The sequence below is a fragment of the Phyllostomus hastatus genome, unplaced genomic scaffold (assembly GCF_019186645.2).
Source record: "Phyllostomus hastatus isolate PE091 unplaced genomic scaffold, TTU_PhHast_1.1 phas_scaffold_585, whole genome shotgun sequence".
Lineage (NCBI taxonomy): Eukaryota > Metazoa > Chordata > Mammalia > Chiroptera > Phyllostomidae > Phyllostomus > Phyllostomus hastatus.
This window is the reverse complement of record NW_025334037.1, coordinates 11,513,355-11,634,201: the sequence shown is the minus strand read 5'-3', so window position 1 is coordinate 11,634,201 and position 120,847 is coordinate 11,513,355. Positions and strand designations below refer to the sequence as shown.

Genomic DNA, 120,847 nt, shown 5'->3' with positions numbered 1-120,847 from the left:
GAAAGAAGGAAGGAAGGAAGAAAGAAAGGAAGAAAGGAAGGAAGGAAGGAAGGAGGGAAGGGAAGGGAAGGGAAGGAGGAAGGACGGGAGGAGGGAAGAGGGGGTTGAGAGACAGAGAAGAGAGACAGACAAAGGAGAAAAAATGAGAGAAAAGAATACCTGCAACTTCAGTGTCCTTGGTTAAATAAAAAACAGGTAGTTTAATATATATTCCTTGGAATTTTGTGATTCTTCACTTAACTAGTCACAGCACACTACTGAAGTGTCAATGTACTGATCAAATTTGTGGCTATCCATTGTGCTTGTCAATAAGTAAATGCTGATGATATTTTCAAGATTTGTTTTAAATTACTTATATTTGTTTAAAATATATTTTTGAGCATTTTCTCCTAAAACATAATTATAAACATTCAGATAAGACATTTGTTTTCACCTATATATGTATAGCATCAATAAATTTATTTCATTAAGTAAAGCAAGAAAAATATGTTAGCTTTATGTTAATTATTAATGCATTTAACATGAATCACAGTCCTTTTATGTGCAATTCAGGCAAATGATTACAAAACAGTTTGCCCTTGAACCACATTCTCAAGGTCGAAATATTTGGATTTTATTTAAACCAACAGGGGGAGTAGATTTTTTCTTAGGAATCCAGGGACCAAATCTCAGAAGTATGGCTCTGAATACAGAATCATGTAAGAATGTTCCCTGAATAGGCTAAATAATACAACGGATATGTATACACAGAATAGATAGCTAAAAAATTATCAAAAGTAGCTAATACTATCTATCATTGTTAAATTTGATAGTTGTCACATAAATATGTATTAAATACATATCTCCTATAAAACAATATTTTTCTAAAGCTCTGGAATGCCTCAAAATAATATCTATCCCCAAAGGAAATCAAGCGTAAGTAGAAAAAAAGACACTAAACTACCTCCTTCCAAACAAAGGATTCAAGGTAGTCAGGACACAACTTATCTAGGTGCTTTTCAGAACATCTGTTTTTCATATCTTTAGTGACCAAATTTATTAAATGTACTTCATTTAGGGATACCCATGATTTTAAAATTCTGGAAAGTTATGCAAAAAAAAAAGTTAAATAATTATCTGTGAAGCTGGGATGGTGATATAAAAAAGACTGCTTCTCCTAAGCAGTCTTGCTTAGGTTTCACCCCAAATGTCTAGAGATCTAAACTATGTGATTGCTAAGTCTGCATTAAATATATATATTTATATTATTTATATATGTATAAATAATCTGAGGAAGCACCAAGCAATACAAATCTAGCATGAAAACATTTTTTCTATAGTAATATAATCACATTCACCTTAATTGAAATAAATGTCAACTGGATCTCTCTTCCATTCTCTTAGTCCCAAGATGAGTGCTTGAATAAGAATTACTGCTAATGTTTATTTATTCAGTCTAAAAATATTCATTTTGTGCCTAGAATTGCACCAGATCCTGGGAATGTGCCCTGAAAGTTCTCACAAGCTACATGGGAAACAGACACATAAATAAAATTACAAATAATTATGGGCAAAATTGGACAAGTAACCCAGCCTAGGAGTAAAAGTATGGAGAAAAGATTTTAGGAGGTAATGTTTCCTTGCCTGTCTTAATATTTTAAGAGAAACTTAGCCCCATGAAAATGATAGCAGGCTAGTGGAACTGAGTCTGTATGGGTGGTGGTACTAGGAAAACATTTCAGCCAAGGAGTACATCTTGAGCAAAATCATAAATAAATGGAAAATGCTGCATGTGGAAAATTACAAGAATTGTTACTAGGCTACCTGAGACCAAAGAATGCCATTTAGGCTATTCTTAAATTAATAGCTACTCCCAAAGAAAAGTTGTACATTCAGACACTGTTTACTAATCCAACAAATTGTCTTCATGTGTGGTTCCAAAACCCAAACACCGAACATGTACTTTTGTGACTTCAAGTTCACCAGATTCATTTTTATGCAAGGAAATATTAGTAGCTATACACATGCTATTAATTTAGTGATATTAAAAAAAGCCTTTCGCCCTGAGCTGGCGTAGCTCAGTGGATTGAGCGTGGGCTGTGAACCAAAGTGTCACAGGTTCTGTTCCCAGTCAGGGTACATGCCTGGGTTGCAGGCCATGACCCCCAGCAACTGCACATTGATGTTTCTCTCTCTCTCTCTTTCTCCCTCCCTTCCCTCTCTAAAAATAAATAAAATAAACTTTTTTTTAAAAAAAGTTTTTCCTTCTCTGGATACCCTCCATTACCCCCATATCTTCCATCCAATTTTAACAATGTCTTAAATTGAATTATTAGACAGCTCTTCCTATAGGACAATTATCCCCTCTTCCCAAGCACTCTTAAAAATAAAAGGAGAACGTGTCACTGACTATAACTAGTGTGTGTAGTGTATTACAAGTTACAAGTGACTTTCACTTACATGATTTTATCTATTTCTTATAACTATTCTTTGAAATAAACTCATTTTATTCCAATTTTATTAAGGAGGAAAATGAGATTCAGTGAACTGCCTGACTTCAACCAGTGAGGAAGCAGCATGTGTTTCCCACCATTTCATATCGTGTGGAAGTACACAGATTCTGATTGCTCAGGTCTACAGTGGAGCCCAAGATTCAGCAATTCTAATAAGTTTCCAGGATCACTTGCCCATGGACCACACTTTGACAATCAGTGGTGTTGAGTATGAAACAAGAGATCAGCTGGCCTGGGTTGGGGTCCTGAATTTACTGATTATTATCCCTATAACTTTGAATCAATCACTAAACCTTAATAAACTTCAGTTTCCTGATTTGTACTAATTAATGCTTGTAGTAAGTGATCCCTATCACCCCTTCTACTTATAAAATTCTATGACTTTTTCGTTAATTTATTCACTGATATAAAGTCCTTAGGGTAGTTTTCTTCTACCCTAAGGTTTTCCTATTGCATGTGAGCTAAATGGCTAATAATGCACTGAGAAAAATCTCAGTGATATAGAGAAATGTGCTCCTTTCTCAAAGTTCTGTCTTCTTATATATTTAAAGAATAGCACATTAGTTTCTTTTTCTACTATGAGTAGATGTTAAGTTTCATATGCAGTTGTTTAAATAATTGCCTTGTAGTATTCTTTGAAGTTCACGTAAGATAATACCTAATAGCACTATGATGGGCTTTCATTTGTTTGTATCCTTGTGTGAGGAAATACTTTTGAGAAATCATTTAAATGTCTTCAAATGTTGCCCTCTGGTGGAAGGATATGTTATTATTGTAGAAGCAAGGATATCTATGGATTATCTATGTAATCCATAATGGTGTAATTAAAACTGTTTTATTGTTTTCTCTTTTCCTTTCTTCTCCTTATCCACTTCCCCTTCTCCCCATCCTGTGCCCTTTTACTTTTTTCTACACCCCTCCTCCCCCTTCTTTTTGGTACTTGTTAAATTAAAATCTATAGCTAGACATATAAAATACCTTTGTGAGCAATGTATTTGCTATCACCTGACCAGGAACTAAATGTCTTTTAGAAATGACTTCTTTTATGAGAATCCCTTAGTTAGCTAGAGTTATTATAAGAAACTTCACTCCATTAAAATTTAGCAAAGTAATCATATGGGGAAATGGCTTGAAGTTTCTAATTGTAATAGAATAAATTGTGATAATTTTATGAATATTTCAAAATAGTAATGTTTGGTAAGTTTCCTTTTCTGTCACTGTTTGTTTATGTATACATGTATACATATGTAAGGCATCATATTTAATGCTATTTATAAATTATTGCTAAGGCATTCTTAAGGAAAATTTATTTCAAAAAATGTTTCAAGGTGTCTAATTCTGAGGATATTTTGAATGCAACATTTTTATTTATTATTATTTTATTGCATTTTTCCACTATCATTTAACCCACTTATACCCCCTTCCCCTCTGCAATCACCATACCATGAGTCCATATCAATGAGTCATTTTTTCTTTTTGCTCAATCCCTCCAGTCCCTAACCCCTCTCCCTCATAGCTGTCAGCCTGCTCTCTGTCTATGAGTCTGTCTATATTTTGCTTGTTAGTTCAGTTTGTTCATTAGATTCCACACATGAGTGAAATGAGATGGTATTTGTCTTTCTCTGACTGGCTTATTTCACTCAGCATAATATCCTCCAGGTTCATCCATACTGTTGCAAAGGGTAAAAAATTCTCCTTTTTAAAAGTCAAATAGTGTTCCATTGTGTAAATGTCCCACAGTTGTTTTATCCACTCATCTACTGATGGACACTTGGGCTGCTCCCATAGCTTGGTGATTGTTAATAATGCTGCAGTGAATATAGGGGTGCTTACTTCTTTTGAATTGGTGTTTGGGTTTCTTTGGATATATTCCCAGAAGTGGGATCACTGGGTCAAAAGGCCATTCCATTTTAATTTCTTGAGGAAATTCCATACTGCGTTCCACAGCATCTTTGCCAGTCTGCATTTTTACCAACAGTGCACAAGGGTTCTCCTTTCTCCACATCCTCGCCCCAGCACTTCTTTGTTGATTTGTTGACGATGGCCATTCTGACAGGTGTGAGGTGATATCTCATTGTGGTTTAATTTGCATTTCTCTGATGATCAGCTATGGTGAGTGTCTTTTCATATATCTATGGGCCATCTGTGTGTCCTCTTTGAAGAAGTGTTTATTTAGGTCGTTTGCCCATTTTTTTGACTGGATTGTTTGTCTCTTTGGTGTTGAGTTTTATAAGTTCTTTATAAATTTCAGATATTAATCCCTTATCAGATGTATTGGTGAACATGTTCTTCCATTTTGTGGATTGTCTTTTTATTTTGTTGATGATTTCCTTTGCTGTGCAAAAACTTTTTAGTTGATGTAGTCACATTTGTTTATCTTTCCCCTACCTGGGGAGACATATCAAATAAAATATTGCTATGTGAAATGTCTGAGACTTTATTACCTATGTTTCTTTCTAGGATTTTTATGGTTTCAGGTTTAACATTAAGTCTTTAATCCATTTTGAATTTATTTTTGTGTGTGGTATAAGAAGGTGGTCTAGTTTTATTTTTCTGCACTTTGTTCAATTTTCCTAACACCATTTACTGAATAAGCTCTCTTTAGCCCATTGTATGTGCTTGCTTCCTCTGTTGAATATTAACTGACTATAAAGTTATGGGCTTATTTTTGGGCTCTCTATTCTGTTCCATTGTTCTATGTGTCTGATTTTATGCCAGTACCATGCTGTTTTTATTACTATAGACTTATAGTATGGTTTGTTAGGTAGCGTGGTTCCTCCAACTTTGTTCTTCATTTTCAGGATTGCTGCTGCTATGCGGGACCTTTTGTGGTTCCACATAAATTTTTGAAGTATTTGTTCTAGTTCTGTGAAAAATGTCATTGGAATCTTGATAGGAGTTACAATGAATATATAGATTGCCTTGGGTAGTATGGACATTTTCATGATGTTAATTCTTCCTATCCATGAGCATGTTATGTGCTTCCTCTTATTTGTATCTTCTTCTATTTCTTTCTTCAGTGTCCTATAATTTTCTGAGTACAAGCCTTTTACCTCCTTGGTTAGATGTATTCCTACGTATTTTATTCTTTCTGAAGCTATTGTGAATGGGATTGATTTCTTAATTTCCCTTTCTGTTAGTTTATTATTGGCATATAAAAATGCAACTGATTTCTGGATATTAATTTTGTATCTTGTACTTTGCAGAATTAATTCATTTATCAGTTCTAGTAATTTCCTGGTGGAATCCTTGATCTTTATATACAGTATCATGTCATCTGCAAATAAAGAAAGTTTTACTTTTTCCTTTCCAACTTGGATACCTTTTATATCTTCTTCTTGTCTGATTGCTATGGCTATTTCAACTATGCAAATATTTACTCAAGAGATATTTGCATCTATTGTGGGTTTGGTCCTTTTTGGGGATAAGTAAACTAATTAATTCAGCAGAGTTTATAACTTTTATAATAAATATAAAGAGTTTTCTTGGAGAGAAAACTTCTTTGAAAAAGCTTTTTTACAATATGGCTTTATTTGACTTTGAATTTCTAAATCAATATACATGCTACTGATTATACATTTTTCCAGGTTGAGGCATCTGTCTCTTTTTTCTTATCAATGGTTTTGAAGGGGACAGTTTTTAGTTCAGCTTCATTTGACTTGACTTTGTAGTGATAGCCTCAGAGATATTTTCTTGGAAATAGTTCTTGAGGGCCAGAGATAGGAGAAATAATTTAGTTTGTCTTACCCATGCCTGTGTACATAACATCTAATCCTCTCCACTGCTATATTTAGTGACCTAGTATAAAATATCTTCTGATTTCTCTGTGATCTGTCTGATTAAAAAACTGGAAGCAACAAGTTTTAAATAGTTGTGCATTGTAACCTGAAGAATATATATCTACTTACCAAAAACATATGTGCATAATCACTGATGCAATGTGTCCTGTTTGTGCACATCTTATGCTGTATAATTCACCATTGCAAAGATTTATACATTTAATTCCAGTTCTTTAGTTTTGTACTCAAGGACAAAAACAACAACAACAACAACAACAAAAAAAACCCTATTCACTACATGCCATTGTGCCTTGGAAAAAATACAAGGTTTGAAGTGAATGAAGACCAATACTGTTTTTCATTGTCAGGACAGTTTTTCTATTTTTGAACCCCACACTACATACATAGAGTAATGAAATAAACTGCAGAAGGACTTTGAAAGCATTAGATCTCAAAAAATACTGTTCTAAAATAAAATGTTTGATTGTTTAAAGAAATATTGGGAAAAATTAAGAATAGAAAAAATTCAACTTGTAGAGGGAATAAAAAGAATATCATATTCTTCAATATGAAAAAGACCAAGGCAGAAATCACCACAACTAAAGGTATTTTAGGGAAAAATAAATAGATTAAATGACAAATAGTATGTCATAGTTTGGAGGTCTGATGAAATCATGCTTGACTGAAATGTCTGTCTATTTCTGGGTCCTAGAAAATCCTAGTTTGCTTTCACCACCCTGAGTTACTGACTCCGTCTCTTCCTTCAGGCACCATATGTTTGTCATTCCAGGTTGTAAAATACCATCTTCTTGAAGGAAAGCATCTAACATTATTGAAACCCCCCACTTGGCTGAAAACACCTAGAGAACACAAAATATTTTGCTGCTGAAAGACTACTTTAGTTATAATTTTGGAGAAGTAAAAACAGTAACCAAAAAAAACAAAAAACAAAAAACCCACAATGAAATACAGTGATGACCATAAATATTTTCTAACTGCTGCCCTCTAGTGGTCCTAAAAGGAAAATATTTCTTTATGTTAAAAAGGCTACCTAAATTAAAGCAGGTCAATTTAAATTGTTTAAAGGTAACAGGAAAACGTGTTTCAAATGATTTTCATATTGTACGTGTGGCTTCTTTAGGAGCATAACAAGAAAGTGGCAGATACATTGGTATTTAAAAGTTGTGTCACAACTTACACAATTTTTCATGCCTACTGGTGGGATTATGATAATGGTAAAAACACCATTATACTGTGGTGAGACCCACAGTGGGCAGGGTCTTACCCTGTGAAATAGAGAAGCTGTGGTCATTCGCCAGGACTCTTCGGATATTCGGTGCCAACTCTTTCAGTCATATGCCATGGAGAAAGAGCGCCAGGGATCTCTCACAGCACACCTAAAACCTGCTCTGTAACTAAACTGAGTTACCAAATTTTTGAGTCAATTAATCCTTTTTAATTAACATGTAAGCCAGTTTGAGCTGGAGTTTCCATGACTTGCAACTGAGAGAATCTTGATCTCTCACCTTCAATGCATGTAGATGGATAAATGTATGAGCGAAAGAAAAATTGATAAACAGAGCTCAGTTTTAGAATATAAATTAAAAACACTGGAAAGGGAGTAGGGTCACAGAAGAGTAATTACAGAACAACATATTAGATGAAAATATTAGCTTCTTTACAGCCTTCAAAATATTTGCTTATAACATTTAATATTATAGGGAATTTCCCCCATTCTTCCTGACAGTGGCTTATTGGCCAACAACTGTTCCGACACAACCATTCCAAGTTGATTCCCATTTTCCCTTGTACGCACTCCATGAACCAGAACATGCTGTTACTCTCAGAAGCCCCATTCCCGGCTCTTCTGCCATTATCTGCAACGTCGCTCTCAACCTAATACCATTTCCCTTTCCTTCCATCCACCAGTGTCCATATTGCTCATCATTCAGGACCCAGATCAGCCCCAGCTGGTATGGCTCAGTGGATTGAGCACAGGCCAGCGAACCAACAGGTCTCCAGTTCAGTTCCCAGTCAGGGCACATGCCTGGGTTGCGGGCCATGTCCTGAGTAGGGGGTGCACAGGAGGCAACCACACATTGATGTTTCTCTCACTCTCTTTCTCCCTCCCTTCCCCACTCTCTAAAAATAAATAAATAAAATCTTTTTTAAAAAAGGAGAGAAACCAAGTGTTAATGGTACCCTGGTTTCTTAAAAAAAAAAACAAAAAACAAAAGACCCAGATCAAATGCATTATCTTTCATGAGGTTCTTTTCTTTATCCCCTCACTAGAAATGGAGATCTAGCCATGTCATTGGAAGAAATGTACAACTGTGGATAATGTCATTAAAATTCATCATGTCTCAGATTCTCATCCATTAAATGGAATAAATTGTAGCCACCTTTAGCAGATTAAACTAAATAATGCATGTAAACCACCTCTCACAGTGCCAGGCACATAAGTACTTAATATATGAGAACAATCATTATATTGATGGCTATTTTTATTTACCTAAACTTTTTATATGACATTTGTCTCTTTCTACCATTCAGTCTTTGAAAGTGGATCCCATATGGGTATCATGTGCATTTTCCGTAAGTCTTGCCACAATACCTGACAAACACTATAAACAGCAAATAGAGATGAATAAACCAGTCCTCCTAATCTTTACTAATAGGTTCCTCTTGTGGCAAAGGGTATTATATTAGTTTTCCTAGGGCTGTCATAACAAATTACGATATTGAAATAACAGAAATTTATTCTTTTACAGCTTAGGAAGCTAGAAGTCCAAACTCAAGAAGCAAGCAGGATTGGTTCCTTCTGTGAGGGAGAAATCACCCATGTTTCCCTCCTAGGGTCTAATGGTGTGTGGCAACCCCTATAGCTCCCTAACTTAGAGATGTGACACTCAGATCTCTGCCTCTGTGGTCATGTTGTTTTCTTCTTCGTGTCTCTGTGTCCTTTCATCTTACAAGGCCAGTGGTTGCTGGATTTGGGGCTCACCCTCACTCAGGAATGATTTTATCTCAAGGTCCAAATTTCAGCTCATGACCTATGTAAGGTCACATTCTGAGGTCCAGGTTCACATGAATTTTGGGGAGACACTATTCAACCCACAACAAATATGAATAAGCCTCCTTCTCACTTACAACAATTTTGAGGAGAATATATGTTCTTTTTTTTAAATTTTTTAAAAGGATTTTATTTATTTATTTTTAGAGAGGGAAGGGAGGGAGAAAGAGAGAGAGAGAGAAACATCAATGTGCAGTTGCTGGGGGTCATGGCCTGCAACCCAGGCATGTGCCCTGACTGGGGATTGAACCTACGACACTTTGGTTCACAGCCCGCGCTCAATCCACTGAGCTATGCCAGCCAGGGCTGAGAATATATGTTCTACAGCTAGATGGCACAGATCCAGGCCCTGCCTGCCCTCTTCTTATTGGATATGTGACATTGGTCATATTACTAATTACACCCACTTTCAGTTTCTGCATGAGTGATTAAAATAATATTTATTTTAAAGAGTTTCTGTGTGTGTTAAAAGAGATAATCCTTGTAAAGGGCTTATATAGTCTGGTTGTTATCAATCAACCAATAAATGTTGACTTTTTCTTTAATTTTTTTCTTTTCATACGGCAGGTCTCTCTGCCTGGAAAGCTCAGGATCATCCCACTTTTTATATAACTCCTTGGAAATATTTTCATCTTGATTTAGGTGCCACTACCTCAGGGAGGCATTCTCCAACATCCTCAAGAAAATCTAAAAGTCCTTAACCTCTCATTTCAGTCCTTAACACAATTGTATGAGGTCTGTCCAGAGGGTATCCATCCATGTAATATGAAAAAGAGATATTTATTGAAGATACAAGATGTAAGAAACATTGTACATAGGACAATGATGCCTCAGTCCCCTTCAAAAGAGGCACCTTGGGACCTCTCACAGTTCTCCCAATCACCATCAGCTGCCCTGTCATATTTTCCTGAACTCATCAATGGTCTGAAATCTCTTCCCTTTCAAAGGTGATTTTAGTTTTGGGAAAAGCCAGAAGTCACAGGGCACCAAATCTGGACTGTAAGGGGGCTAAGACATCTGGGTGATTTGATGCTTCACCAAAAAACTCAGCACAAGACGTGATGCATGAGTGGGCGTGTTGTCATCACAAAGCTGCAAAGCACCAGTTGCCCATAGCTGAGGCCTCCTGAGTCATCCAAATAGTTTTTGCAGAGGAACATTTAAGCTTAATAATGAAAAATTTGATGCAGATTCATTACTCTACTCGCTCAGTCATTTTGAATGTGACAGCCACACATGCTCACTGAACAGCATCTACCACCCACCATTGACTAGAGTGGTGAAGTCATCATCATTCACGCATGCACATTCCAGTCCACTCTCCTTGGCTATCAGCTTACACCGATGTCTCGCAAGCCATTTTCATTATATTAACAATAGCCGGACTTTTTCTGGACAGACCTCATATAGTGATTATTTCCATCAAATAATAATTGAATGCATTTTAGGCCATTAATATTTAATATCTGACTCCCCATGAAGCTGTACACGCCATAGGGACAAGAACTGTCTTTAGTAAGATAAGGACTCAGGTTGCCTGCAACTGAATCCTCCTTGGGTGAGTTTCTTAATCTGCTGAAGTCTCAGTGATCTCATATGAAATGGCTATAAGAACATTACTTACCCTGAGCAAATGCTGTGAGGATTAAACAAGATCCTGTATATAAAACATATAGCTCACAGTGCCTGGCACATCCTAGGTGTTTAAACTTTGCTAATTAGTATTAATACATTTTTTAGTCTCTGGCATCTAGTTGGGTAAGTGAATGAGTGAGCTAGGTTATTGGCCAAATCTAGGAATGTAATCTCTGCCACAGAACAGCGTAACAATTCAATAGGCTCCAGTGACCTTGTTCTCATTAGAGATTTTCTCGAACCCAAGGAGCTACAAGGCCCAAGGAAACAGCTGCCACACCACTGCCCCCAAATAATTTCCTCTATTGTGACCTTTACAACCCAATTTAGAATCAGGATTAAAATAAAACAGTTCAGGGAATTTAATTTGGTTCTAGCCCTAGAGGGGTCTTTTGGAGCTGGAGAAAAGGTTTCTGGGAAGGCAGGGGCAAAGATCGGAATGAATAAGTCTGGTTCCTTAACGGTGAAGCATGACTTTGTGTGAGGAGGGCTAGAAGCTCGTCAGGGCTTTGTAGCTTTTACAGTGCTTCTCTACAGTCTAGGGGGAAAAAACGCAGTAAAGGCAGCCTTAAAATTTAAAAGAACATCCTTGACTACCCTGAGAATAGATCGGGGTTCTGGGACAAATATGCCCATGGAAGAACATGCAATATTTATTTCTGCCTTGCCTCTACAGCATAGTGACAATTCAGGGGCACAGCTTTGCCATCACATCAGACTGACCCGGTTTAAAACTCTGGTGGAAATGTCACTTTCTTGTTAAAGGGAGTCATGAGTCACACAGCCTTTTAATCTACTTTTGCAGGGACCTGGTGGGAGGGCTGACAGATTCCCCTCAGGCCTCGTCTCCCAGGGAGTGTGACTTATATTTCCAGGGTGGGTCAAGGCTTCTAAATTTAAACTATCAGGAGTTTAAAAAAAAAATCAAAGCATTTCTGATGCTGATGATCTGCAGACCTTATCCTGAAGAGAAAAAAAAGCAGTAAGAAAATGACCGCTGCAGACAACACTTGGTGTCCACATGGGAAAGGTACAGATTTACCTGCGTCCTGTGGCAGACACGGCTAGTTGGCTCCCCCAGTGACATTCGTGGTTAACCCCAGCCCCTCAGCCTGTGAAGTAGACACTGACTGTACAGCTGCCACCATTCTTTGGCTTGCCTGATACAGAAGTGAGAATCTTGTTAACTGCACTGACTGCCTGAGCCTGTCTGCCCACCATGCTCATAAGAATGACCCCAAGCGCAGCACTGTTGAGTTTCCATTTGTTACGGTAGATGATAGATGGTTGATGGTTGAGGTACCTGGATTTGGGCATCCTCAGTGGCCGTGGTGGCCATTTCCAAGTGGTGGTTTGCCCGGGGCTTTCATAGTTTGCCACGAAAAGTCTTGTGTCTCCAGGACCCTGCTTAATACCTGGCACACCTGGGCTATTTGTGACCCTATGGGCTAGGGTGACATTGTCAATGCAGGCTTGGTGGTTAACTCAAGTTTCAGTAAACCAAGTTTCTGGAATGTAGTGCTAAGCTGTGGCAGTGGCTGAAGTTTTGAGTGTGTTTTGCAGTCAGATCTTGATATTTTCTCCTAGAAGCTGAACTGAGGGTCTCCTCTCCCCCGCCCCTGCCGCCCACCCTTCCAGTGGTTTCCTGGGCTGCTGGGTTCACTGGGAATTTCTTCTAAGCTTAAACCAGGATGAGTGAAGTTACTGTTTTCAGCTAAGGTTCCTGTCTAATACACCCTCTTGATGCTTCAAATACCACCATGACAATTAGAGATACAGTGGAGAGGTAACATGAAATGATGAAAATGAGGACAAAAACCAACAGTAAAGGATGACAGAGTGGAAGGAAAAACGAGTTGGTGGATTTGCTGGTATAATTAAAACAACTGGAAAGCCCTGAAAGGGCTTACCTGTAAGACTTCTTGTACCTGAGATAATAAATTTCTCATGTTAGACCATTATACCCCAGTTCAGTAGCTATCCTAACTGAAATGGGCTCGTGTTAATCATGCGGTCTATGTAACCTGCTTTTTCTCCCTCCGTAGTGTGTGACTTCAATTCTCTGCCAACAGTGCGGACTGACGTGGCTACGATGATTTAGCCTAAATTTCTTTGGGCGTCCTTCCTGTCTCCTTTTCCCACAAAGTTTCATTCATCTGTGTTTTCAACCGTTTTTCTAATATTTTTTATTCTATCTCATGCTAATTGCTTGTTAAAATTTCAATAAAATATGAGAGTAAAGATATTGTTATATTTGAATATATTGATGAAATCTAGGTATAAAGTAGTTGAAAGTGGTTAAAAATCACTATGTAAAAGCTCGTGGATAACTGCTGCTGCAGCACAGGTTTCTGTACAACAAAGGAATTACATCATATTTTTTGTTCCTCCAAAACCTTACATCCTGACTCTGCAAGATTGGTCCTAGAAGAAGCAGGTTAGACCATCGTATTTCTCCTCCAAACAACAAATGAGACAGTTATCAGTAATGAGACGTTTCACTGCTGCTCAGAGCAGATGATTAAATGAGGAAAAAGAAAGAAAAAGGGGGAGAGAGTCAAGGAAAGGTAAGGAAGAAGGAAAGAGTAAGAGAAAAAGTAAAGGAACAAAAATAATGTAGGATGTAAGAAAGAAAAAATTAATCTAAATTGTATGTCCAATATGAAAAGCAAGTGATGAAGAACACACATTACCTGATTTGTTTTTAAGTAAAATCCCATTTGTCATCTGACTTAAAAACTCAGCTAACCCTTGCAATTTTTTCCCTTCAGTATGTTAGTGATTCTTCTATCTTCCCCAAAAGAACATTTTTTTCCAAGACAAGAAACTATCAGCAAAGCACGGTGCTTCCAGCCCACTTCTCCCTTACCCTGCAGTCTTCCTGCTGCAGGGACACAGGTGATGGACATCCCAGTCCCGCACGTCAGGCCCTGCCCTCTCAGGATCCATGATGCATCAGACTCACCCAAGCCATTTGCTGCTGACATGCTGCAGTTGGCTCTCATGGTGTGTGGAACCTGCAGACACCTGTCCCACAGCCCCTGTTAGTATCTTTGCTTCCCTGTAACTTGCTTTCTCTAGCATCCTGCCTCTTGTTTTCACACTGTTTGTGAGAATAAAAATTAATCATTTCTGATCCAGCATGTCAACCCATTATATCATGAATCTTCCAGGACAGCCTTCACAAATCATTTGTGTTGCAACTGAAACCTGCAGCTATGTAAACTATTTTTTTTTTAATCAGGTAATTCATTTCACTTTTGTGCAGGTTTAAAAGAAAAAAACCACATTGGCTCCACTGTTATAGATTGGAGAAGTTACTTTTTCCCTCTGAGCCTCCATTTCTTTACATATGATATAAAGACAGCAATCCCTACTTCACAAAATTGTGTTGACAGATAAAAGAAATAGCACAGCACATGTAGAGAGCTTAATTTACCATAGTGCCCAGCACATAAGCAAAAGCTTTTTTCTCCCTTCTGATCCCCACTACTCTAGCAATGAAGTTTCTTTTACAAGAAAATATTTATTTTTTAGAGAAAGGGGAAGGGAGGGAGAGAGGGAAACATGGAAAGAGTGACCTTTGGCTTTGTGGGATGACACTCCGATCAACTGGGCCACTCCAGCCAGGACCTGAAGTTTCCAAGAAAGGCTAGGTTTTGCCGGAGTACTGGAGTGGGTCTAGAAGAGTATTCTTAGAAAATTTTGTGACAGAGTAGCAATAAAAGACTCAAAGGGTCTCAGCCTGGGGACAAAGAAAGTTTTCAGGTGTGGGAAGTGCCATCAGTTAAAACAACCTGCTCTACCAGAAGATAATGTTGGAATTTTATCACTACATTTTATTTTTCAGAAATTCCTCTGGTACAAATACATGAAGTGGGCACATAGTGGAAACTATAGCAGGGTAATTAAGAGCCAGTCTTAGTTAGCCCCAAGTGTAAATCCTTTTACACAGAGTGCTGACTGTATGCTTATTGAAAAACATCTGTGTAGAAGGAGACCCATATGGTTTCGCCCTGTGTTGCTCAAGGGTCAGCTGTAGATTGATTTCCAAGTACTTGTGTGATTAAGTCAACAATGAAAACACAGTGAACCCATTGTTTATTGTTAAAGATATGAAAATAACACAGATAACAGAGTGATGGGCATGATGGTAAGTGGCATTGTATATCATTGTCATCATTAATATTTTCATTTTTTGGTTGAATAAAATGTATTTTCATAAAAATAAAAAAATCCTCTCTGGCATTTATTAGCAATACCTAGGTAGGTTAGTTTACGTGTGACTAAATTTCTTCGCTAGTTCAATGGGATACTAATATTTCAAATACAGGAATAATGTAAGAATGAAATGTGTTTAATGGTAAGCACACAACACATAAGTGAATGTTACAGTCCATTCATTCGGCACGTATTGATGCATGGAGCTACTGGGTGCAGCAGCGTGACTGCCTCCTGAACGGCGAGCATCCTGGTTGCCTCAGGGTCATGTGTGGAAGAGAGTAGACATTGTTCTTTGCAGCATGAACTGTGTGGACTGTCATCACCAAATTGCTATTTTATGAGAACCACAGATTGTACTATAGAGACCAAGACAGATTTAGATACCTTTTGAGCCCATAGACCTTTTCATCCATCTACATTATCCTTAATATTGGGTATTGTTTTGGTTAGGAATACCAATTTAAGAATCAGAAACACAGATCTGAACCCCAGCTTGCCCAAATACTAGCAAGGAGACTTATGACTATATATTTAATGCTCCACGATATCTACTTCAAGATATTTAAAAATTTTAGTTAGTATCATTGACATATAACTTATAGATGTCACTCATTTGAAGTATTGAGGTGGATGAGTGTTGAGATGGATGAGTATTGACAAATAAACACCCATGTAACAACCATGATCAAGAGTAGAACATTTCCTTTATCCCTAAATTTTTCCTCGTGCCTTTTGCCTGTCTCCACACCTAGCCATGTCCTTGATCCATTTTGTTTGTTCTAGAACTTCTTATAATTGGTGTATGACTCTGGCATATGACTCCTTTCACTCAAAATAATAGTTTTTATATTTACCCATGTTGTTACAAATATAAGTAATTAATTCCTTTTTATTCTATTCTTTTGCATGTATACACCAGTTTGTTTATCCATCTATTGTTGCTGGACCTTGAAGTTTAGTTTTTGGTCATTATGAATAACACTGTAAATATTTGAGTATGAGTCTTTTGAGATGTATGTTCTTATTTTCTTGGGATTGCTAGGTCACATGGCAAGTACCTATTTAACTTTTTAAACAAACTGCCAATCTTTTTCCAAAACAATGGCAATTATATTACTTTATATTCTCATCAACCTCGTGAGTTTCAGTAGCTCCAGACTTGTCAACCTTGGGTACAGAGCTTTATTTTACTTTAGCCATTCTAGAAAGTGGACAAAGGTATCTCATTGTGATTTTAATTTGTATTTCCCTGATTACTAATGATTCTGAGTATTTTTCAAGTGTTTATTTTACAGCTACAAATGCAGGCTTACCTCTGTTTTTTCTCTTTCCTAGATGTTGGTTCTATTTGGTTGACCAAAAAGTCCGTTTAGTTTTTTCCATAAAATAAGACACATCAATTAATTTTTACCAACAACTTTATTGATTTGGATATTTTGAGTGTGTCAGCTATCTCCCATGTGACATAATGTTGACTGTTCTCAGTATCTCAGTGTGATCGCTATCAGCTTCAACTGCTCTACCTAAACATGGAGCATCGTCCAGCGAGGAATCTCCAGTACAACTTCAAAAACCACTTTTGACATGTTTGATCAGTCACAGCACCTTTTCCATACACTGCACAAATCCTTTTTTTTTTTTGCATTCAGTTGCATTTTTACCTTTCTTGAAATAATAAAGCATGATATGCCAAAAATGTGTATTTTCTTCCATCTTCAACATTAAAATGGCTACACAAAAAATCACCAATTTGGTTAACTTTTTTTAATGCACACTGATATGACAGCTGTCATAATGCAACCTAACAAAATTGTTTTGAAGTTAAAGACAACTAACCACTATTACAGTCATCTTACAGAAAAAACAAATGAACTTTTTGGCCAACCCAATATATGGCCACAATTTGGTTTATATTCTGTTGGGCCTTCTGTCTGTGCCTTATAATTTTCTGATACTTTCAATCAATTTTTAAAAATGTTTTAGCCAATTTTTCTAGTTTTTTTCTGAGGGCTTCAGTGGTCTTAACAATGCTCCTGAAAGTGTAATTTGTTTCTAATTATGAAAGGGGTGAATCTAACATGCTACATCGAAAGCAATGTTTTCGGATGCTTTGTTGGGAACCGCCCTGCCTGGTGTCAGAAGCTGTAACCCCCACCTAGGCTAAGGCTAAGGGAGCGCCCTTGGAACCGTAAGCCAGCAAGGAGACAAAAGCTTATCTCCGTGGCAGGAGTGCTGCTTCTGCTGCTTCATTCACAACTGAACCCCAAAGCTTGGTTGGTTAGCCAAAGACGGGTAAGATTCCCCAAGGGGGGAATGACCTCAGACAGGCACGATCATGTGGGAGGCCCCCAAAAGAAGGACTTGGAGGGTTGCAGCAAAAGGGGATGATGGACCCTCATTCCTCGGCTTTGACATAGCCTGAGTCCTCATTGTCTGGGAGAAAATCTCCTTATCTCTTGGTTGCCTTAGTTCCCTTGCTCCACCTAAGCCTGAAACAATGACAGGGTGGTGCAGCCTTGTGCTGGAAAGGACGGATTCCCCAGGTGATCAGGCCTAAGAAAGAATATGTAAATTACTGTGAAACCTGCTTTGTTTAGAATGCTCTCAGTTGAATGAGAAGGGTCCAAGGAGGAAGTTAGTTTGTTCCTTAAAAGTCTTACAGCTCTTTGACCCTGACTCAGAATAGACCCTCAGACTTCCTTGTTATCTATTGTTTGATCCATACTTCCCCGTAATGAGCTTTTACCTGAATTCTTATGCAAATGAAACCAATAAAAAGCCTCTCTGGAGGGGGAACGGCGCGCTCTTCCCACCAGGGAGGGTGGCCAAGTGGCGCCCTCCTGGAGAGAGGGTGACCAAGGTACTCCACGTGAGGAGTGGCCCTGCTGTTCCTATTCCCCCACAGGACCTGGTTGTCTCTGTGTATGCTTTTTCTCAAGTTTTGAGGAGCCATCTGCAGCGTTCCGTGATCACTGCTGGCCAGTGACCCATGCATCAATGCTTTCCATGGATTTCTCCTTCTAATATTGATTTTCCTTCCTTTTTAAAAATTTATATTGCTGTTCTCTAATTTCTTTTGATGCTTGTCCTGTTTCTCTCTTTTAAAACTTTAAGGCCATACATTTCCCCTAAAAATAACCCTCAAGAGGTATCCAGTGTGCCCACAAAATTTGAGCTGTACAGTATATTTGATACCATGTAATTAAAATTAGTTTTGAAGTTCCATGTTGATTAACTTTTTGACATGTATTTCAACATTTCTTACATTTTCCTAGCTATCTTCTTGTTTTCTAGTTTCATTTGATTGTGGTCAGAGAAAATGATCTGATTTAGTCATTTGAAATTTGTTGAGCTTTTTTTTTTTTAATGGCCTGGTACTTGGTCAGATTTTTGTCAATGTTTAGAATATGCCTGAAAAGAAACATAATTTTTCAGTTATTTAGTACAACACTCTATGAAAGCAAATTAAGTCGATTTTTAATCATGCTGTTCAAATAAAGGCAAAAAAATTTTATTTGTTTATCTACATGGTAGTTTGTACTGTGTCAACTTGGTTAACCTAGAGTTGCATTACCAGTAGTCTTTTTTTTATATGGTATCAGGTTAGATTTGCAAGAGGAAGACAGAAGCTGCAGCTATTTCTCTCTGAAAGTCTTTGAGGCTGGATATGGTGCAAGACACACAGAAAGGGAACCATCCAGTGGGCTCCAGCTTGTTGTCACTTTTTTCCACTCAATGTCCAGGTTTTCCAGACCAGTGATAGCCCCAAGCCCATAAGTGGACTGTGGCTGCAGACTCACAGAAGTAGTAACTACACAGAAGCAACCGCTTTCCACAGACTTCTTCAATAGCTTTCCTCCCCAGACTCATGTCCACACTTGAATACCTGTGTCAGTTCAATCTGTCCACATACAGCAGTGTTTCTCAAAAGCTGCGGGGTCTTTTCACTGACCCTTCAAGTCTTACTTCCCAGTTCCTGCCACAACTTCAAAAAGGCCTCTTTTCTATAATACCAAGTCCTTTACTCTACAATATTCATAGTAGCTTTGTTGTCCTGATTAAATACTAAGAATCTATTTGTTTTTTTTTTAAGATTTTATTTGTTATTTTTAGAGAGAGGGGAAGGGAGGGAGAGAGGAAGGTGAGCAACATCAATGTGTGGTTGCCTCGCACGTGCTGCCTACTGGGGACCTGGTCCACAACCCAGGCATGTGCCCTGACTCGGAATCGAACCAGTGACCCTCTGGTTCCCAGGTCCATGCTCAGTCCACTGAACTATACCAGCCAGGACTATTCTTTTAAATACTTAGACTATGATGTATTCACCTTAATTTCTGGCCTGTATGGACTTCTCTTTTCGTGAACACATTTTATCTTATCCTCTTTCTCTTTAACTAAGTAGAAACTACAGGTCTAGGGCTCCTAAGGTATAAGATTTCCATTACTTCTGCAATACTGCAGGACTGGCGGACTTCCACAGATTTGGAAATCCCGAGTCTACATGAGTTGGCATACTTCCCTAATGGGTTGGAATGGTAAATGAATATTTGACTTTATCACAGAAAATGACTGAGGTAGGGAATTTGGCATTTTTATGAAATTCTTATCAGTCTCATGCCCCCAAAAGATAATCCTGAAGATTTTTTTACAACTCCTCTCCCAGAGTTTCATTCTGTTCCTAGAGACCCAGGCGATGGCTCAGGGACACTCACTCCTCACAAGCAGCCCAGACAAGTCCAATGGAGGTAGCTGTGTATTTCTTACTGGGCAAGACTAGACTAGAAAAAATTCAGAAAATATCTCAACATAATTATTTATGTCCTTGGGCCTTTCTATTCACCTCTATTGCCTCACGAAACAGAAAAAGAGGCAAAACAAAACTACCATCTCCAGTTCTTCTGGGCCATCCAAACTCTATTTCAAGGGATTTGCATCTTTGAATATAACAAACATGTAATTTTGTGAATTAAACATGTTACATAGAATGCATTTTAATGTCCCTAAATAAAAAATGATGTAAAAACTCTTAGAACTCTGAAATTCAGAAAAAATTATATCAACATTTTACTGTAAGAACAAACTGAGCTCGTGTCAAAATGCCATGAATGTGAATCTCCTAAGCTTTATCGCTTTGGAACAACTTTCCCTGTACACTGACTTCTTCGTACACACACACATGCACACACACAAATTGGAAGAAAAAAGAAAAAGCAAAACTTATTTTCTAGGTTAACAGCATGACATATAATCACTTACAGAAAAGACACACCTAATCAAGTATTTTTGGGGGATGAAAGCAGGTATTTCACACACATTAAACCATGTTACTTTTAATATATTATCATAAATTTTTACATAATGGTAGAATAACTGATATACTTAACTGATATTATACATAAAGGAGAAGAGTAATAATTGTCTAGAAAAAAATAATATAAAACTTATAGTAAACCATGGCAGCAGAATTGTAAGCCTGGTCAATGGTACTTCTTTCAATGCTATTTTCCTTAATAACTTTATTTGATGAGATAACAACTATTGCTAATTAAAAACAACCAGTAGAGAGGTCCTTTCAAAAACAGTTGATTCCCCTTTTGCAAGAGCAGTACAAATCCCTTTCCCTCAACTGGAGTCAATCAACAGAGATCCAGGGCTACACGTAGCATCTGATACTACAAAAATCACCTGGAATCAGTTTTTCCTTTGACACATAATAGTTTCCAACTTGAACTTTCTTGGTCTTTCTCTCACCCTCAGTACACAGCTTAGGAAAGAGACCTTCTTCTTCCCCCCAACAGCTGCACCCTGACAACCCCTGTCTGCCCATGGAAACATGTACAAGTTCATAAAAACTTTCTGATCTCCTTCTTCCTCTTCTTTATCATCTTCTTTCCTTCTTCACCTTGATAACTGCTTAATGGTTTAGATAAAAGGACAAAGTTAAATCCAGTAATCAGGAGATGCAGCAAAATATAACAGCATTCAATTTAATTAAAATATTCCCTTTTTGATGGATTACTCTACAATGTTTTCAAGTGGATTCTGCTTCTTGTATTCAAAGGAAAACTGATGAAGACAAGGATAAGGGATAACATTTGAAGAGTTATGTTATTTTTCAGCTTTCTCACATAAAATTATTTCAAATAAAATTTCAAATGTTTCCTGGAACATTTCTGAAAATGTTACTATGGGTTTGATAGGATGATAAAAACATCAGCCATGCAGATAAATATCAACTTACACTTGATAGTCAGATGCTCTTAATTGAGTCCTCCCATAATAACAAATGGGTTTAATTAGGTAGGACAAATCATCTGAATCGATTTGGCTTTGGACTTGGGCTAGAAAACTTTTAGAATAGTGATGGATACTTGTATTTCATTTTAAAATCTGTGAAACTAGGAGAAACTTCTCAGTAGAAAAAACATGAATACAAATATTTATCAATAATATTTTTAAAGAAAAATATCTACCAGTCATAAGTACTATAAATTTATTTTAAAATTGGTACTTCCTCTCTTGTCCTCCATACACCCTAAAAACCTAACACTTGAGTTGGTTTAAGACTGTAATGAACAGACAACTTTGTGAGATACATGTCTTCATTTTCTTATAATCAAGCTCTATAAATACTGACAGGCCATAAAAATTAAAAGCTGTAGGAAGCCAACATCCACATTCTTATTTTTATTAGCACCCAAGAAGGAAGCAGTATGAGCTGGGCACAATGTACAAGACAACATCGCAGTAAAGCCAAGTTTCATATAATAAGCCAAACATACTATGTATCTATGGCTTCTTCAACAGTAACACTGACTGGTCTTCTCAGGCAAGAAAAGTACCTTCTTCACATGGGAAACCATGCTTCAAGAATGAGATCATGTCGAATTGCCAAAAATGTTCACAAGACGTATGAAAATGATGGATGCCAAATCATTACTGCCAATACTGGGGTCACTGTCTCATATTCTTATAAAATTCCTAATCCTCAGATCTAAACACTTAATATTGATTATTAGGTAATACTGCCTGCCATACACTTAATAATGACAATTCCATAAAAATATATTAGCATCAAATAATGAAACACTACTTTTAAAAAACTACAATGAAGTTTCTTCTTTCATATGCAATTAAAAAACACTATTTTTTGGAACTGAAATGTAATTTAAAACTAGAGATTCAAATAATATACAATTGAAATGTATCTCTCACTCTATAATGTTAAAAATATATATAATATATATAAAGAATTTTTTAAGGGAAAGAATAATAAGAACTAGCATACATGTGCCATTGTCCTGAGAGAAATAATTCAACAATTTTTTTAAACTTAGCTATCAAATCTATCACCTCATTCTTATTTAGTTCATCCATTTCTGGTGTTAAACTCTGTAATTGATGTTAAACTGACAATTTCTCGAAAGCAGGCTCACATTTGAGATGTTACATCACATCAAATCATCAGCTGCTTATGGTGTCAAAGGCACAGAGACAAGGTACAGAGCATTGTATAAAGGGGTGGATCAATACAAAAGATTGTAAATGCATTAAAAGATTTGAGATCGCTTTAAACAAATAAATAAAATTTCATAAACAACTTATACCTAACTTATACAAATAGCTAATGCTCAAATAAGCTTCATGATGCAAAAAGTCATTGTAGAAGACAAATAATTGCTAAAATAATTCAACAAGTTTTTACACTAAGGTCAATAAATTATCAGTGTGCCTTGTCTTACATTCCTTAACTACTAAGAAGAGACACTGACTGCTATATAATAGCTTTCATATACTCGAAGACCTGAAGCAATCTAATAACTTCCTAATGCTTCTTTCCAGATAAGACAATCTGGTCTTGAAATTATTTTTTCCCAAAATGCTATCTTTAAAGAACTGAGTTGTTAATCTTTTGTTGAAACCCAATGTTCAACATTGTCTCTTGAAAAATCAATTTTGCATTTACCTGGAAGGGCTAAATCTGGGATTCTGATGGAAGCTTAACTTATCCAGGACAATTTCAGAAACAAACCCTCACCATGATATTTACCCAGTGTATTCAATATGCGAGTTTTCTTATGTCATCTGATTTTGGTTTTTCATTTGCATAGTCTAAACTCGCAGGATAACTATGGCTCATTAGGCCCCTTCACTTCTTTTCTTTTTGTCCCAACATTTTTCTTGATGGGAAAGAGACAAAAAACAACCCAGGAGAAGACCATGAAAATGTGCAGATTCTCTGGAAGGTGACGGGACAGCCCAAATCTAGTGTTTAATACAAACTGCAACATTCCATGATTTTCCGTATACTGATTCCACGTGCACTTTTAACCATCATTTACAGAATCCCAGAAAACAACACCTGGGAGGGGCCCAGCCAACGGAGCGGACAAGTGGGACCCTTTTGACATCACAAAGTTAGCCTCTATAAAAATGCACAAAAACGCTGAGTTAAAAAAAAAAAGAAGAACAAGGAGAAGGGTTAGAGTTGACACATGGCTTCTGGCCTCTGGCCCTGACCCAGGGAAAATGTGATGCTAGACAGGCAACCAGCTGCTTACTCGTGTTGTTGACTAGATTGTTGATTTAGCCAGCTGTGCTTTGTTTTCCTGAATCATAACTTCCTTGGCCAACTCATTAGAGCCAACTGTCAAGTTCTCTTTTAACTTTTTAAGCTCAAAGTCATGGAGGATCTTGATAGTCATTAGCTTTTCTCGTTTGATTCTCTCCAGAACGTCTTTTGGAACATCGGGGATCATCCAGGCCAACAAAAATTTAACTAAAAATACAACGTGCTAGAGAAAACATAACAAAATAAAAAACACTGTTAGAATTGTCAATTGTTCAGCAGGAAGTTCCTACAAATAATTTCATTCATTCAAAAAACTGTGCTTGACACATGAGGTACAAAGAAAATAAAAAAGGTATCCCTGTCCTGGAACTTTCCTCTAAAGACCAATAGTAAACAAACAAATATATTCTAAAATATGGAATGCAGAAACTGAAGTTGAACATGGTTACTGAATATACTCTTTATGCTTCCTTCTGAAAAACCAATAAAATATTTGAAAATGAATTTAACTAATAAAGACAAAAAGAAAAGGGAGGGGACAGTGATAACATACCCCAGATCACAGAAAGCTGGCACTTAAACTTGCAATTGGTGATGTGGTGATGGTAGAACCAAGAAGACAAAAGCCAATTTTGTTTTAGATCATTAGAAAAGCTCAGGAAAGAAAATACTAAGGACTTTGAAGGCATATGTGTGGGTGGAACTGAAAACAAGACAATTAGTTAAAAATTTGTATAAGGATGGCCCTTGCTGGAGTGGCTCAGTGGATTGAGCATAGGCCTGCGAACAAAAGGGTCCTGGGATCGATTCCCAGTCAAGGCACACACCTGGGTTGTGGGCGAGGTCCCCAGTAGAGGGCGCAGGAGAGGCAACCACACATTGAGGTTTCTCTCTCTCTTTCTCCCTCCCTTCCCCTCTCTCTAAAAATAATGAATAAAATCTTTAAAAAATTTGTATAAGGAACAGTTGAATTTCCAGAACCTCTCTACCATCTGTAGATGTAGCAACATTCCTCAGGTATGAATATAAAGCTTATAATTCTCTCTCACTGGTTCAGTCTTAACTATGAACAGATTGCCGAGAACCACCAAATAAAAGTGTAAGCAAGTATCTCCCATGAAATAAAAAGACTGAAACACAAAAATAGGAACTAAGAGGAGTGAGAGTAATGAACAGAGCAAAAGCATAGTAGAATAAAATGACAAAGACGTGAATCCATTTATTTATAGGAAAGAAAAAATGATAATTAAAATTTCAAAATAGGAAGTATAATATCTGAATAACATAAGTCCCAGAAAGATAGAATAGAGAAAAGGAGGAAATTGGCAAAGAAAGAAGCCAAGAAAATTTTCTTAACTTGAAGGGTATGTTTTCAGACCTATGGGGTTTAGTGAATATCCACAACAAGAGTATGGTTCAATATGAAGAAACTGTCTTGTGAAATGTCATAAGAGAAGGACTATTGAGAGAATTCCCAAAGATTATTGACATATAAAAACATCACAGGGGCTGGGGAATCAGAAAGGCATCGCATTTTACAACTGGAAGCTGACAGAAAATAGAGCAATGTCTTAAGACATTTCAGGAATACCTAAATAAAGTTGGCTGAAAATTTTTCAGGAAAAATGACTTTAATCCAGAACTGTATGCCAATTAATCATCTATAAGGAAATAAGTTTTTAATATATACGTTTTCGAAAATTGATGGCCCATAATTTTCCTCAACAGTTTACAGGATGATGCACTTCATTAAAATAAGCTAGCAATCCAAAAATGGGAGAAACGTAGGTTGCAGAAAATATACTATTTAATACAAGAGAAGGTGAAGAGAAGTCCCAGAAAGATGCTCAGTCAGAGCTTGGGATGGTTAAAGAATTAGTGAGAATAATGAATAAACAAAACAAACAAACAAACAAAAGATTCCTAGTACAATTTACCAGACTGAAAGGTAATGAAAATTGTGGGAATGAAAGAGTGATATATAAAGAACTGAGAGAGAGAGAGGGAGGGAGAAGGAGGAAGGAAGGAAGAGAAAAACATGCAGAGGAATATTACGGAAGACTGACGTCTTTTTTATCATGTAAAATTACATGAATTTTTAAATTTTATACATAAAAATGTATGTATAAAAATGCATTACATACATAAAAATTCCATTGTTGGGATTTACTGTAGAGTGAAAAAGTGCCACGCACTGATTTATCTCTCCCTTATTGGCTTTCATGTTTTATGACTTACAACACTTAGTCTGTATCTTAGTCAAATACCACCTCTGTATCTGTTCTTTTTTATTGCATGTCTTATATCTATCATTGCACTAGAAATCCCATGAAGGAGAAACATAACATATAGTGGGCAGAGCAGACATTTGGGAGTGAGACATCTGTCATTAAAACCCAGGTTTAATATCAGCTGATTACCTCTAAACCCAATACCTAATTTTACTAAGTCTGAGATTTATTTTTGAAGGGGTAATAATAAAGTCTACATTATAAGGTTATTATTACAGCCTCTGGAACCATTATATAATACCTATTCAGGAAAATCAGTAGGTTCTCTGCCCACTTCCTGACCCTCAAGGGATGCAGCCATATTTCTTTTTTCCTGTCACTTTGATATCTTCAACAATAGTAAGTGAATAGTAGGCAATCATTATACTGAAAACGTCCCTATGCTGCTTTTTATGACAACAAATATGTCAAAACAATTGACTGAGATAATGCTAATTGTCTGCTGAGCAGACACCTTCAGAAACATATGACCAAAGGGAGCAGAGAGACCCGGGGGAATGGACGTTAAGAAGGGCTTACCTCCATAACTATGATGAAGGTCATCTTGGCGGCAAGGACGTGCCAGAACTGCATATTATGGGAGTACTTCAGTTCATGATTGGGGGGATATCTGTAATCTCTATACCTGAGAAACGGAAATGCAAAAATTAGGTAGAGCTTCAGAGAGACGTAGCACAAATTCTTATTCTTTTTAGTTAACCTCCAAAGTCAAATCACAGTAAGATAATTGCTACCTTAAAACATTTCTGTGCTATAATACAAATAAAAATGATGGGTAAATGTTGCTGATGTATGGTATAGAGGTAGCAGGAAACACAAGTGCAGCTTCTCTCTGGCCCTTCAAAGACGAATTTTGCTATTTCCATTCCCTCTCTTCCTAACCCCCTTAACACAGTTGTATCCATCACTGCAGTGAAACCAACTGTCTCCTCTAATTAAATGGAAGGGACATTTTAATCCTCATCTTATTTGATCTTTTGAGAATAAAACTTGACATTCTATTTCCTTGAAATTCTATTTTTTCTTGGCTTATCTGACACTGCATTTTTTTTCTTACTATCCTTCTGCTGGTACCCTTACTATCCTAAGTGTTCTTAGCGCTCAACTTTGTGAGCTCATTGTTTTCTACAGAACCACTAGAGATTGATATTCTTCAAAGTTTTAGCCTGGCGATGACATCAAGAAATATGATACAAGTGACCATACTCTTAAAGACTATGCCATGATTCCTCCAGATGCAAATATGAACCATGGCAATGCTTCTGTCTGCCTGTGCTGCAACATTCTGCAGCTTCTTTTTTGGCATCCAGGATATGAAACCATTGGTTCAAGATTTAAGTTAAGGGGCCTTGATGTTCTTTCTTTCTTTTCTTTTCTCTTTTCTTTTCTTTTTTTCTTTCTTTCCTTCCTTCTTCCTTCTTTCTTTTCTTTCTTTCTTTCTCTTTCTTTCTTTCTTTCTTTCTTTCTTTCTTTCTTTCTCTCTTCCTTCCTTTCTTTCTTTTCTTTCTCTCTCTCTTTCTCCCTTCCTTCTCTTTCTTTTTCTTTCTTTCTCTGTCTCTCTTTCTTTTCTTCCTTCCTTCTTTCTTCCTTCCTTTCTTCTTTCTTTCTTTCTTTTTTCTTTTCTTTCTTTCTTTTCTTTCTCTCTCTTTCTTTCTTTCTCTCTCTCTCTCTTTCTTTCTTTCTATCTAATAAAACATAACTATATACAGATTCTACATGGATATAAAATCTTTAAATCCTAGAGGAAAACGATCTTCAGAGACATGAGACACTAAGTGGGGAAAAGTAGGTTTACAAATCCAATTTCACACTCACTGCATGAAACCACTTAAGTGGGATGGATGGTGAACTGATCATATTTTTATTTCTTTTTCATTCTTTTTTTCAGGATATATAATTAAGTTCAAGTAGATTAAATGCATATATAATACAATTATGTTGTATGGTCTATAGATATCACAATTTGGGGCATTTGTTGCTGAGAAATATTTCCAATAAATAGAAAATAAGAGATAACTCAAAATCGATGTTATCTTTACCCATAATATTGTCTTACTTTGGGACATTCTATGTTTTCAAATCACAATATTACAACGTGTGAATTCCAGAACTGATGTACTTTATTTATCTCGGATTTGTACTGCCCAAAGTAAATCCTTTACATTGTACGGCATGAAGGAAATAAGGAACAAAAGAAATACATTCAAAGGGCAAAATTAAAGCCTAAGAAAACAAGAGGAAACCTGCAAGTGGTGAAGGCTCCTCGTTCCGAAGGTGCAGTGCGGTTTGGTAAATCATCTATCAGGTATATCGACAGGCTGTTATTGACGTAGCCTTTCAAGGGCTCACTGGAGTTGGTTGAATAGGCGTAGTAGTAAACTAAACGAGGAATGATGTCCGATGTAAATGCCACAATAAAAGCCTACAAAGGATAAAACGACAGGGAAATCATGAGCTAACAATCTAGTCTGAAAAAATGCCTGATTTGTATTGCTCAGTTCCTTGTGCTACATGGATGCAAAATGATCAACATGCTGTTATTAATCATGTTAATATATGAGTCTTTGGCCTAAAACATGAAATACCTCATTTACAGTATGTGACTAGTAGTCTAAGATTTCATAGCTAGAAAGTGACTAAGTTGAAATGGAACCTGAGTGTATCTGTTGCCAAAAACCAAGATCTTTCTACCACACCTATTTCCACATTTCTCATTGTTTCATTCACAGTTCCACTGTCCTTAACCAGATTCGTTTGCCTGGACCAACTGCATATGCTAGAACCGAGTGTGCGGGCCTGCGTGTGTGTAGGAGGTTGGTGGGGAGGGAATGGAGAGAAGACCCTGAGCTAGTAAATTTCACACAGGTCAGTGCAATTAGTTTCAGTATTTGATTTCATAAGAAGGGTATTTTCCCATCCTTTCCAAAGCTCCAAATTGTATAAACAATGTGTTTGCTTTAGGTTATTAGGTAAGTCAATTTAAAACCACCTGGCTCTGATACCTACAGGTTAGTGGTAGGTTTTAAAAAACCTTTTAATATTACTTCTGTAACTACTGGTCTATTCAGTTTTTCTATCACTGAATAAATTTTGGCAGTTCTTATTTTCTAAAAAAGGAGTCATTTCAAACAGATTTTAAAACTTACTGAAATACACACCAGTCTCTCAATGTTCTCACCTGTTCCTTTTCACTCTTTGTTTGAGATTTTTGGTTATTCTATTTGTCTTTTCAATGAGCCAATTCTTTTTTTTTAATAGTTTATTTATTTATTTTTAGAGAGGGAAGGGAAAGAGAAAGTCAGAGAGAGAGAAAAACATCAATGTGCGGTTGCTGGGGGTCATGGCCTGCAACCCAGGCATGTAACCTGACTGGGAATCGAACCTGTGACACTTTGGTTTGCAGCCCGCGTTCAATCCACTGAGCTACACCAGCCAGGGCTGAGCCAATTCTTGATTTACTTAGCAATTACGTTGTTTTTTGTTTGTTTTCTAATTTGATTATTCCTGTTTGTATCTTTATTAATTCTTACTACTTTCTATAGGTTAGCTTACATTTTTCCTTAGTTTCTTTAGTTTCTTTTTTAATAATAAAAGCATTTATTGCTATAACTTTTCTGTACCAGTGATTTTAGCTGATTCCTACAAATCTTCCTTTTAATAATTTCCTCTTTATATAATGAAGTTGACTTAGAAGTATGAATGTTAAATGTTTATTCTTTTTAGGTATTTTATTATCAACTTTAATTTTCATAATATTAGGTGAACATGCATTATAAAATTTATGCTTCGAGGAATATATTTTTATTTCTATTTTTAGTGATCCATTGATATAACAGGTAAATGTTGTATATTGTTTGTGGTATACAACTTTATGTATAATGAAGATTTAATTGTACTGTTCAAATCTTTACACCATCTTGTTTCCTGTCTACTTTGTCACATGCTATGAAACTACTGTGGTATTTTAATGAGAGTGATCCTACAGCTTTCCTTGTGGATGATCTTAATTTTTCTGATCTTAATTTTTTTGTTTTTCTGAGTTTCCATTCAGAAATTTCTCTATGTTGTTTAGTGCATAAAAGTTTAGGAATGTTTTATCTTTCTAGACTGCCACCATGATGAAGTCACCAGAAATAGAGATTGAGTTAAGCATCATGCACAACTCCCGATCCCCAAGAAAACAAAATACAGTCACCCACCGAAACACGTCCACTTACGTTACTTGCAACAGAAATAACAGTCATTCCATAGAGAATGTCTTGCCAAACACCTATGCTATGAGCTTTAGCAGCCACAGGTCTCCTGTACTGAGTAGTGAGTTTCCAGGCATCCACTCGGATCTCTATAACATTATTCAAGAGAGCAAGAAGAGGAGCCAAAGGAAAAGAGGCCACAAATAATGTAACAAATCCGAACTGGATTACTGCAGGGAGAAAAGAAAAAATTGCAACTCATTATCATGGAGTGGAAAAGAGGGAACACTCTGCCCAACTCCTGCCACCTCCTGCATTTTGGGAGGATCTATACCAGCAAAACACTCCAGGTCTCTTTCCAACTGCCCACTTCTCCCCATAAGAAGCAGTGACTTAGCTGTTTGCTAAAACAGGAAGGAGAAACAGGCCGTGCATGGCTCAGTTCCATACTTAATGCTTCTTTTGAGATCTGCTTATCTAAAGAAGCATCTATTCTTGTGAGATGAGATACTCTTCTTAAAACATAGTCTTTTATTTTTTAAATATATTTTATTGATTATGCTATTACAGTTGTCCCATTTTTCTCCCCTTTCTCCCCCTCCAACCTATATCCCCCCCTCCCACCATCATTCCCCCACCTTAGTTCATGGCCATGGGTCATACATATAAGTTCTTTGGCTTCTTCATTTCAGAGATAACATGCAGGGTTATCAGCAGGGAGGGAGAGGGAGGAGAATGGGGGAAATGGTACAGGGAATAAGAAATATAAATGGCAGGTATAAAATAGACAGGGGGAGGTTAAGCATAGTCTTTTATTATAGTGTATGTTTAGGTCTATGCTGGTCTAGCCTTGACACTGGCCCTGCCACTGTGGTGCGATAATCAAGTTTTTCTGTCTTGCTAATCTGTGTGCTTTCTGAGATCAGGGATAATGACTGATTCATTTATATGCTTCCAACAGCCAGCATGTGCTGGGTATATAAAAGTACTCAACTATAAGCCTTATGAATGAATGCATTATTGAAGATTTGAAGAAGCTAATAGATAAAATGGCAGATAAAAACAAGATATATTTGAGAATAAACCAGAAAGTGAATTACTAAAACATCAGAAATATACATAAATTATATGTGGGCAGAGGAAATACACATTTCCTCGGATAAAGTATTTGTTAAGGTCCCAATCCTTTGGGATATCTTGACATCTTTCTAAATCAGTTTTACTTTCCTCATTAAGACTTAACACCTGTGAGCCCTGGCTGGCATAGTTCAGTGGATTGAGCTCCGGCTGCGAACCAAACTGTCTCAGGTTCGATTCCCAGTCAGGGTGTTACAGAACAGAACAAGGGGGGCCTGAGACAATATACTATTATTGAAAGAAGGCCCCGGGTCGGTTATGTCCGCTGCCAGAGGGAAGACGTCTCTTAATGCCAGAGATTCGTGAAAAGGAAAGGAAATGTTTATTTAATGCTATACTAACTTAAAGTAGTGACCTAATGTCTTTATCAAAAATCCCAAAGTCCCCCAAAACACCCACAAACACACACAGTCCTTCCTTCCTTCCCCCTTTGCCCAGTCCAGAGTACCATATCTCAGGAAAGGAAATAGAAGTCCATGGCTCAGGCAGTCCTCTGGTTCTTAGTTACTCCTCCATCTCGACTGGGAGACCTCCCTGGGTTCCCGGCACCCTCGGCTGAGTCGCCGGGGTCTCTGCTAAAACCAGGTGGTGGTTCCCCTTCTAAAGCTGTGGGGGTCCCCGCTCTGTCCAGGCCTCGTGGTTCTCCCTCTCAAGGCTGCGGGAAGGGGAGAGTCCCCACTCTGTCCAGGCCGCGTGGTTCTCTCTCCTAAAGCAGCACGGTTCTTCCTCCTCTCAATGGCCGTGATCCTCTCTGCACCTCCACAGCCACATGGTTCTCCCTCAGGGCTGCGGGAAGGGAGAGTCCTCACTCTGCCAAAGCCGCGTGGTTCTCTTTCTCTGGGCTGTGCATGGTTCACCTCCTCAGGGCTGCGCATGGTTCTCTCCTTCCTAAAGCAGCACGGTTCTCTCTGGGATGCAGGAGTCTCCACTCTGTCAAAGCCGCGTGGTTCTCTTTTTCAGGGCTGCGGGAGTCTCCACTCTGCTAAAGACGCATGGTTCTCTCCTTCCTAAAGCAGCACGGTTCTCCCCTCAATGGCCGCCACGTCTGGGTTTTAAATCCCCGCGGCCAATCTTCCTCTGCAGCCTCATTTCCGACTCCTCCCACACTCGGCTTCACTTGCCAGAATTCGTATCCTTCCAGCTTTACGGGGCTGCAATCATGAGTCTGGGCAGGTGTGGCCCATGTCCTGGAGCCAATCTTCTCTGAACTCCCACGCAGGCTCAGGCACTGTAGCTTGGGGGATCTGCCCCCAGTCACGTCTTGGTGGGGAAGTTACTTCCATTCCCCTGGCTCAGAGATTATCACAGCTATTTAACATATCCATGCAACCAGCCAAAGGCTATAGATATGTTAAATGACCACGCCAGAGGGTAGCTGCAAGGCTGTTGCTATGCAAAACAGCTCTCAATGGCCTTGCTCCATTTGTCCCTTCCCCCAACCCACACCCTGGGTGGGGGGGGATGGAGACATCTTAAAATCTCCTGGACACCTTAAGTTCCGGACCCCATTTCAAATGCCCATTTGGGGTCCCCCCTCTTGGCTGCACCCTGTAACAAGGGTGCATGCCTGGGTTGCAGGCCATGACCCCCAGCAACCGCACATTGATGTTTCTCTCTCTCTTTCTCCCTCCCTTCCCTCTCTAAAAATAAATAAGTAAAACCTTTCAAAAAAAAAGACTTAACACCTGTGTCAGCTGTCTTTTCTCACCTTTTATGTTTTTTTGTCTCCAACAATGTTTGGAATAAAAAAATCCACACAACTGGCAGTCTGGGCTTCCCACACGAGTCAAAAATAATCATGAGAAGTACAGAAAGGGATTTCCACTGAAGGAAGGAAGGATCTTCCACTTGTCCTCTATTTTTAGGTGGATCATGAGTATTTCTGGATTTTAGCTTTTCTTTTAAAATTTTCTCATAAAAAATCAGCCTTGTCATCTACTAAACCAAGTGAACAAATAACCTCATTTCCTGCCTTCCCTACTGACTCAAGAAATAATAAATTAAGAGGAAGTAGTATATATAAACAGTTTAAATTTTCCATGTACGAATTCTAGATCTTTACCTAAAATCTTTGTGACCCATGGGAAATAAATTAACCTATCCACATGTCAGTATTCTCTACAATAAAATGCAGTGAATAATGACAACTCTGTAGAATGTTTCAAGGTTAGAGATGATGTATGTGAAACATCCAGAATAAATTAATTTAGTTGTGTCTCAATAAATGGTAGTCAATCTTATGAAACTTTTTATTTTATCTTTTTAATTTCAGTGAGCAGTTCTCTGATGCATTTATATACAAATCCATTTAAAACTTATATAATTAAAAATTAGCCTTAACACCCCATAAAGTAAGGACTACCTAATTTTACAGCCAGCTATATATTGATTAAATAGACTTTTTACTGTTTGTCCTAAGTTTACCTTCTCCAACCCTGCCATCACGTGTGTGTACTACGGTGGAGAATCAGTAGCAATTTCAGGCCATCTCATTCATTCCGCCATGATTGTATGGGCCTTAAGAAAAAGTTCAAAAAAACTGTCCTCCTTAATTTCACCCCAGAAGCAGAGAAGTGTCACTCAAAGGAGACACTCCGAGGAGACTGCACAGGCGGTCTCCGTCTTTCTCTCTCCTAAAATTTCACCCCAAGATCTCTTCTCTGTTCAACCTTTGGAATATTTTATGGATTTATTGTGTTCGCTCTGGGTTTCCCTAGAATAAGTGCTTTTAGCCTTCTTCCTTTTAGTATCACATAAAGGAAACACTAAAACGTTTTGTGCTGAAAATGTTTTTCAACTTATTCTCTCTCTGAGCTATCACTGAGGCAAACAAAAGGAGAAAGAGCTATTTAAGTTAATTTGAGTCAGTTATTAAAAAGCGGTCCTTATTTTGTTTTGTTCAATATTAACACTCAATTGATAGGAAAAATATATGTGAGATTAGTGTTTTGAAACTAAACTTCATTCTACATTCTGTTTGGTGGGTAAAGTCAATATTGAACCAATCTTTTCTATATTAATCCATCTATCTTTTCATCTACTGTCCAGTGATATTGAACACCTACTATGTCCAAGGCAGAAAGAAATACTAAGAGCTGAAAAAACACTTATTTTAGTCAGCCTCACTCTATGTTTCAAGACAAGTGGTTAAAAATTACCTGTTTCTAAGTATTCATAGAACAGCCCGAGAGATCCAAAAGTTTCAAGGTCATGGTCCTGCTCCCATCGACTATATAGCTTCTCAGAGTTGGTCCGAGCTTTTCGGCGTCTCCACCAATTTAGAACCAACCTGTTGGAAGTCATCAAAGTAAACACATAAAATAATTTTAAAAAGGGTTAGAGAATCAGAGTGGTAAATCTAGAAATTGGCAGTAAGAGAGGTAGAGCAACCAGACCACAGGGCAAGTAGAGCTCAAGTCCACATCAAAATATAGTGTTGTTTTCATAATACAAGACAAGATCAAAAGTTCTTTATTGGACTGATTAAGAAAATATAACAACACTTGGACTCTCCCAATGGAAACATATTTACTCAGAGATAGTTCTGTTACAGAACAAGTGGAAGAGAGCTTCTCTAAAGGATGTTTTTTTCTATTTAATTTACTAACCTTTAAGTTGTTATATTTTCTAACAACTATGTTGGGAACCGCCCTGCCTGGTGTCAGAAGCTGTAACCCCCACCTAGGCTAAGGCTAAGGGAACGCCCTTGGAACCGTAAGCCAGCAAGGAGACAAAAGCTTATCTCCCTGGCAGGAATGCTGCTTCTGCTGCTTTATTCATAACTGAACCCCAAAAAGCTTGGTCGGTTAGCCAAAGACGGGTAAGATTCCCCACGGGGGAATGACCTAAGATAGGCACGATCACTTTGGGAGGCCCCGCAAAAAAAAGGACTTGGGGGGGGGGCTGCAACAAAAGGGGGGTGATGGACCCTCGCTCCTCGGCTTTGACATAGCCTGAGTTCTCATGGTCTGGGAGAAAATCTCCTTATCTCTTGGTTGCCTTAGTTCCCTTGCTCCACCTAAGCCTGAAACAATGACAGGGTGGTGCAGCTCTGTGCTGAAAAGGGCGGATTCCCCGGGTGATCAGGCCTAAGAACATGTAAATTACTGTGAAACCTGCTTTTTTTAGAATGCTCTCAGTTGAATGAGAAGGGTCTTAGGAGGAAGTCAGTTTGTTCCTCAAAGTCTTACAGCTCTTTGACCCTGACTCAAAATAGACCGGCAGAGTTCCTTGTTTTCTATGGTTCCTCACTTCCCCCTAATGAGTACTGTACTTTACCTGAATTATTATGCAAAATGAGCCTAATAAAAGCAGGTATAGACTGTAAATCAGCGCGCTCCCCACTAGGGGGGGTGGCCATTTCGTCCCTACTTCCCCACAGAAACTAGTCTGTCTCTGTGCATGTGTTTTTTCTCGCGTGTTTTTCGTCGAGCCATCCACAGCGTTCCGTGGTCACTGCTGGCCGGGGACCCACACAACACAACTAGATACTAAGAAGGACACTCAAGGAAGTAAAAAATTGGTTACAACAGAAAATGCATGACAAGGAAAATGCAGAGGCTTATCTAACACAGGAAAATAAATGCAATAATCCTAAACAAAATATTACCTGACTAAACTCCATATTATATAAAAAACAAAAAATTATGATAATGTTGGATTACTTTAAGGACCAAAAGGTTTTTTTTTCATTTTATCAGAAAACCAAACAATGTGATAAACCATATCAACAGATTTAAGTAGAAGATACAAAATCATTTTAATTACTACAGAAAAACATACTTACTCAAGTATCTCAAGTACTTATTTATGATAGAAAGGTAGAGACAGAAGGAAATTACCTAAATCTGATCAAAGGCATCTAGCAACTTTGGAGGAAAACATCATTCTTAATGGGGAAAAGTTAGAAGCATTCCCTTTAGAACCAAGAACAAAGTAAGAGTGTATATGATCACATTCAAGACTCTACTAGAGATCTTAGCCAGCACAATAAGATGAAAAAGTAAAACAACGGAAGTGAAGGTATAATCTATAGTTATTAATAATAATGTGATTCAATTGTTTGCACAGAAAATCTAGTTGGAGTTAAACAAAAAATATTAGAATTAACTAGTAAAGTATATCAATATATTTCATTCCTTTACACTCATAAAACACAGGTATGGGAACATAATTTTTATTTTTAAAAGATTTATTTATTTATTTTTAGAGAGAGGAGAGGAAAGGAGAGAGGGAGGGGAACATCAATATAAAGAAACATTGCCTCTAGCACTCCCCCTACAGGCCTGGCCGGGAAGCCAGGAGTGTGTCCTGACCAGGAACTGAAGCAGAGACCTCTTGGTTTGCAGGTCGGGTCTCAATCCATTAACCCAACCAGCCACAGCTAAACACCTAATTTTTAAAAAGATACCATTTATAACAGCAACTAAAATGAAAAGTACTGAGAATTGGATTTGACAGAAGATTGATATGACCTATATGTAGAAACTTAAATCTCAAAGTCATTGAAGTCCAAAATAAATGCTCATGAATTAAAAGACTTGGCATTATAAAAATGGTAGCTGTTTTTATTAAAACTATTGTAATTCAATATTATTGAAACTAATGTAATTTTATTCAAAAAACAAACTATTTTCATGCCAAGTCTGATAAGATGTTTCTAAAATTTACACAGAAAGACAAGAAACATGGATAACCAAGATATTTCTATAGAGTAATTCAGTAAAACTTATGCTACCAGATACCACGATTTATTGTAACGCTGTACTAAGAGAGAGCAGTACTGGTGCAGGGCCTGACCAGTCATGGACCAGAGTGAAGACCGAGCAATAGTGGTTGGCGCCCTTGTTATATGGCATCACTAGTGTATAGATAGATACCAGAAAAGTGGGGAAGAGGAACTTCTCAATAAATGCTAACAATGTTTTTCATTTTTAAATATCAGTTTTATCTCTTCCTCATTGATGCAGAAAATAGTTCACTATAATATTAAGTCTTGAAAACAAATAAAATAAAATCAGAGAGCAAAATGAGTCCCCCCGCAAAATAAAACATGAAGCATGCCAAAATTTTGTCAACAATCTAGGTTTAGAAATGTTAGAAGCTTGCAAGAGGAACAAAATATTCTACTTTTGTTAGTCAATGCCTGAACTTCAGTTTGCTAGAAAAACTTGTTGTAAGCTGGCGGTTGCACCATTTGAAGGTACAGGGAGGTACAGAGAGGAGCCTGGCTCATTGAGAGACGGCGTGTTACTGAAAAAGCAGGGAGAGATGTGCGTGTCAGAAATTAAATCTGAACTTCACAGCAATCACAAAATCTTTTTCATATGCATTAAGAATTTAAAAGAGAAAAATAATGATGTTAAAAATTAAGAAATAAGTATATAAGAATATCTTTTTGACCTTGGGGGTAGGGAAGGACTTATTAAATAAGAATATGCTAATCTATAAGAGAAAAGATTAATACACTTTATTATATTAAAAGTATATATTTTTGCCTCCCTATAGCGGTGGTTCCCCACTGGGAGTCACTTAGCCACAAGAGTGCACTGGCAATATCTGGAAAAATATTTGATTGTCACAACTGAGAAGAAGGTAATCTATTGGCATCTAAGGGGTAGAGACCAAGGATTTTGCTAAATGTCTTACAATGCAAAGGATAGCCCCCCCCCAACAAAAAATTATCTGGCTCAAAATGAGTGCTGAGGTTGAGGAACTGTGATCTAATGATGCTATTAAAACAATAAAAAGACAAAACTTCTGATGGTATAAAATATTTGCGACACATATAACCATCAAGACAAAAACACAGTAGCCACAAGTTATAAGGTATTCCTACAAATGAGTTAGAAAGATAAACAAGTAAAAAATGGTTAAACATGAACAGGCATTTCATTGAAGAGAAAATACACATAGCCATAAAATGCTCATTCATGTTCTTAATCAGGGAAATGTAAAATAAGACTAAGATGAAAATACCACTTATACCCTCCAAATTGGTAAAAATGAACAAATAAGACGATAAAGTACTGTAGCAAATGTTTAAAAGAACACTTGCTTATGCTGAACACCTGCTTATACTGAAACTAAAACACAAAGAGACGAGACTGGTGAACAGGTAACAGAACACCCGAGAATTCTGATGCGATGCTAAACAGATGGACACGCCTGAAACGAAAGTCGCCAGGAAAAGGAGACTGCCCAGTTCAAGAAAGAGAGCTTGGCCAGGACTCCCGGAAGGGCTTCTACGTGCTTCTTTCCAATTACAAACTCCTAAATCCCCGCACAGCGACCGTTATCTTCAACTTTATCATAATTTCTTAGTTGCTTTCTTAAAAAATGGTTTATCATCATGATCTATTTAGAGTTAACTTTTGAATGAGGTATAAGATTTACTTCAAATTTCATTATTTTGCATATGGACATCCAGTTGTTCCACCCCAGTTAAAAACTGTTTTCTGTTCAGTGAACTGTTTTTGCAACTCTATCAAAATAAAGTGGCCATATTTGTGTAGATTTATGTCTGCAGTCTCTACCATGTTCCACTGGTCTATATATCTATCCCTTCACCAAACCCACTGTCGTTACTAATATGGTTTTAGAGTAAGTTTTAAAATCGAGTAGTGTAATTTCTCCAATTTTATTCTTCTTTATGTTTTGGCTATTTATATGCGTAAATATAAATTGCATAAATATACATAGCCTTTGACTTCTATATGCATTTTAGAATCTGCTTATCTATATCTACAAAATCTTGCTATTTTGATTGGAATAACAAATCTATATCAATTTGGGAGATAACTGGCACCTTTACTATGCTGAGTCTTCCAATCTAATTCTTTTCATCAAGCTTTGCAGTTTTCAGCATATGAGTCCTGTGTATTTTTTAGATTTATACCAAAGTACTTCATTTTTCTGGAACTAACGACTTTACTACTGACCAATATTTCTCGCATCCCACACTCTAGTTTTGTATTCTCTTCTCGCTTAAGTACATCGTTCAGTATTCTCCCAATGCAGTTCAGGACTGAGAACGTAAACTCTTAGTTCTTTTATCTTTGAAAAATGCCTTACTTTCACTTGTACATTTTGTAATAGTAAACTGGTTCTAGAAATTTAAGGTGAATATTCTTTTCATTGAGAATCTTCAAAATGTTCTCCTGTTATTTCTATCTAATACTACTTAGTGAGAAATCTGTTAACAGTAGAGCTATTTCTTTCTCTTCAGAAAGATGTTAATATAGCCTCCACTCACTGTATCTCATCCTGTGCTCTCTCTGCCACACTGCACAATAAGGAGGTTTCTCAGTGTTATTTCGCAGTTCACTAATTCACTCTCCAGTGAATTTTGTTCAGTCTGTAACCAGTCCCGTCTACTATACTCTTTTATTGGAAGTACCCTTTTTCATTTATATATATTTGTTTATTCTTTATATTCATTGTTCTTATGCCATTTACCATCTGCATTCAAATTATTTCCTGATCCTTTTTAATGACAGTATCACCTCCTTTTATGTTTTCAGGCTTTGCCAGAATCTTCTAGGCAGAGTGAGGTCACTTTCTAAAAACCGATTTTGTTAGCAGCCTTGGTAGCATTAAATCTCAACATAAGTTTCAGAATTTTGCTTTGTAGGCTTAATTTTACTGCCTTTTTTCTTTTATTTCCTTATCTCTTTCCCTCTCTGTGCATATTTATTCTCTCTTGTGTTTGGTGAAGAGGATACCTCTATTCTGCCCTCAGGTTCTCAATCTAGAATCAGGACTTAACATTTAACAGTTTGGGGTTATTTCCCTATGGCAATATTAGGGATGTGGTGATCAACTATTTGAAAGGATGTCTGTGTTCCTCCTTTGTTAGTACAGGAGCTAGAACCCCAGGGGCACTATGAAACTGTGGGGCATGGATGGGAGTGAAGGGGGAGGGAAACTTCTTTCATGAACAAGAGAAAATGAACACATTCCCTGGTTTGAAATAGACAGGGCTGGGCAAAAGTAGGGTTACAGTTGTGAGTATGCAAATCAGTTTACTTTTGTATTATTACTTATTAATTATTGTATTATTTTCCATATAAACAATTGTAAACCTACTTTTGCATACACTGCAGTTAAACTGGTCAGTCACCTGTTTAAACGGAGCACTTTTAGCACACTTTATACTGCATGTGCTAAACAAACTTGACACTATCGTTTCCTAACTAGGAGCCTTGCACGAGTGCAGGCTTATGATTCTTTGTCTTTTTATCCAGGGGAATTTTCATCTTATATTTGAAATCAACTGTTATTTTAATTTTCTCTTTTTATGTCTTCATTATCGCTGTGCTTTTTGAACAGGGAGCAAACCTTTCATGTATCAGTGTTTCATCCATGCCCCACTTTTGTGCCTAAATGTGTCCATGAAAAATGGATACTTTTACAGAGTTTAATTTTGTTATCTTGAGAATATGCAACATGCCGAATAATCTACAGAAGATAAAATATTTATATATCCCAGCGGAATCTTCCCAGGACAGGGGGACAATTACCTTTTCCTTAACATCACTCAAGACGCAGAGACGTATATTTAAAAGCCTGTATGTCCTTAATGCATTTGAATGTTAATTAAATGTGAAGGATTTTTTTTATTGATTTAAATACTTGCTAACAAAGGCACTATGATAATCAAAGAATTTTATCTTCTTCCAGAGGAAATCTCTCATGGTTACTTCAATCAAGCAAAAACTTCTAAGTCATACTTACGGGTAAATGGCTTCTTTGACGTTTCCGAAGATCTGTTTCCCCGTCATTATTATGGTCAGCTGGGTTGTCAATTCTATTAGACAACCTCCAGGGTCACACTAGTCGGAAGCAAGAAGAGAAAAACAGAAGTGAATGATGAAAGATGGGACTTCTGCAACAAAGGAAACCCCCAGCCAGAAGAGCAGAGTCTGCAGATTTGGGTTGGAATGGATACTGACAGGATATCCAGGGGTAGGTAGTTAGTTCAACAGGCCAAGTGTGATCACAGACCAGTGCCAGGCTCGACGCATCAGAGTCAGTCGTGGAATGTGTTAACAAGAGATTTCTAGACCTCATTCTTAGAAAATTCTGCATCTTTGTGTCTGGGTGAGGGCTGAAGGTTGTTATTTTCTCCATGTGATTTGGATGCACAGCCAGGTTTGGAAACCACTGATCTGGCCTTTTACCCACGGTGGAGCCCTTCCTGCTACACTTAGAGAAAGGTATTGTTCTTCCTTTGCTGGGAGCCTTCGGGAACACAGAACTCACGTGTTCCATCTCGAGGCTCATATTTTGCTACAAACAATAAGCACAGAGTGACTTCCTGCCCAAAGGAACTGGAATGTCTCTCGGATGACAGGGTTCTAAGACCAACATTCTCTGTGGACAGTCAGTGTCCTACATACTTCTCCTGCAGTTTGAGTAAACCTGAGTTGGCGCTGGGCACAAAGAAGGTATTAACACCAAGTTGTTGAGGCCACAAACCTCACCTCTCAAGAGAGTTCTTACCTCTTCACTTCTCCAAACACTAAACAAATACGTGTACTTTCCAGGATAGCCCACAAACTTTCCTTTAAAGAAAGCCACATAGAAGCAGGACGAGTAAAAATTTACAAACTGGAACAGGAACATTTTCAGGGTCAGGCTGCTTTCATACTCCTGGTAAGTTCGAGGAATTTCTGGTAAGTAAAAAACACCCAGGTTTAATAATGTGCTTTCCTGTTTCTTCTTAGAATGTTTTACTCCCTGAGACAAACAGATTATCTCGTTACATTCTTCTGGGAGCCTGTTGAAATGTTTCCCACTCTGCCCATACTAGACCAGTATTAAGTTAACTATGGATCTGTGCTAGGCTTTCTACCAGAGACTTCATGTTAATCCAATCACTGGAGAAGCCCAGGAAGCAGCATTATCACACAGCAAAGTGCATGCCTGGAGTCACAGTCAGAATATGGAATTCACATCCCTATCAGACTGAAGAGTCCTATGCTCACCCTTACACCCCACAGTACCTGACATCCTGTAAATATATACGATCTCTCATCTATTTTCAGTGAGGTTTAAACAGAGTACACATATCAAGGGCAGAGGATAGCTTCCAAACCAAACTGTGTTTTCCTCTCGTGAATTTTTAAACTATGTAAATTTTTAAAGCCATGTCACACAAATGGTGGTAGCAATAGCCCACATTTTCCTTCTCCTTATCATGATTTACCATTTAATGAGTTCCAAAGATAAGAAATCATTAGGTTCTCTTCACACCACAGTAAAGCATCACGAGGCATAAAAGACTAAAAGAGCACATTTTTCTGAGCTGATCACCTCCGATCCAACCAAATCATTTTCAGTGACAATGAAATACTAACAGACATTATTCTAGAGACACAGGTAACACCTCCATTTTAGTGGAATTTAGTTGCATTATTACAAAACCTCAAAAGTGAATGGTCATACTTCAGTGCTCGGCTTCAAACTCATCAAACCCTATACTCGTTGCATTTTGACAAGAAAAACATGTTTCAGCACTGAGCGCTTGCTCGGGACTTGTCGCACTTGCTAGAACTTAGGAGTCATGATGCCACCCAGCCAGAGAAAATGCTTCATTGTCTGGTACTCAGTACTCATCGCTCTTGGCACTCATCATGAGCTCAGGAACAATTAACGACGAGTACTGAGGTACCACCGTACAAGTGATTTTTCTCAACAAAGAAAGCTGCCATTTTAAAAGTACTCCACCCTTAGGTGTTTTCTGCTACGATGTTTTTGTTATTACTAGCAGAAAAACAGGAGTAAAGTTGAGAGGAGAACTCCAAATTGGAGGATGATAGTTAACGAAAGTTGCTTCTGAATGCTCACTGCTGAGTGGAAAATGTGCTCTTCTGGTCCCAGGGAGCATGCCAGTGTGCAGATTCAGAGCGGGGCTCTGAGAGAGAGACCACTCAGAGAAGAAGCTGAGGCCTTGAGCAGAGTTTCTGATCTATTTCCAACTTGCTGGGGCAAGACTTGAAGTGACTGCTCTGTGCTACTCTCCCTGGCTCATCCTTCCACTTCACCCGTGACCCCTTTACCTTCCTTCATGACTTCAGGGCACCTTTTAAAATCTTAAAAATAAATGAATCTAGATTCAAAGACATTACAATTAAAAAGAGAGGCACTAAATTTTACACTTATTAAGGAGCTGATCTATTTTTCTCATGATGGTTTTCAAAACCAAATACCTTCTAAACACCATACACATGAAATAAAAATTACTTGTGCTTGAGAAAAGTAAGAATTTTACTTGGGATTCAACTAATCCCATCAGCAATGATTAAGATAAGAATACTCAAAAAAGATCTATAGAGTCCTAATTCTTTTTAGTTCTTCCTCCTGCTTTCACTGTATTGGCCTGAAAGTAGTAGTGAGGGGATTCTGAAGTACCAGGCTATTGGGTCTACCGAGAGGGCAAAACTGCCTGTAGATGTGCCTTTAAAAAATCAACTCCCTGGCGATGACCCAGAAATGGATAAGCACGGGTAGGAACCTGTTTCAGAGTCATGCTAATCATTTGGCCAGCTTACCCATCTTTGTAATCCAGGCAGATATCTTTTCATAAAAGAAATTCAAGATCAAGATGACAATAAAGTTCAAGCAGGATCCAGTGAGTGATGTGGTTATCTGAGGAGTGAGGAAACTTTTGACATGTTTTAAGGATGCGTCACTTTCCATGAAGCTGGAAAAGGTAGCAAAGACCGACAGGCGGTATACAATCACAGCTACCATACATGCAACAACAAGAGACATCTGTAGAAGAAAAAGACAGGACTGGTCACTCTGGTCCCTGCAGCTCTGCACTGCACACATTTCTGAAACATACGGTTCTCTTTATTTTCATTCCAGTACCCTTAGCAGCTCTGACATGGAAAGGAAACCAAGTCTGTCTCTCTCACTGCCGACAGTGGGAAACAAACACGGGTAAGGCCCAAGTCAGAGACAAGGTATATGAAGTGGCTGGGTAAGTCTGAAATACAAGAGCATTCATGGCCTGTCCTCTCGCAAGAGTTAAGGAAACCAGTGAGAAGGCCAAATCCTGCCTGTGGCCTTACCAGTTTTGGCATGGCCTTGGAGCTGAGAATGTGTTTTACATTTTTCAAGGTTGTAAAGAAAAATAAAGACAATCATGTGCCAGAAGATTGTTGGTGGCCCACAAAGCCTAAAATACATCTGGCCTCTTTATAAAAAAAATGTTTGCCAACTTCTGCCCTGATTGCAGTTAAACATGTAGTCTGTAAAGATGACTTCCTTTCTCAAGAAAAATACATTTAAAGATTGTATTTCCCCTTAGAATATTGCCACTACTGGCCTGATAGTTTAGATATTCGTATAGATTTGGTACAAGGTTTATATATTTCCCACAGGCAAAGACACAAAAATCTAGGGATGGCTTTGTATCAATGCCTGGGAAACTTTATTCTGAAAGTTGAGAGACTGAATCAAATAGAATAAATACTAGAAATAAAAGACAGAAAACCTTTCTGGGACCACACTCCACAATATTTCTCAAGGAGAAACTGATTGTTACCCCATTTATTCTATCCTCTTTCTTTAATGATTTTTATGTCATTTAAGAAAATGCATATTTAAAATAGTAACATCAATATAGTTAACAAGTAATGTTAAAATAAGAAATTGCAGGACAATACAGACTGGTAAGGCTAAGCTGTTGTCTATAATTGCTAATTTTTTTTTAAAGATTTTATTTTTATTTTTAGAGAGAGGGGAAGGGAAGGAGAAAGAGAGGGAATGAAACATCAATGTGTGGTTACCTCTCATGCCCCACTAGTGGGGACCTGGCCTGCAACCCAGGCATATGCCCTAACTGGGAATTGAACCAGTGATGCTTTGGTTCACAGGCCCACGCTCAATCCACTGAGCTACACCAGCCAGGGCGATATAATTGCTAATTTTTTATACTTCAACATGTTAAACTCTCACTGGTTAACATAGTTCTTTCCCTAAAATTAAAGTCCAACTGTAAAAGGCACACGTTTGGACAAGAGAGGGCAGGAAACAGATTATGGCGATCAAGGAATCTATTAGTTAAAAGGCATGGAGAAAACCTGCCTCCCTCATAATGGGATATGATAATTAAATTCTTCAAGTAGACATTCTTCTATCTACCTCAGCAAGATAATGAAAGTTTAATGGTATAAGGGTTTTTTTTCTTCTTTGTGCAGATATTTTAAGTGGAGATAAAGATAAATAGATGATTTTTAAAAACTAACCAAATAATTTGCAATGAAATTGTTTAAGCTGGTCTGGTTTGAAGTCCTCCCCCAATTCATGAAGAGCTGGGAGCGGGAGAGGGACAGGCTCTAAGAGCAGGTACCTCCCTCTCCCCCCAGCTGTTCTTGCAAGGTTCAATTATGGTCCATTATGTAAATTACAGTTTATTTTATCTATGAGCTCTATTCAAGATAAAAAGAGTGAGGAGGGAAAGGAAAGAAGGGGCTCACAAGTCATTTAGGATAAGACTGTTGAGATAATCCTCATGTGACTGCAGGTCGAAGAGATACGTTTTTTGAAAATACTCACCCATAACGTCACTGTGGCTCCTGACAAAAAGTACCATGGAATCCGACTGTACAGAGGCATGTAAGGTTCCAACTCCTGTAGTTTTGAAGAAATCAGAGCAAAATTCAAAATCTACCCTCAGACTTGGGACTCCAAGCAGTAGTCAAAATCACGAAGCCCAGTTAAAGTAGAAACCTCCCAGAGTCCACTACAGCTCATGGAAAGCTACATCCTAGCAGGTTCATTCCCTTTAGGTAGAAAGCTTCAGGGCTCTCAGTTGAGATATTTTACACATGATATGAGAGGTACACATGATATGAAATAGTGTGAGGTACACACTATTTATTTCTTGAATGTTGAATTACAGTGGTACTCAGGGCCTGGTAGACAGGAGGGCAGTTCCTTAAGTAGATATGCTTTAATGATGTTATAATTTCGTTCTAATTCAATTCAATTGAGTTTAATTGCACTGCTCTGTAATTGCTCTGCATGATGTGAAACAGGAGACCTTCTTATATTGATAGGATTTTGTTCTTCCACACAGGTCAGGGGCCCCAGCTTTTCCATTTTTATGCTTTTTAAGTCATCAATGGAAGATAGTTATTATACCAGCTGACAGACAGTAAAAAAATATCTATGAGCATAAATCTAAATCATATAATTTTATATAATATACAAGGTTTTACATCTTGCAGATTTTCAGGCAGACTGAATGGACACAGAAGTCACAGGTAGAGCCGGCTGTCCTAGAACTCTATCGAACCAGGGATGTGTGCATATATGTGATTATGTACATGTGGATGTGTGTATAGAATGTGTGTGTGAGCATATGGCGTGACGACATGTGTGGGTGTCCACATATGGATGTGTGTGTCTCCAGTATGGGCTCAAACGTGAAAGCTCTGGTTGTTCTGAGCCACTAATGAAGCACTGCAAATAAGTCAGAAAACCTCTCTTGATTTCAAAAGCATTACAGCTAAGTGGATGATTCACAGTGAATCAACACACACTGTTTCATCAGCTACTTTCAAAAGTAATCATTCCGTACATGTGGTTTTTATGCTAATTATTTTTGGCAAAGACAATAGGCCTGCTTTCATTTTTTTATCCCATGAAATATGAATAGATACACATAATATCATTAGTATGACAATAATATCTCTTTTAAACAATTTCATAATTTCAAACTGTTAATTTCCCCCAAGTTGCTAATGTATTGTCTCAGGTGTTTTTCCCCTTTTATACAGTTACTAATTTTTTAATGTTTCAATGCAATTTAGTAAATGTTGAATGAATACCTGAACCATGTAAAGAATTTTGAGTATTACACTGCAAAACAGTGCCCTGAACAAAGTAGGAAATTCTACCAAAGAGACTGTGTTAGAGACATATTCTATTCTCCCTTTAATAGCATCCATTAATAGAGTGATTACAGATTATGGAAATGTAGAAACTCTAAGAATATACAATCAAGAGTCTGGTGTTTGATGGCAAAGTTTACCTTCCACTCTCACATGAAACAAACTGAGGTACCTAGAAGTCCAATTACTCAGTCAACATATAGCTGGTTTGCCAGTTAAAGATCCCAAAATACAGACTTTCACCCCAGATGGCAGATCAGTGATCTTCCCATTATAATCAATTAAAAAGGGACAAGTGGAATAAAATTTGATCTAATAAAATGAACATTCATAACCCCAATATCTTAATATGATACTAATTAAATTTTGCATACTAACTTTCCTTTCATGTCTACATATTTACATACTACATATTTAAAGCCATAGCCTTGGGTTTATTTCAAAACAACCTAGTAGCAGGGAGGAGTATGTGTATAAATAAACAAAGACTGCCCATGAGTTAATATTAACTGAAGCTGGGTGATGGGTCCATCCTGAGATTCATTAGAGTCCTCTATCTACTCTGTATGTGGTTGAAATATATCATAAAAGTAAGTAAAGACGTTTGGAGGGTTTACACGTTGGAGAATATTTTAAAGGCAAATTAAAATGCACATCATCGTTTGAGAGACAACACAGCAGTGTGTCTGTCCAGACATGCTGCCCACTGCGCTCTTCTAATCTACCTTGGTCACTGGGTTCATTTTCTTGTGTTTACACATAGCTTCAAATTCAGGTCTCAGCTGAAGTTGCTGCTGTTCCTCTTCAAAGTCCACCAGGTCCCACTCATATTCCAGTCTGGCTTGACGCTGTTTCCAAAACTCCAAAAACAGTGTGACTATAGAGAAATAAATAGATAGAAACAAATACAATCAAGAGATGGAGAAATAAAGTGAATAAGAAACTAACTGGGTTCTCCCTTAGTTTTATTTATTTATTTATATTGAACTTATTGGGGTGGCATTGGTTAATAAAATTATATAGGGTTCGGGTGTACAATTCTGTAATACATCATCATCTGTATACTGCATTTTGTGTTCACTGACCCAAATCACGTAAGTTTCCCCTAATTTTAGGTAATTTTTAAAATCCTCACCCAAAGGTATGTTTATTGATTTTAAAGAGAGAAAGAGAGAAACATGGATAATAAAAAACATCAGTCAGCTGCCTCCCATACATGCCCCAACTGGGGACTGAACTGGTAAGCTCGGTATGTGCCCTGACCAGGAATCAACCTGCCAACTTCTGGTGTATGGGATGACTCTCCAGTCAACTGAGCCATCTGGTCAGTATCAATTTGGTTATGTGATGATTCTTCTATCATTACTGTTTGAGGACAAAATTATAAAATTATTAATATTGGCATAACTATGTAACAACATTGAAATAACTAATAACCTTTCAAGTTAATTTCTCAGATAGCAGTCCATGAAGGAAAAAAATCAGATTCATTACTCTCTTCATTAACATAATCTGAAGGAATATTTAAACTTAACTTTTCATTAGCACCTAGATTTTGTTTGCAAAATCAGTCTTTTACTGAAATCATTATTTTAGTGAAATCATGTGGGCACTGTATCTTAGCAAGATTTAAGAAAAATGTAAGAACCATTCCACAGAACATTCTCTCTCTCTCTCTAAAATATACATTTTTTGTTCACTACAACATTATTTACAATAGTCAAGCCATGAAAACAACCTAAGTGTCCATCCATGGCTAAATGGATAAAGAAACTGTGGTGTACATACACCATGGAATACTCTTCAGCCATAAAAAAAGAGAAAATCCTGCCATTTGTGACAACATGCGTGGACCTTGAGGGCACTGCGCTAAGTGAGATAAGTCATACAGGGCAAGATAAACACTGCAGAGTCTCACTTACATGTGGAATCTTAAAAAAATACTCATAGAAATAGAAACAGAGGACAGTTCTGTGGTGGATGGGGGTGGGTGGGGTAGGGAAAGTTGGTGAAGTGATCAAAAGTTACAAATGTCCACTTGTAAGATTAGTAAGTTCTGGGGATGTGATGTACAGCACGGTGACTATAATTAAAAATACTGTGTTGTGTATTTGACAGTTATTAAGAGTGGATCTTAAATGTTCTCATCACAAGAAAAAATAACAATGTGAGGTAATAATGATAACTAAACTCACAGTAGTAATCATTTCACAATATATACCTATATTAAATCACTGTATTGTAAACTTTAATAAAATATTATATGACAATTATACCTCAGTAAAACTGAGGAGAGGGAGTGAAGGTGACCTAAGTATCTAACAATAAAGAACTATTTAGATAAAGGGTGATAATACAAGGCAATTCTATTCATTCATAAATACACACATACATCAAACATATACATATTCACTACTACAAAAGGAGTCCCATCATTCATTGTTTGTTTTATAAAGCAGTAGCTTAAACTATATATATTGTTATACTATTTATGGAAAGTTATATGAACACACAAGTCAACACACAGAGAGTAAAAGGTTCTAAAAATCATGGCCAAAATAATAATTCTATTTCTGGTAATTTTAACATTATTTTTTTCCTGTTTCAATGTTGTGCTTGAACTTCCTAAGATGGGTATATATTTTCATTATAAACTATCAAATTTTTTAAGAAAGCATTTTTACCCTTCAGTACAAAGCATGGTATACATTATTTCCAGGTCTTAGTCCCTTGGACGAGTGTTGTTTCTTTCCACCTGCACTGCCAACTCATCCTTTGATTCCCCTTACCTGTTAGTTATATTTGTGCTAAAACAAATATCCTGGAAGTTCTGTGTTCATAGAATTTGGCCAAATTCCTCTAAAACCAAAACTATACCAACTCACTCCTACAATAAACTTTTCTGAAAGAACCAACTGAGAACAGCACCTCCTCAAAACACTTAGTGTTGCCGGGGGCTCCACAGGTGGCTGGCTGCTCCATTTGTGAAGGAACACAGGGCTGGTGTTGGGGAACAATCTCCAGTGGAAACAAATGAAAACAACTACCTGTATTTTAATTTGTGTGCCCATCAGTCACTTCTGACTCCACTTAATGATAGAGGCAGGACATGGCTGCCACATCACAAAGAGTCCACACATCAACTTAACCAAACTCAGGGTTGCTGGGGAATTGTTAATAAGATTTCCCTACCCTCTGTTCTCTTTGAATCTGGGCTGCACTCTCTTCTTTTAAATTTACTGTTGTCCAGTCACAGCTGTCCCGCCCTTGCTCCCGCTGCTCACCCCAACCCCGACCCCATCCCCCCACAGTCGGTGTCCCCAGTGGCTGCTCTCTCTGGACCACGGCAGCCCGGCAGAAGTGACGGACACCCTGACATCCCTCTGCCTCCCACACACACCAACAAATTTTGTTGTCTCTTTACCTGGATCAAGCTACCCTTGTATTTTGCCCAGTTTTTAAATGCACATATTTGTGTTTGCTAAAGATTCTTTCTTAACTGTAAGGAAAAACAAACTATTTTTTTCCTGAATTTTGGGACATGTTTTAGAAGTCTGCAGGCCTCCTCTCTCTGAATTACTCTTACAGAAAATATCTTCCTCTCTGATGGTGGGAGCAACTGCATAACACTTCTACTTCCCATGTGAAATGAAAAAGATGAGATCTTGGGAGATTCCCAAAATTAAGGGCCCTTCCACTTAATGCGGAACATTTTTATCATGGAACTGGAAGCTGGCGCTGGAGTGAGCCACAGGGAACTTAGACTCTACACCAACTTACTAACCCTCCGTAACTTTTTTATTCTTATTCCACTTTGTATCCGTGACTCAATATCCTCTAGTCCCCAAATATTTATGTTATTCTCTCCTGAATTAACCACTTACTGACCCTGCATTTTACCACAGCTGCGAGACAGTGTGAGCCAAATACTCATGAAATTTCAGAAATTAGGTTTTCTCTTAGAGAAATGTGCAGATGATTCAGAGAGTCATTTCTTGAACCAAGAACTGAGGACCACTGATGTGGACTCTGGCAGTGTGTTGATGCGAGCTAGCCACAAGGATCCAGAGTCACCGCTGCCATTGCACAGATGGGCCATATAACCTGGAACACGGAGAAAGTTGTTTTTTACGTCACTATATACTCACCCCAAATTCCCATGAATATTGCAAAAAACACTGTCGACTCATTATCAAACAAATGGGAGACCTGTAAAAACAAAAAGAACATCACAAAGACTAGATGGAAATGCAATGTAAAAGGAGAGAAATTCCAAGAAATCCCAAATACATACACACCTTTGAAGCCAAACATGTGGAATTTAGTCTCCAATAATCACATGTCGAATCACAGAGTGGGCACATGATAATCTGGCCTCCAATCGTAGGGTCACAGATCTCTGAGCTGCAGAGCGAACAGCAAAGTGACTTTCAAAGTGATGTGTGTCTGGGTGAGAGCACAAAGCTGTCCTTATCAGAACAACTGTTCACAGAGCTTCGCTCATGGCAGAAGGGGGAACGCAGCAGCAATTTCTGTGTTAGATCAACTCATGCTTTGAGAAACCGAATTTTTGGAACTAATCATTAAAAACAGATCTCCCATAAAGAGCCAAGTGAGGGGCAGCTGCTTTTTTGATATTTCTTTTTCAGAAATATCAATTATCTGTGCTGCCAGAAAAAAACATTCTGAAACGAATGTCAGGAAAAATAACACCATCAGTTTCAACCAGCATGAGGTCAAGACATGTTCTCTAGCTGAACAACTCAGCGGCACTTACCTGCTTGTGTTGGTATGCATCGATAATAGGCCATAAATAAAACAAGCTAAGCCAACCACAGCTGCAAGGAACAGCATTTCTGTGTAAAATCCGAGAAAGACGAAATACATGCCAATTTTTTCTCCATAATAATTCCTATAAAAGAGAATAAAGATAGAATCAGAAGCTGGAAAAAATGATCCAGTCCAGACCACCTTGTTTTGCATTCAGACAAACTCATATTCTAATTTTGGCTCCACTGCTTTCTAGACGTGTAATTTTGGTAATGTTACTAAACTCTCCACACTTTAGTTCCCACACCATAACATGCAGGTGATTATGAGTGAAAGAGATAACACGTCTAAGTAGGAAGCCAGCTGACTTTAATCAGCTGAAAGTTAACTTCTAATTTTGAAATAATAGAGTAATTTAAAATTTTTCTAAATTTAAAGAGTTTACATGTTTAAAATAAACTGGGGAACGTTCTACAGTGCAACTTCTAGCAATTAACTAAACAAATCAAAATTACCTGCACAATCTGTGCAGACTTATGCTTTATCCCCCTTTCTGAAACTGAAGAAGGTACTGTGACCACATTAGACAAGAGTGGTTGTATGTATAAAGTTCCATCTCCCTCCATGTCTGGATCTCTGATAAGTACTTCTGGAACTGTGAGGCAGGTAGCAAACCAAGGAATTTAAAAAGTGACTGCTGCCCTGGCTGGTGTGGCTTAGTGGATTGAGTGCTGGCCTGCAAATCAAAGGGTCGCTGGTTCGATTCCCAGTCAGGGCACATGCCTGGGTTGTGGACCAGGTCCCCCCAGTTGGAGGTGTGTGAGAGGCAACTGCACAGGGATGTTTTTCTCCCTCTCTTCCTCCCTTCCTTCGCCCTCTCTAAAAATAAAGTCCTTTTTTAAAAAGTGACTATTTAGTAAAAGTTCCACAAAATGCACCGTTCAACTCTTGTTTACAAAAAGATAAAAAGTAACATCATTAACTGGCATAACAGTTCAAGTCTTAAACCATTTACTCCCAGTACCCCTTAAGGAATCCCTCGGGAAACCAGAGAATGTATATCAGCTCACCAAATCCATAAATTCTTTTCAGTTTCCTAATAGCATGCTATATATAAATCTATTACAGCACACAATACTAAATTGTAATTTCAAAAAAGTACCTCTGAACATGAAGGGAATAAGCTTAATTCCACAAAAAGATTTAAAAATGTTTTTCATATTCAATATTAATTTTATTCAACCTTCCATTCTTCAGTTTTCAAAATTTCTAATCATTTCTAATTAAACAGACATCTTACTGCTTGCATCTTTCATTCATTATGTCTTATTATTGAGTTGTAAGAATTCCTTAAACATTTTAGATAAGAGTCCTTTATTGATGATATGTATGTTGCAAGTATGTTCTTCAGTATGTGGTTTGCCTTTTTATTTTTATAACAGTGTCTTTTAAAGTATACACATTTTTAATTTCAGTGAAGTCAAATGCATCCATCCCTTAAATTGTGCTTTTTGTGTCTTATTTGAAAAGTCAGTACCTAATTCCAGATCACATATATTTTTGTTCTATATATTCTTCTTTTACAGCTTTAGCCCATAGAGTTAGTTCTCTGATCCATTTCATATTAGTTTAAATTTTTGTACAGCAAAAGATCAAAATTCATGTTTTTCATATAGATTTCCATTTGTCATAGCATTTTTTAACAAAAGACTATCCTTTCCCTAAAGAGCAACCAGGCACCTTTGTTGAAAACCAACAGGCTATAAATGGATCTGTTTCTGGACTCTCCTTCTATTTGGAAATACTCTCCGTCTTATTTGGAAATACTTTTAAGTACATAAAAATGTTGTAAGAATAATTCAAATAATACCCACATACCCTCTAATTATTTTATTGCAAAAGTATTGTTCTGTTTGCACTTTCTCTTCATATGCGTATTTCCTTATATAAATAAATATGTATATATCTTTTTCTCAACCATTTGAAAATACATTGGCTGAACACATCATGGTCCTTTATCCCTAAATACTTCACTGTCTCTTCCTAAAAATAAGGGACAGATAACCACTGAAAAGAAACCCTAGAGATAATAACTACTTTCTGCAAAAGCTACCTCTGTGATAACACAGTGTTTTCCTTTTGCCTTTACAGTTCCTTAGTTTAAAACTTTACATTATCAATTCTTTACATTAAATTTTGTTAAAAACTTACATTTATATAAAAATTATCTCACTATTGAAACAGAAAAGGAGTATAACTTGCTATAAATAACAAGTTACTTTACAAGGATAAAAAAACCTTAAAAAGTTGTTAAATTTGAGCTTGACACTGTCATCTGATGAAACCTCTGAACTTCTACTTTGTTGTAAAATTAGCAGGTTGGTAAAATATTACCGACACACCTGCAATGACCTGAGATGTATGTGTGTGTGTGTATCTAGGGTTGTACACACAACCTTTGGGGAATACTTACAGCAGTGACACCTGCAGACGGTTTTAAAATGTTAGATGACTAAATAGTCTCAATATATTTTGAACAATGTAAAACATGAAAACCTCCATTCTGACAGCTTCACTTCTTTGAAAATATACTATGAAAATATTCTCCAAAGAAACAATGTCTGGAGATGTTCTCAGCCGCCTTGATCTTACAGTAAAAAATTTGAGACAGCCTCATGGTTTTCAGTAGAAAAACAGATAAACTAATTATGCACAATTTTTAATATGGCACTCTAAAAAGCATGAAGTAGATCAGTGTCTATTCACAGGGGTGGGTATCAATAATATATTATTTAGTGAAAAAATAAAATCTCAACAAAAAGCAAGTGATGATATCATTGCTCCAGGTGAAAAAAATGTGTGTGCTTTATTACGCATGCACATAAAAATAAGACTGAATGGATACCACCAAATCAAGAGTAGTTACCTCTACACAGTTCAGTGAAAGTGCAATTTAACTTAAAACTTTGCACACTTCATTGTTCGTTAAACTTTTTTTAAAAAATATTTTTATTTATATATTTTTAGACAGAGGGGAAGGGAAGGAGAAAGAGAGGGAGAGAAACATCAATGTGTGGTTTACCTCTCATGCGTCCCCCACTGGGGACCTAGCCCACAACCCAGGCATGTGCCCTGAGTGGGAATCGAACTGATGACCCTTTGGTTCACAAGATGACACTCAAGCCACTGAGCCACACCAGCCAGGGCAATTAGTTAAACTTTTTGATAAATACACTATTTTATAATTAAAAAAATTAAATGATCACTACTCAAAACAATTAAAACATCCATCCAAAAAAAGTTCATAAGATGATTTAGAGAAAGCATCAGGTTATATACCCAGCTGCCTTTTATTCTTAAAAATTACTCCTTATTTGCCTTCAACAAAACTGTTGAGATAACATTTCAAATGATTTGCATTTATGCATCAAAATCAGTCTCCTACAAAGGATGCTGTGATGCTGTGCACCATGGCAGTAGAAGCATAAATCACCAAGTGAATTGTTCTAATTGATTGTTACTTTATTGAAATCATAGCAGGAGTCTCCTAACAACCTGTATGTATGTGGTATTATAATGGTTCAAAGCAGAAGCCTACAGCCATAGTCTTCTTGCTTAGCTAATAAAACTATCTAAGAAATTGTCTCGGAGTATGGAACTCAGACAGGCTCAGACACTAACTTTGTCAATTCCCTGAGACCAAAGATAAAAGAAAAAAAAATAATTAAGGTTACAGAACAATTATCTCCACATTTCTCTGAGATCAATATACACATACATGCACACCCATACACAGCCTTTCTGCTATCTTCTAAAGTCCTGGACTGAGAGGAAAACAAAAGTATTATTATGTATTAAGCAGTACATGCTAGCTCCTATGCCAAAAAATGTGTATGTAATTTAATAATCAAATAACGCCATAAGAAAAGTGTTATTGTTATTCCCACTTTACAGATGAGCCTCGTAAAGGTTAAGTAACTTGAACAAGTGTAGAGAGCTTCTAGGAGGAACAACTGGATGTGAACCCAGCCTACCTAAGGACCGAAGCCCAACCTCTGCACCACTGAGCTATCTGCAGGGTGGTTAAGAGCATTCTGAACAGCACTGTGTTCACAAATTAATGACTAAATGGTAGTGTAGATACAAAACTGGGAAGGCGTAAAATGCAGAGGCTAAGAATAGTTGTAAAAAAAATGGAGAACATTATGCCAAGTGGAATGAGTCAGTCAGGTAAAGACTAATACCATATGATTTCACTCACATGTGGAATTTAATGAACAAATTGAACTGACAAGCAACACAGTTACAGACTCATAGATGGAGGGCAGATGACAGCCGGGCAGATGACAGCCATGCGGTGGCGGGGAGAGGGAGGTTACGGGGTGGAGGGGATGAGCAAAAAGGAAAAGGACTCGTGGTCATGGACAACAGTGTGGTGATTGTTAGCAAAAGGGGAGTATAAAGGGACTAAATGGTAATGGAAACAAATACAATAAAGATTGAATTTAAAAAGTAGAATATGATGCCATTGTAAATAAAAACCACATCAAATTTTAATCATTGGTAGGATCCTGTGTAAGAAACTTACCTAATCAAATCTAAGGGTTGCTCCTTGTAAAAATATGAAAACCGAGCCCAGTTCTGGAAAAGTATGTACCTTTCATTGACAGGATTAGGAGGTTCTGACGGTCTCCAATACTGACCCTGCAGATATTCAAGAAGAAAGTACGTGAATGACACAGCAAAAGACAGGAGTGCCGAGCAAACCAAGAGTGCTTTTATGAGGTTCGTGAACGGGGCGAACGTTCTCTGTTCCTCTTAGGCTTGGACTTTCATATCCCACTGACGTGAAGTTATTTACTCAAATCCATAATGAACTACAATTATTGCAATTTATTTTTTAACTTCTTACACCCAGTTATTTTACTATTCACAGCCGAGGAATTCATAAAACTATATAAGTGGCTGAGATTTTAGAAATAGCCCAACATTGTTATTGCAGAGGCTGAAACACAAACCCCAGGAGAAGGCGAATGAATGACCCGAAGTCCTGCTGCTAGGACAGGAATCTCCGCTAGGGAACCTGTCTTCACTGGTATGCATTTCTCAAAGAACTTAAAAACACACACAAACACTTCAGCACTTAGAAGCCTCAGTACTGTTTCCCCCACTTCCCCCACTGTTAGGTACTGTTATTAACGTCTCTTCAGGGCCCAGCAGAGCACCGACTATACACCGCTGCTCAATGTGTTCTTTCTAACTGTTCGCCTACACGAGTGAACCGCTGAAGACAGCACTAAATACATGCCCACTGTAAAATGAGGCACATGTGAAAATCCCTGTGATAAGGTCTAAGATTTTAATCTTCCAGACTCCAACAGTTTTCTTCTTCTGTAGCTAAGGATTCTACTAGAACGCTACATGTATGGATTAAATTTCTGGTAACTGACGGATATTTGGTCTTTTTAGTTTGGTTTTATGACCTGGTAATAGGAAAATGAGAATTAATGTCCTAAAAACAAACAATCCTCAGAATCTTCAAAAACCGAATGAGCCCATCTATGAAAAAAGATTGACAGAGAATGTACTGCCAATGTTTATTCACACCATAGAGATCTCTACTTTAGGCCCACGACATTTTTAAGAATCCATAATGTTTTAGAAATTCTTTTGCCCCAGAAGAAAAAATACAGGGGATGGGGAAGGAGCAGGGATTGGAGGGGCAGGGAGGATGGTTGCACCTGAATGGATACTCCTGTTGAAAATGGCTATTCACTTTGGAAAATTCTGGAAAAGGGCATACATATCAAAGATAATCAACTAACCAGTGTGGAACGGACTATAGTCAATCACCACACTGTGGAATAAACATTGGCAGAGGAAAGCTGGCACAAAGGTTTAAGTCCTGGAAAAGAGAGAGTTCGGCTTTGGGCTTTTGGAAACTACTAGAGCAACATTACCTTCAAAAAAAACAAGCCATGAGTTAGAGGCCACTTGTTTAAATGGACACACTTGGTTCTACATTCCTAAGGAATGGGTTTCTCATAAAAGAGAGCATGTCATCAAAAAGTCTAAGTACGGAAAAATAAAATAGGAATAAAAGAAACGAAATTTCCAAGCGATGATTGATCTCAAAATAGTTCATACATGTTTAGCCATATGATGTCCACTGCCAATGGCTGGTGGTATTTAGACATGTAATATCCAAAAGACAAGGTTTCCCTCAGAAACCAGGCCGCCATGCTTTCAGGTTTGACTGAATGGGTGGGGTGCATCATACAGAATGCCCCTTCTCTGTTAAACTGATGCTCAATGGTTTTGCACAGTGATCTGCCAGCCTCCGAGAATCATTCATCTGAACCGCAGTTATTGGTCTGAACCTTTCTCACGGACTGAAGTCTTTGGCCTATTTTGACATTGTGCATATTCTCTATTTCCCGGAAATTCCTAGTCTGTGAGCAATTCATGGATGTGTCCCGGTAATATCTAACGGACTGCTTCAATATAATTAAAATTAATTATGCCTTTGATGAATGAGTACATGAATGCATTTAATTCATGCAAGTAATTTAAGTCCTTTACAGCTTTAAAACTTTATACATGAGAAAAGATCTGAAGAACTCAGATAGAAGTTCCAAATATTAGGTCCTAAAATGTCCTTTTACTAAAACCGCTATTTTCAATATGGGTCCTAAAGAAAAATCACATGCAAATGTAATAATTTTCCCAAAATGAACTTCCACTACAACCTCAGTGTAAAGAGGTATTAATTTTGTGTATTAGCATCACTGATGAAGCTCTCAGATTGCAACGACGGAGCCTTCAGGGACTTTCGCAACATGTGAGAGAGTTAAGCAACCTGTCAAAAAAGGGAAACCCAGGTAACACTCACATCATGGAGTGGATAGGCAGATGAGTAAGTGTGAGAACTCAGGAGTCTTTCAATCCCAAACTTTTTCTTCCCATCTTCTATGCCAAAAGGACATCGTGAGAGAATATAATAGACCTACAAAGTAAGAATAAAGAGACACACATTTCATAAACTTATGTTTTACATGTTTTTCGATCACAATTTAACCATGTCTGCTTTGAATGTAGGCAGGGACTCTGATTACAGAAGAAACCTTCTCTTTGTTGTTTGGGGGAAGATGTAGAGGGTGGGCTACGTGGGGTTTGCAGGTATTTCGGCCCCTGGATATTATTCCCTTGGGGGGAGTGGAGAATGAATCAAAACTTGTTTTGCTTCTCTGCCAAGTTCCTCTGGGAGTCTCCCATGCCCAAATTCCTATTACAATTAGGGCTTCAAGCTGGAGTCAAATATCACTACAACTATCAATTCAATTAGGGGAATGTGGAGTAGAGCTGACACTTGGGCAAGCTGTCTGAATAATCCTATTAATTACTCTGATATTTATACAAGTCATTTTCTTGATATCTATATTTATTAACTCAAGATGATCATACCTCTGTAACCATTTTGCAATCACTTACATCCTTATAGGAGTTTTCTCCATGTAATTTGGGCTTTGGTGTAAAACTGGCAAGAGGCTTAAAGGCTAGAGAAAGAATTTATCATTACAAGTACTCTATTGGAAATGCTCTAAGAAAGGGGAGTTGGAGGAAGTCTTAATTCCTTAATTCCTTAATTCCTCAGCTCTTATACTTGGTCAATTCAATCTTACCTGCTTGTTGTGTTCCAGCAACTTTTCAGAATTTCTGCTTTTCTGATTGTTGAATTAGGTCCTTTTAGTGCTATTTCAGATGTACTTCCTTCCCCCCCATTTTTCATATTTCAGCACTAAAGAAACTGTGATTGGAATGATTACTGTCCTTGAATTACCATTTTCTAATCTGGTTAATTCACATTAAAAGTGAGTATAAGACTCCACCTTGGTCAATCTTAATTTATGTAAGGTAGCTTTAATTTTTATAAATAATGTGATAAACATTACACACTGCACATACTCTGAATTATATCCTTAGGAAAGATTCACCAAAAGAAGAACTCTGTCTTGGGGTGTTAACAAAATGAAAAATTTTATTCTACCAGAGATTAAAACATGTTATAAAACTATGATAATACATTTAGCATGGTGTTGTCAAATAAAAACAAATCCAGACTCAGGAAAGATTTTATTTGAAAAGATTGTTGTAAGAGGATGAGGTGGACCATTGCAATGGGGAAATCTGGAGCATTTGCAAAGCTAGGCAGAAAAGGGCTTTTCTTTTACAGGGAGAAGTAAGCCAGGTTCCGGCAGTATCTTTCATTGTGCTTAAGGAAGGGCTATTCTAGATGCCAGTGTTGGCTCAGGTTGAGGGTGAGTCAAAGTTTAGGGTCCTGAGGGGAAGGAAGAAGTTTCACTAAAGTTTGGTTAATGGGGATAAATAATTCAGCTAAACTTTCATGAAACAGAATGGGAATGTAGACGGCCTCAGTCTGACTGACCCTTATTAGTACAAATAACGAAGGGAGGTATCTAAGGGTGACTACAGGTGCAGAAGACCTGAAATTCCTGTGGTGCCAAAAGGAATTAAGACTTCCTCCAACTCCCCTTTCTTAGAGCATTTCCAATAGAGTACTTGTAATGATAAATTCTTTCTCTAGCCTTTAAGCCTCTTGCCAGTTTTACAACCCAAGAGTGTTTTTCTTAAATTTCCCAGGAACTGTCCCTCTTAAATGTACACATCAAGAAAGAACGCATTCCTATCTTCCTGTTTCTGTGGGAGTGTAGCCTGGGCTCCTGGCTCCCAATTGTAACCATGCACTTGACATAAAGATATGAGAAGTTTATTTTTTGGATAAAGACAACTAACCCATACAAACACTTCAATTACCAGGTGAATTTAGGTTGAACACTGTGGCAAATGGTTCTGCCAAGACAGACTGGGAATGGAGAGGTTAGCTACGGGTATTCTTTAAGTCGCATGCAGACATGTGGTTCTCTGTAGCAAGCAGTTTCCCAGAATGAGAAGAGTGGGGGACTTCTTTAAATGTCCCTGTTTTCTAGGACTAGAGAACTCAGATAAAGTTCAACATCATTAGTTTTTCTTCATCTTCACCAGAGTACATACTGATTTTAGAAAGAGGGGAAGGAAGGAAAAACAGAAGGAGAGAAACATCCAAGTGAGAGATAAGCACAGACTGGTTGCCTCTCCAGTGTGCCCTGCACCCTGACCAGGGAGGGATTAACCGCCCACGACTTAAGCACATGCTCTGACTGGGAATCCTGGGAATCAAAGCTGCCACCTTTCGGTTTACATGGAGGATGCTGCAACCAACTGAGCCACACTAGCCAGGGTCAACATTGTCAGTATTGATTAAAAAATAGAGAGATATAAAACACAGACTCAAGCCCAGCAGGAGACTCCAGACTATATAGATACTGGAGTTATAACAAAGGTAGAATTGTAAAATAGTGTAAAAAATATTGAATGTTTTCAGTAGTTGGTGCAAGTTAAATTACTACACATATGTGGGAAAAATGGACTCCATCTCACACCATGCACAAAAGTTCATTCCAGCCCTGGCTGGTGTGGCTATGTGGATTGAGCACTGGCCTGAGAACCAAAAGGTCACAGGTTCAATTCCCAGTCAGGGCACATGCCTGGGTTGCAGGCCGATGTTTCTCCCCCTCTCTTTCTGCCTCCCTTCCACTCTCTCAAAAAATAAATAAATAAAATATATTTTTTAAAAAGTTCATTCCAGGTGGATAGTCCTCAATGTGAAAAGCAAAATAACAACTTCTAGAAGATAATATAAGAAATTAACTTCATGATCTTGGGGGAAAAGTTTAAGAGTATTATTTTTATTTTTTTAAAGATTTTATTTATTTATTTTTAGAGAGAGGGGAAGGGAGAGAGAAAGAGAGGAGGAGAAACATCGGTGTGCGGTTGCCTCTCGCATGGCCCCTACTGGGGGCCTGGTCCGCAACCCAGGCATATGCCCTGACTGGGTATTGAACTGACGACCCTTTGGTTCACAGCCCGCGCTCAAACCACTGACCTACACCAGCCAGGACAAGAGCATTATTTTTAAAGGACTGAGAAAGTGGGCTATGTGAAAATTAAAAACATCTGTTTAACAGAAGAAACCATTAAAAGAAAGAAGGGAAGCACAAGGTAAGAAAAGATCAGTAAAATATATAACAAATAAAGGGTTCATATAAAAATATATACCCAAGTCTTACAAATCAACAAGGGAAGAACACCTACTTGAAAAACAGACAAGAGACTTCAGCGGGGATTTCATAAAAGTGCCTATCGAAATGCCCAATAAATATATACAAGGAGATCAGCCTCATTTCTATTAGAGAAATGAAAATGAAAACCATAATAACACAAACACAAATTTCCATAAGAAGCAACACAAATGAACAGAAGCTCATACAAAGCTGAATTAGTCACCCAAATAAATGCTGAGCCAAATGCTGTATGAGTCCATTCTTCTTTAAAAAATTTGGTAACAGGCTAACCCGATCTCTGCTGTGAGAGGTGCGAGTTGCCCTTTGCTGAAGGGGAAGTGCACAGCAGCTGGGAGAAGGCACTAGGGCTTCTGGGGCGCCAGAATGATTTTTTCTTCTGATGTGGGTGGTGGTTACATGGCTGCATATTTTGTGGTAGTTCAGTGAGGTATACACTTACAACTTATGGATCTGTTTGTATTTATGTTACTAGGACTCTAAATTAACACATATTTTTATAAAGTGTGACAGGGCAATATATATAAAATTTTACGTGCATGCCTTTAGATTCAGAAATTTTACATGCGGTATCCATTTTGCAGAAAAATTTACATATATGCTGAAATATGTAAATACTAGGCTGTAAACTGCAGAATTATTTGTAATATCAGAAAAGTTGGAAACTCAATAGCTGCCAGAAGTGGAAATGTTTAATGAAATTGTTACATTTATGTAAGATATTACAAAATACATATTGAGAGGGACATATGCCATGATGATTGTGAATATGTTTTGAAAAGTATGAAATTCCACACCAATGTGAAACATTCTTATAACACTGTTCAATTTGCACAGGCACAAACTAGAAAGCACAGGTGAGGACAGTGAGGAGGGGACTCTTCTGCATCAGCCTCCCAAATAACTTCCCCAACGGAACAAGGATGGAACTGGTGTAGGAGGGGACACTGGTGATCTTTAATCCTAAATTAACTTAAGGTACTGACACACTTTACAAAGAACAAGAATGATTAACGAATACTGACATTTCTATTCCTGACCAAGTTCCTAATTTGTTTCTATAGGTTCACTGGCATTTTGTTATTTTTTAATGTAACTCGGGTATCTGAAGTAATTTACAGTTTGCGGAGGGTCTCATATACAATGCATTCTTTCATTTAGTTCTCCCAATAAGTCCAGTGCTATCATTATCTTTATTTTAAGAGAGGTTATCTTGTTTAGGAAATAGCAGAGCTAGGACCTGAAGCCAGGTTTTCTGATTCTGTGTCATGTGCTCTTGATTCCCTTATAGGCTGCCTCATAGGGTTATTGTTTTTTAATCCTGGTAAGAAAACAGAGGCGATTTTTAGTTTGTAGATTCACATTTTAATATGTTAATACTAGGCATTACATTCTGTTTAATATGCCTGCCAGCGAATTTAAAAAAAAACAGATGAAGGAACTAGAAAATATGATTATTTCAAAACCCCTCCAGGACAGGTGAGGGTGCTGGACCTAAAGGGAATGAAGTGCCCCACGGCTCAGGGAAACGGAGTGAGCAAACCCAGGGGAAGGGTTTGTGGTTGGCAGAACCCTGGCAGTCCCATGAACAGGAAACAGATAGAACTGGTAAGAGCAAAACAGAACCTGATTTTTTTCCCTTTAAAATCACATCAGTAATAATAATAACTAGCATTTATTGAGCATTTACTTAGAATGTTCCAGAAGCTGTTCAAAGCCTTTCCTATCTAAACTCAATGATCTCTCGGACACCACTCCTAGCTTAACACAAAGCAACCGTGGCACAGAAACAACCGCGATTCTTCAGGGGAGAGGTTTCTAACGGAGAACCTTTTAAAAGATTTAGGATGACAAATGGAGAGGAAATATTACTCAAAAGACTGAAAATGGTTTTAAATGAAAACAAAAAGTTCTGAGGCTTCTCAAATACTATCTATAATACAGAAATTAAAACATTCCATTTCCATTTGGAATGACCAATATGCCTCCTACTATACATTGAATTAAGTTCATAATGAAAACCATTTTCCAGAGATCTTACAAAATCAGAGTTCTGTCTCTGAATTACATTCTTTCCCCAGCATCACAGGATGCTTCTTTCTTTACTATGTCCACAACACCGAGCATTCATTTTTAAACCACTAGGGAGGTTAACATGTTCAGGTGGTCCAAGCAGACTTTCAAACCCTCCCAGTATCACTAAATAAATTACCCAATTTAGGCAGAAACACCTTGCAGACAAAGGTTTGCACATGCACATATATTAAAGAAAACACGGACACACATCCCTTATTTGAAGGGAAACGCACAAAGATTTTCTCTACCTACAATTCTGTTTCTTGCGGAGGACGGAAAGAAGCTTGACTGGTCATCGATGAGGAAGAGCTCCTGGCGATGTCTGCTGAACTGGGCAGTGAAATATTCAGGGTGAGGATGCTTCACATTCCTTGCGAGCTTCAGAGGCCCAAGCAAAAAGCTAAAGGGGATTTTCTCAGGTCGGGGAATATCACTCTCCTTAATGGGCATTTTGATTCCCAGCACTTCCGCGTAAGTAACTAACACCTCCCAAGGGGCATGGATCTTGACAAAGTAAGTTCTTCCATCTTCAGAGTTCTGTATAAAAAGGTGGTAAAATAAAAGAAAGCTTACTGCTCTTTGTTATTGACGTAACTAAGGAAAAGAAACAAAATTGTATAAAATCACGAACAAATTAAAGATACCACAGAATATTCAATTCATTAAAATTTTTTAGCACAATATTTAGAAGAGCAATTGCTCCAGTTATATAATTACATGTACATGCATGTATATGTTGTGTGTGTGTGAGAGAGAGAGAGAAAAAAAAAGAGAGAGACAAAGAGAATATTTTTAAAAATATATTTCAGGGTCAGTGTATACTAGCCTAAAATAAACAGATACATATGTGTTCTGGGCAATCTCTTACGTGTTTAGCAACTAGCCATGAGCTGTGCTTAGGATATTCAGAAGATACTTACAAAGTATAAGATGAACTCACTCTTTGTACCTAGCTTCTATGTACAGCCTACACCTAGAGGAAGAACTTTAGATAATAATAGTTCATTAAACAAGAGAAGAATCTCGTTATAGATTGTGTGGTATAATACACATCTATTAGTTCAGTAAAAAAGAGGGATAAGTAAGGAGTAAGGACTGTTCATTTAAAACATTAGAGTTTCATGGACAGAGTAGAATCTTAAATATATCTTTAAGAACAATTTTGAAGGAAATTCTAGAAAACTAGTAAATGGTAGGGGATTAAAAAAAAAGAACTGTCATATTCATGAGCAGATAAAGTTCCTTGGCTTAAATGTTGGTTGTGCTACAAGACAGCCAGGTGAGCTCCGCTGGGTGCCAGATTACTGGCAGCCTTCCAAATGAGACAGCTGTGAGACAGAAAGCATGTCTGCACTTTCCCTGTATCCTCAATACAATTAGTTATGTCTATTTTTAAAGTGTTCTATTCATCACCTCATAGCGCACAGACCAGTTTACCTGAAGCACCACAGACATTACCATTCCCAGTATACACATTTGGAGCCAAAAATAAAAAATAAAAATAAAAAGTAATTAAAAGAAACCCTACTGAATTACTCCCAAGCACAAAGTCTATCTTATTCAAAGACCAGAGTAGAAGAAAACAACACTTAAAATGCCAAGACTCTGGTATAAATTATTAAGTATTTTTACCGTTTTATCTTCAATTTCCAACTCAAGACCTGTTTTTCTGAGATTTTCTTGAAACTCTTTTCTCCTCTCCTATGGAAACACAAACAGATAGAATTATGTAGAACACTTTTATTTACACAGTGACAAACAGACTTGTTACATACACAGTAACTAGGCCTCCGACCGGACGGTCCCCCATCAGGGTCTCCCATAAAAGTACTCCATGTATCACCCCATCTTAGTGGCGCATACTGCTTTTCACCTGGACTGTAATTTCACAGTGTAACACAAAAATTCAGTGTAATTAGGAATAATCTCCAGGAAATGTACAGGATCTCTATCTGAAAAAATGTACAAAACTTTACTACATCACATTTAAAAAACCTGAATACATGGGAAAGCAGATTGTGCTCCCATTTGGGAAGACATGGTATTACAAAGCTATCAGTACCCTTTAAGTAACTGCGATACTTAATGCAATTTTAAGCCAAAATATTATCATGCCTTATTGATCCTGAAGAATAGAATAGCTTAGTAAAATTAAATTAAATGCAAATAATCATTACTTGTGCACTTCAAAACTATGTGCCGATTGCTGAAAAAACCTCTGGCTCCCCAGAAGGGAAACTGCCATCCTTGGAAAGGCCTTTCTGAAGGGTGGCGCTAGTATCTGGGGACCTGGTTTTCCGGAGGGTTCCCACAACTCCCAGAAGTGACAGAAGTTGCTCGCTTTACCTTAACTGTTTGTACAAACAATACAGATTATGCTAAACATCTGCTTTCCTTCTGGGACTGTGACATGTTGGCATGTGCCAGGCAGAAGGTGAGGAGGTGAGCAATCAGCCCCCAATAAAATCTTAGGGCATCGAGTCTTTAATGCTCTCCCCTAGTAGATGACACTTCACGTTACCAGAGGAATTAAGTGCATTCTGTACGACTTCACTGAAATAAAAGTCTTGTGAGCCTGCCCTGGTCTTCTCTGAACTTTGCCCCATGCATCTTTCCCTTTTGCTGATTCCTGGGTATGAGTGTATGCAGTGCTCTGTGGGTCCTTCCAATGCATGACCAAAGAAAAGGCATCCGGGGCACAAGCAGAGGTGTTGGCTTTAGGCAGAAGAATAGTTTTTCTATGGTAATAGGCAGACTGGTAGATTATGCAGGTGAAGATGGTGGCAAATGGATGGAGGTGGTGATGGAAATTTACAATTTCTCTTCCACTTCAGTTTTCCCAGTGAAGTAGAAAAGTATGGTCAGCTAAGCCTGAAAATGGGGAGGAGGTACTGGAGGTGTGAGGAGAGAGAAAAAGTAGTAAAACGGTCATCCAAAAGAGTGGGAGCAGAGTAATACAAGGAAGGAAAGTATGACTGCCAGACTATTAAGGGCCTAGCTGAGGTCCATGAGTACAAACATAAGGTACAATCAGTAGGTGAACTGTATGTCTTTCTTTCTGCATGTTGCTGGCACAGAGTAGGTGGACAGTTAGGTTTAACTAAAGCTGTTGATTTGCCAAGCAAATATAATCAAGGGAGGGGCAAGGAATTTGATGGCCTAAATAATGATGTAATTAGATCTTTTAACATAAGGTTTACACTGGATAAGCAGAGGAAAGGGGTGAACAGAGAGCAGCAGTAAAAGGATGGCTAAGATAATTGTATCTTATCTGGCGTAGCTGAAAAACAGAATGGTATCAGTCAGAACAATTGGAGGGGTTGGTCAGACTGATGAATGTCTGGAATGAGATTACAAAGAGCTGCAGTTATCACTAGTGATGTATTCTAGGGGAGTGAATGGCTGAGTTAGAGACTAAGGTAATTAGAAAAGGGAATTCAAGAAACAGAGAGGTTAGGACACCAAAATAATCTCTATATATACATCAGGATTATCCATAATTTAAAAAAAGAAACATTGGTGGAGAGGGTGATAGTGAACCGGGGGCTGAAATTGTTGAGAAATAAAGGGAAGACCCAGGGACAGATTAATGACAGCAACAGTGCATGGTAGTGACAACTCCGATACAATTTAAAGCTCAGGAATTCTGGGAAGAATGGACTGTAATCAACAATATCCTACAAGCAGGTAGGCATTTACTCACCTCTGGAAAAAGGCTCTATAAGGAAAACACCATCACCACTTGAGAGACCTGCTGGGGAAGGCAGGCAACCTCAGTGAAGAGGCAGGTGTGAAGGGGACATTGAGAGAAGCAATGAAAATGATGACAGTGCACACATGTAGAGGTGTGGTAGAAGCGTTTCCAGGGAAGGAGCGAAAGAAACGGACAGAAATGGGTATGTACAAGGTCTTACAGGGATAATATCTTTCATTTTTTGTTTTTATTTTATAGAACATTTATTTCTTGTGTGAGTATGTTAGTAAATGTGTGTATACACTTACACATAAGAAACAATGTATTAATTCATTATCTGAAATACCTAAAGTGTACTGAGCATTCATTACACTCCAACCTCTGTTCCAGGCATTTTGGTATACGGCAACGACCAACACAAAGTCCTTGGTGTCATGGACTTAATGTATGGTGTTTGATACAGTAAATAAGTAAAAAATAAATAAGTTCACAAAGGGAATGGTATAATGAAGATAAGGAACAGAGCATAACCTAAAGGCTGCTTCATATACAGTGGATTAATGAACATTTAAATGAAAATTGTATACAAAAGATATATGTTTAGATGTACAACTCAAATTTTAGAGGTCATATTTAATATTTAAGGTGAGCTATACAAAATGTATCAGAAATTTGGAAGATAAAAAAGAAGTTAGTGCCCAAAAATGCCCCAAAAATGGAATTGACTATACGCGTCCACTTTTAGTCTGCCTATTTTGTTGTCCTCTTAACTGGTTTCAGCTTTTGGAAATACCTCAGAGGGCTCTGTCTTTTACGATTAAATTCACTGGGAACCTCCCTGTTGAATTACAGATTGTTTCTTTTTTATTATTCCCATTTCTTTCACAGAAGTACTTACTTACCGCCTTTAACTCTGCTTCTTTCTTTATGTCATCAACATAAGAAAGCACAAAATCAATTTGCCTAATCCCATCCCGGAAGAAGATAGAGTCTTTGCTTTGTTTGTCTTTTTGAAACTGTAGGAGACAGGAATGACAAACTTAAAATTATATTTTCATTTTCAAATGGTACAAATATAATATCCTTATTAGCTAAAACCTGATCACCATCTCAATTTTTTCAGTCCTAAAATGGCAGATGAAGACGAGAGTTTTCATCAACACAAAGTTATGCTTGGTTTAGAAAATGAAGCTCCATAAAGGAGATATATATTAAACAATAAAGACTCAAGATGAAACTAAGTATATTAACAACATGCACACAACAAAAATGATAAGATTATACTCAAATATAAAATTAATATATGTATACATCGATCCCAAAATAAAAGAGACCTGTTATCTTCATTAAACAACATGCCGATTAGTTCAACAAAGAAATAACAGTCATATACTACTTTAGGAGTATTTAATTATAGACCAATTAATGAATGTCAGTATCAAAAATAAACTTATGATTAATGCTTATACTATGATTTCATAAAATTGCTACTTTCTAACTCAACTTTTTAAGGGTTAAACATAAAATCAAGGTGCAGTTAAAACTTAGGAAGCAGGCAGCTTGCCGCTGGCTTCAGTACAAGTCAAGTCTCATGCAAATCTCCTTTCAACATCAATTTCTTAGGTGGGCCAAAACCAATCCTTGTCTAAATTTGTGTTATTAATTCTCTCAGTTTGGTAATCAAAGTTTTGAAATCATCTTTCACATTTTGTCTAGTTCAGTAGTATTGTTACAGGGTGCAGCCAAGAGGGGGGCTCCAAATAGGGATTTGGAATGGGGTCCAGAACTCAGGGTGTCCAGGAAATATTAGGATGTCCGCGCCCCTCCCCACCACAGGTGTGAGTTGGGGGAAGGGACACATGGAGCAGGGCCATTGAGAGCTATTTTGCATAGCAACAGCTTTGCAGCTAACCTCTACCGTGGTCATTTAACACATCTATAACCTTTAACTGGTTACACAGATATGTTAAATAGCTGTGGTGGTGCTCTAAGCCAGGGGAATGGAAGTAGCTGCCCCCCCAAAGACATAACTGGGGGACAGGTCCCCCAAGTTACAGTGCCTGCATGGGAGCTTGGAGAAGATTGGCTCCATGACATGGGGCCACATCTGCCCAGACTCACTATGGCAGCCCAGTAAAGCTTGAAGGATATGAGAGTATTGGCAAGTGTAGCCAATTGTGGGAGGACTCAGAAATGGAGCTGCAGAGGAGGATTGCTGCGGAGATTTAAACCGAGACTCGGCAGCCATTGAGGGGGGAGAGCCATTCGGCTTTGCCAGAGTGGGGACTCCCTCGGCCATTGTGTAGAGAGGACCACACAGCTGTGGCAGAGCAGAGAACCATGCGGCTTTGCCAGAGTGGGGACCCCCACAGCTTTAGAAGGGAGAACCACGACCCAGCTTTAGCAGAGATTCTGGGGACACAACTGATGATGCAGGGAACCGAGGGAGGCCTACCAGCCGAGACGGATTACTGGGAAGAACTGGGGGCTGCCTGAACCATGGACTTCTATTTCTTTTCCTGATATGGTACCCCAGACTGGGCAAAGGGAGGAAGGAAAAACTATGTATGTTTGTGGGTGTTTTAAGGGACTTTGGGATTTTGATGAAGACATTAGGTCATTACTTTAAGTCTGTATAGTACTAAATAAACACTTCCTTTCCTTTTCACGAATCTCTGGCATTGAGAAACATCTTCCCTGTAAGGTGGCGGACAATCAAGCCCAGTAGGGGGTCCTTTCAAAAACAGTATATCGTGCCTTGGCCCCTTGTGTTCGGTAACAGTGTCTTCCCTTTCAAAACTGTAAAACACTAGAGAGCCTCAGAAAGAAGGGATTTCATGTTTGACTAATCTGGTCTTCACAGTGTATATGTATAGTATATAATACTTACTACTTGGAACAGCCCCCGTATAACACTTAGAATGATGCAAATAGATAATGCAGTGGATGTCAGGGATCTCTCTATCCCTGTCACGCGAAGTTACAGTACAGACAACTTTCCGACTGCTGCATCGAACCATTGAGTGAAGAACTAAATTTAAAAATGTTCATAACTGGTATTCACATCAGTTTATGAGTTTCTTTTATGGTGTTCTACGCTGTTTTGCACCCACATCAGGCCAGACAGTCCTCCCATAAAAAAGAATAAATGCAGATCAGTCACAGACAAACAGGACAGAAATCGCACATATGACCTGCTGTCTATGAACAGAGCAACTGTATTTTATCTACATGAAGACAAAGCTGATGTGTCTGAGAAAGAAGTAGCTCCCAATGCACAGAAGGAAATGGGGGGAAAATAGAATAAGAAACAAAAAATATTTAGGGTCTGAAGATTAAATATCAAAATACAATAAATCGAATGGTATATCTGAGTTATCTGTACCTCAAAGGATTACATAGTCTCCTCCCTTTTCCTAAAAGAAAGTAAAGGAGCCTGAGAAAACTCAAACTGTTACTTATACATTGATTACAAATCACTAAAAAATGTAAAAGTACACAAAACAAATTATTTGAGCTCTCTTGTAAATCGTCATGGTATTAACATAGGAAATTCACTACAATTTGTGGAAGCCAACTGGGACAGAAAAAAAAAACCCACTAATTAGACTAAATGTAATCAAACCAAGTATGGGACAGCTACATTTTGCATGGTATTTTATTAGAAAGCAACATATATTTACAAGTGCTCTTACTGTCTGGACAAGCTAAATCCAGGTCCACAGACAGGTCTGGTAACAGAAGATGTGCACATAGAAACCAGCAAAAATCACATGCAGTGTATCTGACTATTAAGGAGTAAACAAAGTAGCTAGAAGAACAGTGATCTCAATTATTTTCCTGAGGGTATAACGAGTATACTTCCCTTCTCCTGAAAGCCAACGAACTTCCATTGTTATGTTGTGCCCTAACTAAAAACTGTAAAACTTTTAAAATACAAACAAAATCACTGGTGGCCTTGTAAATCACCATGAGGTACAAGTCAAGACTGTTAACAAAAACTGGTTGAAGCCACTGGGGCAGGAAAACCTGGTAATTTTGTTACATATAACCAAATAGTATTAAAACCCATCATTCTTAACTTTTGCCTAAGACATGACATTGAGATCATATTTTGCATTGTGTGTAGGAGGAGTCTGTGTTTGTGTTTAAATTTGTTTGCTATTAGAAATGCCTATATATGAGCCAAATATTAAGGTGCCTTTTCCTTAAATGAGGCAGTTATTCTGAAGTTCATAGAACTTAGATTCCTGTTGGGGGTTCATAAACCTCTGAAATTGTATATAAATTGTATCGGTGTATATGTGTGTATATGTATATGTGTATGTATAATGCACACACATATATCCCATTTTTTTAGGAGGAAGTTCCATAGCTTTAATCAGGTCAAAAAATATATTAAGAATCACCATTCTAAAACCTCAATAGCTGGGAAACAGCAACCAGTAACAAAGACCCCCTCCCCCAATCAACACTAGTCACTGGGATAAAAATGACACAGACTATCTATCACTGCGGCCATCCAGAGCATAAGCAGCATCATTCAGCATTGCTTTTACCATAAGACGTCGCCTCAGGAACAAATTGTATCTCTTTGCAGGCTGTGAAGCAATCAATAGAGAGTTAACAAATCCTGCCCAGGATTAAAGAGAAGATTTCTGAAATCATGAATGAACCCGGAGAGTATTTTATGCTAAGTGAAATAAGCCAGTCAGAGAAAGGCAAGTACCACATGATTTCACTTACATGTGGAATCTAATGAACACAATAAAAAAACAAAATTGAAACAGACTCATAGTTACAGAGAACAGACTAGAGCTGTCAGAGAGGAGCAGAGGGAGAGGGGAGAGGGCTGGGCGAAAAGGCGGAGGGATTAAGCCAAAACAAACACACGAACAAACAAACAATCTCACAGTTGCAGACAACAGTCCAGCAATTACCAGAAAGAAAGGGATATCGAGGGAGGTAGAAGGAATTCTGACTTTGGGTGGTGAATACACAATACAATACACAGACGATGTATTATAGAATTGTACACTTGAAACTTATATAATATTATTAACCAATGTGACTACAACAAATCCAGTAAAATTTTTAAAAGAAATAAAAAATCTAATAGTGTATTAACAATTTTTCACTCATTTGCCAAACTGACAATACTAACGCAAATTTGATCTAAAGTACAGATTCTCAGGCAACAACGTACAGCCCTTTTTCGTCCTACATGCTAAGAGATAAAACAGTTTAGCATCAAAGAACATTTTAAAAAAAGAAAGAAAGCATTTGCAACAAACAGACACACAAACTCAGTATTATCACTCAGGTGAATGTGTACATTTGTGTGATATTTAAATTTGAAGGGTGGGAGAAGTTAGAAAAAAGAAAATAACAAAATAGAAAGAAAAGAGTAAAGACCAAAGAAAAAAAAGAAGACTTCGAAGTAAATTTCCCTAAGTCCTTTATACAGTAACGTTAAATAATACATATTTGTGGAAATGAATTAAAGAAAGGAGAGAGATAAACCAATGAGGAAAGGAAACATGGAAATAATAACAAAGTAAAATAAGTATTCTGTTAAGCAGCATGCCATATATCAAGCAAAGAAAGCAAAATTACTACAATTATACTTGGACTGTATACGGTATTGAAAGTTTACCCAATAGTGTAAAATATTTCATAGCCTCTCAAAATGCTGAAGGAAAAAAAAGGGAAGTCATTCAATTATTTATTTATTTTTAGACAGAGGGGGAGAGAGTGAGAGAAACAGCTGCGTGTGGTTGCCTCTTGCGCAGTATTTACTGGGGACCTGGCCTGCAACCCAGGCATGTACCCTGACTGGGAATCAAACCCAGGACCCTTTGGTTCACAGGCCGGCACTCAATCCACTGAGCCACGCCAACCAGGGCTCAGCTTATTTTTAAAAAGACAGGAAATGAGAAATTGACTGAAGGAAGTGACTGAAAGTGAAGCAAGAGCCCAGCAGATGGCATTGTTCCCTCTCTGACGGGTCCCCCACATACAGCACCACAACACAGCCAAGTGGCTTGCCCCACCCTAGCAAATACCTAAGGCTTACAATATAACAGGTGTGCCGAGACAAAGAAATATAGCCCAATGAAAGAACAGATCAAAACTCCAGAAAAACAACTAATTGACGAGGAGATAACCAATCAATCAGATGCAGAGTTCAAAACAACGGTAATCAGAATGCTCACAGAAATGATTGAGTACAGCTGCAAAATAGAGGAAAAAGTGAAGGTCATGCAAAGTGAAATAAAGAAAACTATACAGGGAATCAACAGTGAAGAAAAGGAAATTGGAGCTCAAATCAGTGAGTTGGAGCCAAAGGAAGAAATAAACATTCCACCAGAACAGAATGAAGAAACAGGATTCAAAAAAATGAGAGGCTTAGGAACCTTTGGGACAACTTTAAACATTCCAACATCTGAATCATAGGGGTGCCAGAAACAGAAGAGGAAGAGCAAGAAATTGAAAACTTATTTGAAAAACTAATGAAGGAGAACTTCCCCAATCTGGCAAAGGAAATAGACATACAAGTCCAGGAAGCTCAGAGTCCCAAACAAGTTGGATGCAAGGAGGAACACACCAAGACACCTTAATTACATTTGCCAAGATTAAAGATAAGGAGAGAATCTTAAAAGCAGCAAAAGAAAAAGAGACAGTTACCTACAAAGGATTTCCCATAACATTGTCAGTTGATTTCTCAAAAGAAACCTTACAGGCAAGAAGGGACTGGAAAGAAGTATTCTAAGTGATGAAAAGCAAGGACCTATATCTAAGATTACTCTATCCAACAAAGCTACCATTTAGAATGGAAGGGCAGGTAAAGTTAAAGGAGTTCATCAACACCAAGCCCTTATTACATGAAGTGTTAAAGGGACTGATCTAAGAAAACAAGAAGATTAAAACTATGAACAGTAAAGTGACAACAAACTCACAGCTATCAACAACAGAACCTAAAAGAACAAAAACGAACTAAGCAAACAAGAAGAATAGCAACAGAATCACAGAAATGAAGACCACATAGAAGGTTATCAGTGAGGAGGGGGTGGGAGTAAAGTAGGGGAAAAGGTACAGGGAGTAAGAAGCATAATTGTTAGGTACAAAATAGAAAGGGGAATGTTAAGAATAGTATAGAAATGAAGAAACCAAAGAACTTACATGTACAACCCACAGACATGAATGAAGGGAGGGAATGCTAGAGGGAAGGGAGGTACAGGGCAGGGGGGGATAAAGGGGAGAAAAAAATGGGACAACTGTAATAGCATAATCAATAAAATGTACTTCAAAATAGAGAAAGTGTGAAGGTGAATTTTAAAAGTAAAAAGAAAAAAAAGAAAAAGAAAGAGCTGAGGACCGTATGATTTCACTATATGTGGGCTATAAAACTGAAACTCACAGACACAGACACAGACACAGTATGGTGGTCACCAGAGGGAAAGGGAGGGATAGTATAGGGTAAATGGGGCCAAATATATGATGACAGGAGGTGATCTGACTTTGGGTGATGGGCACACAATGCAATACACAAATTATGCATCACAGAAATCTACACTTGAAACCTATCTAATCTTATTAACCAATGTTACCCTGACAAATTTGACTTAAAAAGAGAAAAAAATTGTACTAATTGCTGCTCACCGTTGGTTCTTCCTTGATGAGAAAGCTGGTCTCTCTGCTGCTCAGGCTCTGCTAATAGCACCATGGGGAAGATACAATGCTGTTAATAATAATGCAAGTGGAGAGGATACAACTTTCAACAACTAAAGCTCTAGCTTCTCTACACAGAAATACTAATCCAGCAATTCGGGGGGAGCTATGAAACACCTGAGACGAAAGGTAAAACTGTGTATGTGTGCGTACGTGTGCATGTGCATTTATGCAAGTGTAGGAGGGGGTGTGTGTGTGTGTGAAGACAGCTTGAGAGAGAATGAGAATTTTAGAGGTAGCTTTACTGAATCTTCAGAAAACTCTGAGACACAATAAATGGTTAAGAACTACTATATTACAGAGAAATAGCAAGGATCTCCATTCTTTTAACGATGCTGAATCCTCAACAGGACCAAAACAAAGGGAAGAATTAATCAACTATTTAAAGCCTTTTAAACATTTGATGACATTAAAGTTATACTGAAATAGTGGGAAGAGCTGTGGGAGAACTGAGTCTATGTGTTAATAAATGCTAAAAGTCCTATTTCACTGATCCTTGATTTCAGTTGCCTGTGGATCTTGAAAGAATTCCATTAACTCACCTAAAAAACTCAGATATCAAATAAAGCTAATGAATACCTTGATCATTTCATTCTGAAATAGCAGCCTCTGATAATAAATTGTGCATCTACATTTCTGCATTTAAGACAATGTATAAATTTATTACAGTTTCATATTAAATTGACTCCTTATAATGGCATGTTTTCAATTATGCTAAAAATCATTCAGGTGTTTTACTTATAGAACAGTACAAAAAACATATATTACATATTCCAAAAGCAATCAGGCTAGGCACTTTGTAATTTCGTACTTTAGGAAAAATGAGTTTGTTGTGACTTTCTACTCAAAAGCTGTGGTGTTCTGTTTGCAAAGTGTAAAATAAAATAGCACAGGTCCCTTCATACTTTTTGCTGAGTATTTCATTGTCTCATTTGTCACTGACCTTGGTCTCAGGAAAAGAAATATCTATGCTGTTCTCAATTCTACATTTCCCTTTTCAGTGGCCTTGCCTCAGGGTGCCTCCAACCATTAAGGAATTGAATGAAATGGTATGAAATGTAATGAAATGAGTAAATAGATGAATGACCAAGTTCCACTAGCAACAGAACATGGAAATATACAGAAATGAATATGAATCATTGGTTTCTATGAATCATCATAGAAACTGAGTGGTCATCCTGAATATTGTAAACATAAGAAGCAATGATTTGGAGGTTGATAGTCAGAAAAAAAATACTTCTAGACAGGGCTCCTAAAACAGCATCTTAAAGAAGCACTATTGTATAGTGATTAAGATAACAGCTCTAGACTAGACTGCCTGGGTACAGAACCCCGGCACCAACATTTTGTGGATATAACAATAAGCAAATTTACAGTCTCAGTTTATAGAACCTTCTAACTTTTTTTAATTATGCAAAACTAATTACTTTATATATGTAAACTTAAACTTACATTTATATATGTAAAGTTAACCATTATATGGCTCAGTTTCTGTACAGTGAGATTAAATAAGATAACACATGGGAAGTTCTCAATAAATGTTGGCTTTTGAAAGTTAATTTCTGCTTCATTTCTAGTGAGATCATATAATAAATATATTTATCATAACTTTTTAATTCACATTCATTTTGTAGATATCCAGAAGATTATAACAATGTTCAATGCTGACCCACATTAATTATAAATCAATGTTACACTTTAGAATTTAATCCTTTTAAAATTTAAGTAATCATGAAAGCACAAAATATCCTTTGAAAGTATAAAACAATTTTAAAATAGTGAGCCTGGAATTTCTACATATTCTTCTGTCAAGTAAAAAGACCCAAGTATTCATCATAACTCTAAGTTTGTCAATGGACTAATTGAATGATTCTAGTCATCTATGACTCAAACCAAAGCTTGAATGAACATTCTGTTATTAATATGCCTTCTTAAAAAATTGACTGTGATGTAGTTTTCACTTTAGCATTTGAGTGTGAATAAAAGAAAATCAAGTTAGCACTGAAGAATGTAAGTTTCCTTTTTATTTTTACTGTAAAACAATTAGATTCACAGGAATCTGCAAAGACAGTACAGATAGATCCCGTGTACCCTCCACCCAGTGTCCTCCAATGTTTATACCTTATCTAACTATAGCACAATGTCAAAACCAGGAAACTGACATGAGTGCAATGTATGTTCATAGGGTTCTCACTGTATCACATGTATATGTATACAAGCAGCAGCCCAATTAAGATATAGAGCTTTTCCATCACAAAGATCCCCCTTGTGCTGCCCCTTTAAAGTTATGTCTACTTTCCTTGCCCTCAACATCTATAACCCCTAGCTACCACTAATTTGTTCTCTATCTCTGTATTTCAAGAGTGCTTTAAACACAGAATCATATGGTATGTTATCTTTTGAGATCTTTTTTCCCCTTCACTCAGCAAAATGCTCTGGAGATCCATTCAAGTAGTTGTGTGTTTCTAGGTTGTTCCTTTTCATTGTTGGGCAGTATTCCACAGTAAGGTGCCGCCACCATTTGTTTAACCGGCCCCCTACTACAGGCCAGTTGGGTTGTTTCCACTTTGGCGTACTATAAACAAAGCTGTCATCAATATTTGTGCACAGGTTTTTGTGTGAATATCAGTTTCTACTTGTTTGTGATAAATGCCCAAGAATATGATTACTAAGTGTAATTACTCACACATCACTCCTTACTCATCACACATTATATACATTACTCATAATGTAAGTGTCTGAGATTAGTTCTAAAGAAACTGCCCAACAGTTTTCCAGATCGACCGTACCATTTTACACTCCCATCAGCAATGTATGAGCGATCCAGGTTCTCTGTATTCTCACCAGTATTTGGTATTGCCACTATTTTCCATTTTAGCTGTTCTAAGAGAAATTTAGTGATATCTCACTTTGGTCTAATTTTGCAATTCCTTAATCGAGAGTGATACTGAACATTTTGCCATGTGTTGGTTGTTTTTTTTTAACACTATTGGGCATTGCTGTTTCTTTATATATCATAGATGTGAGTCCATCAGATATATGATGTGCAAATATTTACTGCCAGTCAGTAGCTTGTTCTGTCTTAACGGGATCATGCCTTTGTGTCATGCCTAAGAATTCTTCACCAAGACCTAGTTTCTAAAGATTTCCTCCTGTTTTTTTCTTCAAAACATGTCATAGTTTTAATCTATGATCAACATTGCATTAACTTTTGCATAAGATGTGAGGCTTAGGTTGAAGTTCATGGTTTTGCCTATGAATATTCAAATGCTCCAGCACCGTTCATTGAAAAGGCTATCCTTCTCCATTGAATTGCTTTTGCACATGTGTCCAAAAATCATTTGGCTGTATTTGTGTGCGGTTATTTCTGCAGTCTTTATTCTAATTAATCTATGAGCTTCTCTGCATATACCACAGACTTTGATTAAAGAAATGAATTTTTTTAAAGATTTTATTTCTTTTTAGAGAGAGGGGAAAGGAGGGAGAAAGAGAGAGAGGGAAACATCAATGTGTGGTTGCCTCTCATGCACCCCCTACTGGGAACCTGGCCCAACATCCAGGCACCTGCCCTGACTGGTGATCGAACCAGCAACCCTTTGGTTTGCAGGCCGGCACTCAATCCACTGAGCTACACCAGACAGGGCTAGAGAAATGAAAATTAAAATCACAATCAGATATAACCTCACACCTGTCAGAAGCTGTATACCTGAAATTAAATCAATATTGCATGTGAACTGTAATTGAAAAATAAAATTTAAAAATAATGCAGCTAATAAGCCTTTAAATTGGGAAGGGTACTCCCTTCCACATCCTTCTTTTTTTCAAAATTGTTTTAGCCCTTCTACTTCCTTTACAGTTCCACATACATTTTATTTTTTATTGTTACTCTATTATAGTTGTCCTAATTTTCCCCCCTTTGCCCTCCTCCTCTCAGCCCTCCCCCGACTCCCACAGTCCACCCTCACACTCGTTGTCCATGTCAGTGGGTCATTCATGTTTGACTAGTCCCCTCCCCTTCTGTATACAATTTAGAAAAATCTTGTCTGTATAAAAAGTCTTGCTGAGATTTTGATAGGAATTGCATTAACCTATACACATTTTGGGCTTCCACATGATCAATGATCATAAATAGAGACGCAATTAATTTCTGCATGAAATTCACTTCTTAAAAGACAGCCAAGGTTTTTGTAGTTAATTTTGCTCTTGCTTTGTTTTTTCGTAGATTTCTTGATTTTCTGTTTAGACCATCAGGTTGACTGCAAATAGGAAGAGTTTTATTTACTCTTTACAGATTCACAACCCTTTCATTTTCTGGCCTTACTGCAAGCACTTGCAGTGCAAGGTTTCATAGGAGTGGCAGGTGAAGACAGCCTCGCCGTGTTCCCTATCACAGGGGAAAGCATTCTGTCTTTCACATTAAATAGGATGTTACAGTAGGTTTTTCTAGGTGTCCTTTCAAGGCAAGGAAGTTCCTGGTTTCTGAGAATTTGTATAGTTACAGGCATTGAATTTACGTCTTTTTCCCTGAAAAAATACACAAAATCACGTATTTTATTTTTTAGTCTTTTAATATGATTAAGTATCTCAATTGATTTTTGCATAATAAATGAGCCTTCCATCACTGAAATTATCTCCACTTAGTTATGGTACTAAATTGTTTTCATATTTTATTAGTTAATATCTAACGAAGGACGTGTGTGTCTATGACCATGAGGGAAGCTGGTTTTCCTTTTTTGTGCTGTCCTTGTTTGGTTTAGTGCCAGGGTAATGGAAGCCTCTCAAATGAATTCTAAAATGAATTGGGCTAGTGCTTATTCCTATTATATTTTCTGGAAGAAACTGTATAAAGCTGGTGCTAATTATCTTTTAAATAAACATTTGGTAGAATTCTCCAGTGAAATGATTTGGACCTAAAGATTTCTTTGGGGAGAATTTTAAAATTATACATTTGATTTCCTAATAATTATAGGAATTTCAAATTATTTATTTCATATTGAATGGGTTGTGTATTCTTAGTGTTCCTTTATTAACTTTTTTTGTATCTACAGTCTATAGTGATATGCCTTGTTTTATTTTTTGTTTATGTCTCGTCTCCTGTCCTCTCCTCTCCCTGTCTTCTCCCTCCTCTTCCCTCTCCTCCTCCCCCTCCTCCTTGTCAGTCTAGCTAGAAGTTTGTCAATTTTATTACCTTTTCATAGAACCAACTTTTTGTTTCAATAATTTTCTCTAGTGTTTCTGTTTTAAATTCATTGATTTCCGTTCTTACCTTTATTTTTCTGTTATTTCTTCAGATGGAAGATTATTATTGATTAAGATTTTTCCTCATTACTGACATAAACATTTAGTGGTGTAAATTTCTCTCTCATTGTTTTGTAAATTTCTCTCTAGCATTGTTTTGGCTACAACCTTCATATGTCCGTCCATATGTTGCATTTTCACTTTTATTCAGTTCAACATTTTGCTTTATTTTTTTCCTTGAGACTTTCTTTCATGGACTGTTTAGAAGTATGTTGTTTAGTTTCCAATTGTTGATGTTCCTGTTATCATTCTATTACTGATTAGTTTGATTCCACTGGGATCAAAGAACACTCTATGATTTCAATTTGTTGAGGTTTGTTCTATGGCCCAGGATATAGTCTATCTTGACAGATGTTCCATGTGTACTTGAAATAAATGTGTGTTCTCTTATTATCAAGTTGATTAGTTTATAAATATCAATTACATCCTGTTGGTTTTCTCTTTAGTTGTGTCACCTATTGTTGAGAAAGGAGTCAAGTCTTCACATATTACGATTATTTGGTACATGCAACTTTAGCATTGCTATATCTCAATGTTGGATGAACACTTTTAATCCTTATATAATGTCCTGCTCTGTCCATTGTAATTTTCTTTGCTACACAGTGTACTTCATATATTAATTTAGTACTCCAACTTTCTATTAATGTTTGTATATATTTTCAGCCATATGTATTTTAATCCTTTTATTTTCATGTTTTAATCCACTCTGCAAAACTGTCTTTCAATTGGTGTGTTTAGACTACTTACATTTCATACAATTATTGATACATTAAGAATTAATTCTGCCATTTTATTTTTGTCTTGTTTTCTGTTTGTTCCATTATGTTTCTCTAGCTTATTTTTCATGATTTCCTGTAGGTTATTGGAACTATTTTTATAATTCAATTCTGATTTATCAAAATAGTTTGAGTGTATTGCTATGCGGGTTTTGATATTACATTATATATATACACATTACTTATCACAGCATACAATATGTATGTTTTATCTGTCAAGTGAAATATATAACCCTCTCTTCCATTTAAAACCCGAAACCTGTTTATGACTTTCTTAAATATTTATCTGCACACACTGAGAATATCAGAAATTGTTAAAAATTTTTACTTCAATTATCAAACATAACTGAAAACTCAAAAGAGAAAGTCTATTATATACTCATATTTCTACTCTTTCTGTTTTTCCCCCTCCTTCCCCATGTTAAAAAACTTATTTTATCATTTTCTGTCAAAAAATTTCTTTTGGTTAATCTTTTAGGGCAAATGTGCTGCTTAAATTTTTCTTTAATCTTCCTTCATTTGAGAATGGCTTGATTTTCTGTTTATTCCTGAAAGATATTTTCACTGGTTATACCATTCTTGATTGGCTTTTTTTTTTTTTTTTTTAGCACTTGAAGCAACTGTACTACTTCCCCACGTTTCTGAGAGAAAACTACTATCATCTGATTACGGTACCTTCCCCTACAGTTAAGGCCTTGTTCTCTCTCACTGCTTTCAGGATATTCTTTTCTTGCCTTTAGTTTTCTGAACTAGTTTTAGTCCAACTGGTGTGAATTCCTTTGGATTTATCCTGTTTGTGATTCCTTCAGCTTCTTGAATCTACAGGTTTGTGTATTTTTGACCAATTGAGATATTTTCACCTATTATTTCTTCAAATACTTTTTAGCCCACTCTCTCCTATTGTAGGACTTCAGTAATACAAGATCTTCTGTTATAGTCCCAGAGGGGCCTGAACTCTGTTCACTTTTTATTTTATTTTCTACTTCTGTTTAGACTGGGTAATTCCTACTCAAATTCTCCAAATTCAGTGATTCCTCTAGTGGGGTAAGTGGAGTGATACCTTATGACCCAGTGGGAGCAGAATTCCAGGTCTCCAGCTCAGCCTCTGTGCAGGTGAAGGGGTGGTGGGGTGCTGGAAGGGTTTCCCATCACTGCTGGGTGGGGCAGAAATTCAAGCTTACTGTAAGGCCTTCACTGATCCCAACCTAGCGGGGAAGTGCATGGGTGCCTCCTTTCTGTTCCCTGCAGAGCCTTCACCGTCACCATGGCAGGGAGTGCAGTGGGGGTGGCTTCTCTACTTCTAGACAGTGGTGAAACTCCCGGCTTTCCACCGGGTTACCTCTGACAACAGCCCAGCAGAAAAGAATTGAGCACCTTATTACTACTGACAAGGGTGAAAAGCCCAGGCTCCCGCATGTTCTCCACTGACTCCACGCAGATGCATGTATGGGAGAGACACATTCTCACAGTGCCTACCTTTCCCAGGGCTGAATATATTGTACATCAGCTAAAGAATGAATATTTCAAAGCAGAATATTTTTACCATGTCAACCAGTCAATAGTTTAATTTCAGCACCACTAAAAACAAAACCCCCCAAAACTACGACACATGATATTACTAAAATACTACAGCTGAATTTCTCTGAGTTTGACAAGGTAAATGTAATGCCTTAGAAATAACAAAATCGACCTGAGGACCCGAGGTTGAAGACAAGGAAGTAATATGCACTGTTTTTGAAATGTGCAAAAGGATAAGGAACAGCATAAATATATCATGAAATTATTTTCCTGTTATAAAGTGTAAGTCTAGACCATATATAAATATGAAAGATACACACAGAAGCACAGAATGTGAACTGTAATGGAAGTTAGCTTGAGAAAACATACAAAGATCTGTGAGGCATATATTATTATGATATCAATATGACCGAAGTGAAAATGACAGTATGTTATCATTGAAGTTGGTTCAATCTCATAAGATATATCTCTCCTCAGTCTGCTCTATGGACATGAAAACTAATTTTTCATGCTCTTTACTTTCTGGATAATAGTCTTGATTCATTTACTCAATAAATATGTTCTCTGTGTCACATTACTTTAGTTGTGGAGACTCTAGTTTATGACAGTGGTTTTCAAACTTCAGTGAATGGCAGGAAGAGTCACCTGGGTGCTTTTTAAAAATCAGGACTTCTTACCCTTCACCGGAATAGTAATTAGTAATCTGAATAGTAATAGTAATTAGTAATCTGAGATTGGGCCCAAGAGTCTGCATTTTAAAGGAATTTTTCATATAATCTTTATTCAGGAGGTCTACAAATTACAGTGTAAAAATGACTGGACTATACGGTTTTCATAGTCCCTTCAGCTCTCATATTCCATTTCTCTCAGCATTCTGGCCATTGAGCTTTTAAAGGAAACACAGAACTTCTGGGACTCTTATGTCAAGCAGCTTATCCAACCAGTGTATCCAGCTCACTAGCACACAGCCAATCTACTCTGACAGGCTTTCTTTCCTAGGGCGGGAATTTCAGTCATTCCTAAAAAGCTATTTTTAAAGAATCTTTTGTTTTTTAAATGTTGCTGAATAGCCCTAATCCAATTCAAGGACATGACCTCTTTAAGTACTGCTTTCGGTCCATTGGAGCCTACCGGAAAGATTAATTTACCTGAAATACCTTCAGAATGCTTATATTCTGTATATAAAAAATCCTGTTAGTATATTTTTGCAAGTTTATGTAAATAAAATAAAGCCTTTGGCTAAGAAAATTCTGTATTTTTATAAGTAGTGTGTTTAGTATTTAGTATTTTATTTGATATGTTTACTTAACTCAGGTTGAGTCACTTGAGCCCGGGCACAGTCACCAATGAGCACTAACCACATACCAACAGCTGTGATACAAAAAGCTGTCACATATTACACCTGCCTTCTACTCTAGCACAGTGTTAAAGAAAATACTATTATCTTGCATACAAAGTCTTAGTATTCTGAGTTTATTTCACAGGGAGCCTGAGAAGAAATCCAAGCTTATGCTTGCTCCCTTATAACATCTAGAAAGTCTCAATGTTAAATCTGCATGGAACATGGAATTTGCTTTACTTACTAAACAATGAGTAGGGTAGACGATGAAATAGAATGTAGTATGCGTAAATAACTGAAGTACAAAGATCTAAGTATTCATATGAAATACGTTTCTAACCTAGTCTCACTTTTTTGTCCTGACTCATAGGAAGCTAGTGTATATTTAACTTACCTCGTTTGTTTCAAAACCATAGTCTGCTTCCCTATTGATTCTTCTTTCTAAAATTGATAAGAGAGAAAAAAAATGTTAAAATGGCCAATTGATCAGAATATGTTAAGAGTTTACATATAGAGAAAATAGCAATTCAAAAATCAAACAAAAAAGTTCAAAGAAAAAAATACTGGAAGAAAATGCCCAAGATCTTGCTGGAGCTAAGTTGTTCAAAGCAGCCTCCAAAAGAAGTTAGTACCAAAAACTGTCTATAAGCCAGGAGAAAAACGTCAAACACTGACATGCAGGGTATAATCTTACCAACTAAGAAATAAACTTAGCTGGGATAAGTGCAGTTATTAAATACATAGACACGAAACTGCTGAGAGGAAAACATCCAGTAGGGATGTCCATTGTTACCTCTTAGTTCTTCCTGTGTGAGATTTAATATGCCATCAGCATTGTCTTCCTGAAGTTGACCCAAACTGTTTGCTAGCAAAGCAACTTCAGAGTACAACATAATTTAAAAGTTATCAAATATCACCTAAGTGGCATTAATGTGTACCTCATAAGGTTTGTGCAAGCATATTCCATTAGATAATGCAGGCAAAGTGCTTCACGTGGCCACAAGGTCAATGAACATTAGTTATTCTTATTGACATTGTTATTATTATCAGGATGTGCTCTGTTCTTTTGTTGATTTTCAAAACTGTTTTAAATTCTTTGGGATGTATTTTAGAGTGTCCGAATAAAGATAAAATAATTTCTTTTGTATTCAAATCTTTTTGTGACAGGATGTTATTTTATTTTATTTTGTTTAAGATTTTATTCGTTTATTTTTAGAGAGGGAAGGGAGGGAGAAAGAGAGAGAGAGAGAGAGAAACATCAATGTGCGGTTGCGGGGGGCCATGGCCTGCAACCCAGGCATGTGCCCTGACTGGGAATCGAACCTGCGATGCTTTGGTTCACAGCCCGTGCTCAATCCACTGAGCTACGCAAGCCAGGGCAGGATGTTATTTTAAAAGTTAACAGGAAAGCAGGAAAACAGACTGTGATTATAGCTGTATCACTTAACTTTTTTTAGTGCAGGTTTCTCTTCTATAAGATTTAATATATAAGTAAAAATTGTTTGAAAATATAAAACATTATATAGTATCATCATAGTACTGGTTAAATGTATAGTTCAAAACTCCATAATGTCTTAACCATCTCTCACTGGACTTTTTAATGAAAAGACATCAATCTAGTAAATAAAAAATTGGATTCTAAAATATACATGCTTTGTCTCTCAATGTATGGTACTTGGGAACTGACTTAGGAAGCCTTTCATTATTCTCCAAGACAAAAACAGTCACTATTACACAGAGTAACTGAATAGAGTTCCAAGTACAGAGTAAACAAGTTCAAGTCTTAAGCTAGGGGTTATAGGTCCCTGAGAGCCAGGTGGAGCATACTGTGTAAACTGTATCCTTTTTTGGAAAAGCAGATTAAAGAGGAAAGATGTATAACCTCCAACGCTATGCTCCCTCTTACACATAGTGTTCACGAACTCTCCTTTTCTCCCAGACACACAAAATCAGATGTTCACACGTCACAGTTCCAGACACACTTTCACACTCACTTACAGAGTATAAGGCTGTAATAATTGTGCAAAGCAACAACCCCGTCAAAACAGAGGCCTATCTGAAGAGGCAAGGATTTGAACCCCACAACTCTCAATGAGCTTTTTGTTGTTTTTCCAGCTTCCTGTAACATCACTGGCAATTACTACACTCTTCCTAATGGGACAGAAACCTGCGGTATGAAGGGCTTAATACCAATCACTGTAGCGAATCGTAAAATATGAGCGAAAAGTAAAGTCAAGCCCGAAGACTGAGCTTTAAGTTTTCACTGAAAGCACATTACTAAGAATACACACTCCAGCAAACCCAGAGCCCAAAAATAGCCCCTGCATTTACCAAATGATCTTCTCAGTTTACACCCCTTCCCGGAAGCATAAACTGAAAGTACACTTGACCCTTTAACAATGCAGGGGTTAGGGGTGCTGACACCCACCCACTCCACTCCATCATAAGTCTTCATATAACTTTTGACTTTCTGAAATCTCAACTAATAGCCTATTAACACATATGAACACAGGAAGCCCATCAACACATATTAACACACACTTTGTATGTTATATGTAGTACATACTGTATTCTTATAATAAAGTTAGATATCAAAAAATATTATTAGGAAACTCAGAAGGAAAATATGTTGACAATATTTATTGGAAAAAATCCACATATAAGTGGACCCACACAGTTCAAACCCATGTGGTTCAAGGATCGACTCTAAATGCAATCAAATATTCATATTACCAAAGGAGAGGTGGTTTGATTAAATACAATGTTTAACATGGCTGTAAAGATGCAAACAACTTTACACTCAAGTTTAAAAATATCTTTTTCGCCCTGGCTGGCATAGCTCAGTGGATTGAGTGTGAGCTGTGAACCAAAGCATTGCAGGTTCGATTCCCAGTCAGGGTACATGCCTGGGTTGCTGGTCAGGTCTCCAGTGGGGGCCACATGAGAAGCAACCACACATTGATGTTTCTCTCTCTCTTCCTCCCTCACTTCCCCTCTTTAAAAATAAATAAATAAAATCTTTTTAAAAATGTCTTTTTCCATTGTTAAGCCCTTAAACTGTCTTTTCCAATGCTGGATGTACAGTAAATCAGCTGAAGAATAAATATTTCAAATCAGAACATTCTTTCTGTGTCAACCAGTCAATAGCTCAATTTCAGCAACAATGACATTTTACCAGCAGCACTTGTCACATAACCATTTAAGTGTTCTATTACACTTTGCCTTGGAATTACATTTTAAAAGTTATTAGATAGTGGGAAAACTAACTGGATATCACTGATTGCTTAATGTGTTCAATTATCAAGAAAATAAACAGAAAACGTAACGTATCCAAGAAATATTAACTAGTATGACAAAAGGCAAAATGTTAACAGTCTCTCTGGGAAGAAATCTTATCACATGTAAATCAATTGTTTACCTTTCTCATATTTACTTTTTGAATGTGATTGAGGAAATACATAATATATAAGATCCAGGCTTTCAGCAAAGATATATACAAATATATGTAAGATAAATATATAAGATCCTGTTTCAGTAAATTTATTCTAAGAAGTATGTTTATATTTTAAAACACAGAAATAGAAGTAGCTTTTAAAATCTAATACTATGTGACCCAGTATTTTTCAGCCTTCTTCAACCAACACTTTGTTTTTTATCCTCACCCTAGGACATTTTTTTTTCCATTGCTGTTAGAGAGGAGGAGAGAGGAACATTGATGAGAGAAAGAGAAGCATCAACTGGTTGCCTCCTATGCCCCCTGACCAGGAATCAAACCCCACAACTCAGATATGTGCCCTGATTATCAAACCCACGACCTTTCAGTTACCAGACAACTCTCCAACTAACTGAGCCACACTGGCCAGGGTCAGACAACACTCCTGTTTTCTTTCTTATTTTTAAGTTATAGTTTACTGATTATGCTATTAACAGTTGTCCCAATTGTTCCCTCTTTGCCGTCCTCCACATAGCACCTCCCACACCTTCATGTAATCCCCATACCATTGTTCATGTCCACGGGCCATACATATGAGTTCTTTGGCTACTCTATTTCCTATACTGTACTTTACACCCCCATGGCTATTATGTAACTACCTATTTGTACTTCTTAATCCCTTCACCTCTTTACCCATTCCCCCACACCCCCCTCCCATCTTGCAACCATCAAAACGCTCTGTATCCATGATTCTGTCTCTGTTCATCTTGTTTGCTTAGTTTTTTAGTTTCAATTGTTGACGGATATATATATATATTTATTGCCATTTTATTGTTCACAGTTGTTATCTTCTTGTTTTTCTTAAATAAGCCCTTTAACATTTCATATAATAATGGCTTGGTGATGATAAATAACTTCAGTTTTTTTCATTTCTGGGAAGCTCTTTATCTGCCCTTAGATTTTAAATGAAAACTTTGCTGGGTAGAACAATCTTGGCTGTAGGTCCCTGCTTTTCACATTTTTGAATATTTTTCTTGCCAATCCCATCTAGGCTGCAAAGTTTCTTTTGAGAAATCAGTTGACAGTCTTATGGGGACTCTCCTGTAGGTAACTAACTTCTTTTCTCTTGCTGCTTTTAGATTCTCTCATTATCATTAGCCTCCAGCATTTTAATTATGTGTTGTCTTGGAGTGGACCTCTTTGCATCCATCTTGATTGGGACTCTCTGTGCTTCCTGAACTTGCATTGTTGGCGAAAATCCACCCACACTCGGGGAGATAACGAAGCACAAACTTTATTATGCGCGCGGGCTCAAGGAGGGGGTTAGTTTCCCCAAATCCTGAGCCCCGATCTTTACTTTCCCAGGGTTTAAATAGTCCTGGGCTTCCTGCCCACATGGCGAAGCAAGGTTACAGAAGCTAAATGCGGAAGTTAGGTCCAGCTACCTTATATGGGAGACAAAGGAAATTTGCAGAAGCTACTGAGCACAGGAGCTTATCATGGGAGTTAGTGTACGACCTTGAGATAACTGTTACCTTGGTGACAACTGCTGGTCAGCTTACAAAGAGCATTGCTTATCAAAGAAGCTACACAGATCATAGAAACTTTTGGATGGGGGTTTTTCTTTTCCTGCCACAGCATGCCTATTTCCTTCACCAAATTAGGGAAGTTTTCTTTCATTATTTTCTCAAACAGATTTCCAATTTTTTGCTCTTGCTCTTCTCCTTCTGGTACTCCTATGATGCAAATGTAGGACTTCTTGAAGTTGTCCCAGGAGCTGCTTATACTATCCTCATTTTTTGGATTCTTTTTTCTTCTTCTTGTTCTGATTGACTGTTTTTTTATTCCTTATGTTCCATATCATTGATTTGATTCTCGGCTTCATCCATTCTACTGTTGTTTCCTTGTAAATTGTTCTTTATTTCAATTAGTGTATTTGTTTCTGGTTGGATCTTTTTTTTAATGCTGTTGAGGTCCTCACTAAGCTCCTTGAGTGTCCTTATAACCAGTGTTTTGAACTCTGCAACTGATAGGTTGCTTGTCATTTTATCTAGCTCTTTATCTGGAGTTTTGATCTGTTCTTTCATTTGGGCCATGTTTCTTTGTCTCTTCATTTGAGCAGCCTCCCTGTGTTTGTTCTTATATATTAGGTAGAATTGCTTTGACTCCGTGTCTTGGTAGCATGGTCTAATGTGGTAGATGTCCTGTAGGGTCCAGTGGCACAGCCTCCCCTTTCATCAAGCTGGGTACTCAAGGTAGGCCCTTTGTGAGGGCTGAGTACACCCTACTCTTGTAGTTGAGACTTGGTTGTTCTTAGCAGATCAATTGGAGGAATTTATCCAGCCCAGTCAGCTATAAGGATTGGCTGTGACCACTGACCACCAACCTCCACTCTCTGTGGAGAATCAGCTATGCAGGGGCAGGGTGGTGGTGCTCCAATGTGGTCTATAGGTGTACTCGGTATTCTGGCCCTGGGATTTCCAGGATGGTGCAGGCCAAGATCAGTCATCACCTATGTTTTTCCCAGGGACACCCTGCCTGAGTTATAAAGCAATCTGAGATGGATGCTACTTGTGCTGGGTTTGAAGATTCCCAGGAGAAGCCAAGCTGTGAATCTAGGAAGTTGTGTAGCATGATCTAAGACCAGCCATTCATATGCAATAGCAGCTTGGGTAGGTCCTTTTGTTGGGTGGGGCAGAGTCTCTGGGGATCTCCAAGGTGGATCAAACAGTATTAGCCAGGTTGATGAGAGTCTCAGATATGGCACCAGCTTGCCAGCTCTGTGGGAGCAAGGGTTCAGAAACGGGACAATGGCCTCTGTTTGCCTTGATGCCAGACACTTCAGTTTCTCCTTGTATGACACTGAGACCTTTCAAGCTGCTACCCCAGTGCTGGAGCTCAGAGGGAGTGAGTCTGAGTAGGTGAGTCCATATGTGGATTCTTTAGAACTGCCTGGGACTCCAGAAGTTTCTTCCAACTCAATCCCCGCTGATTTTTGCAGCCAGCAGTTGTGGGGACTTATCTCCCTGGCACTGAATCCTGGGCTGGGGGGCCTGGTGTGGGGCCAGGATTCATCACTCCCAAGATATCCCTCCCCAATTTTTATCTGCCACATGTGGGTGTGGGATCATTCCATTCTGCCTCTGTGCCCCTCCTACCAGTCTGGATGGATGTGGCTGCTTTTATTCCATAGTTGTCAGACTTCCTTCAACTTGATTTCTGGAAGTTCTGAGTGATGGCTGTTCTATATTTTAGTTGTGATTTTGATGTGGTTGTGTGAAGAAGGGAGCTATCTGCCTATGCCGCCATCTTGATTAGAAGTCTCAATACTTTTGCTTTCATAACTGTGTCATTAAACTCCAGGAACAAACTATATATTTAAAAGCAGTCTTCCAAAAATTTACTAAATTGCTCATGTTAAAAACAAATTCTCCTACATTAAATTTATTCCTAGGATATTTTTTCTTTTTTTTGATGCAATTGTAAATGGGACTGTTTCGTTAGTTTTCCTTTCTGATAGTTCTTATTGGTGTATAAAAATGCAACTGATTCCTGGTTATTTATTTTGTATGCTGCTACTTTACTGAATTTACTTATCGGTTCTAGTAGCTTTTTCGGAAAAACCTCAAAATGGATTAGGCTTAAATGTAAGACTTGAAACCATAAAATGCCTAGAAAAAAACATAGGCAATAAAATCTCAATACTGCTTGTAGAATAATTTTTTTCTGATATATCTCCTTACACAAGGTAAATAAAAGAAAAAATAAACAAATGTGACTACATCAAACTAAGAAGTTTTTGCCCGACAAACAAAATGAAAAGACAACCCACCAAATGGGAGAGCATATTTGCCAATGGTACATCTGATAAGAAGTTAACATCCAAAATTTATAAAGAACTCATAGAATTCAACATCAAAAAAAAAAATCAAACAATCCAATTAAAAAATGGGCAAAGGCCCTGAAGAAACACTTTTCCAAAGAGAACACAGAGTGGCCAACAGACATTGAAAAGATGCTCAATGTCTGTTATCATCAGAGAAATGCAAATTTAAAACCACAACGAGGTACCGCCTTACACCTGTCAGAATGGCTATCATCAACAAGTCAGCAAACAACAAGTGTGGCAAGGATGTATAGAAAAGGAAACCCTTGTGCACTGTTGGTGAGAGAGCAGACTGGAGCAGCCACTGTGGAAAACAGTATGAAGTTTCCTAAAAAAAATTAAAAATGGAACTGCCTTATAATCCAGTGATCCCACTTCTGGGTAAATATCCTAAGAAACCTGGAACACAAATTCAAAAGAATATATGCACCCCTGTGTTCATTGCAGCATTATTTACAATAGCCACGATATAGAAGAAGCCCAAGTATCCATCAACAGATGACTGCATAAAAAATTGGTGGTACATACATACATACAACAGAACATTACTCGGTCATAAAAAAGAATGAAATCTCACCCTTTGTGACAGCATGGATGGGCTTAGAGGGCATTATACTAAGAGAAACAGACAGAGAAAGGCAAATATAATATGATTTTACTTATATGTGTAATCGAAAGAAAAACTAAACGAACAAACAAAACAGAAAGAGACTCACGGATACAGAGACAGACTTACGGTTGCCAACGGGGTTGGAGGTTAGGAGACTGGGTGAAAAAGGTGAAGGGATTGAGAAGCGCAGATTGAGAGTCACGAAAGAGTTATGGGGATATAAAGTACACGTAGAAAACATAGTCAATACCAGAGGGGAGAGGGGAGGGAATTTCAGGGGAAAAGGAAAAGGGTTTACAGGAATAAATATAAAGGACACATGGACAAAAACTAGGGGGGGTGGAAATGGGAGGGAGGTAGGGAGGGATGGGTGGGTGGTCTTGGATGGGAGTAAAAGACAAAAAACTTCACTTGAACAATGATCAAAATAAACGTTTTTTAAAAATTAAAAAAATAAAAATGAAATTAAAAAAGAAAAAGAAAATATAGTCAATAATACTGTAATAATTATGTATGGTACAGGTGGATGCAGGAATATATTAGGGGGAACACTTTAGTAAAGTATATGATTAGCTAAACACTATGCTCTACACCTGACACTAATACAAAATAATATTGAATGTAAACTATAATTTTGAAAAAATTTTAAAAATACATCCTCACTGCAATGCACTTTTCATACAACCCTAGTAATAACAAAGGTCTTAATAAGGGGTAGTAAAATCAACCTGGCAAAATAACTGACATATTGAAAAACATTTAGAAACATAAGTATTGTCTGAGTTGCCTGGGCCACCCTGCTCTTCAGGCCCTGCTCTCACCAATCCACACTACCGTGCCATACCTGGATTCTGGGTCTATGAACAAAACATTGACGGGAATCTGGGTAGCAGCAGTCATCAGAACCAACCACCAAATATATATGGTATTCCACATCAATATCCTTTTCTCCTACTTCCACCCAAATTGAAGGCAAAACTTCAAACACAATGAGAGGAAATATAAATAAATTACAAAGGCCTTTGCCAAGAAAAGAAAAACTTGAAATTCCTGTGGAAAAGTTCTAAAACCTTCCTGGGATGGATTCAAGCTACGATATAACATACGCTGGGGTAGTACTGATTTAAGCATACATTCTAGTAAGTAAAATTATCCTGAGGCTAAATTAGATCACACGCCTGACACCTGAAAGAGAATAACGGTCAGCCTCTGCAATGCCATGTTGGTATCTTGTTTCATTATATATAGATAGTTACATACTTCACATTTTTTCCTCTACTCTTCCTTCAGTGAAGGATCCATTTCTGTGCCTTTCCATGGCTTTACTTCAGCAGGTCTGATAACAAGGAACTATCGAGTGCTTTAAATTAAAAAATATCTATTAAGGCCTTCAAATTACTGAAATTACAACAAAAATTCTCAGCAAAGAAAACCACTAAATAAGTATAGAAAAGTACTTCTAATACATTCAAAAGTCATTTCATTCTTTTGCATCAGTGAATACTAATCATTTCCCTAATAAATAAATTGTGTCATTTAGCAAAGCCATTAGTCAAAGCTGAAAGTTTTCAATAGTTTTCCCTCTATCCTTATTTTTTTTACTTGAAAATGGGGCAGTTGCTTCACACAGAATTGGAGAAAATACTTGCAAATCATAGATATGAAATATATAAAGAACTTTTACAACACAATAATAAAATGACAAATAACTCATTTTTTTTAATATGGGCAAAGGATTTGAACAGACATTTCTCCAAAGACATATGAATGGCTAACAAGCATTGGAAAAGATATTTGACATATTAGTTACCGGGCAAATGCAAATCACAACCACATTGAGGCCCTGGCTGGTGTGGCTCAGTGGATTGAACACGAGCCTGTAAACCAAAGGGTGGCTGGCTGGATTCCCAGTCAGGGCACATGCCTAGGTTGTAGGCCAGGTCCCCAGTAGGGGGTGTGTGAGAGGCAACCACACACTCATGTTTCTCTCCCTCTCTTTCTCCCTCCCTTCCCCTTTGTCTAAAAATAAATAAGCAAAATCTTTAACAAAAAACCCACACTGAGATACCACTTCATAACCACTTTGATGGTGATAACTAAGACAGATAACAAAAAATGTTAGTGAGGATGTAGAAAAATTAAAACTCTTATAGAACTATAAAATGATGCAGACACTTGGAAAACAGTTTGGTAGTTTCTCAAAATTTTCTCTCTAGAGTTACTACCTGATCCAGCAATCCCATTCCTAGGTATACACCCAAGAAACAATTTCATACAAAAGCCTGTACATGAATATTCATAGCATGATAGAAAAAAAAGTGGAAGCAACCTAAATGTCCACCAACTGATGAATGGATAAAGTATGGAGTGTGTATGTGTATATACATATATAATGGAATAGTATTCCATTATATATACATGTTTATATGTATATATGTGTATATATACATGCATATATACACATAAATATGTATATATATAATGGAATATTATTTGGCACTAAAAAGGAATAATGCACTGATGCAAGTTATAACATGGGTGAACTTCAAAATCATTATGCTAAGAGAAAGCAGCCAGTTACAAAAGACCATATATTATATGACTCTGTTTACAGTATGTGTCCAGAACAGGTAATTTTATATAGTAAATAAATGAGCGGCTGCCCGCAGCTGGGAGTAGGACTAGGAGAAAGGGGGATGGGAAGTGACTATTAAGAAGTTTCTATTTAGGGTGATGAAAATGTTCTAAAATTAGAATGTGGTGATGACTGCATAACTCCAAATATACCAAAAACCACTGAATTGTACACTTTAAATGGCTGACTTTAATAGTATGTACATCATAGCAATAAAATTGTTAAGAATGTGGAGGAGGAGAATGCAATAATGTATTACATTACTTGGTGCCTTTGAAAACTGACTAGTCAGACTACCTAGAACTTTTGTCAGTTAAAAAGAATTGTTTCCAGGTTTTGATCTAATACTTAACAAGCTAAGAAACAGTGTTATTAAGGGAACTGAGAGTCATTGAGTCCTAGAGACAGCCCAAGTAAAACAGGTGCATTTTTTTTAAAGACGTGTACTAAATAAATCCACAGAAAAGGCCTTAATAGGTCTGTGAAAGGTCTTAATAATGAGCAAATATTCCTCAACTTAAGATTCAATGAAATCAGATAGTACAGCAACGTTCGTTCTCAAGTGCACAAGAACCTGAACCCTTAGGGCCCCGTAATTAACCGGGATCTCAAAGCTTTAGCAGTAATCGTCTAATAAAGCAAGGCAAAAGCACTTAAGGGCCAGCTTCAAACGAAGGTCGGTTGCCGTGCACGCTAAGCTGTGGCCCTCAGTAGGAGACTGTTCGCGTGTCTGGATACTTAAAACTCACACGCCCAGCGCGCTCACCTATAGCCTCCCAGCATTTTTCCATCGCTCGCCGAGTACCCAGAAGCAAAGGAGGATGGTCTCGGAAGCGCAGGGGATCACAGGACCGCGGCTAGGGGCTAGCCGCAGCAGCAAAGGACTTCAAGTGGCGCCTACCCCCACATACCCAGGAAGGGTCTGTTCATCTAGCAGTCCCAGTCTCCTGCAGGGCACGCCTCCCAGGGAACGTCCCCCGGTTCCAGGCCGCAGGGCCGCCAACGTCCCCCCGAATCCCTGCGCCTGCGGTGCCCGGGTGCGCGCGCGGAATCCGACACTCCAGTGGCGCTACTCCTCCGGCTCCTACCTTCCTCCTGCACCATTTCCAGGACGTTCGGATCGCCCATCTTCGCCAGCTCGTTAATGACACTAAATGAAGCCACAGAACCCTGCGACCGGCGCTCAGCTCTCGGGCTGAGATTGAACTTGATCGTGGGCCGACGGACTACGCGCTCCGAAGAGGCGGTGGACTCCCTCTTCTCTCGGAGGATCTTGCGCTCCTGCTTCTCTGCTGCCTCCGGGATCTCCAGCCAGCTGGGCTTCTTCTCCAAAGGATACTGCCACTGGACCTGCCCGGTGCCCTCGGCCGGCCGCTTCGCCACCCTCTCCCGGCGGCGCTCCTGGGACCCCTCCCAGTACTTCTCCAAAATCCAGCCGAGTTGCCGGTCTCCCGGCTTCCTCTCCTCGCCCTCGGACTTCTCCGGGGCCTCTCCACTCTCGCTCTCCGGCTGCCCCTCTTCGCTCCCGCCCGCTCCGTCCCTCTTTCCCCGCCCTTCTCTCCTCCCCTCGACCTCAAGACTCGCCATTCCCCCGCCCCCCGGGGCCTCCATCTCCCCGCCCCGCGGCCGCACCAGAAGGGGGTCGGCCCACTCCTCCCGGCTCGGGCAGTCAGACCTCCACGACTCCGTCACTGCTGCCTCCTCGGGGCTTGTCTCTTCCCCTCCCGCGTCGGTGCCTGCCGCCCCACGTCCTCCCTCGGGGCCCACCGCCTCTTGGCCCATCAGCTCCCTTCTCAACAGGCGTTGTTCGTCCCATTCCACCGTGTTGGCCCACGTCCAGGACTCCGGATTCTCTGGAGTGGCCGTCTCCCTTCTCTCCCAGCAGTCCTCCTCGGATCCCCGCCGACCAGCCATCTGCTTCCCCAGCCAGTTGTCCTGATTCGCTTCCATTCGCTTGTCCTTCCACCTTCAGCAGTGGCAATCACAGGGAACCCCCTCCCAGTTGGCGAGTTATTTTTTGTCGGATGAGAAAAAGCCCCCCTTTCTTAAGGGGACCCTTCCCCTTAAGGCCAGCACCCTCCAAGATTCTAGCAGCCCCTCCCTCCTGCGTCCCGCGCGTGACTATTAACTTGCTTCTAGCAGGTCCTGCTTCCGAACAGGGAAACTCCCAGATCTCCGCCGAATACGGTTGGGGAAAGGTTAAACATTTTTGTCGTGAATTAGAGTTCAGCCTCCGCCCCTAAAGTTGAGTGGTGTTGACCAAGTTTCTGACAGCTTCAGTTTCCCCATCTTTCAAACGAGAACGGTAACAGTACCCGCCTCCTAGGAATGTTGTTGAGTACAGTGTAGAGTGCTGGCATAATGTGTTAAAAAATAGCCTGCCTCAAAACTAACCCCTATTACTTTGGGACAACCGTTCAGCTCAAGCAGCGTGATTGGATCCCACTGTTCTCAGGCTCCTTTGAGTTCGTTCTATGTTATTGGGACCCCAACAGCTACCAGCTACCCGATCATTGGGAGATATGATTAATTATTGTCTAATGGGTGAAAAAGACATGAGCGACGATGCACTCAGGGTAAAGCAGAGGTATGAGCTGGAAGGGCTTTAGAGTACTGAGGATTGCGTGACTTTGCCTTTGGGGCAGGGATGGGATGGTTTAAGAATAGGGAGATAACCAAGGAAGATACGCCTTTTCTTATACTATTCTGTTTTTTCCCCCTTTCTATTGACTGTTTAGAACTAAGAGTTAAGAATTACCATTTACAGATGAGGAAAAAGGCCTAGACATAAGTGTTTTGGTGAAGATCGTGGCTAGCTGTGGAACTGGAAATCACCTTTTGTTTTTTCCTCTATTTTCCTGTCTGTGCTCTTATTAAACCTCTAGGAATACATTAGTTCCGGTCAAATGATTTGGGACAAGCATTCCTTACTTGATGCATTTTGGAATTGTGTTTGAAAGGTGAATCAAGCAATGGACTTACATGTAATTAAAGTAAATCTGAAGTTATGATGCAAGTGTTTGGTTTTTACCTCTTGATTACTAAACATTATTTGATTCTAATAAAATGTTTCCAGTATGATTTGTTTCCTGTTCTTCCTGTATCCTGGGTACTCTGCTAGGTGCAGTGCGTATTGTGATTCAACAGATGAGTGCAGTCTCTGCTTTATGTAGATTAAATAAAAATAAACACAACAAAATTATTTTTATGGTTTTATATGATTATCGGTTTTCTAGTTCTTGATTCTGCACCATATTTTGAGTCACATATGTGAGAAGCCATTTAATGCTCTTGATTGTGCACAGAATTAAATGCAATATTTTGATGCTGAATTGGCTGACATGTTATCAGATGAACGCTCCCTGTGTGCTTTAGACGAAGGTCTGTATCTTATCCACAACTCTTGAGATCTTGAGAAATTTTCTCAGTAGTCTTATCACTGTACTATTTTATGTTGCTTATTCATTTATAATTTTAGGATCTCTTCGTGTTCTTTATCTCTACACCCTGCCTCTTTAGACACAGTCTTCAATTATACATTTTGAGAATTGTATTCTAAGTAATGAATACACGTTCTCTTACGGGAATTGAACACACGGTTAAGTGCCGCAGTCCCCCTTATCGGCAGTTTTGCTTTCCCCAGTTACTGGCGATCAATCAAAGCTCAAAAATATTAAACAGAAATTTCCCAAAATAAACAATTACTAAGTTTTAAATTACAGGCTGTTCTGAGTAGCATGAAGAAACCTTGCACTCTCTCGTGTTATGTGAACTGTGGCATGTTACTCGCTTAGCAGCTATGTACGTTTTCAGGGCCTGGGCTGCAGTCACCCTTATTTTACTTAAGGATGTCCCCAAAGCTCAAGATTAGTGGTGCTAGCAAGTTGAATGTGCTAGAGAGAGGTCAGAACATGTGTCCTTTAAGTGTAAAGGTGTAAGCTCTGGACGCAATAATATAGGAAAAAAAGTATATGCTGAGATTAACTAAGACCTGTGGTAAGAACACATCTTATCTGTGAAAATGTGAAGAAGAAAAGAGAAATTAATGCTAGCTTTACTGCTGCACCTCAAACTGCAAACGTTTTGGCCATAGTGCATGATGGGTGCCTTGGTTCAAATGGAAAAGACATTACATTTGTGAGTGGAAGACACAAATATAAAACATGTTCTGATTGATGGCAACGTGTTGCATTAAGAAGCATTGAGCCTATAGGGACTTCAGCAAGAGATCCCTTGACCCAAGTGACACCAAGCCATTTACTCCAAGTAGAGGATGACCAAAATAACATTTTGAGAAAGAGACCACATTCACATAACTTTATTACAGTATATTATTGTAATTGTTTTATCTTTTAGTTACTGTTAATCTCTTAATGTTCTTAATGTATACATTAAACTTTATCATGGTTATGTATATGAAAAAATCATTTAGGAAACTAAGGTTATATTGCTTAGCTGCCCAGAATTGCATAACTATTAATATTTTCCTAAATATTTTATTTATTTTTAGAGAGAAGAGAAGGGAGGAGAAAGAGAGGGCAACGTCAATGTGTGGTTGCCTCTCACACGCCCCCTACCAGGGACCTGGCCCGAAACCCAGGCATGTGCCCCAACTGGGAATTGAACTGGAGACTCTTTACCTCACCGTCCAGTGCTCAATCCACTGAGTCACACCAGTCAGGGCTGCATAGCTATTAAAAGACAGAGCAAGAGCTTGGATTCAGAAGAGCCTGACTCTTCAGTTTATGTTCTTAATCACCATATAGGTTTGCAAGATGCAAACAAAATCAGCTTTGATTTTGTTCAATATTTTTATAAATAGATCTAAATTTCCAGTTTTCTGTTATCTCATCTTTTGAAATGCCTCACTCATCAGTTACTGAATATGATTTCATGTAGCTGGAAGCCACAATGGGTAATTTCCTACAATTGTCATTTTACCCCCTCCCTCTTTAATTTCTACAACAGCTGATAAAGAAGGCTATTCAATATTCAGTGTTGCCTGGGGGGAGGATTTTCTTCCTTCCCATCAGGCAATATTGTTTTTAGATAGGTGTGTTGTTTTTGGGTATGATGAAATTGATTTAAAATTTGAGCTCTCTTAGTTTTTAACTCTGTGGTATTTGGTGAGACTCTTACCCTTTCTGAGCCTCAGTTTCCTTACTTATAAAATAAGGAAAATAATTCCTACCTCACAGGGTTGTTTGGTACAATAGATGTAAGAGCTATGTTTTTACTTCTTCAAATATTAAACCATGGAATGCCATTTTAATTTTATTGAGTTTGTTATTGTTGGTGAATTGATTTTAAGTGGTAGAGTTTAAGAGAAGCCTGTTATGGCCAACTATATTCATTCCTTTAATTTTCATGACAACTTATTTTTATTAGTCTGTAATATTTCAGGGAATCCATAAAGCAAACCCACAGATTTCTGGACTTTGAAATCAAGTACATGATGCATAAAAATGTCAATACAAATATTGCCTGAAGCAATGGGAAGAACTCTTAAGTCCCAGTGGACTCACATATTGATTAAAGAGCTCCATTATGTAGCATTCAGATGAGTTTTAGGGCTGTGGCAATGAAATAAAACCTTCCGAGAAATAGTAGTTTCCCGTCAAAAGATGATTTAATGTTTGGATTCAAATATGCTCTCTGCCTATTTGTGTTCCCTAAAATATACCCACTACTGAAATTCTAAAGGAGATCTTAAAACTTGGGTTAAAAACAAAACCAAAAGATTAAAATACAGAAGCTTCAAGTTAGTGAAAGCATACAATTATGAACACTAAAATTGGTCAGGCCTTTCATAAAATGTTTATAAAAATATAGTCTATTTTCAAAGTATCTAATTTGGTTATAATTTCAACCATGAGTACAAAGAAAATGCAATTAGGGATTTCCAGTGCCTCAGTAGTAACATTTGGGGTTTTATCCACCTAATTAAATCCTCTTTTCGCTGCTCCACCCAGTGGCTTCATGGTTTCCACCAGCAGCATAAGAAGCATCAAGACTATACTTGACTCCCCCGAAACTGTGAGCATTCTTAGATCTAAGCCTGCTGTGGTCTGTAATGTCATGTTTGCAAGAGAAAGTTGTTAATCACATTCTTTCTTTAGTTCCCCCAAGCTAGAAACTTATTTGTAGTTGCAAGCAGTCACTCAGGGGGGAAAAAGGCTCACACTGCTTTATTTCATAGTTGCTTTACATTAAGGGATGGCTCTATTCTTGAATTGCCAGACAAGTCATCTTTAAAGACAAAGAAATGGGAGTCTGTAAAATAAAAACAGGCTGTTTCAGAAATGAACTGATCAACATCCACTCCACTGAGGTCACAGGAGACCCTGCAGATGGGCCCCTGGGCAGGGTCTGCCGAACAAGGCTGGCCGCAGTAGGGTATTTAGCCACAAGAGAAAATAACTGATGGCCATGCAGAATATTTTATTGGGCTGGCCAAAAAGTTTGTTTAGTTTGTTCTGTAAGATGGCCCTAGTAGCACTTAGGTGTCTTGAACTTCATTCGAAACATTTGTATTAGATTGTATTGTGACAGCTGTCATATCGGCTTGCACTAAAAGAAATCAAAATTGGTGAAGTTTTGTGTAGCCATTTTAATATTGAAGATGGAAGAAGAATAAACAACATTTTCAGCATATCATGCTTTAATTATTTCCAGAAAGGTAAAAATGCAACTGAAACACAAAAAAGAAAAAAAAATTGTGCAGTGTATGGAGAAGGTGCTATGACTGTGACTAAGGTGTCAAAAGTGGTTTGTGAAGTTTTGTGCTGGTGGTTTCTCACTGGATTATGCTCCACGGTCCAGTAGACCCAGTTGAAGTTGATAGTGATCAAATAGAGACATTAATTGAGAAAAGTCAATGTTATGCTGCAGAGGAGGTAACCAACATAATCAAAATATCCAAATCAATAAAGTTATTGGTGAAAATGAAAAATGTGTGTTTTATGAGAAAAACCACAGGGACTTTTTTGCCAACTCAGTACAGCTGTGATCATTTAACTATTTGTTCATTGTTCTCCCTTTGTTGCTCCATGAGGACATGAACTGTGTCTCATACCGTGTTTCTTACTCATCACTGTATCGGCCAGAAGCAAGCACAGGGCTTGACATGTGAATATTCATTGACTGAAGTCCAGTTGAATCTCTCCTTCACTGTCTTGCCCTCTCATAGCTTCTTTTGGGATTGTCTTATCTTGCCAACCAGATTACAGTCATCTGATAGGAGAGACCATGTCTTATACTCTTCCAAAATCTTTCCCAGCGATGTTCCATTCAAATCAATGTCAATAGCTATAGGATAGTTATGTATGAGTTTGAGAAAGTAAAAGAAAACATAGGGAAGCAAGAGTGATCATAAGGAGTGGTGGTGATTTCTGCACAGCACATCCTGAAGTATACAATGAACTGTTTGAAATTTCCAAATTTGACCATATTTGTCCTGTAAATTTCACATTAATTTTACACAGTTACATCTAACTATTGGAGTGTAATAAAGGTTGAGAAACCAAGGAAAATCCTTGGCATTTTATCTGGAGGAATAAGTTTAATCATAGCTCGGTTACTCACTAACTTAGTAGCTTGCACAAGCTTCTAATTCTTGATGGATCTGTTTCCTCAGTTGTGGAATGCATCTTATGCCCATTTTGGAGGGTGATTGTGGAGATTAGGTGAGCTGAGAATTAAGTCTCTAGTCTGTTAACAGATAAAAGTAGCTCCCAATCATCTTGTGCAAGTATATTAACATCTCCTTGTCTCAATCTGCTTATCTGCAAAACAGATAAAGAAATTAAGTATGGCTCAGAGCTCATGTTCATAGTTACTGTACTATACTATAGTTTTTTTTAAGTGTAGGCTTTAAACTCAACTTGTATAAAAAAATTAATAGTCCTTCAGACACCAAGATGTGGAGTTAGTGTAGGAGACAGAAAAGAATTGTGATGTGCATGCATGCATGTATTGTGTGTGTGTGTGTGTGTGTGTGTGTGTGTGTGTAAAGGGGGTGAGTAAAATTGTCCATGTCTGCCTGGGTTATCTGTTTTTCTTCTTCATGGATGAGTGAGTGACTAGTATGTGTCACACTTCATAAATCTGTGTGTGCCTTGCCTTCATTTGGTGGAAGCCTGAGGCATTTGTTTCTGAGTCAGAGTTTGCAATTCTATTCATACCATAGGTTTAGCTGTTTGAATAAAAGCTAGTTTACACCACAGAATATGTATCATTTTCTTTATATTTAGGGATCTTCCTTTTAATTATGTTAATCAACTGATTTCAGTTTTAACACTGGTACTGTTCTAAGGACTTGACATATATTAATCCATTTAATTATTATAACAACCTCATACAATAGATGTTATTATTCTTTTTTTTTTTTCAGATGAGAAAACCGAGGCACAGAAGGCAGAGGGTTTTAGTCACTTGCCTAAGGCCACACAGCAGGTGAGTGGCGGAGCCAGGATTTTCCGGGAGACAGGTTCTAGAGATCATGCTCTTACTCTCCGTGCTGTTCTAAATCCTACTGGTTTATGAGTTTTATACATTACAGCCGAAAACCTACAGTCTAGCAGATGTATTGTAGGCCAAAGTGATTACTGATTATTGTTATGGAATGCCCCTGGGGGATGCCCTGACATTGATAACTCTTTAACTGCCTCTGATTGCACCATTAAAGTTTCATTTATTTATATCAGAGGTTCCCTTCTTTAAGATGCTTTTAGTGGGTGAGCGCATAAAGCTGGGCAAGGGGAAGAGAGGAGGAGAGAAATGAATCCTGGAGTATTGGAGAAGTGCTTGGGGGCGGGGGGTGACCAGGATTTGGTGCGTCTGTGAGAGGAAGGTATAAGCGAAAGAAGTGTTTCTGTTAAACTCTCAGAACAGTGTGGTTGTTACCTTGAGTCCCAGTTTGTGAATGAGGAAACTGAACATCAAAGGTTAAGGACTTGCCCATGGTCCCATAGCTGGTAAGCAGCAGAGCATGGATCAGAAACTATGTTTAAATTATCCCAGATTTAAGTGCTATTTCTTCCATTAACCTGGATATCTTTTAGGGACTGGGAGAAGAACGGAAGGATGTGTATGCTGGGTCCTGAAAGCGGACATAGGAGAGGACGGGGGAAAAAAAGTAGTCCTCTTTCTAATTTTATAAGTTTGCCCCACTACTTGACTTTTTATCTCTATTCATTTATTATGAATTCACATTAACTTGTTATCCCCTATATTTTGCTTTACTTGAAAAAAAAAGACTAGTTGTGATGTACAAAGCACTGTGCTCACTGCTATGTAGGTCTGTAGTTGACAGTGTGGAGTAGGAGTGGGATGCAAAGATACATGCTTTATCCTTTAAACCTTCAAGGAGCTTATGACCTGGTTAGAAAAATAATATGCACATTTCTCCTGGATAAAGCTCAAATTTCTGAGCCTGGCACACTGGACCACAGCCTTTCTCATTGTGCTTACAACTCCATTCTCATCTTGACCTCAGCTGAGAACACACAGCTACTCACCATGTAGGCTCTTGCCTGGGTGTTCTTGGTAAGTATAGTTTTCTGGAATGTGTCTCTCATTTAGGGTATTCCCTTACCTCTTAATACAGCAGCTGATCGAGTAACAGCTAAAGAGCAGTCACATGACCTAGACTTTGCCAATCAGATGCTCATGTTTAGTTCTTTGAAATGACAAAAAGGAAGATCCTAATTCGTTCGCCCTGGTGGTAGGAGGACTATAACAGGGACCGTGCTCAGGCTTGCTGCGATAGCAGTGACCCTACTTGGATTGGCTCAGTGTCCTGGCTCTACCATCCCTGCCATAAGATGGTTATTGTCCTTCCTGTCCCTGGGCCCTTTGGAATTTGATTTCTGTCTCTTTCCTAAGCCTGGCCTTCCTGTGAAAGGTTGAATCTCTGAGCTCTGATAGTCTTTCACTAAGTCCCTCCTGTTGCTGCAACCCAGAACAGTTAATTGTCCTGTCTGCCCTTAAACTGTGAAGTCTTCTCAAGCATTTTTCTGGTGTCCTTGATGTGAATTAAATATTCTCTTGTGAAATGTGTCAGTTACTACATGAGATACATTAAAAAATACAAATAAGTAATTTCAAAGAATATTATTCTGTAAGAGTACAGTAGAGTACAGCACAGTATAGGATATATTAGATCCTTTACTAAAACAAAGAAGAGATATACTAAGGACTTAGAAAAGTTTATTTTAAGTATGTAAGTGATTTTCTTGGGTATTCTACCATTTCTCTCTTTTTCTCTCTCTTTTCTCTCCTCATTCATTCATTTATTCACCAAATATCACCGAGCATCCTTAGTGTTCATTGGCAGGCATTGTTGAAAGGTCTGGAGATGCAACAGTGACCAAGAAAAACCTGGGGATTTTTCTTTTTCTATTATTATTATTATTATTATTATATAATTTTCCATATAAATGACTGTAAATCTACTTTCCTCCACCCCGTATATCTGCTAATGGCTGAGTTGTTTCTGCTTCCAGATTCAAGTTGGTTCTGCCCCGAGATTCATGTTGATCCTCCAGTATGTCATGATGTGACTGTATTTGGAGAGAGGGCCTTTAAAGAAATTAAGTTTAAATGAGGTTGTTAAGTGGTTCCTAATCCAATATGAAGAGGAAATTCAGATACACAGAGAAACACCAGTGGCATGCACACCCAAAGGGAGGACCATATGAGGACAGAGAGAAAAAATGGCCATTTATGAGCCCAGGAGAGAGGCCTCAGGAGAAACTGAACTGAAATGAACTGAAATTGCTGACACCTTGATCTTGAACTTCTAGCCTCCAGAACTGTGAAAAATTAAATTTCTGTTAAGCCACCCAGTCAGTGATATTTTGTTACAGGAGCCCTAGCCAACAAATACACTGTCACCTATATGTGTGACATCTCACGCAATTTCCCATACCTTCTTGTCCTCTGTTTCTAACCTTGAACTTATCTCTCAAACCTGATCACTCATTATTTCCTCTGTTATTATTCTTGGCTTCTTTCCTTAGCTGCAAATGGCCTCTTCCCTTTTGCATTAGGCCTGCTTTTAGCCTCCACATGTACAAAACAAACAGATGATGTAAATGGATGTTGGTACTTTTCCCTGAGACTTCTTTTACAGGGCTGATGCAACCACCAAATCTCATTCTTTCCTTTCTCAACCCAAATCCTGTGGTTGAATTGAGCCAAATCCCAACAGCTCTGTCTTTTAAAGTTCTCATTAACTAAAATCCCACCAAGACATGGGGACATGAACTTCCTTCCCTATGGCATTGGAAATAAGTAGCAAGCCATGCAAGAGCTGAAATACAGGTTCCAAGTCTTTGATGGCTCATCAGCACAATAGGATCAGCCTCAGCCTCAGGAGAAGGTCTGTTTGTCTGTGACAACTTCATGCTTGCTCCACAACAAAAATCTCTGCTTTACTTTTATTTATTTTTTCTTATGCAATTATTGTGTTACCTGGAACAAAGCTGTGTGTGGTTAGGAGACATGCCATCTTTGGCCAAGGGTTGTCTTTACATAAATTGTTATACATAGGGCTTTGCTTTAACTAGAGGAACGAAGACTTTCTTTCTTTCTTTCTTTCTTTTCTTTCTTTCTCCTTCCTTCCTTCCTTCCTTCCTTCCTTCCTTCCCTCTCTCTCTCTTTTTCTTTTTTCTTTTCTTTTCTTTTCTTTTCTTTTCTTTTTTCTCTTCTCTTCTCTTCTTTTCTTTTTCTTTTTCTTTTTGAAAGAGGTGCCAAGGTGATGGAAAGAGTAAAGTATAGGCAACTGATGAGGTTTGCTGCCCACCAAAACCCTTGGTCACACGGGAACTGCTGGGAAGAAAAGGAGTTAGGTGCTGAGCATGATGAAGCCCAGTCAGGGGGGACCTAGTGAGAGTCTAGGGATGGGCACAGCCACTATAAGTCTCTGTTACCCTGAAGTTCAGGAGGGGGTCATCCATCTCTTCCTAAAAATATCCTGCTTTGACCTCCTGGGACACCAGTAGCTTCATTGCCACTGGGTGTATGTATTACCACAGGCATGCTGAGGTTCCTTCAAGCAGCTGTAGCAGTTTGTTGGCTGCAGCTGAGGTGAGAGACCGAATTTTGAGTATGTGTTACAGGTGCTCTTTAAAGATTCCTAGAAATGATATGGGGAGATAGTTCGCTGGGTAAGAGAGTGTGGGACGCTTTAGAAGTACTGACTGGGACAATATTAAGGTGGGAATCTACTTTCTTTTTGCCTCATCTTTCCACATAGAGGGACCTCTACGGAGAGCCTATTTTCAAATAAGGTCACATTCACAGTTTCAGGCTTAGCACTTGGACATGTCTTTGGGGGCTGAGAACACTGTTCAACCCACTAACTGCCCCACAGAAATGTTCCTTCACTTGAAAATCACTATATTTTCTGCTCATCTCAATCAGGCAAGAAGATTTTGTCCAGCTTTATTTTCTGAAGTTGAATTATCAAAACTTCAGTGTTTTTTGCTTTCAAAATCAAAATCATATTTTCTTGAGTTTTTAAAAAACACACCGTCTCTTTACTCACTTCCATCCTATTGGGTAGAAGGCTCCAAAATGCCTGCCTATTACATTGTGTTCCACTGATACTTACCAAGAAATGCAACCTTGGCAGTTCACTGCACAGGCCAAGATTGGTTGAACTACATCTCTTTATTCCTGGGCACCATTAAGACTACAGTTTTTTCACCCCCCTTTGCAGTTTGGTGAGGTCATACCACTAAATTCTGCCCAAAGAGATGTGGCAGACGTGCTGCTCATCACTTGTTGCTGGCCCATTCAACCCGCTCATGAGATCACACACCCACTGCTCCCCTCCCACTCCCCAGCCCACCCCGCTGCGCATATCCACATCCAGGGAAAATTCAAAAGCTGTGTTTTGATTATGGTGAGTCATCCATCAGTTTGGGTCCTTTAATGATTAAGTAACATAGAGTTTTCCACCACTCATCAGGAACACTATTTTGGAATCTGTTGGAGTAAGAAATAGGCTTCTCTTCCACCCAGAATTAAGTCACTGAGATTCTGAGGGCTGTCAGAGGAGTAAACATTCTATTAATCAATATAGGCAAGTAAGGCATTAAGTAATCTATTCAATTAGATTCTTCCTAATTAGGAAGGTGGACATCTGGAGACACAGAAAGGAGTGGGGGAGCATATTTCATGAGAAGTAAAAGAAAAAATTCAAACATTTCCAAGTGACACATTAGACACTAACAAAAGAGCCCCTACCTCCCCCTCTTTACCTCCTCTCCTGTTATTCACACCTTTCTCACTATGTTCCCTTCACGCTGGTCTCTCTCCTGGACTTGAATACATCTGCAATTCTTTGTAAGTAGCTTGTCCTCATCATTCAGGCCTCAGCTTAAACATCATCTTCCCAAAGAAGCCTTCCTAGATTTCTCTGTGTAAACTACATGTCAAGTAACCTCTCTCATGCTTCCAACCCAAAAATTCTGATCACATCACTCTGTCATTGTTCCTGTAACCCTTTAACATGATCATTTAAATTTTTTGACACTTTTTTTTATCTCTTTCCCAGACACTTGAGGGTTTGTTAGAATAGGGATTTCCTTACTCCCCACTTGCTAGCTGATGTTTCTGGCTTCTAGAGGTAAAGAGAGAAGGAAGGAGGTAGAATTAAGGAAAGGCACTGTCTTAGCTTGGGCTGCTGTTAAAAAAAAACATAGACAGGTGGCTTAAAAACAGACATTTATTTCTTACCACTTGGGGACTGGGAAGTCCAGGATGAAGGTGCCAGCCCTTTCAGTTCCTGGTGAGTGCTCTCTTCCTGACTGTAGGTAGCTGCCTCCTCACTGCGTCCTCATACAGCTTTTCATCAATGTGCATAGTGCAGAGAGGGAGGGATAAAGAGAGGAAGAGAGAAAAAGATCCACCTCTTCTTACACGGGCACTAATCCCATCTTGAGGGTTGCACCCTCATGACCTAACTAAAACTAATTACCTCCCAAAGGTCTTACCTTCCAATACTGTCACACTGGGGGGATTAGGACTTCAATACATGAATTTTGGAGGACATGAACATTTAGCCTATAATGGGCACAGAGGCATCAATGAGCATCTCTCTACTGAAACTCCCTTGACCTGGGTAGATGCTTTCTTATTTCAACTGGTTGCTTATTGCTCATTTCTTTAGCCCCCAGGAATCTATTGGCCAGATCCAGCTTTTTGCATCTAGGGCTCCTTTGCCTTTTTAGACAGCTTTGTTAGCCAGGACCTGGTTAACCTGTTACTGCCCATTGAACCTGAATGGTTTACATCTGGTTCATGGGAAATCCTTATCATTTTCCTTGGTTCCATAAAGTCTGAGAGTCCGGACCTATCCCAGTTTGCTTTGCTGCCAGGCTACAATGGTTTCTCAGACACACAAATCAGTTACTGCTCCTCAAGTCTTCTTATTGCAGAAACACATTTTAAGTCTTGTGAGTGGTCCTATGAGAACTCTCTGGCCCTGATAAGCTTCAAGTAAAAGTTTATCTGGGATGAAGTGAAGTGAAAGCTCACATTACAGGAACAGCTTTTTACATATTCTTCCACATATTTGCCAATCCTTTTGTATTCTTTATTTGATTGAGACATTCAAGAGTCAGTTAAAATTTCACACCTATTTTATTTTAAAATCCTGGTCAAATCACAGATACACTTACCCAAAGAGAGTAAATGAATGTGAGAGAGAAAAAGAAAAGTATGCTAAAAACATTGGAAGAGATCAATATAGAAATAGAGGGATAACTAAGGAGGGAGGAAAGACAGGGGAGAGAAAAGAGGGGGAGAGAAAGAGAGAGATAGAGTCAGAGAGAGGGAATGAGAGAGAAAGAGAAAAATATGCTAAAAATACTAAAGACATTTATCTAGAAATGCTACACAAGAATAACCTTTTATTTTCATATGTCTTACATTTTCCAAATATTCTATACCAATTTTTAAAATAAAATTTTTATTTTAGAATAACTTTATATTTACAGAACTATTATAAAGATATAGTAAGGAGAGTCCTATATACCCACAAACAATTTCACCTATTATTAGTATCTTATATTAGTATATTACATTTGTTACATTAATGAACATAAATTGATACATCATCATTAACTAAAGTTCATACTTGTTTAAATTTCCCTCCTTTTTACCTAATGCTCTACTTCTGTTCCAAGATCACACCCAGAATACCATATCACCTTTAGTAGGTCATGTTCCTATAGGCTCTTTTTGGCTGTGGTAGTTTCCATTCTTTCCTTACATCCAATGACCTTGAGAGTTTTGAGGAGTGGTGGTCAAGTATTTATTAGAATGCTACTCAACTGGGATTTGTCTGATGGTCTTCTTATGATTAGATTGGGGTAATATGCTTTGAGGAGGAAGACCAGAGAGGTAAAATGTCATTTTCATCCCATCATTTCAAGGGTAAGTACTATTAATATGATTTATCACTTTTGATGTTAACCTTGATAACCTGGATGAGGGTGTTTGATAGATTGATTTACTGTAAAGTTACCCATTTTGCCTCCTTTTCACATGGTACTTTTGAGAAAGAGGTCACCATGCAGCCCACACTTAAGGAGTAGTGGGTTGTGCTCCACATCCTTGAGGACAGACTGCGTAAATTATTTAAAATCCTTCTGCATGAGAGATTTGCCTCTTGTCCACATTTATTTACTTAATTGTTTACTTGTATCAGTGTGGACTGTGATATTTATTTTATACTTTTGGTTATATGATGCATTTCATCCTCAGAAAAAAAGAAACATTGTAAAAAAACTAAATAAATGAAAATATTTTGAATTTTGCATTGAATTGAAATGCGTTAATAAGTCCAGAAGAACTTCAAATTAGCTTATTTATGTAACCTTAGTTTAATTTAATTTAAAATTAATTTTTTAAATAACATAACCTCACTAAATTGAATAAAAGAGCTAACCAAATATCTTTTAAAAATATTTTTAAAACCAAATAACTCTTAAGCTACACCCTTATTCTAAAGACAAAAAGAACTATGAACTAATTTTGAACTCTGGTTGGTAGGTGTGCATTTCACAATAGCATGCGTAGAGAAATTCTGAAACTATCTTCTGTGTATCATAGGACTGAGTGAATGAGTAAAGACACTGGTGACGTTCAGAGCCAGGATTTTCACTATTAGAGAGGAGAGATACAAAAATGGGCTAGAGGAAGTCCAGAAAGAACCTTGTCATCTTGGACTGAAATTTTCCAGAGTTGAGACAGGAAAAGTACACGATGATCTTAGAACATTTTATGGTGCCACAAGGTAAGGAAGTGCCTAAAAAACAATGGGGGCATGTCCAAAGGACCAAGGGGCCAGCCTGAAGTGATTTCCCATTACCCAATCTAGCAGCACAGGAATGTCAAAATTAAAAAAAAAATAGTGGTAGTGGCTTATAACCCATTAATTAAAAGGAAAATCCTTGTGCCCATGCTGCTAATAAGTAAATTGGGAAGAAAAGAAAATTAAAAAAAAAAGAAGGCCAACCATTAAAAGTAGAAGGAATGATATTTAGAAAGTCACCATCTTGTACTTCAGGCATGAATAATCAAAGATGACACCACTCCGGTTTAAATTCTGATGAGGTACGGGGTGTGTACATTATCTCAAAGCATATTCTCAGAAATAACTCATCAGTCACCACAAATGGTCACCTGATGGGATTTACTGAGTTTCTGGCTTTACTTCATTAGTATTCCAGACAAAAATGTATAACCAGAACTGAATGAATTATAAGGAAAACCCCCACAAATTTTTGAGAGACATTCACAAAATAATTGGCTTATTGTTTTCAAAAAAATGCTGGTAAATACACAGCATAATAGGTACTCCCATACATTACTCATACGTGTGTATATTGAATGGATGGACAGATAGATAAATAGCAATATATTGTTTAACTTGAAAAATATCAGTTCTTTAAACTTACCCTAATAAGGGATGATTTTACTATTCTCGCATATTTTTGGAAACTTTGATTTTTTTCAAAATCAAAGTTAAAAATGTTTTTTCCCTCTAACTATAAGATTGATGTATTGCACCCTGGCCAGTGTGGCTCAGTTGGTTGGAGCACTGTCCTGTACACCCAAAGGTTGCAGCTTTGATCCCTGGTTGGGGTGTGTATGGGGGGCAACCAATTAGTGTTTCTCTCCTACATCAGTGTTTCTCCCTCTCTCTAAAATCAATAAACATGTTTAAAAAAAGATTGATATGTTGCCCCTTTAGAAAGTATGGAAAATTTAAAAGGAAAATTTAAAGTATCTGTAATCCTGTTATATAATCTAACCACCATTGATAAAGAAACTTTTAAAAATATTTTGGCAACACACTGTATATATAATTTTATTTTCTGTTTTCTTAAAAAAAATGACCAAAATAGCATGATGTTATCAAATGTTATTTAATAGCCTTGGCTGGGTGGCTCAGTGGATTGAATACCAATGTGCAAACCAAAGGGTCACCAATTTGACTCCCAGTCAGGGCACGCACTTGGGTTGCGGGTCAGGTCGCCAGTAGGGGGTGCGTGAGAGGCAACCGCACTTTGATGTTTCTGTCCCTCTCTTTCCCCCTCCCTTCCCCCTCTCTAAAAATAAATACAAATTTTTAAAAAACTAACTTAAAAATGTTATTTAATAATTTTTAAAGAATTGAATTTTACTGTAAGCATAATATTTTTGAAATGATATGAAAGCTATAGTTTACCTTTCCCTTTACATTAAGTTTATTTATGCTTTTTTACTATCATATTGCTCTGGCACATGTTACTGTACATTTATGTTTTACATATCTCTTATGCTTTTCTTGAAGTAAATTAAAAGAAGTTAAAAAATATTTACCTACTTATCTACCTACAAAAATGCATTTTCACATTGCTTTCTGGAAGATATTTTTTAACCAGTTATTACTTCTACAGTGATGTATGAGTGCCTATTTTGCTATATACTTACTAGCATTGAACGCTATAATTTGGTTTTTGTTTTACATTGCATTGCCAAATTACTATTATAGATGAAAATTTTTTCCTTGACTTTCTTTGTCATGCTATTTCTGTGAATTCTATTTTTATGCTTTTCTGACTTTTCTATTGAGTTGTTAGAGTTTTTATCATTTGCTTTATGTAATCTATTGTCATATTTATTTTTTCATTTTCTTTTTTAATATATTTTATTGATTATGCTATTACAGTTGTCCCATTTCCTCCCTTGATTCCCCTCCACCCTGTACTCCTCTCCCACCCATGTTCCCCACTTTTTGTTCATGTCCATGTGTCATAAGTTCTTTAGCTTCTACATTTCCTATACTATTATTGTCTTCCCCCTGTCTATTTTCTACCTATTGTCTATGCTACTTATTCTCTGTACCTTTTCACCCTCTCTCCCCCTCCCACCCCTCGCTGATAACCCTCCATGTGATCTCCATTTCTGTGGTTCTGTTCCTATTCTAGTTGTTTGCTTAGTTTGATTTTTGTTTTTTAGGTGTGGTTGTTAATAATTGTGAGTTTTTTGTCATTTTATTATACATGTTTTTTATCTTCTTTTTCTTAGATAAGTCCCTTTAACATTTCATATAATAAGGGCTTGGTGATGGTGTTCACCTTTAACTTGACCTTTTCTGGGAAGCACTTTATCAGCCCTTCCATTCTAAATGAAAGCTTTGTTGGATAGAGCAATCTTGGATGTAGGTCCTTGCCTTTCATGACTTGGAATACTTCTTTCCAGCCCCTTCTTGCCTGTAAGGTCTCTTTTGAGAAATCAGCTGACAGGCTGATGGGAACTCCTTTGTAGCTTACTGTCTCCTTATCTCTTGCTCCTTCTAGGATTCTCTCCTTCATTTTTACCTTGGCTAATGTAATTATGATGTGCCTTGGTGTGTTTCTCCTTGAGTCCAACTTCTTTGGGACTCTGAGCTTCCTGGACTTCCTGGAAGTCTATTTCCTTTGCCAGATTGGGGAAGTTCTCCTTTATTGTTTGTTCAAATAACTTTTCCACTTGTTGTTCTTTCTCTTCACCTTCTGGTACCTATAATTTGGATATTGGAATGTTTAAAGATGTCCTGGAGGTTCTTAAGCCTCTCCTTACTTTTTTGAATTCTTATTTCTTCATTCTTTTCTGTTTGGTTGTTTCTTTCTTCCTTCTGGTCCACTCCATTGATTTGAGTCCCAGTTTTCTTCCCATCACTATTAGTTCCCTGTGCATTTTCCTTCATTTCACTTAGCATAGCCTTCATTTTCTTATCTAATTTGTGACCAAATTCAACCAGTTCTGTGAGCATCCTGATCACCAGTGCTTTGAACTGTGCATCTGATGGGTTGGCTATCTCTTAGTCACTTAGTTGTATTTGCTGTGGAGCTTGTCTTGCCTGTTATGTATGAGGGGTAGAGACTTAGGTGTTCACCAGGGTGGGGCAACCCAGTCACTGGGTTATGACACTGTATGTGGCAGTGGGGTCCAAGAGGGAACAATGGCACTTGCTCCACCCTCAGTCAGATTTCAGCCCCTTCCATGACTTCTCCTAAGCAAACTGGGCTTTTCTGGTGCTAATTCCCAGGTGGGTGGGCTTGTGTACATTCTAGGACCCTGTGGGTGTCTACAATGAACTCTGGGTCTGGGATTATCTCCCTGCTCCTCAACCCTCACAGGTGTTTTCAATCAGTGCCCTGAGGCTTTATTTCCTGGTGCCAGAATCCTGGGTTGTGCAGTGTGTCTCACTCCTCAATTTTGCCTGGTTTATCTGCACATGAATTTGGGACCTCCTGGTCAGCCAGCCACCTTGCGTGCTGTGCCCTGCTTCACAATCGCTGCCTCATTGGGTCTGCCCGTTGCCACCCCATTCCTGGGTCTGCCAGCCACTGCCTACGAGCCCGGTGCTGCCACTTTTTGTGCCTCGACCCCTCTCTGCCCAGCTGCCTGACTCCACCCCTCCTACTGGTCTGGATGAACGTGTCTATTTTAACTCCTTGGTTGTCCGACTTCCATACAGTTCAATTTTCTATCAGTTCTGATTGTTATTTTGTTTCTAAATTGTTGTTGTCCTTATTTTGGTTGTGTGAGAAAGCACAGTGTGTCTACCTATGCCTCCATCTTGGCTGGAAGAACTGTATAGCCATATTTAGATTGATATAAAGATTATATGGCTAAAGGTATAAAGCTAGAGATGAAAATAGAAATAGAAGGATAAGCATAGAGGGATGGTAAAAGGAAGGGAGGAGACAGAGGGAAAGAGAGGACAGCAATGATATATAACATATACAATATAGAAATTATATATATGTTATCTATTATATAGATATAATATAGATATATGTTTTCCATCTTGAGAAAGAGATTGTCTTTTCTGGTTGATTTTTATTAAAATCATCCTGATGGTAATATATTTCTTTAGGTAAAATAATGTGTTCTCTTAAAAAAGTGTATATATTCTATCTAGAGAGACTTTCTAGAGTGCATGTGGTATATTATTTCAACTTAACTTTCCCTTTGTTCCCTCTAGTGAGAAAATCTATTTATATACACGTTGTAAAATTTCTGACTTCTATTTCAGTAGTTAGTGCCCTCTGGTGTTTGCACAGAAGGGTTGACTTCTGCTTATTAGAATTCCTTGGCACTGAATAAATTGTATCTATACAGATTGAGATAATGTTTGAATATATTTAAATTTCAGAATATAAAAATAAGTGGCAGCCTATAGGAATAAAAATAAGTATATAGTGGCAATTTTATAAAAATAGTGGCAGTGTATAGTTATTTTGGCAGACTATAGCTGTTTTGCCAGTCTGTAGTTTATTTCTATAGAAATAAAAATAAGTGGCAGTCCTCAGAAAAAACATAAGTGGCGGTCTATAGTTATTTGGGGAGAGTTCTGACATTTAAAAATATCTGGTATTTCCATCTCAGAAATGAAAATAAAAATTGCCTGAGAAACTTAGTTACTGGTGGCTCTCCTTTACAAAGTCACAAAACGATATATTCACATTCAACCTATGAAGTCCATTTTTATGATAATGCAGTAAAAATGGTGGGAATAACAGGAGCAAGAGGGAAAGAGAACATCCAAGGAAGAGAAATGAGTGATTCCTCTTTGGTTTTAGAGAACTACTGTATCCTTTCCAGGGGATTTTCCTCCTCCTGAGAATTTTTCATTTTGTAGTCTAACAGAGATTCTGTACTAGTCATTTCTGCAGCATGGGGTTATTTCACTCATTTAATGTGGGCTTCGATTTTCTTAAATGTGCATTGATATTACTTAGTCTAGAAAGTTTCGAACCATTTCGAGGGGGAAGAGGAAGAGTAGGCACTTATTCAAACAAAATATTCCATGGGAGTCTAATGTTAAATGCAGGGAAAATCAAAGTTAATCTGGTTCAAGTGGAGCAAAGAGCTTGTAAGGGGTGTCAGCTCCCTGCCTTTGACCTTCCCTCTTGTTGACCTCTCCGATCACATCTGGATCACCTCTGAGGCTTCCCAAGTTCTTGAAGAACACGTTTTGATCAATAAGGGCAGCAAACAGGAAATTTACAAAACACCTCCTCCCCACAAGTGGTTAAATGTTACCCTCAAATGCAGAAAGTCTGCTCTCTTGTGATTCTATATTTCAAAGCCTAGTAAAATCTCTTTCACTTATTTATGTACTTAACAAACACTTAATGATAACCAGACAGTATGCTGGGTTCTAGGGGTACAAAAAAATTAATACATTCCCTGTCCTCCATAAATCCTATAGGGGAGAAAAAGGAAATGATTACATAAATAAATATAACATTGTGGCAGTTATACATGTAATGAGGGAGATGCAAATGTTAGGAGGAGAATGTATGATAGGAAGATTTGGGCTAGACAGAAGTATCAGGAAGGCTTTCTAGGGGAGGTGATGAGAGAGGCAAGATCTAAAGATAAGTTAGGAATTACCTGGGTAAAGGGAAGAAGTATTTCATGCAGAATATGGGGCAAGAAGCAGCAGGGCAATTCAATTATTCGAAAATGGTCAGTGGGAGGGGCCGGGGAGGAATGGAATTAGTAGGGGTCAGGACAAACAGCCTTGTAAACTACTCCAAGATTTTGATCTATACCTTAAGACAAATAGAAAACTATTAAATTGTTTTAGGGAGAGGCCTGTAGCAAGGTGAATGTACTAGAGTGGGGTGAGTGAGAAGTAGAGACATGGACTTATTAATGTCTGGTAGAGAGATTATAGTGCATTGAACTTGGATGTGGCAATGGAGATAGAAATTCTTAAGGAATAAAATTGACTGAACTTGGTGATGAATTACATACACAGTATAAAGGAGAGGAAGGGATAACCTCAGATTTGTGTCTTACTTAATTGAAGGGATGAGACGTGGATTATCACAGGATAAAATTTTTTGGTGAAAGAAGGGGTGTCATGCGTATGATTTGGATGTGTTATATCTGAAGAGTTTTTGAGACAATTTGTCAGGTTGACTATTACAAATTCATACTTCAAGTGCAAAGAACTATCAGAGCCGGAGGTTTAGATGTGGGAATCATCTATGCTTAAGAGCAATGGAGACATGAACATTGATGCTGGTTTCAAGAAAGAAAGTAAAAGTGATAATATAATAGGGTCTTTGATAGAACTTTCAGGAACTTCAGCATTAAAAGGCTAAGTAAAGAAGGCAAAAGAATTTAAAGTGAGCAGCCATAGCTATAATGAAATCAAGAGAGTATAATGATTGTGTCCTAGGATGATGGGGAAGAAAGCATTTCAAGAAGGAGGAGTGATCAGCATACTCAAACAATGCCGAGAAGTAAAGTAAGATAAGTCCTATAAATATCACCTGGATTTAGCAACAGGAAGTTTTGAGTGCCCCATTTCAGTAACATGATACAGGACAAACTGTAGCTTCCGTGTAGTGAGAGGAGTGAGTTCAAGATGAGTTGAAACTTTTTTTTTTAAATATAAGCTTGGCCTCAGAGATAGGCTGCTAATTGGTGTAGGATGTAGCATTGAGGGAAAGATTTTAAAGTTTTAAACAAGCAAGGCTTGAATATGTGTGAACACCAGTGGAGTAATTCAGAAAGAAAATGTTTCAATACATAAGAAAGGAATAATCAGTAATGCCACTTTCCAAAGAAGAGTAAAGAGGATGAAATGGAGAACATACAGGGACATACTGGCCTTGGATACAGGGACATACTGGCCTTTGCATTCATTTTAACCAAGGAGAAGCATTCTTTGCTTAATTTGTTATATAGAACAGTTTTGACTGTTTGGTGGCAAGTGAAGGAGGCATTTGTGTGCATGTGTGTGTGTGTGTACATCCACAATTCTTGGACTGTATCTGTAAAGTAAATGGTGATATCATCTGCTTAATTTTAAACAATGAGAAGGGGTGAGTTAAAATTTAAGGTTAGATTAAGGTCAAAATAACAAAAGAAGAATGAGTTGCCCAGACAAATCTAGAAGGTAGATTAGCAGTGTTGAGTGTATGTCAAGGTTGGTTACCGTGAATTTATGGTGGCCCTTCTGCTTTCCCTGACGGATTCACCTTTATTTTGTTTTGCCTTTTACCATATACAGCTTAGCTAGAACAAATGTAATAAGGAGGCAACCATGGAAATAAAATTTTATCTCTATTTCAAACAGTCCGCAGGGTGTCTGCCCATTCACTATATATAACAACCTTTCAAAATTCCTTGGAGCCACAGTTGTAATTGAATAGGTATAAATGTAAAACAGTGATCTAATCATTTAGAATATATAGTCACTTAGGGAAAAAAGGAGGAAAGACAAGACCACAGGACCACAGAATTTAATGGGGCAGTGACATTTTGATGTTCATACTGACCCCCTGCTCCGAGAGAGGTCTGGTCTTTGTGCCAGAGTCCTGGGAGGTAACCTCTCAGCCCTTGGAATTTCCAGAGTGAAAACAGTATCTGTGTTATCCATGGTAGGTCCTGTGGCCATCACCTGATAGCTTATGCTACCTGCTACCCAGGTCACTCATGGTAGGCCCCTTTGGCCCATGTGATGTTACCCCAATCTCCAAAGAGGAAGTGGGTACTGAAGATATTCAACCACATAAGCAATGATTCAATCAATTGGGCCTAGGTAATAAAGTCCAATAAAGTCTCTGGCTGCCAAAGCTGGTGTAAGCTGCCCCGGTTGGCAACACTCGCGTATGCTGTTGTACATCATGGCCATAAGGCAATGGGGAGAGGATGACCGGAAGCTCTGTGTTTGCCTCTCCTAGACTTTACCCTTTCTGTTCCTTTGGTGGGTTCTAATTTGTATTGTTTCTCTGTAAGAAATGTGACTTTAAGTATAATAGTGAGTTCTGTGAGTGTTTCTAGTGTATTATCAAACCCAATGGTGGTTTGGGGAAACCCCAAACTTGCAGTTGGAGTCGAAGTCTGGGGCATATTTGGCAGTCTGGGGGAGTGTGCCCTAACCTCACAGTGTGGCTACCTCCTGGCTGTGCAGGGCCAAATCAAAGCTTTTGAATGTCCCTCTTGATCATTCAGATGATTTTGGACTCTAAAAGGCTAATTTCCTTTGCATCCTAAATGGAGGTTTATCTGTCCTTCAAGTATAGTTCTCTTCTTATTTAAGGCCTTGTCTCACTCCACTGACAGCTCACTTCAGAGCCACTGCCATTCTGGGAGGCTGAGCAGTGAGATTAGAAGGCCCCATACCTACTAACATCACCTCTGAAATCAGTATTTCTGGGTTTCAAAATCTTACAGCTGTGCATCAGTCAATGGCCAAGCAGAAGTCAAAAACTAACTATTTAATGGGGAAAATTTAATTTAAAGAATTATTAGCTGCAACAGAATTGGAGCAATGAGGATCTGGTGAGTAAGAAGTACAGAGAGGGCTAAGAGTACAGAGAACGCAGAGTAAAGGAGTAGCCGGTACCTCTAGTGCTGAAACAGAGCAACAAGAGAGGCTGTCTCCTCAACCCTCAGGCTGAGACCCAGACCTTGGTGAAGACTCTGCTGCGGCTCACTGGACGGGAGAAAGTGACTGTGGTGTCTCACACTAGTGGACCTTGGGGAGGAAAATTCATCCTCTAGGGGCTGGGGAATTCACAGAAAGTTGTTTTACCCGAGGCATTTAAGTGCAAAATGCCTAGGTGAGAGGTTTCTGGAGGAAGCTGCTGTCCACTGGGTACTACTACGCACTGTTCACTGCGGAGCCAGGATCTGGGGAAGCCACACCTGCTGCAGAAGCTGGACGCTGGTGACGCCTGGGTTCTGCGGAAAAAGCAAGCACAGCGTAACCAGGAGGGAAATATCCCTTCCCTCAGCCGTGTTTCTCCAGCGCCCTCTACTGATACAGCTTCATATTGTGCCAGCTGGCAAAGAAAAGACGTTTAAAGGGCCCCAGTTCCATTTTCACATAGCAGGTGATAAATTATGCATTTAAATCTGAGAAGAAATTGATAACTGGTCAAAGCTTAAAGGTATATGAGATGATTTTACTATCTGGAAGGTTAAGGGGCTTTCCCAAGGTTACACAACGAGCTGAAACCAGGTCCCTTCATATCTATCTATATCTATATCTATCTATCTATC

General features: G+C 38.1%; 1 protein-coding gene across 4 annotated transcripts; it reads right to left on the bottom strand.

Annotated features, from left to right (window-relative positions):
• Nucleotides 1-20,528: 20,528 nt before the first annotated feature.
• ANO5 (anoctamin 5) lies at nucleotides 20,529-97,234 on the bottom strand. 4 transcript variants are annotated; one of them, XM_045825512.1, is made up of 22 exons: nucleotides 96,358-97,234; nucleotides 85,100-85,146; nucleotides 75,706-75,756; nucleotides 72,603-72,644; nucleotides 68,946-69,059; nucleotides 65,982-66,050; nucleotides 64,602-64,886; nucleotides 58,967-59,080; nucleotides 56,663-56,778; nucleotides 52,082-52,216; nucleotides 51,603-51,708; nucleotides 51,453-51,513; nucleotides 48,030-48,181; nucleotides 45,965-46,039; nucleotides 43,951-44,173; nucleotides 41,900-42,069; nucleotides 41,132-41,229; nucleotides 34,555-34,685; nucleotides 30,284-30,489; nucleotides 28,310-28,488; nucleotides 26,586-26,691; nucleotides 20,529-23,998 (listed from the first exon to the last, which is right to left on the bottom strand). In XM_045825512.1, the coding sequence occupies exons 1-22, from the start codon at nucleotides 97,217-97,219 to the stop codon at nucleotides 23,777-23,779; spliced, it is 3,564 nt and encodes a 1,187-aa protein (XP_045681468.1). In that variant the 5' UTR covers nucleotides 97,220-97,234; the 3' UTR covers nucleotides 20,529-23,776. The 4 variants fall into 4 exon arrangements, with proteins under 4 accessions (XP_045681468.1, XP_045681469.1, XP_045681470.1 ...); XM_045825513.1 differs by having other exon boundaries at nucleotides 75,706-75,753; XM_045825514.1 differs by lacking the exon at nucleotides 72,603-72,644.
• Between the last annotated feature and the right edge of the window lie 23,613 nt (nucleotides 97,235-120,847).

What these genes read in the sequence shown, in the direction of transcription:
- ANO5 (XM_045825512.1), bottom strand. Translation starts at nt 97,219, where the DNA reads ATGGAAGCGAATCAGGACAACTGGCTGGGGAAGCAGATGGCTGGTCGG. An exon ending in TCATCAAGGAAGAACCAACG is followed by an intron (nt 72,645 to 75,705) that starts GTGAGCAGCAAT and finishes ATTGCTTCACAG; the next exon opens with CCTGCAAAGAGATACAATTT. An exon ending in GTCAAAGAAGCCATTTACCC is followed by an intron (nt 34,686 to 41,131) that starts GTAAGTATGACT and finishes GACTTCCAACAG; the next exon opens with GTTGGTTCTAAATTGGTGGA.